This window comes from Magnolia sinica, chromosome 10, assembly GCF_029962835.1.
Source record: "Magnolia sinica isolate HGM2019 chromosome 10, MsV1, whole genome shotgun sequence".
Classification (NCBI taxonomy): domain Eukaryota; kingdom Viridiplantae; phylum Streptophyta; class Magnoliopsida; order Magnoliales; family Magnoliaceae; genus Magnolia; species Magnolia sinica.
In genome coordinates this window covers 56,758,032-56,902,210 of record NC_080582.1, presented here as the reverse complement: position 1 = coordinate 56,902,210, position 144,179 = coordinate 56,758,032, and the positions used below count along the sequence as shown (strand labels likewise).

The following is a 144,179-nucleotide window of genomic DNA, read 5'->3' as shown; positions in this document are numbered from 1 at the left end:
TACTATGATGCATATGCATTGCATTGGCATTGACATCATACCTTGCGTACTACACGCTTTTCACCATACATATTTCTTCGTGGCATATTTATCTTGCTTGCATGTAGGAGACACTACACACACGTGTGTACTCACTAGGCTTTTTGCCTAAGCTTCCTATTTTCCTATTTTTTTCAGGGTAGGAATATCTTGGAAGACTTAGCTTTCTTGATGCATTGTATCTATTTTTTGATTTGACAATGTTGACGTTGTGTACCTTTTGGAAAACATTATACTTGTAACCATCAGGATTTATAATGGAGAGTGTTGCTTGGTATTTTGATCATGGATCTTCATGCTCAGGTATTATTATTATTATTATATATAATTCAGTCAAAAATCTTCCTTGTGGTGCGCCGAACTCGGGACTTGGTGTATGGAAGTCGAGTGCCGGATTCGGGGCATCACGAACGCTGTCCGTCTCTGGATTTGGGGCGTGGCACTCTCTCTCACCCTCTTACGAGAATCTAGAAGCATACTAATATCTCTTTGTAAACTATAATGCGGAATTACAAAGGATTGTTTTATGCATTGAATATGGAGATCAAATAAACTGTATAAAAGGCGTACCTTAGAAGCCATAGTTATAGGAGATGATCGGAATCCTCCTCACCTTATATACACCTTTAAAGAAGCACCGTGATGGATTGAAAAAGCTTCAGTCGTATGTAGGCTTGGGGACCCAGCCCTATTTATATAGTTTAGAGGGTTAATGAGTTTAGAACCCATGGAAACTCATCTTCCTAAAGCTCCATACAAATTTGGTAATCTTAGTCCAACTAGAACACTGTGTGTGTGAGGCTATTGTAGCGCACCACCCCTTATACAATTTTAGATTAATCATAATTGAGTGGGGTCCATTGGTACTCCCGATCACACTATCTAACCCTTAAGGCAATCTAGACTGTTGATCAATAAGGCTCACCCTATATAATTCTTACATTCTCTCACTTGGGATACATTGATCAATGTCAATGATTAATTTTTGAAAATATTTTGAAACACATGTTTTAATTTTGAAAAAACATCTAAATGGTTAACCAATATAATTATTGGATAATACGGGCAATGCTATTACAATCCAGTCTGTAAGCCCCGTATCCTAGACCGTACCGTTCCATAGGCTTCCGCGGTCTTCCCGGTCGAATTCCGGCAACCTTCGACCCTTAACCGGTATTTGCGTGACCCTGATCCTCATGCCGTCAACCCGAGTCGACTCAACTCAGGACTTGTACCTTAGCGACCGCGTCGTCGCTGCGGTTCCGATGCCGCGACTCGCGCGCTGAAGCGATACCCTGGTTGGGAGATGTGGGCCAGCGTTCGGTGTGAGGAAAACGTCGCACGTGCGAATTTCGAGGAAATCTCTACAAGGTGTCACATCAATCAATCAACCCATCAATCCCATCATGTTAAGTACACATCACCTTTCACCCATTCCCAAGCAAGCCCCAAAAGTTAAAAAAAATCTTACAACCCATACCCTCTCTTACAACTTTTGCCACAAAAGTCAAAAAGGAGCCTCTTACACCCATCACCACCACATCCATCACTCCATCACCCATCACTCCCTCTCTCTCTCTCCCTTTACAAGTCTCTCTCTTATTTTCAAACTCTCCCCAAGTAAGAAAAATTTCATACGTATGAGCCTCTCCCTTTATCTCCCAAGCTTCAAGTGTGGCCCACCTTTCCATCCCTAGATCTCTCATCCTAGTCATCCATTTCTCATCTTCCTCTGTCAAAGAGAAGCTCAAGGAGCTAAGGAAGCCAAGGGAGCAAGAAGATCAAGCGGTGGGTGCTTTGATAGGGTAGTTTTTAATGTTTTTAAGATGGGCCAAGTGAGGCCAACCGATCAATGGTTTGGATCTCACTTTTGACCCTAAGATGTGGCCAATGGCCCACTTGGATCATCATGATCATTCCATGATGGGGCCATTCTCCATGGACCCCATCATAATGTTTATTTTCCTTGCATACTTAGGGTCATCTAGACCGTCTATTTTAGTGGAGAAGGGATCTCCACCGTTGGATTTCGATTTCATGGACCCACATGTAATGGGACCCACTTGATGTATGATTTAGTGCAAGGGAGGGCCCATAGTGCCTGGGTCCCTCCATCACGCGGGTCCCACTCTCTATCCCTCTCTCTCCCTCTCTTTTTCTTTTTTTATGTGTGATGATAATGAAGTTGTGTGGCCCACTTGAATGGACCCCACCACAAGGTATGCATTCCATCCAAACCATCTACAAGTGGGGCCCACTTTGTGTGTATTGTACCCACACCATACCCCATTTGGTGGCCCACCTAAGCAGGGCCCACCTCACTGTTTGTGCCAGACCCAAACCGTCCAGCGTCTCTGGACGCTGGACAAAAGGAAAAAAAATGCAAATATCAGCTTCTTCCCAAGCTTTGGGGTGGCCCACTCATGTAGGCCCCACCTTGATGCATGTATTCAATCCACGCCGTCCATTCCCTTCTCAACCCCATTTCAGGCTCTGAACCGAAATACAGAGTCAATCCGAGGTTCTGGCGGGCCACACCATATCAAATGGTGGTTTTCACCATTGAAGCCTTCCCTGAAATTATTATATGCCAAAAATGTCCGATATTGGACTTGTTTTGCTCGTGTTGAGCCATGGAAGGCCATTGAATGGAGTGGATTGTCAAAATGTGGACCCCACCTGTAAAAACCGCAGAAAAACAAAAAAAACAAACAAACATCACAGTAGCTGCTGCTGCTGTGTCAGAAACGTACGGACGTACAGCCAAGCACGGCTGTAGCCGTGGGCCCCACCTTGATGTTTATTTATCATCTAATCTGTTCATATGGTGGGCCCTAAGGTCAGTGGACCACCCTCCAAATTTCAAGTCTATCCAAGACTTAGGTGGCCCACACTGTATGAAACAGTGGGATTGAACCTCTACCTTTGAAACCCTTTTGGGGTCCACAGAAGTTTAAGATCAATATGAAATTTATTGGGCCCCACATGGAGCCCACAGTGATTTATGTGTTTTATTGCCACCGTCCGGGCGAACGGTGGACTGCAGTGGAGCCCACTGTGAATATGTGTTGTATCCCCACCGTCCAGGGACGGTGGGTGTGTTCTTGTGTGTGCGTGTGTGGGTGTGTACATGTGTGTGTATATATTTATATATATATATATATATATATATATATAATATTGTATGTATTATATATATAAATTATATATTATATTATATCTGATATACTGGTGGTAGGAGGCTCATCTCAGCTTACTTGTGGCCCGTGGTCGAGGCCCACTTGATACGTATTTAAGGCCCATCTCAGCTTACTTGTGGCTCATGGTTGAGGCCCACTTTGATTTTTATGTAAGGCCCAATTGGCGAGGCCCATTTGATACCCATAAGGCCCATGAGATTAGGCCCATTTAATGCATTCTAAGGCCCACGGGTTATGGCCCATTGCAATGTACATAAGGCCCATTGGTGCGGCCCATTGATGTGGCCCATTTGATGAATATGAGGCCCATATGATACGGCCCATTTAATGTATTGAAGGCCCAATGGGATATACCTAGGGTCCATTGCAATGTGCAATCCCAACATGATTTATGTAATGATGTTTATGACGGGCTATGCCTTGGGAGTAATGGTGGTTTGACGTCCCCATTGCAAGTATAGTGTTGGTTAAATGTCCACATTATGACTTCCCCTAGGGCCCATTGTTAGGCCCATATATGTAATGTGTAGGCCATCTAGGCCCATCTTCGTTATGAACATTATCCATCCCATATAACATGTTTAGTTCCATGATTCATGATCATATGCATCATACGTATGCTTGATATGAGAAATGACTGATCATAGCATATGCCTTCGGGCAGATTGTTTAGGGGCTCCCATGTAGGGGGTGTTGCCCTACATGAGCGCATGATACGCGCAAGATTGCTGTATGACTGGATAGTGTGATTCATGCATTCGCATTGTGTGATATGGTTACTGTACGCCCTAGCGACATCAGGGCCGTAGCCTCCACAGACGTATCATGGTTGGCAGGATTGGATACCGAAAATACTATTCTACATGGGGTGCGATAGATATCCCTGGGTGAAAGTCCCTAAACCCTTATGGTACCAAGAGGTTGCTCCAACATCTAGACTGAGTGGGTGCATGAGCGCTGAGTGCCGATTACCAGACGGTTGCGCTTTTCACTGTGTCGTGGTCGGTTGGAAGGGGGTGCGGCCTTACCCGCCCGAGAGTAGGGGGCAATACTAGGCTGAATCTGACCAGCTCGAGGAATGAGTCCGCTATTGATAAGCTGAGCCCGATATTGGCAGGCGGATAGTGAGGTCTTTTCCACTCACCTTATTGCGCGCGATGGGGCGGCAATCTGGCTTGGAGTATACTAGACCCCGGTGATATCCCAGATTTTGAGCTGTATTGATGTGGACTTAGATGAGGATTTGTATGCTTGAGTTATATTTCGCTTTGCATGGCCTTGGTAGGGCCGACATCATTCATGCTTTGTATCGTATGGCCTTGGTACGGCTATGGTATTCTTGGCATTCATCCACATGTTCCGCATTACTCTGATACTGCATAACTGCATTACCACCTTGAGCATACACTTTCACCACCCTCTAAGCTTTTTATAAGCTTATGCACGACCGTTGCGTGCAGGTGACGTTGGATCGCAACAGCGCTGAGGCTTGGACGCGTGGCAGATCATTTTGAAGTTTTTGTTCATCATCATTGTATTTCCCTTTATGCTCATGGATGTTACATGCTCCTGAAATGGCGTGATAAAGAGTCATTTAGTGAGTGGATCCGTAATCATCTTCTTAGTATTGATGAACTCCACATATACTAGACGATTATGAATTCTTTTCTTCACAACAAGATATTTGAAGTTGATATACCTCTACCTTGATGAATACTTGTTATTACTAGAGAAGGAAACCGTTGTTGATTTATCACAAAAGATTCTTAACGGTTTCAGGATATACTCTAATACCTACAAACTTGAGAAGAAACAATATAACTACATGCTTGATTTGATGCTTCAAGACAAGTTATGAACTCAACTTCCTTGGTAGATAAGGTTGTGGTTGATTGTGTCATGTTTTTTGAAGACACAGCCCCACCAACTGATGTTTTATTTAGACCAACTTGATTTAAATTAATTTTAAACTCGCAAGTATACGAATCAGGTGTAGACACGGTATGTATTACGAGATCGTTCCCACGAGGACTGGTTGTCACAATTCGAACTTTATGATTCTTCTTAACTAATCCAACAAATATTTTAGCTAGTGATTAACTAAACTAACGAAAATCAATGCAAAATAACTGAGAACAAGAAGGAAAATTCAGTCAAGGAGAACACTAGGACTTTTGAATCCACCCCTAATTATCCTAACTCTTGTTTTACTTGTTGATTCACCCTAATTCAGATTGATATACATTCAATAAATAAAGCACAATCTGTGTCCTTGGTCAGGCACACAGGATGTATAATTCACTTAAAGCACAAGGATCACATCTTTCCATTCATGGTTAGGCATGGATAGATGTAAATTCCTATTTCTTTCGCTGTAGGAAAACCTGTTTATGATCAGACACAAACACACCTTAGAATAAGATTCCAAACAACATCCACTTCTAGACTTTGGTTGAGCTCATAGATTGGAGAGGTATGGAGTTTTCATTAAAGCATAATAGAGAAAGAAATTAGTCAATCAAATCTAGATGAAATCAACAAATAACAAGAGTCATTCAAATTAGGGGTTTCATCTTAGCCCTAGCTAAGAAATTAAAAACTCATGTAATATAACAGAGATTCAAATGGAAAGAAGAAAAATATATTGGATAAAGAAAACATCCCTTTCCAATCTCTCTCTTTCTCGTTCTCTGCTCCACGTTCAAAATCTCCTCTCATCTGATGTCTTCGCTCTCCTTCCCCCCTCTTTCTCTCTCTCACTTCTTCTTTATACACGTGATGCAGTTGGCTCGGAGTGTGTAAGGGCTGGAGTCGGTGGATGTCTTTACGCACCCTCTGTTTGGTGCGGCAGCAACACGAGAATCGTGATCAACTTTATAGCCTTTGAATCCAAAATCTAAGACGTTCAATTGTCTTGGCCTTGGTCAGTCCTTCTTTGGGAACATTTTGGATGGTCCAGATGGACGGACCGATCCTCTCCAGGAATGCAAAACGGTCCAGTTCGGCCGGGTCTCTCCGGACGTGCGTAATGCGTAAGGAATCCGAAAACGGATCCTTTCGGCGTCAGTGGGGCCCAATTCGTCCTTTTTTCGAGAAATCCACCCCATCCATTGAATTCCTGGCGATAACCCAGTCACGAATGGATGGTTTTGGATTGTTGTTAACACGGTCCGTTGATGTTTAGCTTCCACCGTCCATCCTACGTTTGAATGGTTAAAAATCGATATTTGCTGTTATTTGAAATACCGCCACCTAGGAGATGGTAAGAAGAACCTTGGGATTCTAATGAATGGTCTAGATCAATCATATGGACCGATATGGTGGGCCATCTACACCATCCGCGAACGGCCCTGTGAAATGAGAAAACAGAGAATCGTTTCTCTGTTTAAAGAAAATCGGTCAAACCGACTTTGACTAAACAAGGTGGTCCCGTGCACGTGGAGTGCATTGTGCACAGTGCACTGGCATTATCAGTGGAGTCCCGTTCCAATGTTTATGAGAAATATGCACCCTCCATCTGCTGTATCATCGAATTTAAGGGGTTAAGACCAAATATGAAGCATATCCAAAGATCAGGCGGGCCCCAAATTAGGAATTTGGTCGCTGATCTGTCCATTGGACCACTTCTACAGGGATCTGATGGCTCAAATTTGACAGGTATGGTTAATTTATGGCCCTCAGGCCATTCATGAAGTTTCAAGTCAATTGGATGGTTGGAACCATGTGATCTTGCATTCTGGACCAATTTCAGGCCCTCTTTAATGTGAATGGCTTGATTTCCTCGGATCTCTGGTATATAAATTTACCAATCTTGGTCCCCTGCTTTGGTGACTTCGAAGCATTAATTCCATGCTTTTAGTATCTTTTTCAGTCCAAGCTCCTAATTACACCCTACATCACAAACATGATTAAAATATGACGTTAAGCATCATCATATACATAAAATCAGGTAATAATTGGGGTCTAATATGCAATATTCGACCCTCATCACAACCCCCAACCAGCATTTTGCTAGTCCCGAGCAAAGTATGCGAAAAATAAGTTGATAATTACAAGACAATAAACTCGAACGATTTATGAAAAATGATCCAGATACTAGAATTCTGAGATTTATGAATGTTGGGTATTACTTTCTACTTAAGCGCACGGTAAGCTTCATAATCAAGTTCTAAGTATTAATCCATCAATTAGAAAATTCTAAACATTGAGTTCCATGGGTGTATAGCGTAATCTCGGCTTATCATCATTAAAATTCATTTCGCCATTTCATGATACCATTGGTAAGCAACAAGAGCATTCAGGACACCCAAAAACTAAACGTGCCTCACAAATTATTCTTTCATTCTTCCAGATTTTGACTTCTTCTTTTTTTTTTCTTTTTTTTTTAAATTCTAAAGTAACGCCGAGGGGAATCAGATCTTCACCTATAGGGAGCAACCTATGGTGAAAACCAGTAGCCCAGCCTATTCCGAATGTCAACCTTAGGAAATCAAATCTTCATCTATAGGGAGCAAACCTATGGTGAAGATTATTCAACTAACCCTTTCAATTCTTTTTTATAAATTGATGCTAGAAAAAATTTTCAGGCTGGTTCCTTTCATGCTTAGTGATTACCAAGTTAATCATTCAATATCGAACCGGAACCTTAATATGTAAGCGAGATATGATATGTGAAATCTTGACTCAATCAATATTGACAACTTCTAATCATGGATTAATAACTCAAACTTAACTGTGAAATCTAACAGACAACTGAATCTAAGAGTCATAAATTACCAACATTATGTATCTTTTAATTCTAAATCCAAGATGGCAATCAAAATCACTTCAAATTCATAAGAAATTCCAGAAAATTTTTCAAAAATTTTCACAATTTTTTTTTTCAAGACTAAGAATTTCAAGACTATGAAAATACTGATTAGGTAACCTAATCTCCCACCCCCCAACCTAAAATCTACATTATTCTCAATGTAAAAAAAATAAAAAATATGAGCATGTAATGCAAATGAGACAACAAAAGTAAAAGAGTAGTAATGCAAAGATAGTACCTGGACGAAATAATCAAGAAGCTATCCAAAGATATCAACGCAAGAGCAGGTCAGCACAAGAGAGAAACTAACAAAAGCAAACTAACCTAAAAATAACAAAAATAAAATCCTACCTACACCACTTTCGCAGGTACTCTTGATTGCATTTAGCGTATGCAACAAGCCTTTAAACCCCTAGGTTACCCTTAGTGGACGAGTTATAGTCTCTTGAGAGTTTGCAGTAATGTTACCCACAAACATTGAACTAACTAACTAAGAAAAAAATGAAATGAAAGGTTGGGTTGCCTCCCAGGAGCGCTAAGTTTAACGTCTTCAGCCAGACAAGCAATGCAAGCAACCATGGATCATGAATCAATCAATCTAAGTCAACCATGGTCAAGTTCGAGTGGTTTCTCAATAGACAAGACCAGTTTAGACTCAGATGATGGAAGAAGTTCCACTTTAGCTTTCCATGTTGTAGTATCCATGATAGGATTAGAGTCAAGCAATGCATTGACTTCTTGGATGGAACAAGTCTCAAGAGTGTCTTCGGAAGATTTAAGGAAAGAGTCATGCATTAGACTCTTAATCATGTTCACTTCAAATATATCATCCGAGTCTGTCAGTTGTTATACAGTATTGAAAACATTGAGTTTAATCTTCATGTTACCAAAAGATAACTTCATGACTCCATTCCTGCAATTTATGATAGCATTGGATGTGACCAAGAATGGACGTCCCAGGATAACCGGGATTTGACTAGTAGGATTCTGGACGGGTTGAGTATCTAGAACGATGAAATCCACTGGAAAATAAAACTTATCAACTTGGATTAACACATCCTCAATAACACCATGGGGCACCTTGACAGATCTATCAGCTAGTTGTAGTGTTATTTTGGTTGATTTCAGCTCATCAAGTCCTAGCTGCTCATATACAGAATATGGCAACAAATTAACGCTCGCCCATAAATCAAGTAATGCCTTCTCAATCTTATGATCTCCTATGACACAAGAAATGGTGGGAGCTCCTGGATCCCTAAATTTAGGAAGGGTGTTGTGTTGAATCATGGAGCTGAGTTGCTCTACAAGGAAGACCTTCTTGTGGACTTTCAGCTTATGCTTTTGAGTGCATAAATCTTTAAGAAACTTAGCATAAGCAAGGACCTGCTTGATAGCATCAAGCAACGGAATGTTTATTCGCACTTGCTTAAACATGTCCAATATATCATTAAAGTTGTTTCCTTTCTTAACTGGTGTCAAACGTTGAGGAAAAGGTGCTTTAGGCACATAGGATGGCACATGAGTGGTTCCTAGAGAGTCAGAGTGCTTTTGGACTTTGGATACACTAGTGTGTCTCTCCTCTTCATTTTAGTCTTCCGATTTGGAATTTGATTCTTCCCTAGGCATCTCTACTTTGTTCTCGATCTGTTTGCTGGACCTAAGGGTAATGACTGATTTGGCTTGCTCATGATATTATTTTTGGTATGAATTAGAGCCAATCTCATACTGTCCCTTTGGATTTGCCACAGGTTAGCTAGGGAACTTGCCCTTCTCTCTCTCTCACTCAATGTGGTGGCAAGTTAACCCAACTGTATTTTCAGCTTGGCAATGGCTTGTGCATTTGCATGTAAGCTTTACTGGTTAGCTTGTAAAGTTTGTTGGGTGCCTTTCTGAAATTGAAGAGAACTCTGCATAAAAAGATTGAGTGTATCTTCAAGAGATGGTTTCCTTGATTGTGAAGGAAGTTGTTGATATTGCAGAAACTGTTGAAGTTGTTGACTGCCAACTTAGGGGTAAGGTTGCAATATTAGAGGATTTTCAGATGGTCTTCTTTGTTGTGGTCCTTTTGCCCAAGAAAAATTTGGATGTCTAGCCCACCCTGGGTTGTAGGTGTCTGAGTAAGGATCATTCTCAGTTCTCCGAAAAGTATTCATAGCATGTACTTGTTCAGAGAGAAATTTTGAAAATGTTGCACCAGATGGACAAGACTCCGTAAGATGGACAGGACTGGAACATATGGCACATGACTCGATTTGAGTTATTTTTGGAGGTCCATTATTTAACATCAAAGCATCAACTTTCTATGTCAGGCTATCAATTTTAGCATAAAGATCTGGCGTGATTCCTATCTCATATATACCACCTTTCTTCTATGGTTGGGGACTTCTTTCACCTCTATTTAAATAGTCCCATTGCTGGGAGTTCTCACACAAGGTTTCAAAGAAATTCCAAGCTTCGACATCACTTTTGGTCATGAATGACCCTCCACTGATGGCATCAACCATGCGATGGTTTTGGGGTGTTAAACCGTCATAGAAGTATTGAACCTGTTGCCACTTCTCAAAACCATGGTGTGGACATTTAAGAAGCAAGTCCTTCCATCTTTCCCAACATTCATCAAAGTGCTCACCCTCTTTTTGTGTGAAATTAGTAATTTCTCTACGGAGAGCATTAGTTTTGTGAACAGGGAAGAACTTGTTTAAGAACTTCTTAGACAGTTGGTCCCATGTAGTGATAGACCCAACTTCCAAAGAATTCAACCATGCTTTCCCCTTATCCTTCAAAGAAAAAGGAAAAAGGCACAAACGGATCAAATCATCTAAAAGTTTTGAAACCTAAAGGTAGAACAAATGTCTAGGAATTCTTTCACATGATGATATGGATCCTCCTTATCTAAACCATAGAAGGAAGGCAACAATTGTATGACCCCAGGTTTAAGTTCAAAGTGTGCTGCCATGGTGGCTGGCAATACTATGCATAAAGGTGCATTAATTGGATAGGAGCTGAATAATCTCTAAGAGCTTTAATTCCATTCTCGTCTGTCATTTCAAATAGAATGTTTCTAAATCTTCTACGAAATATTTTTTCTATTTCAGGATCAAAAGGTGCTAGTTCTATGTTCAGAGATCTACATCCTAGCATAAACTAAATTACTGCAATGTAGGAAAGAAAGCTAAACTAAGATGCAACCTAAGAGAAATAAAACTAGAGCTAAAAATCATGAATTCCTAAAAGCAAGATGAAACTATGTTAACAAGAATTGGAAGAAAGAACTCGGAAAAGGAGATGATTGATTTCCGAAGAATTGGGAGCTCCTCCTTCACTTTGAAGACAAGTTTTTCTCTTTCAGCTTCCTTCCTCAATTCCTGTAGAAAATAAAGACAAAAATAAATTAAGTTTCCTAAAATTTATGAAATGATGCGGAAAAATCCTAGGGCTATGAATTATGATAAGAGAGAATCCTAAATCCAATTGGACCAAAACAGTCCCCGGCAACGGTGCCAAAAACTTGATGTTTTATTTAAACCAACCTGATTTAAATTAATTTTAAACTCGCAAGTATACGAATCAGGTATAAACACGGTACATATTACGAGATCGTTCCCACAAGGACTAGTTGTCACAATTCAAACTTTATGAATCTTCTTAACTAATCCAATAAATATTTTAGCTAGTTATTAAGTAAACTAGCGAAAATCAATGCCAAATAACTGAGAACAAGAAGGAAAATTCAGTCAAGGAGAACACTAGGACTTTTGAATCCACCCCTAATTATCCTAACTCTTGTTTTACTTGTTGATTCACCCTAATTCAGATTGATATACATTCAATAAATAAAGCACAATCTATGTCCTTGGTCAGGCAAAAAGGATGTATAATTTACTTGAAGCACAAGGATCACATCTTTCCATCTATGGTCATGCATGAATAGATGTAAATTCCTATTTCTTTCACTGTAAGAAAACTTGTTTATGGTCAGACACAAGCACACCTTAGAATAAGATTCCAAACAACATCCACTTCTAGACTTTGGTTGAGCTCATAGATTGGAGAGATATGGTGTTTTCATTAAAGCATAATAGAGAAAAAAAATAAATCAATCAAATCCAGATGAAATCAATAAATAACAAGAGTCATTCAAATTAGGGGTTTCATCTCAGCCCTAGCCAAGAAATTAAAAACTTAAGGAATATAACAGAGATTCAAATAGAAAGAAGAAAAATATAATTGATAAAGAAAACATCCCTTTCCAATCTCTCTTTCTCGTTCTCTGCTCCGCGTTCAAAATCTCCTCTCATCTGATGTCTTCGCTCTCCTTCCCCCTCTTTCTCTCTCTCACTTCTTCTTTATACAGGTGATGCAGTCAGCTCGGAGTGCATAAGGGCTAGAGTCCGTGGATGTCTTTACGCACCCTCTGTTTGGTGCGGCAGCAACACGAGAATCGTGATCAAATTTACAGCCTTTGAATCCAAAATCTAAGACGTTCAATTGTCTTGGCCTTGGTCGGTCCTTCTTTGGGAACATTTTAGACGGTCCAGATGGATGGACCGATCCTCTCCAGGAATACAAAATAGCCCGGATCGGCCGGGTCTCTCCGGACGTGCGTATTGCATAAGGAATCCGAAAATGGATCCTTTCGGCGTCAGTGGGGCCCAATTCATCCTTTTTTCGAGAAATCCACCCTGTCCATTGATTTCCTGGCGAAAACCCAGTCAGGAATGGATGGTTTTGGATTATTGTTGACACGGTCCACTGATGTTTAACTTCCGCCGTCCATCCTGCATTTGAACGGTTAAAACCAATATCTGCTGTCATTTGAAATACCACCACCTAGGAGATAGAAAGAAGAACCTTGGGATTCTAATGAACGGTCTAGATCAATCATATGGATCGAGATGGTGGGCCATCTACACCATTCGCGGACGGCCCTGCGAAATGAGAAAATAGAGAATCGTTTCTCTGTTTAAAGGAAGTCGGTCAAACTGACTCTGACCAAACAAGGTGGTCCCGTGCACGAGTGCATTGTGCACAGTGCACTAGCGTTGTCAGTGGAGTCCCGTTCCAATGTTTATGAGAAATATGCCCCGTCCATCTGCTGTATCATCGAATTTAAGGGGTTGAGACCAAAGTTGAAGCATATCCAAAGATCAAGCGGGCCCCAAATCAGGAATTTGGTAGTTGATCTATCCATTGGACCACTTCTTGGGGGATCTGATGGCTCAAATTTGACAGGTACAGTTAATTTATGGCCCTCAAGCCATTCATGAAGTTTCGAGCCAAATGAATGGTTGGAACCATGTGATCTTGCATTCTGGACCAATTTTGAGCTCTCTTTAATGTGAATGGCTTGATTTCCTCGGATCTCTAGCATGTAAATTCATCAATCTTGGTCCCCTGGGGTCTGTCCCTTGCTTTGGTAACTTCTGAGCGTTAATTCCATGCTTTTAGTATCTTTTTTCAGTCCAAGCTCCTAATTACACCCTACATCACAAACACGATTAAAATATGACGTTAAGCATCATCATGTACGTAAAATCAGGTAATAATTGGGGTCTAATATATAATATTCGACCCTCATCACCAACCATAATGAAGATGTAGCCTAATGTGGACTTCTTTGTATCAATGCAATTAGCATAATTTGCGACTGAGTATCCAACCAACTTTAAATAATTAGATCTTTTGTATGTAAGCTTGAAGTTCTTTATTCATTACAGGTAGTGCAACACCTTCTTTGCAGCTATCCAATATTGCATTCCCGAATTAGACAAATATATGCCCCAACATTCCAATTGTAAAGGCAATATCCGGTCGCATGTAAACTTGAGTATACATGATACTCCCTACGACTGATACATATGGAGAATCCTTCATTCGATTCTTTTCTAAATCATTCTTAGGACACTGTAACTGTCTGAATTTATCACCCTTTATAATAGACGATTATCCAGGAGCACAGTTTTGCATACCATACCTTTTGAGCACCCTATTAATATAGGCTCTCTATGACAAGTTAAAAAGTCCACATAATCTATCATGGTGTATCTCAATGCCAATGACATAAGATGTATCACCAAGATCCTTCATCTCAAACCTCTAAGATAGGAACTTCTTGGTATCTATCAACATTCTTGCGTCACTACTAACCAACTAAATCTCATCAACATACAAAACAAATATAATGAACTTACTCTTACTGATTTTAACATAGATACATTTATCTACGGTGTTTTCTATAAAACTATATGAGGAAATTACTTCATGAAACTTCAGAACAAACTATATGTTCTAATTCATTGGCTACAAAATATTAAGGTTGAAACATATATATGTCCTCATTTAGATCCCCATTGAGAAACGTAATCTTTACATCCATCCGATGTACCTCCAAATCTATATGAGCCACAAGAGCCATTATGATCATGAATGAGTCTTTCCTAAATACTTGTGAGAAAATCTCTTTAAAATCATTGCATTCACGTTAGTTAAAACCCTTAGTAACAAGTTTAGTTTTATATCTTTCGATATCACCCTTGGAGTCCTATTTGGTTTTGAACACCCATTTACAATCAATTGACTTTATTCCTTAGGGTAACTCAACAAGATCCCATACATTATTGTCCTTCATGAATTTCAACTCATGCTTCACGACATCAATCTAACGAGAATAGTTGATATTTTGTTTGGCTTGTGTAAAAGATTAGGATCCTTTTCCACCCCTATGTCAAACTTGTGCTCTTGCAAATATACGATGTAATCATCTAGAATTGTAGGCCTCCTTTCTCTTTCAGATATTCTTAATGGTTCATCCTATTCAGTGTAATTTTGATTTCCTTCATCAGTGGGTTGTATAAGAGGTTTATGTGGTGATCTGTAGTGACTTCAGGCTCATCTATAGAATTCATGCCAACATGATCTAGAATGACTGTGACGAGAGTCACAGTCCTTTCTTCCTCGAATACAAAATCACTAACATTTTTGCTCCTGCTATTTTCAATATCTTCATTGAATTTGGTAATACCAGTCTCAATAGGGAAGGACAGTAGAATCAATATTCTTTTGACCTTTCTGGGTATCGTATAAAGAAACAACTTATAGTTCTGGGATCGAGGTTTCTTTCATGCGGGTTATAAAATTTGGCCTCAATAGGGCATCCCCAAACATGTAGATATTGGATACTTGACCTTCTCCCATTCCATAATTGAAAATGGAATTTACTTACAACCTTGCTAGGGACCTTGTTAAGGATATCAATTACAGTTTTGATTGCATCACACCACGAAGATTCTGGTAGTCGAATTGCTTATCATGCTACGCACCATATACATAAAGGTGTGATTATGTCTTTTAGCTATATCATTTTACTCTAGAATCCCAGGTATAGTGTACTGGACGACAATATCACAATCTTGTAGGTATCTAACGAAGGGTCCTAAATTGCAACCTCATTCATCATATCTATCGTAATTTCACCACCACAGTCAGACTTAACAACCTTAATCTTCCTATCAAGTCAATTTTCATCTTCAGTCAGATTTTAAAAGTATCTAGGGCATCTAATTTTTTACTGATAAGATAAAGGTACCCAAAACGAGAGTAGTCATTTATAAATTTAGTAAAATATTTGTACCCATTCTAAGATGTTGTAAAGAATGACTCTCAAATGTCCATGTGTATAACATCCAAGAGTCCTACACTCTTTGTTGCATCTTTCTGTCTGTTTCTAGTCTGTTTACTCTTAATACAATCAACACACATTTTATAGTTGGAGAAGTCTAGAGAATGAAGAATTTCTTCTTGCACCAGCATATCCAATCTCTCACGAGAGATATGGCATAATCATGTATGCCACAACATAGAGGATTTTTCATAGTCTAGTCTTCTCTTAGATCATATTTTGTTTCCATGTGGGGCATTTACGTTATATATGTGTGAGGCATTCAAGTCTAGTTGGTATAGGTTGTTTACATAAAGCCAGTGCCAACATTAATTGAATTAAAGTACATACTCAATCTTTTATTATCAAATTTAAAGGATTAACATAATTTATCCAAACGAGAAATAGAAATCAAATTACACCTTATAGAATGCACACGAAATGTATCTACTAGATCCAATAAATGACCTAACCCTAACTTAATCGTACAAACTCTGACTACCTCAACGTTAACTTTAACACCATTGCCTACATATATTGAGCGCTCCGCATCATTTGGTGCCCTGTTATGTAGCAAGTACTGCATATAAGTACATATGTGAATAGTTGTTCTCGAATCTATTCACCAAGAATCTACTGACACATCAGTTAGATTGATTCAAAACAGACCAAAATTATATTATTACCCTTCCTTACGAGCCACTGCATGTACTTTGTGCATCTTTCTTCTGATGGCCCGGCTTCGTGCAAAAGAAGCAATTATACTTTTTAGCCTACTTATGTTTCAATCCATTCCTAGGTTGATTGCCAGTCCGAGAACCTGGAGGACCTGAGAATCCCTTATCAGAACCATGTTTTGTTTTTCTTTTTTTGTTACCTTTATGTCCATGTTCACGTCCATGTCTTGAGGTTACTAGATTAATATTTTGTACCTTGCTTAGTATCTTGATCATTTCCTCCTCTTGGACACACTAAGAAATCAATTCATCCAATATTCATTTATCCTTTTGTGTATTAATGTATTGAGGAGGTAAGTTGTTCATAACCAAGTGAACCAGTTGGTCATCTTTAACTTCCAGGCCCAAAGAGAAGAGCTTAGAAACTTCTTTGATATGCTCTACAATGTATTCACGAATGTTTCTTTTTCCATCATAGGATGAGCAGATTAATTTGTTCAGTAAGAAACCCACTTCAACCTTATCCGATTTCTTAAATTGGTTTTTCATTTCAATTAAGAAAACTTTGGCCTTATCCATATTAAGCATGACATTATTCATTGTCTTAGAAATTGAGTACGTCATGATTTTGAGACACATACTATTGGATTTGAGCCATGCCTCGTAATAATTAACCTTTGATTCAATAGTCATTTTAGATAGTCTTGGAGGTTCTAATTTATCCAAGGCAAGGTCTACCTGCAAGCAACCTAGGATAATTTCTAGGGACTCTTTCCATTGAACATAATTAGACCCGATTAAGTCAGGAACATGATGCATTTGAGTTGGAATTGAAACTGATTGCAAAATATACTCACATTAACAAATATGTTTACTTTAAACAATTCATGAATAAAACTGAATATCAGGCAAAATTTTATCAATTCAATTGATTTGGGCCTTGAATTAAACTATCTAGAATGAAGATGAGCCCAACCATTCAATCCAGATGAAAATCAATCACATTATATAACAATCCAAACTTTTCAATACTCGAATATTGAAAAGTTCTCGAGTTTTACCATGAAATTTAACGTAATACGTATATGTGTACGATACCAACCTAGCAATCCTAACCTTACATTTATACGAATCTGACCCTTGAAAACAATATCCACCTACAAATCAAGTCATCCGACCCTTGATCATGTGGTATGATACATGTACACTCCAACAAATAACCCTTCATTCATAATAATTTAGACATAAGTTCTTTCATAAGAATAACTTAGAAATGTGCCTACAACCATGTAGAACCATTGGATTTCTCAAAACTCTTAGACCAGTAATAATTATGAAAATGCCATTGACCTAAACCCATAAATTCTAGATCACATGGTTCCTATAATCTATTTAATGTGAAATATTATACCATGCTTATATACCATAAATTAACCGTACATGTTGAATTTCAGCCCTTAGGTCATTGTAAAAGTAACCCAATTTACATATCAACCCCTTAACTGTTGATTTTAGTGTCCATCGAGTGAAGAAGGGTCATGGGTAGTTGTAGGTTCCTTTCATCTACATGTATGATCTTATGAACAGGTTGGATGACAAATAAACATCATTGTGGACCCCACAAGTAGCCCTAAGTGTGCGCAGCGCATGTGCACCGACATTACACTAAGCCAGGAGTCGGGTCAAATGATGTTTGACCCGATCTCCAAAACGAAACTGGATTTCCCGCTGTTGGAAATTTAAACCAACCGCGTCCATTTACAACAGCGGATGGCCCACCTTAATCGTCTGACTGGACGATCCAGACCCATCATCTTGTAGACCACCCAAAACTGACCATAGTACACCATGATGGCAGCCACGGTCAAACATGGTTTGACCCGTGAAAGATTGAAAAATGTAGAGATTCTACATACGCACCATCAACGGACTGCATCCGTTTGAGAACGATAGTGGGCCACCATCACGATAACCCACAATGATCTGAATCGTTCATGGAGAAAATCCGAACGAAGCCTTACCTCTTTCACACCAAACCTGATCAAACAAATGGAATTTCGTCCACCACTCTCCCACAAACAATGCTAAGAAACCAAGACAGTTTCAAATTCCCTGGCGTTGGGAATACGTAGAAGGCTACCTGGATCAAATCAGAACCGTGCAATCCATGTCAGAGGGATTTCCGATCACAACCAAGGACGCCGAAAAGATCGAATCGGTTTCTCCACTCCGGAACTCCTTCGTTGTTGCACTTGTGACAAGAAAAACAGGCTACTGCAGGATTCATTTACGGCCAAGATCGGATGAGGCCGGGACCAATCCAAGACGTTCATTTGGTAGGGCCCGCATTCTTTCTAAAACCCCTCCTCGTATCCAGCAAACTTCCTCCGAAAATAAAGGAAACGGTGCAATCGGTTTCCGTAAGGAAAACCGAGAGAACGTGCATAAACAGCTGCCTCTTACGTAGCTTACATAAGAAAAGCCTGGAAGGCCTCAGTTGCTATAAACACGACCCCACCTGTGTTGGAAAACGCACCAGCAAGGAAAGAAAGAGGAATAAAGAAAAGAAAGGGAAGGAAAGGAAAAGAAAAGAGAAGAAAGGAAAAGAGAAAGAGAAAGAGGAAGAGAAAAAGAAAGAGAATGAGAAACAGAAAGAAAGAAAGAAAGAAAGAAAGAGAAAGGATGGAAAAGAAAAGAAAAGGAAAGAGAAAGAGAAGAAGAAGAAGAAATAAGGGAGATGGATTCGAGTCATGACCGGGTCGACTCAGTGGAAGAATAGCATTAAACTCGTTTTTGGGCCAAGACTTAGATGCTGATCAAGGTAAGTTAAACATTTACATGAAGGTTTATATTAAGTTTTAATTTAAATAATAATTAGTTTAAAGATGAGACCTCGAGATAAGCCCTAATCATATAATTGGTGAAATCTATTATAGAAGTTAAACTTAAAGTGCACGCAGTAGGTTCTAACAAGATGAGAAGACGCTTTAACCTCAAAGGTGAGGGTTTTTATTCTTTAAGCTTATTTTGATTTAATTGATGTGAATTATCATGCCTTTTCCTATTTATATATTACTGAGAGTTATCATTTCAATTGCTTGATTTATTACCATCATTTATTTACCCTTTGTGAACTATGATATTTCGTGTGACCTTCATGAATTTACATGAGGCAATGGATGCAAGTCTTGCCCTTACTTTTATCAATTTATTGAGTTAGCCCTTGCTACTCTTCTCTTTATTGAGTTGGCCATTGCCACTCCTCTATTTATTGAGTTGGCCATTGCCGCTCTTCTTATTATTGAGTTGGCCATTACCACTCTCTTATTTGTTGAGTTAGTCATTGCTACTCTCTTCTTTGTTGAGTTGGCCATTGCCACTCTCCTTTATATTGAGTTAGTCAAAGCTACTCTCCTCTTTTTAAGCCTTGTGCTATTTATCTTTAAGGCTTGGGCAAGTGTCTTGATATTCCAGAACCCCCATGATTCAGTTTATATTCTCTATAAGTGCAAGTGATGTGTTAAGAGGTATCACAACTAGTGATTCAAATATTTTATCATGGACGTAATGCGTTCTGGGTAGAGACCATTTTGGTTGTTACGTAATTCCATGAGTTTTTGGGTAGTGGTGCACAAATCGATGTGCATAATTCAAAAATGCAGTATTACATCACTTTTAGGATTAGATGTCACAAATAATCGTTCCATGAACAAATCGTGTTACGTAATTCATCCGACTCATATGTTGTGCGCCTTGAGGTGTTCACGTAGATCCATGGTAGCATTGGCCATACCGGCGAATATCCATAGTTATGGGATACAAGTCGAGTCAGATTTTTTATGAATGGTATTCCACATTGTGATGATCACTATGTATGATGAGCTGCACACACTTTACTAGGCATGCATCTCATGTAGGTTGTTTGCGCATACTGATACTCCTTGTAGAAGTGGAATACGAGACATATCAGAACCTTTACATTGCTTTATAAATCTCTTGAATTATTGTTAATCTTAAAGGATGACTATCATTATGAGTAGGGCGTTGACCCTCTCCAACCATACAAATTATGCAAGTGACGTACAGATTGAAGACCTAGAAAATAATCTCCCTATGAAAGATTATACTGAAAGAACAAGAAGATATTTTTATGATTTAGTTTTATACTTCTGCCGCAAACTCGATAAATGTAATAAGCTCCAATTGCGAGGACATTTGTTATTTGGTTGAACTCCTTTAAGTTAATAATAAATATGGTTGATTTCATTCTTGTAAATGGTTACCTTCATGAATGTAACTGGATGTGATCCAAATGAAAAAAATGGTGCGATTTTCTAAAGCATCTAATTCATTTAATTATTAATACTCGGTTTTCTCGAGTACGAGTATAAACTCTGGTCATGAAAATTCAAAATGTTACACATCATCATCACTCTTTCATAACATGCAAGTGACTCTCATGAACATGAAGTTAAACAATGCCAATTATGAAAATCTGACACACTCAACACGTATGGGTAAGATAAGTTTTTCAGTTTTACATCACTAGCATCAATTACCCTACCTTGTTCATGCCTCTACTAAACAATGATCGTTTGTGTTTTCGTCACCATTTGCATAGAATGCAAATGTAACTGCATGCAATCCTCTAACTCAATACTAATATCATAAGTTTAGATTTATTAAAATCTTCACTGATTGAGGTCACTATGGTAGCTAACATAACCATATCCAATCCAATAAATATGGACTTAGGATTCTGATTTTTAATCCTACCCTCAATGAATTATCTAAAATTGGTTCGATTTGGCCCAGAAGGTGGTTGGTATTGATCATTGGGAAAAATGAGAAATGGACGATTATGTTTCACTTTCTTTATTCCAACGGTCCATATCAACTTCTAGAAGATGAGTAATGGGGCCAACTAGGTCCAATCAGAACTTTGTCCATATGATTTGTACATCAATTTGTGTACACTCTTTCCATCTCTTCATGCACGCACCACCCTCCATCCGCATGTGTGCCAACTTTACTAGTTGCATGGATGTCATGCTCTCCCCCTCCCATTTATTTACTCTTCTCTCTCTTTCCTTCAATTGTTAAGGTTTCTTGGAGGAAGATGGGGAAAAAGCGTTCTACTATTAGGGTTTCTTGGAGGAAGATGGGGAAGAAGAGGGAGAAGCCTTCTACTGTTGGGGTTTCTTGGGAGGAAGACAGAGAAGAAAAGGAAGAAGTCGTTGGGAATGACAAATAGCATTTGTATATGAAAAACCCATTTACTTGCCACTCGGGCTTAGGATCGGGCCGAGCCTTGTAATTTCAATGTGGGTTGGCCTTGAGTTGGACTATTTAGGCCTGTAATGGGCCTAGGTTGGGTTTCGGCTTAGATGGGAAATTATGGTCTAGGATTTGGACAGAGCTTGGCCTAACCCTAACCCAACTTATTAACACTCTTAGCTCTAGCCAATCATTGGTAACCGAATGTGAGTTTTCCACCACATTACAGTGGAGTCAATGATCCAAGCAGGCCCTTATAAAACTCCCAATGCCTGGTTAGGTAACTTCGGGTTAAGTATTCTCTCTTATGGTGTGTTGTCTATAAAAGGAGAAACACATTGAGAGAGAAGCATTTATCTTTTTAAAAGACATTATATACAGTGAGAGAGTGGAAGAGAGGTGAGCATTGTATTTTTTTTTTGCCTTGTTTTATTGACTAAGAAAGCATTGAATTGTTGCCTAATTACTCGGATAAATTGATATATCATATAAATCTTTGTGGCTCTTGTCTCTTTCTTTTTTTTTTTGGTTTTGCTTTTCTAGCATCACTTGTGTATGTGTGTTTTCTCATAATATAGAATTGTCATACTATGCCATGAAATATTAGTTAAACCATTAGATATACTAGTGAAAAAAAAATGTAGTGCACCGAACATGTCAAAATCCCAAATATGAATGAGAAAGGGACACTTGTACACATCAAGATTCAAGTAGTTGAAAAAACTGAGATTATACACAATCAAAGAGCATGATTAAAAAGAGGAAATTGGAGATGGGATTTCCTAATGATGGAAAAATACAAACCCGAGACTTATATTTATAATCTAAGTTAGTTTTATTAAAAGATAGCCTCATTAATAAAAGATTTTTCCTCTTTTCTTTAAGGGGCCTTTTAGATGAGAGTAAATGGAGGTAAATGAGGAGAATTGTGAATAAATGTAAGTAACTGGTAAAGAAGTCTCTTTCACATTTCCTACAAGTTCACCAATTAAAAATAAGGAAATTAGTTTCCTCTTAATAAATAATTTTCTTGTTTATAAAATATCTTCCAATGATATTATATTTGCAACGTTTCCAATATATGTATGTAATTATGTAACTGCCACTAAAATCTTAAATGTTTTCATAGTGTGAGGTACATTATAATCTATGTTCCTTCACATGCAAATTTAAATAAACTAATTTTTTATTTATCCAATATGTGAGTCCTTTGGACTTTTTAACTTTACAAGGAGATCAAATTGTACCAAGTCCAATTAAGAATATTAAATGAAACACCCTATTTTTGTATCTAACTTCCTTAAATCTTATTAGATCACACTAGACCAAGAGTATTTTAATCCCACATGACCTAGTATTGAAAATCAAGTAACCATCCATTAAACAAGCTTATACCAATATCTACTTTGCACAATTTTGCAAACAAGCTCAACAAATCATGTTTTGGAAAACATTTAATATATAAAGTATAAATATTTTTCTAAAACATTTCGTAACATCAACCAATAAAGCACTCGATATAAATTCAATGGATAAGTTATGTTAATGTGTAACTAGAAATTAATCATTCTCTAATCACTTGTGGACTTTGCCTAGACATATCTACTTTCTTAATATGCTTCTAACACAATTGAATATATTCACATGACCTTGAGAATGCACACCAAAGTAACACCACCCTATCTTGGCTTTACCACACATTGAAGAGTACTAAGGGCACTAAAGTTACCTAATGGACTGGCCAACTCATATATCAATGAGAATCGGATGAATCAGATCACTTACGTGTTAAGGGTCTATAGCATGTGCCACGAGTCACACATTGTGATGCATTAAGTGATCATTGGACACACCATTGATAATCTCATGATTGCCCCCATCTAATTATATAGGATATCACAACTTGGCGGCGTATAAATCCACATCGCAGTTCTCATATTTAGTCATTCTTGAATTACTTCTTCTATCTTGGGGATTGTAAGTAAAAAAGACTTTTTCTAGTAAAATACCACTTATGGGTATTTAAATTGAGATGCTAGAACCAGGCATTAGTTCTTTCTCTCGTTCTTGATCATATTGGAATGGGATGATGAATCTAATCAGAATTCTGGTAGAGAATGGCAAGATTAGGAAATTCAACGATCAGTAGATATGATTTGATTAAGTCCTGAATAATCGACGAATCCCTCATCGAAACTAAACAATTTGTCTCACTCGTCAAATCACATCGGTTTTATGGAGATCTTATCTTAGTCATCTCTTTGGTCAAGATTAGAGGGCATATTTAACAGAAATGTTGAACTTGTGAGGGTTTACCATAATTTGACTGTAAATAATATATATCCAAACATGCCCTATTAAAAGGCTTTCATTGATCCAGGAAACAAAATATTTTCAAAGTGGTGGTTTGACATAGGCTCCTTAATTACATTCTCTAAAAAAAAAATCTTGATTAAAAGGTAAAAATCATATAAAATTAATATGTTACATAACAAAAAATAGATGATGCAAATGATGCATAAAAGTCCTAATCTATGGTCATTCATTTTCAAACTATCTAGATCATCGATCATACTAAGGTAAAAGTGATAGTCTTTGGTGTTTAGGCATCCCATGTAGTTAGCAGGGTGTCGAGATACTAACAAATGATGTGTATCACATATCCTAAGAGCCATCAACTTTCAAGAGTCATCTGGCCTTGTGGAGTATAGAATCATACATCATTCTAGTATCATCCATGGTTTCAAATATCAAGGATGATGAAGAGATTGCATCAAACTGCATGTTAGCACCCATCATATGATGACTGGATCCTAATCACCTAACACTTAGAGGTTTGCACCTAGGGTTGTTAATGGGTTGGGTTGGCCTGCCTCGATCAAGCTTAAGCTAGAGTACTAGGCCCAAGGGTTGGATTCGAGCTTAAAATTCCAGCTCGAACTTACCAATATGTCAAGCTTGAACCGTGTACAATAGTCTATTATCCAAGTCTAGCACGATCCATTAGTTTACAAGGGAATTAATTTTTTTTAAAAAAAAACTACCTAACAAAGACTAGTGGCTCGGGTGGGCCCACCATAATATTAATGTAAAATCCACCCCAACCACTGGGTGATTCACCCCATGTAAGACCCATGGCCCAAAAATGAACCCCATCCATATACAGGTGGACCACACAATCGGAAATAGTACACAAGGCAATGCCCGCCCTTCAAATTATTTACCTTGGTGTGGCCCACCTGAATCACATGTGTGTTGATTTTCAGGCCCTATAACTAAATTTGGTGTGGCATCTAATGGTTAGAGTGGATTTTATATAATCATTATGGTGGGCCTATAAAAGTCATAGGTGGGCATCTCTCTCCCAACTTTTACCTTTAGTGTGGTTCACATGAATCATAGGTTTGGCCTGATTATTTTACCCTAGTTCTAACGTGGGATTACACATCTAATGATTGGAGTGGATTTCGAATACACATCAATATGGGCTTATAAAAAAATCAAGGGTGCCTGTTAAAAAAAAATAATCAAATGCACATATTTCTGCTTATAAATTAAAATGGTAATTTTATGAGGCCTACCCTTGATTTTTAACGGGGCCCACCATGATTTCTATGTGAAATCCACTCCTACCATTGTTGTGTAATTCTCCATTAGGCTTAAGGCCAAACAATCAAGTTGATTCATGATTCATGTGGGCTACACGAAAGAAAATAGTTGGGAAACATCCACCCTTGATTTTTATAGGGCCCACCATGATGATATATAAAATCCAATTCGACCATTAGATGCCACACCAAAATTTAGGTCATTAGCTCCTTTGTTAGCACCTTCTTTCTTACTCCATTATCTCTCTTATCTTAGAAGATCCAAGCAACCCCTTCATCTTCCAAGCTCCAACCTGCACCTTCATCGCATCCTCTCCAAGCTCCTTAATCTCTCTTTCTCTCTCATCTTCCAAGCTCTTATCTCGTCCTAACTTCCTTCAATTATTGCCTTCAGCTAAGCTGCAAGATTTTCATTTGGATCCGCTAAATCTGAAGCCACTTTCATTGGGACCCGCCTCTAATCTAATGCCATTCTCACCTTATAGTGAGCCTTAAACTAGTCCACCTCTCTCTTTCTCTCTAAGAGAAAAGTTAGGCTTGGGCTCAGGCTTAGGCCTAGCATGCAAATTATGGGTTGGGCTTAGATTGGACTATTGTGGCCTATCATGAGCTTATATTGAGCAATGTGAGCTAGGCTTGGACGAAGCTTAGCCTTGCACTACGGCCCGCTGACACCCCTATCTGCACGTAGGGTTGTCAATGAGCCAGGCTTGAGCAATGAAAAAAATGAAATTTTAAATAGGCTTGGCCCGAATAGTTGAAGATCGGGCCATAACCAACCCTCTAAGCCCAGCCCATTGTGTCGGGTGCAAAAGTGGAGAGAAAACCAATCTCATGGCGGATGTGGATTGCCTACTAAGTAACTCAGTACGCTAATGTGGGGCCCATCATGATTTATGTATTTTATCCACTCTTTCCATCTATTTTACAAGATAATTTTAGGGCTTGAGCCAAAAGATGAAGCATATCCAAAGCTCAAGTGGACCACGCCACGAGAAACAATGTGAATTGAACGTCTACCATTGAAAAGTTCTTTGGGGGCTAAAGAAGTTTTAAATCAAGTTGATATTTGTGCTTTCCCTTCATCCATGTCGATGTGATCTTATGAACAAGTTGGATAACAAATAAACATCACTGTGTGTCACGCCCCAAACTCGGAAACCGGGCTCACAAAATTCCCGATCGCCGAATCTGGGGCCGACAGCCTCCGTAGTACCCCATTCTCGGCTCCCGGCACTATACACCAGGTTCAGATCCTGGGATGCTACAAGGATGATTTCAAATCATCAGTTCAATTATAATGAGCATAACCAAAAGCATAACCCACGAATAATAACCACAAGAACACCATCACAAAATCCACTATGATCAAAAAATTTAAGTATAATGCGTCTGAAGGGAAATACAAGGTAGTGCGAATAACAAAACTCCAAAAGCTCGACCGCACACTCTTGCTCCTGCTATGCTATGACTGCGACCTGGCGTCACCTGCACGCATCAATCATGCATAAGCTTATAGAATGGTTAGAGGGTGGTGTAAGTATGTGCGCAATATAAGCGTGCTCATAATGCAAGGTCAGAGTAATGCGAGATCATGCGGATGAACACATGTATGCAATCAGCCATACCAAGGCCATGCGGTGCAAATCATGAATACGATCGGCCACATCAAGGCCATGCGATGCAGAATGCAAGTCAAGCATGTCAATCCCCATCCATATATCAATACAGCTCCTCACTAGAACATCAAATCAGTGTGGTTCTCAGTATGGATAATCACCAGGGTCAAGTACACTTTACGCCAACTTGTCGTCCCTATCCGGACGCACAATTGGGAGGGTGGAAGAGACCTCACTATCTGCCTGCCAATATCGGGCCTGGCTCGTCGATAGCGGACCGATTCCTCAAGCTGGTTAAACTCAACCTAGAAATTGCCCCCTCACTCAGGCGAGTAAGGTTACACCCCTTTCCAATCGACCATGACACAGTGGGAGACGCGGCCTATTGGTATACGACCCTCGCGCGCTCATGTATCCACTCGGTCTCGACGTTGGAGTCATCCTCTGATACCATCGGGTTTAGAAATTTTCACTCGGGGACATCTATGGTGCTCGTATGCTAGAACCAAATATTTTCGATATCCAATCCTGCCATCCACGATATGTCTGTGGAGGCTATGGCCTTAATGTCGCTAGGGCATACAGTAACTACAATCACACAAATGCAAGTGCTAAGTCACACTATCAGTCATGCAACAGTCCTGCGTGTATCATGCACTTATACAGGGTAACTCCGCCTATCAGGGAGCCCATAAACAATCCGCCCGAAGGCATATGCTATGATCGGTCACTCCTCACATCAGGCATACATATGATGTGAGTGATCATGAATCATGGATCTATACTAAACATGTATAAAGAGATTGGCTCTGTGTATAACGGAGATGGGCCTAGACGGCTTACTTACCACAAGTATGGGTCTATCAGTGGGCCTTAGGGAGAGTTATAATGCGGACATTTAACTAACATTATCCATTCAATGTGGACGTCAAACCATCATTGCTCCCAAGGTATAACCCACTAGAAAATCAATACATATACCATAGTGGAATCACACTACAATGGGCCTTATATACGTCCTATTGGGCCTTGACCCATGGGCCTCCAGTATATCAAATGGGCCTCATACATGGGTCTCGTATATACATATCAAGGTGGGCCTCAACAATGGGCCTTAAATTATCTCCAAAATGGTTGGACAGTTGGATGAAATACATGCATCATGATGGAGCCCACTCTAATGGAGGGTATGGTTTACAATACATACATAAGTGGGTCCCATGTGGGGCCTACCATAATGTTTATTTTCCATCCAACCCATTGATAAGGTCATTCAGACTGGGGCCCACAGTAATGTTTATTTTCCAAGCAACCTAGGGCCCAACATAATGTTTATTTTCCAACCAACTGTTCATAAGGTCACATGGTCCAGGATAGGGCCCACTGTAATATTTATTTATCATCCAATCTATTCATAAGGTCACGTGGACCAAAGGAGGGCCCACTGGACTGTGGCCCACAGTGATATTTATTTGACATCCAAACTGTTCACGTGGACCATGGGCCACGGTAATGTTTATTGCCATCCAATCTATTCATGAGATCACGTGGACTAGGGCCCACCGTGATGTGGTTCACAAATCTAGTCCACCCATTGTGCGTGTCCCACCTGGTTGAGGGTCCAGACCAAGTTTCAGTCACATCCAATTTTCAGGTAGGCCCCACCAACTAATTTTATATGTTTAGGCATGTCTTCACATGATTTTAAATGGTGTGGCCCACCGGAGTTCCGTATACAGCTGATTTTTGGGGTGGTCACTTGGACCGAGGGGACCCATCAAATGCATGGTGTAGATGTTCGAAACGCATCACGATGGGGGCCCATAGCTGGAGCCGTGAGGCCCAGCTGGTCGTCCGTTAGCAGCCAGCGCAGGCGCTGCCTACGCCTTCTGTCAGCTATATATTTTTTTTAAAAAATCTGTTTTTCCACAGATTTTCTTAGGTGGGGCCCATATCAACAAAATCCACTCCGTCCACTTGCTCCTACGGCTCAAGACAAGCCCAACGGGTCTAATATCCGAGGTATTTTCGTGTATAGGGTCATCAAGTGAATTTTTAACGGTAAGGATCACCATTTTCCATGCTACGGCCCACCAGATGCTCGGATTAATTTCATACCTCGGCTCAACGCCTAAAATAATTTCGAGAATGGAATGGATGGCTTGGATTAAATATATACATCAAGGTGGGGCATGCATGAGTGGCCCACCTCTTCTTTCTCTTTTTTTCTTTTTTTTTTTGCAAGTACACACCCATGTCAGTATACACACTCCATGTTAGCCTCGTCCGTCCAGCGTCCAGTGACGCTGGACGGTATGGATAAACACATGCATTGTGGTGGGTCCCACATGGACGTGGCCCACCAATTATATATATATATGTATATTTATATATTAGTATAATATACCATATATATATATATATATATATATTCCCACCGGATGGTGGATTTTTGCCTAAAATTTGGTGGGCCTCACCATTGATGAATGGAGTGGATTTAACATGATTTGGTAGGGCCCACTTCATTCTAGGGAGGGGAAAGAGAGAGAGAAAGAGAGAGAGAGAGAGAGAGGGATATACGGTGATAGAGATGAGGGACCCTGCCACTATGGGCCCTCCATTGATACAACACATACATCAAGTGGGTCCCACAACAAGTGACCCTTAAAATTGAAAGCAACGGTAGATCACCCACCTTATCTTCCTTCTTCTTGGTCCCTTAGACTCCAATGCTCCTTAGCTTTCCTTTTGATAGAGGTTGATGGACTTTTGATGGTGTGGATGAAAGATGAGAGGGTGTAGATGGAAGATGAGAAGGTGGACCACACTTGTGGTTTGGGAGAGAGGGGTTGGACGTGTGAAATTTTTGTTGCTTGGGAGATTTAAGAAATGAGAGAGAGGGTGAGATGATGGGAGTGATATGGATGGGTGAGGTGGTGGTTGTAATTAATGAGGTATGGGTTGGTTTGAAAAATGGATAAAAGAGGGATGGTGAGGGAGAGAGATGTTTGACTTATGGGAAAAGGAGGAGTGGGGTGGTTGTACTTGGATAAGGGATGCATTTATGGTTGATTGATGGGACTTATTGTAGAGATTCCCTCGAGATTCGCAACGCGCGGCATTTCTTCGGAATAAACGCAGATCGACATCTTCTAGCCTGGGTATCGGGTCGATGCGCGAGTCGCGGCGACGGCGCGGTCGCCAAGATATAGGTTTCGGTTCGAGCCGACTTTGGCAAGCGGGACTCGGCTTAGGATCGCGCGCAATCGTCGGATACGGTGCGAAGGTTGCCGGAATTTGACCGGTAGGATCGCGGAAGCATACGGAACGATACAGACTAGGATACGGGTCTCACACTGTGGGACCTAAGAAGATTTCAATGGTGCAAATCATTATTCCCATCATTTCCTATCATGTGGTCCACTTGAGCTTTGGATGTGCTTCAATTTTGGGCTCAACCCCCAAAATGAGCTGGTAAAACGAATGGACGGCGTGCATGAACCACATACATTCACAATCAATCCAACACAGTTTACTAAATGCGATAAAAGCGTATTGAATTACTTAGTACGTAATCTGATTTCTCTCATGTCATAATTCATATTGTATTTGAAACTGAAAGCTCCTTGGGACCACGATTTTATATCCACTCTATCCATTTGTTACACTAACTCGTGTTAAGAGGTCAAAAAAAAAAAAAGGATTTAAATCTCAAGTGCCACAAGAAGTAGTGAGATAGAACGACCACTAATGAGATCTTGAGATTGTTTACACCTATTTTTGGCACTTTGACATGGGCTAATAAAAGACCGCCATGTGTCGACACCATGAGACCACAACAGGTGCAAAACTTAATCTCATTTGTGACATCAATAGAATGGGAGAACTAGATCTAACCTAGTCTTATGACAGACCAATATCTGGTGTCAAATACTCTCCAGCACTTTTAACCATCACCTTATGGACAGTTAAATGCAGGAGGTGGTTTGATCTGGACTACTCAACACCTTGAAGTTAACAAGGTAGGCCATCGACATAGATGTTGGGTGGCCATGCCTGGCTTGGGTTTAGCTCTTGAGGTTCGCAGATCTTAGTCTAGTTGTCTTAATTAGAGAAACTTTGGTGGTTCCTCACCTAATCCGTGTAGCTAGCCATCACTAGAGACATTGAGTGGCCAAGAATGATCGGGATCTAGCCTTTGACCTAACCTTCTTGATCAGAGGTATCTTAACATATTTAGGCCTGATCTTTGGTGGACCATGGACACCCTGCGATGGATCAACTACGAGAAGAAGATTTGAGAAGTTAGGGAGTCCAAATCTAATTAGAGTCCTGTTTCCTAATTCAAGCCGTCAGTTTTGGATCAATTAAATAGGTTCTCATATCCAGAATCATGATGTGAGCACGAAGGATCCAGAAGCAACAAGGAAACCCTGGTGAGAGGTTCACCGCCTCGATAATCTATAAAAAGAGCAATTGAAAAAGAGCTCGAGGCCCTACACCAAACATATCAGCTTATCTTTTATTTTTATTTTTCCTAATATGGTCTAACTTAGTTTAATTTACATAACTATTGCTTAGCAGCTCCCACTATAATACCTTAAGATTAAAAGTAATCTTTCTGCAACTTTTAGTTGTAAGACCATGATCATCTAAGTTTCAATTTAGTTTATCACAGTTGCCTAGTGTGATCGTCTGTTCCAATAGGGCATCTCAGGTATTTATCTTTTCTTGTTTGTTTATTCATTTGGTTGTCTTGCAACTTGTTAATTGTAATGTGCATCATTTCTAAATATTAATGAAATTGGCAACATTTTACTTCTTTTTTTTTTTAAATTATTTTTTAAATTTGTATGTGTATCCTTGTCCATTTGAAAAGTACATTGAACTTAAGGTGCTGGTTAAAGAACGAGTTCTTAAGCTTCTATACTCACATCTATTGTCACAAGTCAAAAATAACTCATTCACAAGGATTAGTCTCTTTTCCTTTTTCAAATCACGTAAATAAAGCGTAGTCCAGAGGACTCTGGCTCTTGTGTCTAGTCTCCAATTTATTTATAAAGGGAACACCAACAATTCAATCAACTCTTTGATTAAGCAGACTATAACATGCTTATGTATCTTACTCAGACTCGTGCATAAATCCAAGCCCTTGCTAACAAGTACATAGCATAACATGAGGGCCTGTTTGGACAATGGTATTAAGTTGTATTAAACGGGATTGCATTATGACGCAGGGATGAACATGATGAGGATAACTACTCCGAATCCATGGAGCTTCTCTGGACTCCTCACGGAGACTTCTCGAATCCATGAGGAAAGAAAGTGGGAAATAGAAATAAATTCTAATAAATTCGAAATTGATTAATTGATTAATAAAAATGAGTTCACAACCCTTTAAATAGGGGTACCAAGCAATGGGAAAGAAATCAGAATCAAACTACAACTAAAACTCCTAGAATCCGCGACTTACTATAAATAGTAAACTTACTATTTATAGACAGTCGTGATGTCTGCTAGTGCGCAAGGTTTTCGGCCAAAAATAGTGAGTGTCCTATTTGGCTTCACCAAACCGTTCTCCTAATTATTCTAAGCTCTTTTCATGTTGGACGCAACTCCTAAAGCCTGACGGATGAAGAGTTATAATCAAACTAAAACTTACTATTTATGGTAAAAACGAAATTAAAACAGGAAAACGACCGTCGATCCAGGGGTATTTCGCAAGGTGTAGCTGGGTTGGTTGGCTAAAGTAGCTCGTTCTACCCCCAAATCATATATTTTACACTTGATAACTTATTCTAGATTGTGAGATATGCCCGATCTAAGGTCCGACGGTCCAGATCACTTCTGTCGTCGACCGGGCCTTTTCTGATCTATCTTAGTCATGAAACTGTCCGCAACCTGCTCTACATCACATTACTAATCCTATTTTGAAATTCGGGATGGCATGTTTGGAAGGAGTGTGACATGGGATTAAAATTAATATTATAGGCTTTGAAAAATGAGCCTTGTGTTGAAAAGTGTGAGATGTGATTACCAATCCCATGGATGATAAATTTTTGCTACGTCCATGTTCAATCCAAATGCATTTTGAAAGTAATCTTAGATTTTATTTTTTAATGCATACATTCCAGATAAAAGTATTAGAAAACATGGGATAAACCTAATTCCGGGACAAGCCAAATATAAGTATTAGAAAACATGGGATAAACCCAATTAAGAGAAAATACCTTACACATATATTTACTGTAACTTTTGAAATTTCATCTGCCTTAATTTTACCTAACAGCGCTGCATTGAATATAAAGGGAACGTGTTGGTTGTACAGTAGGGTTTACAGGTTGCGACCAACTTTGGCGTTGGATACGGCTCTTTTTTTTTTTAATTCATGTGCTTCGAAAGTGACGTGTACCGATGAAATGAATTGGATGTGCCACAAGACATTTCAGAACGCCTCTCCATGGTAACCGGGATGGCAGGAAATGGAGGAAGTGGATTGCATACGGAGCAGCGTACTTCCACAGGTCCCATTGTAGATGTATGTGTCCTATCTACACCATCCATCCATTTCTACAAGCTCATTTTAGAGTATTAGCTTAAATTGAAGCATATCCAAAGCTCAGGTGGACACACACCATGAGAAACATGGTGAATTGAACGCTTACTATTGGAAACTTCTTAATAGCCACGGAAGTTTTGGATGAAGTTGATAATTATGTTTTCCCTTTATTGATGTCTCAGTGACCTTATTAACTAGTTGGATGGCAAATACACATCACTGTGGCCCTTACAGGTTTCAACTATAGACATCATCATCCTTACTGTTTGTTGTGGTGTGGTCCACTTGAACTTTGGAAATTCTTCAATTTCGGTATTATGTTCTAAAATGAGCTATTAAAACGGATGGACGGCGTGGATAGGATATATGAATCATGTAGGCCTCGAAGCTTTGGATATACCGTACTGAGTTACCAGTATTAACTCTGCTTCCACAGGAAATTCGCGTCTACAAAACGGAAGCGGATTGGCTGCTGTATTGACGTCGGTAATTTCCGTGGGTTTAATCACGTGTTATATCCAAACCGTCCATTTATTTGGTGAGCGTATCTTAGGGCTTGAGACAAAAATAAGACAGATATAACTATTAATTGAACCACACTACAAAAGGCAGTGGGAAATTGAATGTCTACCATTGAAACCCTTTTTGTGGTCACAGAAATTTTGGATCAATATGAAATTTGTTTTTCCTATTCATCTAGGTCGTTGTGACGTTATAAACAAATTGGATAGAAAATAAACGTTATGGTAGGGCTTATAAATTTTTTAACGGTGAAAATCATGGTGAAAATCATAATCTCCGCTGCTATTTGTGGCGTGGTTGAAATGATCTTTGGATATGATTCATTTTTTGGATAATGCTCTAAAATGATCTCTAAAAATAAATGAATAGTATAAATATAATAAATAAATAACTGTTGTGCCGTTGTAACTTTGATCCCCTTTGAACTGTTCGTACAACTCGAAGCTTGGGGAGCATCAGTGCTCATCTTCGCACGACCGCAACTATATAGCCGGTCTGTGGTAGAATGGCCAATCCGCTGAATGGAAGTGGATTGGTCGGTGTACCACACACCACCGAACACCACGTATCTAGTTGGTGTGGGCACGTGTCATGCAAAGGTGAGTGTTGTCGCTCCTTGATCTCCAAGTGGTACGAACGGTTGAAAGGAGATCAAAATTAGGACATTAAAATGATGTATTTATTAAACCATTCCTTCATTTTATAGAAATTATTTTAGAATATCACTGTAAAAATGATTTATATTCAAATCTTAAGTGGACCACACAACATATAGCAGTGGGGACAGGATGCGGACTGTGTCTTTGCCTGCCCCACCCACCTCTAGCCACAAACAGGCTGCTTTGTAGGCAGGCCCATTGTAAGTTCCTTGTATATCTATGAATTAATCTCCTCTCGTATCATTTTAAGGTATAAGTATAAAATTAAGGAACAAATTAGGATGACTCTTGCATTTAATGTAATCTGCTTTTCATGCATTGTACATCTAATGCAACAAAGTTTATCATTTGGTGTGGCTGTAAAAATAGATGGACTGCATGGTTAAATCATATTCATTCACCGTGGGTCCAACGAAGTTTACTTAATACGATAAGAGATCCGATTTCCTTGTCAATAGGCTGGATGGGAAATTGGACTGCATACTGAGTTACTTGGTACACTCTCATTGTATTGAGTAAACGCAGTTAGGCTCACCTTGAATGTAAGTGGTTTATCCATCCTATCCATCCATTTTTCCATTTAATTTAAGGGGTTAAGCCTAAAATTGAAGCATATATAAAAATGAAGTGGATCATACCTAAGGACAGTTAGGATAATGATTTCCAACTATGAAACCTTTATAGGCCCTGTAGTAATGTTTATTTGTTATCCAACTTACTTATAAGACGCCCTAAAAAATTTTCAATAGTAGAAGTTCAAGTCAACTGTTTCTGTGGTGTGGTCCATTTGAAAATTATATATGCTTCATTTTTGGGCTCAAGCCCTAAAATTATATGGGAAAATGGATGAACGGAGCGAATAAAATACATGAATCCTGGTGCACTTTGTAGGGTTTACTAGCATAGTGGATAAAATACATGAATCATGTTGGACTTATTATGGTTTACTAGCCTAGTGAGGCAAACTGCATCCGTTGGATGGAAAATAAATATTTTAGTGGATCCATGATGTTTCTAATAGTAGGAATTTAGTTAAGATTATTTCTCGTGGTGTGGCCCATTTGAGATTTGGATCAGCTTCATTTTATGGATTATATCCTAAAATGAGCTTTCAATACGTATGTACGGTGTGGATGTAATGAAAGTGCATCACTGTGGGCCCCACAGTTAGGCAACGCGGATTGCCTCTTACACGCCTGGATGGTAGTCCGTTCGGGCAGGGCTCCCTGGGGTCAAATGTGATGTAAGTGTTTTATCCACGCGGTTCAATGCTTTTCTCAGATCGTTTTCAAATATAAACCAAAATATCAGGTAGGTCCAAGGCTTAAGTGAACCACAAGGTGGGGATTGAACTTCCACCATTAAAAACTTTTTGTGAGCCGGAGAAGTTTTGGATCAAGCTGATATTTGTGTTTTCACTTCATCCACGTCTACATGACCTTATGAACAGGTTAGATGCTATTAAAACATCACACTGGCGCTAAGAAAAGTTTCAATGTTGCATGCCATTATCAGTGTAGCCTCCTTTGTTGTGGTTGACTGGAGCTGTGGACCTGCCTCATTTTTATAAAGCTATTTTAAAGCGATCTGAGAAAATCTTTTAACGGTAAAACACTTACGTCACGGTTAGCCCCACAGAGCCTTTCCCCGACGGATTACCGTCCGGGGGCAGGACGCAATCCGCGTCCGCATCCGAAGCCGCCCTGCCAAACAGCCCCGTTCCGCACTTACGCAAAAGAAAAAAAACAATTGAAGGAGGGGAAAAAATAAAAAAGAAAATAAGAAAGGGTTAGGGCCTTCCCTTGCCAGAGCAGAGAGAGGGATGGAGACGCTGAGAGAGATAGAGGGAAGGAGACGCTGAGAGAGAGAGAGAGAGAGAGAGAGAGAGAGAGAGAGGGAAGGAGACGCTGAGAGAGGGAGAAGGAGACGTTGGGTCAGAGCAGGTTGGTGCACTTTCAATGCAGCTGCGTTTCCGCTACCCTCTCCCAAATTCGAAATGGATAGCCGTTGCCTGTAACAAAGTAACCTGTGACTTGAAAAACACCTAATTCCTCTTTTATATTTCTTGCAATCTTACCTGATTGAAAGTTACAGGTTGAGACTTTGTTACCTGTAACATTTCTCCCCCAAACACAAACTGTAAGAAAGTCACCTGTAACTTTCTTATATTTTACACAAGTTACAGGCATCCAAACGGCCCCTAAGTCTTTGTTCTCTTTTGTTTATTATGTGTTTGTAGAAAGGTTTTCAGTTCGGGTTCCGGAATGGAGACTAGTGCAGGCGTTCGAGGCGGCCTCGTTATCGGTAGAAAGCAAGTAAGGTTTGATTTGAATATGTTTTCATATTTTGATGTAACCTGATATAGACAGACAAAATTCACTGATCGGAAGGTTAGGATCATCCAATTAGGACTGCTTTTGGGCCATATGCGGTGTGGCTCGCCGGGTAGACAGTCTAGTCCGGTGATGAAATTGTACATATGAGCAATTCACGAGGATTGGGTATCGGCTTCGCGGTCTAACGTATCATTCACCACCAAAACCGAGCCATTCCATGCCTAGAACTGGGGCATTCAGAGCAGAAAGAAGTAATCCCTTTGGGGCCTTTTCCTTCTTTCTGTGGTGTGGTCCTTATGGAAGGAGCGCAATGAAAGGGCCTCCAACAATGCATCTGCATCCATGGAAGCAGTGTTGTAAAAGGTGAAGGAAAGGGTAATTTGGGTGGGCTTTGGGGATTTATTAAGTGACTCAGCTTATTTGAGGAACCCTCGATGCTGTTTCACTGAAAAATCTTCGACGAGGCCATTCAACAGTGGAAGGATTTAATTTACCAATCCCCTGGAATTCCACTGTGTTTTAATCAAATCAAGGGATTGTGGTAATCTCTATCAAATGCATTAATATACATGGGCAACAACAACGTGTAAAAGCTTGTTTGTTTGATTCTGTTTTTCATAAATTTACATCTACATGCTTTGTGTGGCAAATGGAAAGTGCAGGGTTTCTGGAGTTTTGATATATGGAAACTTATGCTTGGATTATGCTGGTTTTTACTTCATCAAGTGGTCAACACAGTGCATTTTGTGCGGGGTATAGCTCATGTGCTAGAAAGCTATCTCATCTCAAGTGGGTTATTGGAGAAGTACAAGAATTTTCAACTAAAGAAACTTCGGTACCTTGCCATCGTGGTAGACAGTGAAGAAGCCCTTCATATCTCTAGTGTTATCAAGCTTTTGCATTGGTTGTCAGCTTTGGGAGTGAAGCATGTCTGCCTTTATGACATGGAGGGTAAGAATTCATAAGCATATCCTAAACAGGTAATGCACAACAGAATTTCAGTTGTTTTAGAAAACCCCAGGTAAAAAAATTTGGGAGGTAATTCTTTATCAATATACCCAATCCTTTACTCTTTTGCACTTGCTAGAACTTTTGGAGTTGTTGATGCATCTGGGCCTTGCATCACGGTCCGATGGGCCCATGTGGTCCCACAAGCTGATCCAATGAAAGATAAGGCGATCAGATGCATATCAGGCTCAGATCAAGCCTATCCACGGATCATGATCAACAATCTAACAGTTCGAGCTGTCCATATTTAACATATGGACCATACAACCATTAAATATCATATATCTGGTCCACATCAAGGGTCTAGATTGCTAGAATGGAAGATCAGGCCCATATTTTGGTCCTGATAAGCTCTCTCTCTCTCTCTCTCTCTCTCTCTCTCTCTCTCTCTCTCGGAGTCCTGATTAGTGTTCTAATCAAGATCAGTGGTCAACATGGACTGTCAGGCCCGCAGGATCAAACTGATGGCTTGTACGAGGCCACATGTGCGATTGGATGGTCCACATGTTCAATCAGATGATGACTTGAAATTTCCTTGAGTACCTATCTATCAATTGGGGGTAGCTCTCTCTCTCTCTCTCTACACACACATACCATAAACAACAGCTGAGAGTGGATGCCCACCCATTGAAATCTTCGTAATTATTTATAGGGCCCACTAAGATGTTGTTCACACATCCAACCCATCCATTGTGTCCCATTTGGATGAGGAGTTACCAAATTTCAGGCCATTCCAAAACTCAAGTGGGCCCTACCAAGTGCTTTAAATATTTTAGGCATGATTTCACATGGTTTCAGATTGTGTGGCCTACCTGAGTTCTGGATACAACTGATTTTTGGTACATCCCATAACTTAGAGGGGACCCACCAAATGCATGGTGTGGATATCCATTACACATCATGGTGGGGCCCACAGAGCTCGACCTTATGGGAAGCTCTTATGAGGTTGACATGATAGAACCTTTTACACACACACACACCAAAATAGTTGGAAGTCTTTTCTTTGGGCTTTTTTCTATTTTGGAAGATACAGCATATCTTTAGAAGGTGGATTAGATTGGGGAAGATATGAGGAGGTTTCTCAGCCAACAGGGAGTAGTTTGAAGTTTCCAGGAAATTCTTTGTACTCAAGCCTACAAACAGGCTCATAAAATAGAGAACAGATTTTGAGTTAGGCTGTCAACAGGCCAGGCCTGGGGTAGGTCTCGGCCTGGATTGAACTGTTTCGGGCCAGGCCGTCGGGCCGGGCCTATGATTTTTTAGGCCTGAGACCGGCCCATTGACACCCCTAATTTTGAGAATGTTTTTCTTTGCCTCTAAGCATGTATTGGTTAATCCAAGCATACTTTCCTGTATTTTACAATTGCATGTGTTGCATTTTCTCTCATTTGGGCACCAAATCAGGTACACTCCCTTCATATTCAGGCGTTCATCAAAAGTTGCATTGGTTTTCTGGTTATTGGAAATCTTATTGGATCTACATTTGAAATTGTAGATCCAGATTCGGTTTTCTGAATGTTGCTGCATCAGTCATCATCATCATAGCATTATCCCAGTTATTTGGGGTTGGATCTTTTCATGATTTCTTGGCAAAAGTTCAATGACCGGCTGTCCTCTTAACACCAACCCTCTATCTATGGCTAGGATGGGCTAGCACATAGCTACCGCTTGGAGTTTTGTTACTTCCTGAGTTTGTATTGAGGAGACCACTCGATAAGTTATCACGTGACAACTGTTGAATGCAGCTTGTAGGAAAAAAACTTTTTATCTTTTGAGAAATGCTATTATATAGCTTGTGTTGTAGTTCCATCCAGTCCCATCCTCAAGGCATGCGTGGAAACAAATGTATGGTCAGAAATGTTGATCTGGTGGATTACTGTGTGGGTGGCCATACACCGGGAATTGCAGTGTTTGGACAACTGTGGCAATCAAGTTGTGTGTCTTGCAGTTGAATGTGACTTTTTATCTGTTTTGAGCTGAGTGATCTTTGCAGTGCATTGATTGCTTGACTTCCATAGTGCAATCCCCTTGCTTTGGGACATGGCCCCTCTACTGGCTGGTCCACCAGATCAATTGTCCTGATCACCAGACATGTTTGGCATGTGTACCATGAGGGAGCTGCATAGAACTTCTATTAAGTGATCTGGATAATAGCATCTTTCATCGTTCTATTGTTTCTTGTTTCTAATTTGTGTACTTCCTTGTGAAACTTGGGTGGTTTAAAAAATGTATTTTTTTTAGTGCCAATAAAAATTAAAACAGTTCAAAATTGCGTGTCTTTTAGGGGTGTAACTTGGGCGGGTCAGGTTGGGTGGGTTGAAGGTCAACCCGAGCCCAACCTATACTCAAGAGGACCCAACCCACAACCTGATGCAATCCAACCTGAATTCCAGCCCCAGGTACCCAACTGGATTGTAACCTGAGCTAAAAACGTGTGATTATAGCCAACCCGACACAAATTTGCTCAACCCAAACCCAATCCGAATTCAAATCAGGTTGGCGTTTTTCAATCTGAACCCAACCAAGGACCTTGACAACCCGACCAACCTGACCCAAACTCGAGTTGGGTTGGTTGGGTTTGGGTTGACCTGACCCAAGTTGCAGCCCTGATGTCATTTTGGTGGAATCATTCTCATGCTGAGTATCCAATACTGTTATACTCGGTGTTTCAGGTGTGCTAAAGAAAAATAAGGAAGTGCTTTTGAAGAATTTGAGTAATACAATACCATGGGAGGTAGTTTTGCACTGTAAATTTATTTATTGTGCACGTTACCCTTGTTCTCAATGGAAGAGTTTTGTTTGTTTCAAAGGAAAAGTTTTAATTCAAAATTTCAAAATTTGTGTTTGACTTTGTAATTCTCATTCAACTTGGTAATTCATGCAGGAAACTGATGAAAAGGCTACCCTTCTCGATGAAGACAAAATGACGTTGGAATTGCTTTCAATCTCTGATGGGAAACAAGGAGCTGCTAAAGCAGCTAGCTTTCTCTGTTCAAAGTATTTGAGAGTCGCCAGCGGAGGTGGAGAGCAGAAGATACCAATCTTCAGAGAACCTGACATGGACCAAGCACTGAGAGCAGTCGGTTCGTCCTACTGTTCAGACTTGCAATGCGTTCATACTATCCATTTCTCTTGCAATTTGCAATTCTTTTGACATAGTATGAGCATGTCTTTGATGACTCATAATCTTATCGAAATTTTGATTTCTACATGGTGTGTTCCTTCTGATTTTAGGTTGTGGAGGACCAGATCCTGATCTCCTTTTAATATATGGACCTGCAAGATGCCATTTAGGATTTCCTGCATGGAGAATACGATACACAGAGCTTGTGTAAGTCTTTGTTTTTTCATAGCTCGCCAAAAGAGTTCTGCTTTGCTTCAAAACTATGATAATGCCATATGATTCAAGCTTTGCATAGGATCCTTTTCCTCATGTTTGTTAGACAAGAACATTTTTCAGTATGATGGTAAATAAGAACGGATATGAACAATTGGATAAAAACATTTCAAGATTGGAGATTCTTACATATAAAGTGAGAGTCCTTGTGGATGGTAAATAAGAATAGATACAGACAATTGGATTGGGTTGTACTTTACACTGATGTCACTTAAACATGAACACATGTCATATCAGGGACACAAAGTGTTCGACATAAGCTCCTGTACAGTTGTATAATATTGACACATATGGTAACGGTATCGGTCTCGAAAAGTGAAGAAGAATGTATCAAGTTTAGCGCATGTTTGGGTACAGGGACAAAAGTAAAGAAATGTTGATTCCGTAAAATGTCGTTTTCTGGAAATTGGTCAAAATGAAAACATGTCCTGCTGCTTTTTCCCAACAATTTTCAAGAAAATCAGTTTTAATTTCCAAGTCTCTTGTTTGCGGAGATCTTTACCATGGAAATACTTAGGATTGATAATGATGAGTCCCACCTGGAAATGCCCATGGTCTGAATAATCTCAAGATTGGCCAATCAACTATGGATCCCATATGAAAATACACATGGATTGGATTATAGTTGCAAGAAGCGTGAAGTGAAGCACCAACAAGTTCGGGTGTGCAGGGAAGTGTCTGTTTCAAAATATTATCTGGTAAAACGGGAGCATGAATGTGATTCCGAAGCGCTATTTGAAGTGAGAGCGACACCGAGTGAGAAGGATCCTGCAACTAAGGATTGGATCAACCAAAAATCACATGGCAAAGATCATCTAAAGATGGGCCCCCCATGAAAATAGACATGTCTAGGATCAATTAACGATGGAGCCCACCTGGTTAAGCTCATATAATGATGGGACCCACTTGGAAATGCACATGGTTAGGATTGACTAACAATGGGCCCATGTAGTTTAGATCATCTTACTGTGTCATGGAACTATACATGGTGAGGATTGACTAACAATGGACCGCATGGTTAAGATTATCTAATGAGGCCCCACATGGAAATGCACATGGTTAGGATCGATTAACAGTGGGCCCCACATGATTATAAACAATCCTAAAACCTAATTTCCTGCCCCCTTGATATACCAAAATCATAAAATTCAGCCCTTAAACCAGCCCATTTAGCCCTAATCCATACCAAGTAGCGAGTCCACATTTCACCTTAGAAATTTCATTAACAGGTGGATATTTGTACTCTTCATAGGATTATCCCTGTCCAGATTCCCAGCCTTATTACGATGATCCTTACCCATCTTCTAAATACTATTTGGGTTACCTTGATTATCATCATTGGCTATCCTATCATTCTGATCCCTATCCGAACATATATGACTACCATGGGGATTCGTATTGATTCCCTTTGCCTTGCTACAATAATTTATCATGACATGCTCGTTATCTAGAAGCAATGCCTCATGGCAAGGGCCATGAGAGAAACCAAAGAAGTTAGAGAAAATGCAGGAGGCTATGAGAGGAATCAAGGAGGAGCAAGTAGGTTCCAGGAGGTGTTGGACAATCTTGAGAATGATTCCTATAAGCCTTGGTGGAGTTCAACCAAACTTACATTTGGGTAGTTTCAGAGATGAACTCGATGGATGCTAATCTGTTGTATCTGGAGATCCCAAGGAAGATGTGTCTGAAGAAAGCATGGCATTCCAAAGGGAACCCACTGTTGACTGATAAAAAATAAATGCAATGTTGGATTGCTCGATGGATCGACAGCCGGATCAGAGGAAGTTCTGATTGAATTAAAGGAGCAGTTGACTAGTGACTCAGTAGAAGGATCTATCTGCAGATGTGGACAACTCAATGATTAAGAAGGTGGATGGTTTAACAATCACCAGTGTTTTAAATAGCGGTAGCGTGATGCGTAGCGCTCAGCCCTCTATAGCGTGTAGCGTAAATACGTAGCGTGTAGCGTAAGCTACACGATATTTCTATTTTTTAATTTAAAAATAGGACAAATATAATAAATAGTGAAAAAAAAGGGAAAAAAATATAAAAATGCCTAAAAGATGATTCATTTTATCAATTATAAGCATGTTCAAAAAAATTATTAGTTATCATTTATCAAAAGCCAATCCACATACATAAGCCAAATCAAATAATTATCACATCAACAACTTCCTAAGCAAACCACTTTAATTAATAATGTCTAATTGAAACCACAAGTCACAATTATGAAAAGAAATAAAAATCTCATAGGTTAAAAGTATCAAGTACAATGCAAGTGTCACATTCTCAACATTAGAAATAAAGAAAACGTGAAAAAATAATAAAAAAACTAAAATAGTAAAAAAATACATTGTAGCTTACGCTACGGACGCTACGCGCTACGTAGCTGTAGCGTACGCTACGACCCCTGTAGCGTGCGCTACAGGGGATTTACGCTATCTGGGATGCTACGTAGCGCTACGACCACGCTACGCTATGTAGCGTACGCTACCGCTACGCTACGGGTGCTATTTGAAACACTGACAATCACATTGGCAAGCTTTATAAAGATACCCTGGCACCGTTTCAACACTGATTGGAGAGTACAAGTTGGACACCATCAGCAACAAGGATGACACCGCGACAACCAGGAGACAATCAAGAGCAATGAATGAAGCATTGCCTTTTATGACTATTGTTACTAAATCACTGCCTCTATTACTGTTCTTACTAAAGTTGCATTCCGAATACTGTCTTCATTCTGCTGATTTTTAAGCATATAGACTCTAGAACCTTCCCTCTCCAATTTAGCATTTAACTTTCTCTCTAGCCTTGTCAACCTTTTCTACACCATCTTCAAATAGCATGTACCAAGGGATCTCATCCTGACCTAGCAGTTAACTATTGTATAAAGATTGCAAAAAGGCAAGGTTCATTGCAATATACACGCTTGTTATTTGATGGTGAACAGTACTTAATTGAGTTAGATTATAGAGTGAACGAGAACAAAGATCAGCTGAGATCCACAAGGACTCAATGTGAAGTGATTTCTTGGCTTGCCTTTTTTTTTGCCAGTGTCAACAATCTCATTAGCCTCTTATTCACTTGGTGAAAAGAAATGTCCAGACACTATTTCCCTGATCTCATTTGCAACAAAAATAAAGGATCTGCTTGGAACCAGGGGTATCCTTGAGAATGCAAGTGGGGAATCCATCCTTTTCTTCGCTGGGGGAGAAAGATTCCAATGAGGCGGAAGCTCAAGCCCTTCTCAAGGGGCTGTAGCTTTTCAAAGGGTTGTTTGATGGGAGGATCATGGTCAAAGGTAATTCGGCTATGCCATCGTTTGGGCGAAGAACCAGGATTAAGAACCTTCCAAGCTTGCTTTTCAGGTTATCGTGGTGAGTTTGGATGTGGTTTTCAACCTCATTCTCAGGATGCTAATGAGGTCTCAGATAGTGTAGCAAAACCAGTTGTTCTTAGATTAGAGTTTCCATTGGAGCAAGCTTTACCTCTTTTGTAATTTCCTCTTTAGCTTGTCTCTTTTTCTTCTATAAAATCCCACACGTTTGTCAAATAAGTAAAAGATATAGCTTCCGCAGTGTGGAAACTTGAGGCGTTGCCCATTTAATATCATTTAGGGAATCATGTTCTACTATCAATTTCCGTGGAATCATCTGCCGCTTCATGAAGCTTGGTTGTAGGAACCAGTGTTCGAGTTATCGGCGAATTGTCGATAATATCGACGATAATATCGGTGTCGCCAGCTCTGCGACACCGAAACCCCCTAAATTCGTTTCTCTGCCAGTTGTCGACGAAATATCGGCGAAATATCGGCGATTTTTTCGAGATGGGCGATATTATCGGAATATGCATTTCGTACTCCATTATCGACGAAATATCAGGAGATATTATCGGCGTCCGTCCAATATTTTCGGAATCTCGACTGTAGCCACCAACCCCACGAGAAAACTGTAGCCACCTACCCCTCTTTTCGGCGATAAATATCGGGGATATCGGGGAAAAAAATTTTCAAAGTGATTTTCGTACCTGGTTAATCGGAAGTCGGAACCGGAGCTGGAAGAGGAGCTTCTCGATCGACAGAGCCGGTATGTGTACGCAAAACCCCTCTTTTCTCGCCATCTCCCCTCTTTTCTCGACAGAGCTTCTCGGTTTTTTGAATTTCTTGCTTCGAGCGAAAATCCCTGAAATTGGATTTCACACCGAGCGAAAATTGCTCTCGCAACAGCAAATCGGATTTCGCGGAGCGAAAATCCCTCTCGCGCGAAAATCCCTCTCGTGGTGAGGAGTTCGTGCCGTGCGAAGGTGAAAATGAAATACCTCTAAGCTTGGGAGGTAAATCCGACGGCCGCTGTGCGAGTACGCTCCTACCGTACTGACTAAACTCAGTTGGGCCCACGTTAAATGCATGTGTGGTTTATCTAAGCCGTCCATCCGTTTTTCCATCTAATTCAAGGGGTTGAACCCAAAAATTTAAGCATATCCAAAACTCCCGTGGCCCCAAGAAATTTGCAACGGTAGATGTGCAATTCAACTATTTCCTACGGTGTGGTCCAGCCATGATGTATGTGGGCCCCACCATGATGTATGTATATTATCCACTCCGTTCATCAATTTTTTCAGATCATTGTAGGGCTTTATCCCAAAAACGAGATGGATAAAAGTATCAGGTGGACCACACCACAGGAAAATAATAGTAATTGGATATCCATCACTTAAATCCTCCTAAGGCCCACGATACTGTTTATTTGACATCCAATCTGTTAATTAGGTCATATAGACCCAGATTAAGGGAAAAAAAAAAGATCAGGTTGTTCAAAAACCTTCATGGCCCTCAAAAAGTTTTGAATGGTCAAAGTTCATCCAACACTATTTCTTGTAATGTGGTCCAATTGACATTGGGATATACCTGTTTTTTTTTTTTTTCTATACAATAAAATTATCTATAAAAATAGATGGACGGAATGGATGAAACACATACCTTGTGGTGGGGCCCACAAAGCACGGCAGGGGAGTAGCCAATCCGTTTCCAAAGCTCAAATGAGCCGTACTATCGGAAAAATGTGGATAGGAAAATTCCTACCGTTGAAACCTTCCTGGGGTTCAACAGTGATGTTTAGATGCCATCGGTACCGTTAATAATGTCATTACTATTGGGATGAACTCAAAAAAAAAAAATATTAGCTGAATCAAAACTTATGTGGCCCCACGAATATTTCAACTGTGGATGTTTAATTATCACGTTTTAGGCTTACTTGAGATTTAGATACGGTTAGTTTTTTTGCATCATGTCCTAAAATAAATTCACAAAATGGATGGACGGGGAGGATTTTTCACAAATATCACAGTGGGCCCCACCTAAGCTTGCAGCGCAGGAAGGAAAACCGAGTCCTGCGCTGCTGTTGAAAGGGGATGGCTGTTTGTGTACTGCGTATAGCATGCTAACGGTACTGAGTAAACTCGGTGGGGTCCACCGTGGTTTATGTATTTTATCCAGTCTGTCTATCCATTTTACAAGATAATTTTAGGGCCTTATATCAAAACAAAAGGATTTACAAGGCTAAAATGGACCACACCATAGGAAACAATGTGAATTAAAGTTACACCGTTGAAAATTTCTTGGGGGCCACAGAAGTTTTGGAACAAGATTATATTTGTTTTTTCCTTTCATCCATGTTTGTTTGATCTCATGAACAGTTTGGATGAAAAATGAACATCACCGTGGGGCATAGAAAGGTTTCAACGGTGGAAATCATTATTTCCACTATTTCCTGTGGTATGGCCCACTTGAGATTTATATAACCTTCAATTTTGGGCTCAACGCTTAAAATGAGACAGAAAAACGTATGGAAGGTGTGGATAAACCACATAAATTCACAGTGGGCCCAACTGAGTTTACTCAGTACAATAAGAGTTAACTCAGTAAGCAAACCAATTTTAGGGGCATTGGCTACAGATTAAAGCTGTAGCTAAAAACTGTAGTCAAAAGAAACAGATTGGCTACGCCCCCTACCACCAGCCATGGATGGTGGTTGATGCTCTGTGGGCCCCACCATGATGAATGTGTTTCATCTATGCCGTCCAACTATTTTCCTACATCATTTGATAGAATGAGACCAAAACTTAGGTATATAACAGTCTCAAGTGGACCACATTATTGGAAAAAGCGTTGAATAAACTTCAACTAATAAAAACTTTTTGAGGGCCATAAAAGTTTTGGATCAAGCTTATCTTTGTTTTTTCCCTTCACCTGGATCTGTATGACCTAATCAACAGATTGGATGTCAAGTAAACAGTACAGCCATCTTTAGGAGGATTTTAATGGTGGATATGCAATCACAGTCCCTATTTTCTATGGTGGGGTCCACTTGAACTTTATTATGGGCCATAAAAGTTTTGTATAAAGCTGATATTTGTTTTTTCACTTCATCTAGATTTATGTAACCTTTTCAACGGGTTGGATGGAAAATAAACATTATGGACACATTATGGTGGGTCCTAATAAGTGTTTAATGGTGGACCGTACAATCACAACCGTTTCCTTTTGCATTGTCCACCTGAGACTATATCTGTTTCATTTTTTTTTTTTCCAATACTCATCATGTTGTATGTATAAATCACAATAGGCCCCTTAAAGTTTACTTAGTATGTAATCTGCAAACTCTTTCCTCAATTGTAATTTATATGAAATTTTGATTTGATCTAACATCTTAACCCTTGAAATGATTTGGGCTTCTTACACTGAATACGAGCCGATGCACCTTTTTTGTCGATTATTGCAAATTTGTATACTATTAGGGAGCGAAATGTCGTCTGGATCGGGAAAAGGAGGAGCACGGGACATTGGGTGGAAACATGGACGGCCAGTTGAGGGAAATAAATATGGAGCCATATGCAACTATTGTGGCCAAGTGATACGGAGTGGGGGAGTGTCTAGGCTAAAGGAACATTTGGCAGGGGGATATAAGAATGTGAAAGACTGTCCAAGTGTAACGAGGCCAGTGAGAGAGGAGATGAGAACAGTCTTAACTGAAGCGAAGTCACGCAAGCTGCAGCAAAGGGATTGGGAGAGGGATATGAGGGAGGAGCTACGAGGCACTGGATGGGGCCTAGTGCTATCGACGAGCACGATGACGACGACGATGAGGGGATTGTGTACCCCGATGACTGTGTTACGGCTCGAGAAAGGAGTGATTTTAGACAAGTGATTCGTGAGTCTCGGGCTTCAGAGTGGGAGGGGGAGCAAAGAAGACAGATTGATGAGAGTAGGCCGTCGTTTGGGACGTCTCGACATGAGGCTGGTGGGAGCAGTAGACGATTTGAGGGAGGCAGCAGGCATGGCCTACAACGCACGCAAAGCGCTCGTGTCCTAGATGCACCCATCGCAGGTGTTAATAAAAAAAGATTAAAAAATATGTGGAGCAAGGGGCTCAGGGAGAAAGTAGGTGGTGCTATATCTAGGTGGTTCATCTCGAGCCATGTACCAGCAAATGCAGCAGACAGTCCTCACTTCAAAAATATGATTGAGGAGGTGCAGCGTGCCGGGCCCGGCGTGAAGCCTCCTACGCCATAGGAGATTCTTGGCGTCTACCTCGATCGGGAGCACGAGGAGATGCAGGCTTGGGTACGTGGACTCAAGCCGAATTGGAAGCAGTATGGGGTAACAATCTTGTGTGATGGGTGGACAGGACCCACGAAATTGTCCATTATCAATTTCGTGGTGTACTGTAGAGGACAACCGGTTTTCCTCAAATCCATTGATGCATTGGCCAGAATAAAAGATCACGAATACATATATGCTCTCCTGAAAGGAGTGATTAGAGATGTTGAGTCCCAGAATGTTGTCCAAGTTGTGACGGACAATGGCAGTGCGTTCGTTAAGGCGGGGAAGAAATTGATGTAGAAGTTCAATCTCTATTGGATCCCGTGTGCGGCACACTGCATTGATTTAATGCTCGAGGAGATTGACCAGAGGGATTCTGTCAGGAAAACCATCCAGGATGCGAGGAAAGTGACAAACTTTATATACAATCACTCATGGTTGTTGGCTGCAATGCGTGAGTGTTGTGGAGGGGACATCGTTAAACCAGGCGCGACACGATTCGCCACGAACTTCATTGCACTTGACATCTTATACAGGCATTGCGTGGGTCTCAGAAATTTGTTCAGATCCGAGAGATACATGGAGTGGAATCAGAAGAAGATTGAGGGTGCAAAGACATGTTCAAATATAGTGCTTTCCGATGCCTTCTGGGATAAAGTTCACAACATTGTTTCCTTCCTGCATCCGATGTACAAGGTCCTACGAGTCGTAGATAATGAGATGTGGCCTTCGATGGGGTCAATGTATGAACTTATGAGAATTATGAGACAGGGGATAATGACTGTAATCCCCACTTCGTATCAGTGGGTGATCGATATCATTGATCGTCGATGGACTGGGACTCTCGAGCATCCACTCCACCAAGCTGGTAAGTTTGTTAATACAACTGAGTACTTTAAGCATCACTTCTGTTTGCATGTTAATACAACTGAGTAACTAATATTTGGGTTTCAGCATACTACCTGAATCCCAAATTTCATTATAAACGTCGGCTCCATGAGAATAAAGATTTGACGATGGCCGTCCACGAGGCGTTTGAACGATTGTTCCCAGAATCAACAGCGCAAGCAGATTTCGGTAACCAGGTAATGCAATAAAATTTCTTCCTTATAGCCTCTAGAAATATGGGTGATTAAAAATAATAACATGTGAATCCGTGTTTACAGTTGCTGCGGTTTAGGGATGCAAGGGGTACGTTCTCATCCGCACTAGCAAAAGCATCGACTGAAACGATGATGCCATGTGAGTATGGTAACATAATTAGGTAATTGCATTTTTTATTTAAACTTCAAACTAAAACAAGCTCCTCATGGATATATAGGTGAGTGGTGGGCGATGTATGGAGTCGACACGCCCGCACTGCAGTTATTGGCAGTCCGTGTTCTCGCACAGACTGTATCCTCCTCACCGTGTGAGAGGAACTGGAGCACATGGTCACTCATACACACCAGCAAGAGGAACAGACTAGCATATGAGAAGCTGCAAAAGCTCGTTTACTGCCATTACAATATGAAGTTAAGAGAGAGACAGTTGCGGGTAGACCGAGACATGGAGGAAAATCAAGACCCGTTAGACCTGTTGTCTATAGGTAACATGGCACAGATAGGTGATGATGATGAGGACCCACTTTATGAGTGGGTCAAATCAGCTGATTTAGATGATGCGGAGGGAGGCCCTGCTCCACAGGTAGCCGAGGGAGCAGCGGCTCTGGGTATCGATGTCGATCAGGTAGTAGAGGAACAAAAGGCGGATACAGACTCCTTTGATCCTTTGGTGAGGAGTTCGGCACGTTCCAATCAGGGTGAGGAAGCATCTTCACGGCCTCCTCCTCATCATCAAGTTGTAGTGAGTGATGATGATGATGAGACTCAACCCCCACTTGACACTGGTCCTAGGGACGACGACGACGATGACGAAGATGATGATGGTGATGAAGGAGGGGACGGAGGCATCGACACTAGTATAGGTGGTACTAGTAGGGGTGGGGGTGGCAGTGGTGGGGGGTACACGACGGCTCAGAGCCAACGATCCGTTGGCCAGTTCACTGAGGAGTAGAGTTTTGACCATGCCACTCAGGACGGGGATCATGGATCTCGTCCACCATCTAGGGCGAGAGCATCAGAGCCCAGATATATGTTCGAGCGTCGTTCGAAGAAGAAAGCCGGACGCGCCGCGGTTGATGCTCTCACACGCAGCTTGTCATCTATGGATATAAGTTCAGATCAGGGGAGCTACACCTCTGTCCCACCGTATGCTTATGGGGGATATCACGAGTATGACCATGACAGTTCTGACATTCAGTCACGCTCATCTACCCATGGGTACAGGCAGCCGGAAGATAGTTCTTTGAGTCATGACCCTTTGACAAGAGGATATTCGGGGTTCCCATATGACTGGCAGCAATACTATCAAGAGTCGGGGTTGGACTTGATCTATTTCCTCAGTACCCTGCTCAGGAAATGCCGTCGATGTATGTCACGTAATTCTCACGTTTAGGTGTTCTCGTACAGTTTGGGAGGATGACTATCAGAGGTACATAAGAGAGTTCCTCAATTGGTACGAGTAGAGAATGACCTGGGAACAGTACTGCTAATATGTTGTGCAGCAGTACTACTCTCAATTGCCACGGGATCCGGACAATGATTACGAGCCACCTCGTCACTCTATGTGGGGATGAAACATGGCCAGAAATGTGTATTTTTTTCAATTCATTTACTTTTGCATGTCTTAATTGTTGTAAGCTTGCATTTGTATTATATAAACTAATTTTGGTTACTATTTGAGTGATTTCTTACGACAACGCATACTTTTTGGCCCCCATTAAATGGAAACTTCTAACTTAAATGCATTCTTTTTGTAAAATTTTCATTCCTGAATATGTAAATATGTGTATTTAGGCATGTCCTAAAGTTTCACTGAAAAATTCCACCATTTCCCCCATATTTCCCCCTTTTTCCCTGCATTTCCGGTTATCGGCGATATTATCAGCGATAACGATATTATATCTTTATCTCCGGCCAGCGAAACTTGTAGCGATACCGACAACTCGAACACTGGTAGGAACCTATTGCCCAAGGTGCCATTCCCTCTCCCACTCTCACTCTACACTCATGCCACTGCTCCCACTTCATGGCGTTTGAACTTTCTAACATTTTGAATGGAAACTTTCCCACTCCTGTGCTCAAATCCACTTTCACATACCAGATCACCTCCTGCCTTCTAAGGGCGTGACAGCCAACTGGAACCACCTGTTTGGCTTCAGAGTAATATGCTCTTTTAGAAACTTCTTCTTTAGGGTGCCTAAAGTTTCCATGTGCTGAATCTACTAACGTATTTAAATTTTGGTAATCATATATCTGTTCTCTCTTACAAGGTTTTCGATTTTTTCCTAATTGTTGAAAGTGATGCATGGGTGAATCCATTTTGTTGATTTTTTTTTTTCTATACTGATGTAATAAACTTTTTTTTTTCTTTCGGTTCTCCAGGCACATGGGAACACTTAAATCCATGAAATATGGTGCCATAGTAAAAGTCATTTACAAGTTTACGAGGGTGCAACAGAACTATGGTAAGTAGTTTATGATTACCACCGCCCTTCTTTCAGGTGGATGTGAATGACCATTCTTTTATTACTAGGAATTGTTGTAGTGCTGTTAAAAGGTGAAATAGGTTTTTTTCAACTATATTCTAATTTTCTCCATCATAAAGTTTCTTCTTTCTTGATTACTATGGGTAACTAAAACTGAGGTCCAAAACTCAAAACTAAACTTGTCCTCCTCTCAGGACTCTTAAGTTGAAGTTAACCTCCTTTTTTGTTTTCGTTTTTTTAAATTTTTTAAAAACCTATTAACAGTAAAATTTGTTGACAACAAGATTAAATGTTACAATATCCATGAAGGCTTTGACTTTGGACATATAAAAGAGAGAAAATACACCCAATTGGTGGAAACCTTGGCTCGATGCAACGCTTCTATGAAATCTCTGTTAAAAGAAAATTTATGGCCTATGTCTCTCCAACCTTGAAAGTAGTTCTATTTCTTCCAATCTAGTCATTTGGATAATGTTTTTAATAATATAGCTTTTTTTTTTTTTCTTTATTTGTTCTACAATCATTTGAATTTTGAACCCATCTTTGAATATATTTCTATTGTGTTCCTTCTATAGATTCCACATTATTCCATTTCTTTCCAAATTATCCACCTAACTTCTATATATGGCCATCTAATCCTTGAAAAGCTCAGCTCTGTCACTGATGAACGGTGTTGCTCAAGATATTCAAAAGGCTTGTAATGTGTTGTTGTTTGGATTTGTGGAAGTTCCACTTAGAACATGGATGTCCAAATCCAAGGAAGCTTTCCAGTGTTTTGATGCAGCTGTCACATTGGATAGGTTTATCCTCAAATTGAATATTACAGCCTTCATCTGGGAGGGCTGGATACAGTTGTCCATGCACAAAGGCTTCCTGAAAAAAAAAAATGTTCACTACACATTCCTACTGCAACTGTACTTCAGCAGATGCAACCAGATTTCCAGAGAGAACATGTTCACATTTTAGGACCCACTTATTACGGCGTCTGGCTCTCATGTGTTTTTGTGCATGCTATGTTGGCACATGTGCCGTAAATCACCTCTCAACATATGCATCTATTGTACACTTCAGGAAAGAACTTCCAAGCAGTGTTTTAAATGGCTATGCTATATAGCGTGTAGCTTACGCGATGTAGCATAGCTTAGCCTTAATGCTATGTAGCTCGTGAAAATAGCTTAAGTCATGCGTACACTATGTTACATGATAATTTGCATACACTACATGCTACATAGACTATGCTAATTGCTACATGCTATGTAGCTTACATTACAAGTTATATTTCATTATAATATTATAATCAATTAATGTTTTAAATGTCATTTTCAATTTTAAATAAAATTAGTAAATCTTTTCAATGCTTTTAGTAAAATAATATAAGTAACAGTATTAAATCAGTTCCGTTGCTCTTTCTTTACCTTTATACTTGACAATCATTACCCTTTCCTATTACTTTTAGCTGTGGTTGGTTGCACCAAATATCATGATTGTTTTATTTTTTTTAATTTTTAATTTTTTATACTTTCACTAATCAGTTTAATTTGGTGTAGAATATCATGAAATTGGTGCAACCAAGTGCAACCATGATTAAAAATCTAGAAGTAGCGTGTAGCATAGGTAGCTTACACCTCACACTTTAGAGGGGTGAATGTTACGCTACATGCTATTCGCTAATTAAAACACTGCTTCCAAGAGGTGTTTTCCAACCACAATCTCAACATTTATGGATGCCCCTATCGACGCGTCAAAACACAAATTCTCAACAGACATTGAAATCCATGTCCAGGACACCCCTTGAAATGGAAGTCCCCTTGCACACCCTGTCCATGGACATGGATTTACCCCGCACTTGTCTACCTGCGCATCCAAACAACCCCAACTGAAAAGGACTGTACTCATTTTCTTTCTTTTGTTTTTTTGAAGGTCGTCTGTACGCATTTTCAGAACTCACAATGAAGAAATAAATGGTTGACATTTTCTTCTGTGCCTGAACATGTGTAACAAATGTTGGGAAATGCCAAAATCATATTTCGCAAATGATCTATTCTCAGGATTTTATTAGTTGCCTCTCATCAACAAAGGTGGTGCATGATATTGCCCGATTCATTTGGAATGATTGCCTTGAAAAAGGCTTTCGATGAGAACTTGCCAGGCAGATTGTGGATCCACTTTCTTCTAGCTGCTTTAGATGGCTTTGGATAACCATTCTCTAGCATATATATATATATATATTAATTCTCAAAACATCAGAATTTCAAAATCCCAGATATTTCTTCCAAATTCCAACAATCATACTTTCCCTACCACATCGTAATGGTAAGCAAATCAGTTCCTAAGTTGAACAAGTTGAACACCTTGTTAGCTCTTGGGTGTCAGTCTTAAAGTTTCTTTAGGGATTGGTCAGATCTTCTTTGTAATGTTTTAAGCTTGTAATTGCCCTAGGGGCTTCTTATAAAGTTATTTCTTACCAATTAAAAGAAGATTTTTAATATAAGTATCTTTCCTTGTGATCAATGCATATAATCTCTCTACCATCATTGTAATATTGAAACATCTACCATCCAGATATCTTCCTGGAAACACGTTCTTCTCTTATCACCCACTTTGAATTGTGCATATTTCACAAATATTTTACTGAACCTTTCGATTCATCACCAAATTCGCATACCTCTGCCGCTGGTATCCACCCTTTATCACTCTCACCGATCTGTTTGCTAATTCTGCCCTCCACAGACACTCTCACTGATCTGTTTGCTAATACTGCCCTCCACAGACGATACTCCATTTCCAAACTTCCACCACCACTTCGTAAACTCAGCTAGTTTTTTTTCTCCTTCGTAAACCTGCATGAGTTCTTGAAATTGGTTTGAAACCATGGTTTCTAAAACTCAGATTATACTCTCAAGTCTCAACAATGCTCGTCTGATTCGATTAAAGACAAGTATCTGGTCAAGTTTTTCTGTCTTTATATTTATAAGGATGTAATCCAGAGTATTTTGGGGTCTTAAAGAGAATCCCAAAATAAACTTACTGATTTTTAATTACTAAATTGAGTTTTTAGACACTTACTCGAACAAAAGATACCAACATAGCCCTCTCAAATGGAGGTCTGAACTAGGAGAGAGGGTGCTTGTTTCTCTCAAGTTCTTGAACTTGTGGAGATGGACTTTAGCCTCATTGCCAACAAAATAACCCATTGTTTCTAATGTTGGCTACATAGTACCGCTTGGTAGTATTGTATTATCAGGAGGGAGGGAGGAACCAGTCTCTCTACTGTTAATACCCTAGTACAACTTTGTACTACTGTAATACCAGGAGACTATGGCTGTGTACTACTGTATTACTAGTAGTAGAAAGAACAGTAAGGGTGGGCATAGATAGTGGCTCCAAAGAGAAGAAGAACAAGATAAATAAATAAATAATATAACAAAGGAGAAGTCGAATTCTTTGTTGTTGGTCTGAATATTCCTATATAATCTCTCTCATTAGGTAAATGAGGTGGTTCCCATCATAATGCCATTGGTGGACACGAGTGCAAAGCAGCTGCCACGGTATGTGAAGGATGGATTGATGGATTGCCAAATTTATCAGCATATTTAAATAAGATGGTTTACTTAGTTGCCATTTGTATATTAGGTCTGGGAGACAGGTTTGTTGGGCTTGTAATAAACAGGATAAGGGACGCCTACTAAACTTCCTTGGTTATGATGGATGGAATGGAACAAGGAGTCTTTTTCTTTTCTATAATGTAGCAATGATAGTTTCCTGGTCTCGGTGGAATTGAACATGGTGACTTTTGTTTCCTGAAATGAACTTTTTTTTTTTTTGTCTTGACGAGGAGTTTTTATATATCCGCATCTTTATATGCTTGGTAGATTCCCACTGTCTTTTAATGGTGGGAAATAATGTGCTGTGACTGTCTGCTCACTATGTGTTAACATGCTGTGACTCTTTCTTCTCACTGTGCCATCAGACTCCTGCTTGATGCGACTACAACCATCACCTGCTCTAGTGTTTCAAAGTCTGGATTCCAAAATAATTCAGAAACACAAGTAATTGATCATAATAGGGAAATTTTTTAGCAAAATTTGGAGACTTTTGGTAAATTTTCTCTACATATGGGAACACATTGTCTGCTTTGTTGCATTTGTCTATTGAATATTTCATAAATAACTTAGTGTTTAAATTTCACAGGATACCACAATTACGTGCATAAGCTTGACGGAGCTAAGGAATAATGGTTATGCCTTAGGGGGGGTGATTAGGAGCAAAAAAAATTTATGTCTATTTAAACACAATTATTTAACTTAAACTAAAGTATAAATTAAACCAAGTAAAATAATTTAATTTTAAAGCATTGAAGTCATTAGTGGGTCCAATCATATAGACTACAAATCATATTCGTATGAAGCAACTAGTCTATAAACACAATACTGTACATGTGTGTGTGGAATGTGTTACTTATCTAATCCCAACATTCATCTAATTATGCATACATATAATTCATCAATTCATCATATAAGTATAATTAAATGAGTGCTCAAAGACAATTCTAAACACAAACATGTAAATGGTTCGGTTTTCCTACTTCACTCCCAACGGACGCACTCAACCCATGAATATACTGGATTTCATTATCGGATGTTTTAAATCAGGTTCACCTTTAACCTTTACAACCTTACAAGAGGGCCCTAGCGAACACTCCTATCGGAGGCTCCCGCAAGAGACTTGAGTTGGTTTTCTATTGATTAACCAACAACCTCAGTTATAATCCAAGGACCTACGTTTACTCCCGCCGGAGGCACCCTTGGACACACCTGTGTCTAGCGACCTACACAAGGACTTTGATTTAGGTCTTACATAAGAACATAGTTGAGTTTGGCAATTCAAACTCTTACACTTTATCTTACACAAGTAGTGTACACAGACTCGACAATTGAGAACCTTGATGGATTGAACTCAGTTGATGCGCTGTCTTATGATGCTTGATCGATACTTTCCCGTGTTTCAATCAGCTCCCATTTGCTCCCTCGATCATGATGTCGATACTTTACCAAGGCTTCAATTCCAAGATCAAACACTTTGCATGTAATGCTCCTTTGAGGTGACCAAGGTGATGGAAAGTTGAGTGAATCTCCTACAACTAATGGAAAGTTGTAATGCCTTGGGGATTCACTTAGAAGGGTCTCCTTGAGAGTTTACACAAAGGATGCACTAATAAAGTTGATTGAAATCTCTAGAAAATTGTGTAGATTGGGTTCATCTTCAACATTGAAGTTGGAATCCTCATTGGACTTATAAAGCTCAAGAAGAATCAAATCTAATAGAATATAAGGGGCTTAGGGTATGAGATATGATTAGGGATTCACCTAAGCTTCAATTTCACCAAAACTCTCTAATTTTTCCAAAGATTCGAAGCAATAATTATAACAAAAAGCTTCAACAGATCTCCAATGGATAGGCTCCATCAATCAAGCCTAGTCTTCGATCAATCAAACTTGGTCGAAAATGGTCTAGTGAACTCGTTGGACTGTTTTGGTTACGTTCGATTGATCTATCTCGATCGCTCAAGAGGAATCCAAGATTCCTCGATCAATCAAGCTCGTGTCTCAAGCGCCCGAACTAATTTATATTTTAGGCCATAGATTGTTAGATATTTTTTGCCATATTTAGTAGATCGACTTGATCGATTGACCTTTACTCGAGCATACTACTAAGATTGCTGGTTTGGATAGTTTAGATTTCCAACAACTTTGGAGCTCTTAGTCTATATTATCATGTTTAATTAAGGCTCATAATGCTTTGAGATAATCATAAAAGGTTTTCTTATTAAGGATAGGATCATTTAGAGGTTCAAGGGTTGTTTTGGATTAAGGCTAGGGTCAACAAGGTACCTCATTTACATGTTCTTTATTCATTGATGTTCATATCCTCTTGTGTCTTCAGTCTTTAGCTTCCAAGGGCTCAACCGAATACATGACACACAGACTCACATAATTAACAAACAAGATACACAAATCAGTGCGCTAGCAATCTTCCCTTTTATCAATTACGTGACAAAAATATAACCTAGACAATGTCATGGTCTATACCAACAACATAACAAAACAACACAAAATATTACATGCCCAAGAGTTCAATTATATACAAATTTAAATATAGGACTCGAGACATGTAACATTTGTAAGGCTCCCCCATAATTACCCTCATCTTCATTAATGTTTGAATAGAACAAACAAATCATGCAAAACGGAATTCATTGTTTTGGCAGGACTTGACTTTCACTTCATTTTTGTCAATATTTGACAAAGAGTTAATTCCAATAGATATACCAATAAAAACATAGCATATAATAACTCTATAAGTTCTAGATTTACCAATAATAAGGTACATATTGACATGGGATTAAATGGTGCATATGAACATTAAAATATAGAGCATGCTTATTATGGTCATTCAAAAGATATACCAATCAAATTAGGAATGATCAGTGATAGTCTAAGCTAAAAATATGTGGTATCAAAATTCAACAAATTTAAAGCTTAAACCATCAATACAAATGAGGCTATAATCCTCAAATTTAACTATTAAGCATAAGAGACTAGAATCCTCATATTTTCCTATATGCTCACCATGAGGCTGAAATCCTCAAATTTTCAATTAGGCTCATAAATGAGGCTGAAATCCTTAAATTTAATTATTGAGCTTAAAGATAAGGCTTGATCCTTTGATTTAACAATTCAGCCCCTTATAGACCTTCTAAGGTTACACATCTCTCTTCACAACTCACTTGAGTGTGAATTTCCTAGGACTTGAATTATTTTCGAGAGGGGGAATGATATTCCTAAATGCATCTCCCATAGGTGATTTCTTAATTGGAGATGTATGTTCGGTATCGGTAGGAGATTTATTTGTGTTAGTCCCATCCTGATAAGCATTTTCCCTTGATTAACATTGACTTGGCCTTTTTATTAAGTCGGGCAATTAGAGTTAGCAACACCTTCATGAAGAATGTACCACTATGGTTTGCAACTGTGGTGGATTGTACCATTTTTAAGATAACACATTCAAATTTAAGGTGTCCAACATCTCCACAAGCATGACATACATGAGAAGTTCTTGGTCTACTTTCAAAAGTAGACAATTTCCTTTGGATTACTGGAGGGGTAGAGGCAAACATATGACTATCAAGTTCAAATCATCTATTGTCCCCAATAGGCTTACCCATAATAGATTTACAAATATGTTTATGTTCTTCGGTAACTTTAGCTTTTCCCCTATAGGAAAACATCATTCTAAGGCTCATTCGGATCTCACTCCTGGTGGTTAAGCCTTTTAGGAGGAACCTTCTCAGATACCAATTGAAATTGTGAGGAATATGATACGACAACTACGTGCAGAAGCTTGGCGGAGCTAATCAATGATGACTATGTTCTGTGGGGTGATTAGGACTAAATGAAATTTATGTCTATTTAAACACAATTGCTCAACTTAAACTAATATGCAAGTTAAACTATGTAAAATAGTTTAAAATTAAGGCTTCCAAGCCATTAGTGAGTCCAATCACATATACTACAAATCATATTTCTATGAAGCAACTATCTATAAATACGATAGTGTATATGTGTATATAAGATCCGCTACTTATCTATTCATAACATTCATCTAATTATGCATACATATAATTCATCAATTTATCTCATAAGCATAATTAAACAAATGCTCAAAGACAATCCCAAACATAAACATGTATAGTGGTTCTGTTTCCCTACTCCACTCCCTGAGGACACACTTAACCCATTAGTGTATCGAATTTCACTATTGGAAGTTTTAAATTAGGTTCACTTCTAACTTTTACAACTATATAAAAGGACCTTACACTACTGCCGGAGGCTCACATTGGAGACTTGATTTGTTTTTTATCGACTAACCAACAACATCAGTCCTAATCCAATGACCTATGTTTATTCCCGCCAGAGGCTCCCTCAGATACTAACACTTACACACCTGTATCCGGTGGCCTACACAAGGACATTGATTTAGGTCCTACACAAGAACTTAGTTGAGTTTGGTAATTCAAACTCTTACACTTAATCCTACACAAGGAAGGAGTGTACACAGACTCGACAATTGACAACCTTGTTAGATTAAGCCCCGTTGATGTGTCGTCTTGGGTTGCTTGATTGATGCTCTCTCGTGCTTCAATCAGCTCCCATTTGTTCCCTCAATCATGATATCGATGCTTTGCTAAGGCTTCAGCTTCAAGATCAAACACCTTGCATATAGTACTCCTTTGAGGTGACCAAGGTGATAAGAAGTTGGGTGAATCTCCTCCAACTAATAGAAAGTTCTAATGCCTAGGGGATTCACTTAGAACGGTCTCCTATAGAGGATACACTAATAAGGTTGGGTCTAATCTCTAGAAAATGGTGGAGATTGGGTCCATCTTCAATATTGAGGTTAGAATACTCATTAGAGTGGTAAAGTTCAAGAAGATGAAATAAATCTCATGAAATTTGAAGCTAAGGGTGTAGGATATTATTGAGGATTCACCTAAGCTTCAATTGCACAAAAAACCATCTAATTTGCCCAAAGATCCGAAGCAATATTTACAACAAAAAGCTCCCATAGATCTTCAATAGTTAGGCTCGATCAATCGAGCTTGGCCTTTGATTGATCGAGCTTTGTTGAAAATGGTCCAATGAACTCGCTAGTCTGTTTTAGTCACTACGATCAATCGAGCTTGATCGTTTGAGAGGAATCAAAGATTCTTTGATCGAGTGAGATCGTGTCTCGATTACTTAAACTAATTCATATTTTAGGCCAGAGTTTGTTGGATGGTTTTTTGTCATGTTCGGTCGATCGACTCAATGGATCGAGCTTTGCTCGAGCACACTACCAAGATTGCTGGTTTGGTTAATTTAAATTTCTATCAGCTCGGACCTTTTAGACTATCTTATCATGTTTAATTAAGGCTCCTAAGGTTGAGAGATGATCACAAAAGGTTTTCCTATTAAGGATAGAATCATCTAGATGTTTAAGGGTTGTTTTAGGTAAAGGCTAGGGTCATCAAAGCACCTCATATACTTGTTATTTTCTCCTTGATGCTCGTGTCATCTTGTGCCTTCGGTCTTTAGCTTCCAAGTGCTCAACCGACTACATGACACACGGACTCATGTGATTGACAAACAAGATATACAAATCAGTATACTTACAAGTGCGCATTAGCAAATTTGGTTGAAATTCATAAATAATTCAAGAATTATTCATTCATATATAAATTAATAAATTTTCATTTTCAAAAGATTAGATGTTTTTGTTTTCAAAATGTTGGAGAATTGTTTCAACAGAGACCATCACTTTGACTGCATGGATTGCTGCTATTACTACCGTTACATCACCATCACCACAGCTGTTTCTGCCCCACCACCTCTATCATCATCATCATCAGCTCTTTTACTTAATCCGGTAGCCATTTGATGATTCTTTTAATAATTTTAATGGGGAAAAAGTGTATACCCATGAGAAAACTGTAAAGAAATCTTTCTGGACATGTTCATCAATTAGTCATCCTGTCTCATATTTTAACCAACTCAATCATCTCAACCCTTCAAATAATTGTCAGCAATGTCCACTAAATCAGACAGTCAGGTCCTGTTTTGTTTCCTGTGGAATTTCCTTCCCTGATTTTAATATTTTGGCTCATTATTTCCTTGAAACAAACTATATGTAATAGTTTAAGAACTCAAGAACTCGACTAAGCTTGAATCCAGCCAGGTTGGGTCGATTCTCAGGACTTGACCAAAGTTTAATGATTAAAATTAAGAAGTATTTAGAGTAACTTTTAGAAACTATGAATATCAATAAATGGCTAAGTTAAACAACAGCATAGAATAGTGTTAGTAGATGTCAGTTCCTCTTTTCCTTGAGATCTTGAGTTCATGCCTATAATTAAAAACATGAGTGACCTAGTATGATTCATGATGAGCTGTGTGGAGTCGATCAGGTTAGCGAGCCAGATGAGTGAGTTTCTTTGTGACTTGGCTTGAAATCTCATCGAGTTGAGTTGACTTGGTACATCAAGAGTTTTAGAACCACGTATATGTTTGGTTGTCCCTGGCCTGAGTAGTGCGGGCTGGTTATGGATGCCTACTCTCCGGGCATGACTTGGGGTTCTAGTCTCCTTGGGCTTGTGAGGAGGTGAGGCCTGGAAGCCTTGACCCAAATAAAAATAAAAATAAAAATATAGGTTTCCCTCACAATGTTGGTTCCTGATAAGAATGTAAATTTTGTTAAAATCATCTTCTCGTTGTTCATCCTAAGGGATGTAATTTGGTTGGTCGCACTATCTTCATCATGCCAACCAAGAATTCAATTTACTGGGATTTTCAATAATCACTTTTATTGGATAATTGTAATTGGCTTATACTAGAGAAACTTCAATTATTGATATAGGAATATAATTAATTTTCAAACCTACATGAATAAGTTTTAGACATAAATAAAACTAACTTGTATATAAATCAGTAGAGGAGCACTCCTTTCGGGAAAATTGCTTAGGAAAATACCAAAGGGAAAGTGGTGATATGCAACAAAAAAACATCCTCAAGGTTGGTGGAAGAGATCTTCTAACTGGAAAAGAGTTTGCACTTAAAACAAAATGAGTCCTTATTCAAGGCATGGGCAACGGTTCACCAATAACTGGATTGGCCTAGTTTTGGTTTAGGCAACATTCACCATGCCCACCTGATGAACAGTCTCACAAATGAGCCACTTACATGTAGGATACTTGTGGTTTGATACTCATCAATGTGCACCCACTGTATCTAGCATTCCTCCAATGAATAATGGTCTATCTCAACTGCAGTTTTGAGTTTTTAGGCTTTGAAACTAGAGAGCTAATTTTGTGTCTCCTCATCAAATTCCGTTTATTCAATTTGCTAATGAAATAAGAACTGTTCAATCGGGCCATGGAAGCCGGTTGCCAACATGAAGTTACCGAGGAAAATGAAAAGAAAAAAAAGAAGAAGAAAAGAAAAGGCATACCCATCCCTCGAAGAAGGAAATGATTTATTTATTAATTATTATTATTATTATTATTATTATTGTTTTTTTGCATCTGGCTTTTTTATAGGATTCCATGGGATTGCATAGGGAATGATTGCTAAAATAAGTGCAATTTATTTTTCTGGAATGACGGCTAAGATAAGTGCAATTTATTTTTCTGATTTGGTAAGTTTCTTTTTCTGTTTTTTGTCTTAGGTAATTTGAGTGAATTGTGGATCTTGGAATGAAGCCTATAAGGCTACGTGATTGTAATAAAGGATCAATGAAAAATTAGATTTCCTTCATCATTCTCTCTGCTTTCCTCTCCTATCGAACCCCACTTCTTCTTCCTCTTCCTTCCATTTCTCTTTGTTTCCACCATTAAACCTGCAACTAGTAAGCTCATAACACTTGGTATTAGAGACATTGATTCATAATGGCCACTGCACAGAACCAAGAAGCAATAGCCAAAATCGAGACAGAAATGTCATCTTGGTTAGCTGTTTGGAGGCCCTGACAGAGCAGCAAAACACCACAAACTAGCGGATTCAAATGCAGCAAATAACCACCGGTAAAATCATAACGGATCTAACACCCAATACAATAGATTTGATAGTCAGTGTGAACAAACTGCTTGGAGTTTTCTCCAGTCAATCATCGGAAGATCAAACCCATCAAGGTCCTCTTTTGCCAAATCCGTCAGGAGGACATTCAGGCTCTTCAATGACGTTACAAACATGCTACACTCAAGTAGACTTTCCCAAGTTCAATAGTGAAGATCCACTGAGTTGGACGTATCAAGCACAATTATTCTTCAGTTACAATCAGACGCTAGAGAACGAGAAGATCGCCCCACATCATTTCACTTGGAAGGCAAGGCAACAGAATGGTACCATTGGATAGAAGAATAATTTCCACATGGATTTGGAATGAGTTATGTACAGCTGTATGTGCCCCTTTTTGGCACCAATGAGTATACCTAACCGGGAGAAATATTGGCTCCGTTACAACAAAAGGGTTCAGTGAATGTGTACTTTGACGAATTTGAATACTTAGCAAATCTTCCCATTAAGGTTCCAGTAGAACCCTTTTATGGTAGATTGTTTTGTCGGGGGGAATGAGGGACGACATCCGAGGCAATGTCAAGATTCTGACTCCGGAGAGCCTTCACCAAGCAATTAGGTTGGCTCGACGGGTCAAGGAAAAGTTGTCGTCTTCTTGCAGATAACCACACGCAACCAATGGCCATTTCACAACCACACTATATTCTTCAATAGTTGCACCCCTGTCTGGCTCCAAGACCACTTCTACAATAATTCCTATTCATTGTTTATCACTGGCGAAAATGGTAGGAAGGCATATCATGGGCATTTGCTTTCATTTCAGCACAACCACCAATACAAAACAAAACAACTCTTCTTCATGGAGGTGAGTGGTAGGAAGGTAATGGTGACTATAATGAACCTGATGATGACGATCATCCATTGGACGAGGTGGAAGACCGTCCTGAGATTTCAGTCCATGCATTGGGCGGTGCCACTATGCCACAAACCATTTGTGTACGTGGACTTCTCAAAGGTCGTTCGATCTCGATTCTAGTGGACTCAGGGAGCAAACATCTAGTGCAGCAAGTTGGTGGTTTGACTCGGAATGCAACACCCTTCAATGTCATTGAAGTTTATGGAGGTGAGTGGCCATGTAAATGAAGGTGCCACCAAGTCCCCATCATCATTGGCCTCTAATGCACTAGCATGGCATTCCGTTGAGGTGATCATAGCGTCATCTTACACATGCAAGTGACAAATCTGAGTGGCACCCCGTCCCATCAACCCGCTCTCGCATTGCAAAAATTGTTAGACACATGCTGATGTGTTTGCCGTACCTTCCTTATCGCCAGAATGTTCTCATGACCATCGGATTCTGTTAGTACATGGCATGAACCCCCCAAACTGGTGACCATACCGGTACCCTCACATCCAAAAAAGATGCAATCGAAAGTATGGTTAAAGTGTTGTCCATGTTCGGATTTATCCGCCCTAGCACGAGCTCTTTCTCTTACCTAGTTTTATTAGTGCACAAGTCCAATGGATCATGGAGAATGTGTGTCGATTACTGATCACTCAACGCAATCACCATAAGAGATAAGTTTCCCATCCTTATTTTTGTTGAACTTCTTGATGAGTTACATGGGTCTATTTTCTTTACTAAATTAGATCTTCGTTCCGTATACCATCAACTTTGAGTACATGAAGTCGATATTCATGAAATTGCCTTTGAACTCATGAGGGGCATTACGAGTTTTTGGTCATGTCGTTTAGGCTTACTAATGCTCCCTCACCATTCCAAAGCTTAATGAATTCACTCTTTCAACCATACTTGCGAAGATTCATCTTGGTTTTTTTTACGACATTCTCATTTATAGTTGCTCCCTCACACAACGTTGGACCCATTTGGATATGGTTTTTCATATATTACGTGCTAACCACTTGTTTGTCAAGCTCCAAAAATGCTCCTTTGCATCACAAGATATTTAGGACATTATTTCTCCCCATGGGGTATCTGCCGATACTGAAATTTTTTTATGCATGTTGGGTTGGTTGGTCCCAAAAACGTTAAAAGCCTTGTGAGGCTTCTTAGGCCTTACCAGGTACTATCACAAGTTTATACGACATTATGACACTCTTAGTGCACCACTCACGAAGTTACTCAAGGGCTCATTCGTATGGAATGAGGAGGCAAGTAATGCCTATGTCCCTCAGGACAGTCATGTCAACAGCCCCAGTCCTAGAGCTTCAAATTGAACCCTTATTTGCTCGGCCACTCATTCACTATTATCCCTGATCATCACAACATTAAACACATGCTAGAGCAGCCCTTAACTACCTCAATTCAACAAAAATGGCTCTCCAATCTCGTGTTATGATTTCAATATTGAATAGCGCAAAGGGAGGGATAACTTGGCGGCCGATGCATTGTCCTGTTTGCCGGAAGAAATGATGTTGCATGCCATTTTTATACCTACTTCCACTTGGTTAGACGATATGAAGCTTCTTAGCTAGTGACGCTTAAACTCACAAAAATCATCACAGATTTGCAGCATGCTCCTTCTTTCCATCGTCACTATACTTGGGCCGATGGTGTGTTACGTTATAAAAAATCGTATTGTCCTTTCACCTTATCATCTCTCTACTTCGAAATCATGCACCACCTCCATTCATCCCCGACCGTAGGCCACTTCGGGTATCTTAAGATGGCCAAACATAAATCGACTTCTTTTAACTTCTTTTTATTGGAAATTCCTTCAGAAAATGCTTCGACGTTTTATAGCAGAATGTGAAGTATGCCAGGCACCAAGGCTGAACGGTCTCTCCACCGGTTTATTACAACTTCTTCCTATTCCTGAGTCCTTGTGGATGGACATCTCCATAGATTTTATCGATGGCTTACCACGTTCCCATGGTAAAACGTGCATCATGGTTGTCATGGACCGACTTTCCAAAGCACCTCATTTTATGGCTCTTGCTCACCCTTACAAGGCTACCCAAGTTGCCCAAGTTTATATTGACAATGTGTTCAAGCTCCATGGTATGCCAAAGTCTATGGTGAGTGACCGTGATCCAACCTTCACCAGCCATTTTTGGGGGGAGTTTTTTAAATTACAAGGACTGGAACACCATATGAGTTCCTTCCACCACCCCCAAACCGATGTGCAAATGGAAGTTGTTAATCAATGCCTTGAAAATTATCTATGATGTTTCATGGGCCTCCAACCCCAGCATTGGTCTCGTTGGCTTCCTTGGGCAAGGTGGTTTTATAACACCTCCTTCCACACATCAACACATATGACACCATATGAGGTTGTTTATGGGCAGCCGCCACCAATGGTCTCCGCCTACATGGCAAGTACCACGACCGTTTACCAGGTTGATCAACTCTTGAGGGGTCGCGAACGATTTCTTCAACTATTGAAGGATAACTTGGTTGTAGCCCAACACCACATGATGCAAAATACCAATAAACACCGCGCAGAGCGACACTTTGCGGTTGGTGATCTATTATTTATTTCTTCGGCTCCAACCATACCAATAGCTCTCACTTCATGGTCGGGCATCCTTAAAGATTTATCCACATTTTTGCGGACCTTACAAGATCATTGAGAAGATTGGATCGTTGGCATATAAACTAGATTTACCACCCAGCTCCAAGATACATCTTGTCTTTCACGTTACGTTACTCAAGAAGAAGCTCAACGCTAGAAATATCCAAGTTCATGATCTTATATATTTAACTAATGACGGTATTATTCAAGCTGAGCCAGAATTAATTTTGGACTGCTGCATGATAATAAAAAATGAAATGCAGCTGTGACAGAAGTCTTGGTCAAGTGGGTTGGAGTGGCAATCGAAGATGCCACATGGGAATTGTGGCCGGAGCTCTCTACACAATTTCTAAATTTCCAACCTTGAGGCCAATGTTGTTCTTATGGGAGTTGGGATGATAGGATATCACAGAATTACAAAGGGAACGGCTACTAAAATAAGTGCAATTTATTTTTCTGTTTTGATCAGCTCCTTTTTTTTTTTTTTTTGGTTTTCTGTTTTACGTAATTTGAGCGGATTATAGATCTTGGAATGAAGCCTATAAGTCTACATGATAGTAATAAGGGATCAATGAAAAATATGATTTCCTTCCTCATCTCCTCTTTACTCTCCTCTCTAACCAAACCCCTGTTTTTCTTCCTCTTCCTTCCCTTCTCTTATCCTTTTCTCTTTGTTTCCACAATTAAACCTGCAACCAATAAGCTCATAACACTTATTGCGAAGAAGAAGAAGAGGAAGAGGGATTTTTTTTTTCTTTACACATTTTGCATTTTTGGTGTTATTTTCTCTTTGATTTAGTCTAAGGCTTGGATGTCTCTTTGTTCATCCAATGCACTCGGAGTCCAATAAGGTATAATGCTCTAAGTTGATCTAGATTATCCAATGCAGACCGCCCAATGGCCAATCGAACATTTGATTTTTACTTTGTCTCTTTGATTTAGTTAGAGCTTGGATGTATTTTTTCTTATTCAATGCACTAAGAGCATGGTAGTTGTAATGCTTTTAGTTGAACATTTGGAGTATCTAATGCATGTAATACAATTAATTAATCCAGGCTATCCATTAAGTTTGATTCACAGTTCATGGGCCACCATGACAAATCACATTCATACCATCATGTTCATTCATAACTTGTGGTTCTCTTTCATACTTAGCTTTCTATCTTTTTGGGACCATGGGTGGATGTTTGCATCGTGTGATAGAAGTTTTTTAGGGATCATAAGAAATACGCGATGGTCATAATAAATAGATGGTTTAAATATTTAGTTGGACATGTTGGCCTTTTAATTAAAACACCACTGATTATAATATTATAATAGTCCAATGAGTATCCACTGAATGTGCATTGGACACGATGAACAGTCCAAATTGATCAATTGGATGGTTGATGTTTGACTGGGCAACTTGCAAACAACTCACTAAATGTTTGATTTCACTAATTGAATTTTAGCTATAAAAAAAATAAAAAAATAAAAAAATAAAATAAAAATTAAGCCGCCAATGGAAGCTTGAGAATTTGTTTGCACTCATCTCAGATGGGCAGGTAGTCTAGGTGACAGTTGGAGACTAACCGAAGATCAACAGAGAGACAGAGAGGTGGAGTTCAACAAAAAGGGAGAAGAGGGTAGGAAGGGAATTCGTACTGATGGAGAACTGGACGAGAAATGGGCTCTAGTCACTCAAAGGAGAAAGGGGACATGCATGAACTATAAGGCATGGAAGAGCCAATCATAAAGGAAATACTGACAGCTTTTGTACTGAACTTTTTAAAGGATTGATTTGAACCCCATCTTTGGAGACTATTTGGGGAACACGGAAAGGTTACGATTATACCAAAAGTGGGAGGCTCGACTAAAATTTATGAATTTTCTTTTGTTCGAATGAAAGAATTGGATGATCTAGTAGCTGTAGTGAACAACTTACATAGGGCACATTTTAGATGAAAAAATCTTCAAGTTAAATAAGGCAAGATATGGTCCTGTAGAGGTCAATTACAAATCAATGAAGACCACAAGATAAGAAGAGAGATTAGAGCAAGCTTATTTACAAATAGGTTACAGATGAAAGAGAATGGAGAGGAGAGGAAGAATTGGGAGAGGAGAAAATTGTTCAAAGAAGTATCATTGAGATACCGAATCGCGATTTCAAAAGGTTGGCTAGAAAAGGGGAGAAAAGTGAATCATCTCAGATGTAGCAAAAGAGATGGGTGTGGAATAAGGTAGTGAAAGGAGTGTTGGAAGTCAAGATCCACCGAAAGTGATCAAACAGGCTTGGAACTCTTTCCGAAGGAGTTTCATTGCTTTAATCGGATCTGGAGCATTGGTGAATGAGGTTGGAGATTGGATGTTGAAGAATTGTAAGGGTAGAGAAGGATGACAGAGTTTTAAAGCTTCTCAGTGATTCGGTGACATGGGTTTCAATTAGTCCACCAATGGATATTGAAAGATTTATGATGGCTTGTAGCCTATTCAAAGTTGACACTATATGAGGGGTGGTGAGATAGGAGGAATGGTCTCTCTTTGGATAGAAAGAGGAGTGATATTAGCTATGGGAGTTGCCATTATCATTCTGGATCCATTAAATTATGGTGGAAGTGGGATCATGCATTGGGGAAGTAGTAGCAATAGACCTCCCGATATAAGGGTGTGAAATGTTGAGGTATGCTAGTGTGGACACTCCACCTGAAATGAGAATAAATTACTCTTAGAATTTTGGCCAAGCTTCGATAAAAACATCTCCAGGGGAGCTAAGAACCATTGAAAAAACCATACGTCTTGGACAGATTGCACTTTTGGCCAATCACGAAAACATTTGATGAACCAGATTGACAGATTAAATGCTCGACCTATCCAATCTTGATGAAACAACCTGGACTTTTTGGAAATTCAAAATGTGTTATGCTTCGATAAAATATCCTCCAGCAGAGCCAAATGGTCTTGAGGATATATGAAGATCTATAGGAAAGGTCCTTGGCCCGACCCGAAAATGATCAATGGATCGGAATGCAGACCTGCAACTGATTGAAATCAAATAACAGTTGATCATCCAAGTTATCCAAAGGCATTGACTGTGCATAGCCTTGATCAAGGCCACATTTCCTAGACTCCAACGATAAGAAAATATGAATTGATTAAGTAAAAAAGATCCCCGACACCTCCTGGAGACAATTACCAGATTTGATCAACCTGCACTAAAGAGCAAAATGAGGCCGTACATCCTATCTCTCAAAACCTTGAAAATCCCAAATGTGGCAACTGATGCAAAGAAAAAAGCAAAGCTGATAAGTGGATCTATTTGCAAGAGTTTTTTTTTTTTTTTTTTTTTTTTTAAAGAGTTTTGGGTGTGTCGAGTGCACGTATAGTGCCTGCCCGAGGTCCCAAAGTGGTTGGAGATTTTTGATTGCATGGAGGTTCTACCCAACTTATGAGACAACTATTAAAGAAGCCACTAAAAGACAAGAGTATAGTTAGAATTGGAGAAATTAGAATATCTATTTTTGTAGAAAAGGATTTCTAGTCTCCCATTTTCCTTCTCACATCTCAAATTGATCTGCGTTCCATTCCACACATCCCATGATCACTAGCAACAACACTCACTTTTACTTCAATTTTGTAATCCTTCTCCCCTCCCTCCATTCTCCTTTTGTTTTATTTGATAAGACAAGGGTTAAGTCCTGCGAAGTAAGGGTAGGTAATATTTGTTTTTTGTGTAGCTAGTTGGTAAAAAAAGATCCACCCAAACATAGACACCTTCAATCTAAGCATGGGAACTTAAACAAATAGAAGAGAATAATTCTAGAAATTTGATTCAATTCCAATGTTCCTTCATATTACTAGGCCCTTATATAAGCTTGAGATGTATATATAAAGAAGACTCATAATGTCATTGATAACCAATGACTTATTACAAACATGAACATGAAATAAAAAAGGAAAATAATGCATTTAAGAATATTTGACTTAAGGATTTTTGTATAGTTAGCTAATTGATTTTGCTAGCTAGTTGTCCAAATAGACTAGCTACTTAAGCCTTCTTATTGATGGGCCAACTATTGGGCTTAAGGTTGCGCTTAATGAGCCTATACTTGGGCCTAAGTTCTATTTGGTTTGAAAGAACTTAACTCCAATTAGTTAATGGCTTAGTATTGCTCATAGAAGTCAAAATTCAAGTAGTGGAAGTTTGTAATTATGATTAATGTAATATTGGAGAGAGATTGTCCTTAGCAACAAACAAGAAACTTCTGATAACCACTTTGGTGCGTGAAGACAATCTGGTTGTCGAGAACATTAACGATCATGTATATACATGGAAAAAAATTAAAAGTGTGATGGTTTGTTCTAACGTAAATTGATAGGTAAATTCAAGCAGTGAAAGTTTGTAATTATGATCAATGTAACATTGGAGAGAGGTTGTCCTTACCTAACAGCATAGTTGTAACACCCCGGACTTTCCAGTACTTGAGTGTTACCATGTGATCCAATTTAATGTAAATACAAGCCTTGCTTAAATAAACTCTTACGTTCATTCTAGCCTAAATCCAACCTTTTGAAAACAATCCCCATCTGTACATCAATTTACCCATTCGTCAATTTCCAAGATGGATCACCATATCACTAGAGATACTTATTTTTAGGATACCAATTCACAAATAAACTAAGGATAGCTTTTACGAACGATGACCCTTAAAGGGTTAGTTATTCGATAGCTTACTTGAATTCATATCTTAAAAGTGATTAGATCGTCTGATTAGCTCTCTTAAACACGTCTCGGAATTTATTTTAATGCTTGATCAGTTAGAATACTTGGTTAGTTACTTAAACAAATGTCTTGGAATTGGTTAGTTGGACAAATTTCTAGAGTTAGTTAGAATACTTGATTATTTCATGTAACAAATGCTTTAGGAATAATTAGGATACTTGATTAGTTAATAAATGTCTTGGAATGGGTTAGAATATTTGATAGTTGACTTAAACCAACGCCTTAGAACCAATTAGAATACCTAATAGGCTAACTCAAATACATGTCTTAGATTGATTAAAATATTGGATTAGTTTGCTTAAGTACATGTTTTAGGATTGATTAAAGAACTAGTTACTCTAAACACATACTAGGTCATCTATTCCCTAACTCAGCCACTGATTCTCAACTAAATGGTCCCTAAGATTATCTTAACCATTAATATTCAAATTCAAGATGATTCGATCAGCAGATCAGCAACAAACCATAATTAAAACTGAGAATCACTTGGTAAGGCCCACCTAAGCTTTGGATTTTCCTCATCTCCGGGATGACGAACCAGATGGGCCCACAGAGGATCATGGACGAAGTGGATTTCTTAAAAACATCTCTGTGGGCCCCACAGTCGTTTCGTGTGTGCACCACAAGGTGTACACTCGCGTTGCACCGGGCAGCAAAACCCGGTCAAAGCTGCATTGACCCGAAAGAGTTTGCAAAAGAGAGATTTCTCTCTCGCTCGACGTTCCCGCCAACTCGAATTCAAATCGGACGACCCCGATTTACCCGAGTTGAGGCCCATCATCATGATCCGATCCGTTCATCACGACCGGATGATGGATCCGACTAGTACTGTTTGTCAGAATGGCCCCATATACTCAAGCAAGGGCGCAGGAGTGGCCGATGGGCGGTGGCGTGTATCGATACCCTTTCAAACGAGGGAAGCTAGGTGGCTGCCACGTTGGCGATCCGCGTTCGTACCATTCCTTACATCTCAGCCGTCCGTCTAGGCGTCTATCCGCGCCGTTCTCCAGTTGCTAAAAAGGGGCAGGCAACCGCCTGCACCAAGGAAAGCAAAGGGAAACACTTCCGCTTTGGGAAGGCGTCTCTGGCGTGATCCGAGCCTTCCGCTCAATCCTTGGAAGCCATCCCGACCGCCCGCATTAGGGCAGCAACGGCTTCCCGAAATCTTCGTCAGTCCGCACGAGAAAAGAACCGCGGTGGATTAACTCGTGAGATATTGCGCTCGAACGAAAGATAAATAAAAAGTGGACCCCACACTGATCATGGGGCCCATCAGGCCCGGCCAAACCATGCGGATCACCGTGATAGGTCCAAGACGGAAAATCGCCATTAAAGGCGACGTCATCTTCCCCGTCAAACGGAAGGACCCACCATCATGGCATGGGCCTCTCTTTAAGATTTGAGTTGTTTTTCCGGTGGGCCTCGGTGTGTAAAATCCATCCCTCGAGTCGGATTCCCCCCTTGCAATCGAGGAAAGGAAGTGGAGGTATGTACTCCGTCGGTTATCTCGACCGTTGGATGTAGGGTTCGAGCAGACTCCGTGGCTATACAAGCTAGGCGTTTTCTTTGGGATCTGCACCAGAAATTCAGGAAAGGAGAGAGAAAATAGGAGAGGAAAGAGAGCAGGACGGGCAGCTAGTGCCGCACCACCGCACTCCACCGAGTCGGCCCGGTCTGTTCGAGTCGATCAGAGTCAGGGACTCTGTGAGAGAAAGAAGGAGTGATTGGTGGTGGGTCACATACATTTGTTGCACCCACCATCCCCATAATCCTGGCCGGTCGATGCAGCAGTGCTGTGAAGCAAATCAGGCGTGGAATCCAGGGAGCATTGATCGTTCCTTCAACACTTCAGGTAATCCTCGGCCTCAGTGGCCTTCGGCGGAATGTCATAAGGTTCTTGAGGCCACTATCTGCGGTCCCTTTGATTTCTCTTGCTGGGTTTGGGCCATGACCAGGGCCGAAAACGACCCTCAGTCGAGCCTCAGTTAGGCTGTGAAATGGACTGAAACCGTCTTTCACTTGGGCCATATGCTGGGCTGAGAGTCAGCCCTGGAAATGGGCCGAGATCAGTCCCAGAAACGGGCTGAAATCAGCCCAAACCCAGGCCATTGAAACCACAGTGGGCCACACCGCACCACCGTGAATCACAATGGGCCCGCTGGAAGCGAATCTCGATGGGCCACGTTACATGTGTCACTGGGCCTCGCTTGAGCCAGGGGATCAGTGGGCCGCACCCTGCATGACGCAGGTGGGCCGCGCTGAGACCCTTGAAAGCACAAGGTGGGTCGGCCCTGGTGATGTGCAAGCCCTTTGAAGCCTTACAGTTGGGCCCAGCCTCCTTGCAAACATAATGTTAGGCGCACTTCTAATTGTGGGGTATTGTTGGGCCGGGACAGCCCAGCCCAACTCATGGGCTGGTGCGGTTAGTTGCTGGGCTAAGGAAGGCCAGCCCAACCCCATTTTTGGGCTCAAATTGGACCCAACAACTGGGCCAAAGCAAGGCCCGATTCGGCCCTTAGGGATAATTTTGGGCCCAATCTGGGCCACTTGTTGGGCAAGAATCTGGTGGGCCTGGTCACTCTAATGCAGGCCTAAATAGCCTTACTCATGGTAGACGATTGTATCTATTATCATGACTAGATTCATTGTGGGTAGTTATGACTATTATCATTAGAAATCATTATCATTTTCCTTATAGGGTTGGCATAACTCTTGTTAATATGATTATTAGAATTAGTCATTATTAGTTAATTTTTTTAATTACTTGCATTATTTAAGGGATCATTAGTCGTTATAAGAATAATAGATAATGCCGGTATATCTAAATATGAACTTATGAACCACCATTATTCATATCGATGGATTAATACTCCCATCAGGAATATTATTTGACCAATTGCACAATAATAATAATAATAATAATAATAATAATAATAATAATAGTAATCTAGGATTCAAATCCTAGAATCTAAAGCTTATAACTAATTAACTCTAGGATGAAGCTCTAATTTTATACTAAAACCCTAAAAGTAATCCAAACCCTAGGTTGTATGAATCTTGACCATAGACACTTGGTTGAACATTAATCTCATGTACAACTTCACAATCCACGGTAAGACTCGACTCTGAGGATGCACGCGCTTCCTAGTAACGTCAGTTAGCGATTCAAAGTATAAGGTGATGATTCTTCCCCCTGAGCTTTCCATTTTTCCATTAGCTTAAGTATAGTTTTATTTTAATTTAAATTGATAATTGATATCTCCATCTTATAATCACATGTGTATTTGTTGGAATTGAATTGCTAGGTTACATGCTTAATATATATATCCTGCATATCTTCTTATGTTTGTGGATTACTTGTGGATTGTTTATGAAATTTAAACTGGTACATCAGTGGAAAACCCCCACTTATCAATGTACATCCATACTTGGGATGTAACTCGATTAATTGTGGTTATAATGGACCTTCGACTTAGTGGTTATTGAATGGTGGAGTAATTTGAACATTGATGTGGGCCTACCATCCAGGGGTTGTTGTGTCCAATGGTTTTAAGGATGGTCTTGTGTCGCATGGTCTTGATACTTGCCCTATATGGCTTATTTTGATATTTGCCCTATGCAGTATGTTTTGTATTACCCTATACGACTTTGTTTTGGTATTTGCCCTATATGGGTTCGACGTTTTATATTGTGCAACTATGTGATGGTAAGCCCCATATACTTAATACGATTGGCCACTAGTTGACGTGTTTTCATTAAACATCCTAAGGTGGTAGCCTCATGAGTCGGGGATGGTGGTATGGGACCAATGCTCGAGCTGTCGGCCTGTGCTGGTGACGAGCCTCTGTAGTGACCTTTGAGCTTATTTAAAATGGCTGGTTGTAATTGGACTAATAACGGGTTAGCTAGTCATACATACACGGCACATACCAACATTTATTGCTATCATACGTAATGTACGTATTTGTCCGACTGAATGCTTTTCCTGAGTCGATGATCTCCGACTGGATGCTTTTCCCAGGTCGATGATTGCATGGGTGAAGAACCCACTGTCCACACGGATGAGCATCCCCGGAGCAATGATTGCATTCACACATCCATGCACATAAAAAGACCTGCATCATGTATTGTTTGGTATGCTTTGTTTTATAACTATGTTGTGGCGGTGTGTAATCTTGAGGGGAATTCACAATGAGTTGGCCACTCATCCATCAAATATACAACCGCACAGGTAGTATAGGTGGCTTAAGTGATATGCAGGTTCAGACTAATGATGAGCCATTATGATGGTCAAGGATGCATGGTTGTACTTGTCAAGGAAGCTGCGCGATCTTGCGGCTTTCTTTTATATATTTTCTTTTATATTTTTCATGTATGTTAATCTTGTAATCGTTAACATTGAGATATTAGTTTGTATAAGTCATTATGGGCAACTTCTTGTATATTTTAAATATAATTGAAAATTTTTCTTTATGCTTACTTGTCCATTCTACGCTCATCTACTTACTCTGATAGTTGAAAAAATATATACTCAAATTTGACCATCCTTTAAGGTTAACACTTGAATTTTTAGGAAATGAGTCATATACTTGAGTCCTGAAAAGTCGGGGTGTTACAATAGTGCTCGTGATAAATGGAAAGATCTTCTACATTAAAAGTAGAATTGATAGGTAAATTTGGTTGGAGATCTAAAACATAAATATTGACAGTAATCTTCTTATTATTTTGAACTATTCCACATTATGAGGATGAAGCTTCTTCGAGGTACCAGGAGGAATCTGTTCAAGAAGAATATGGGTCATAACCATGTCACCTTCTATATATTCAATAAAGTGATGTCCTATAACTGCATGTTGCTTATAACTTTCATTACTTACAGTGATATTACATCGAATTTCGTCATGCACTTACTGCGTATGCTGGATGAAGTCATTAGCTCCTGTGCTTGGTTTTAACTCTACAAGTAGAGGAACCAAATTGACTAGAAGATACGGTCATATATCAATTACTACTTCAAAAGGTGACATCCCTGTGGACTTGTTGACTAGTAATTATAAGCAAATCCATGTATGGTTATTAGTAGGTCTCATGAACTTATATTATCGTAGACAAGGCACCATAATAATGTGCTCAAGATAAAGTTGACCACTTCTGTTTAACCATCAGTTTGAGGGTAGTAGGCACTAGAGAACTGAAGCTTAGTTTTCATTGATGTCCAAAGAGTTTTTCAAAATTAACTTATGAACTTAATATCATGATTTGACACAATTGACTTCGGTAGCCCATGAAGATGAACAACCTCTTGAAAAATAATTGGACAATCTTGAGCATGGTATGAAATGAGTCTTCTTTGAAGATCAGTTAACTACTACAAATATTGAATCAACTTTTCAAGCAATCTTTGGCAAACCCGGGACAAAGGCCATACTAATTTTCCTACAGAGTATGTGGGCTTGGTAGTGATTGATACAATCTAATGTTTTTTTTTTTTTTTTCTTCTAACGCTTAGCAAGCTAAAAAACCCTGCATAATTGGAGATCTTTGTAACATTTGAATTTATACAAGGCCAAAAGTATCTATCTCTAATGAGAGCTAGAGTCTTATCACGACTTAAATGACCACTACACCCATTAGTATGTAACTCCCTCATAACCTTCTCACGAATGAACGTATTGGATAAGTAAAGTTATGTCTGCCGGAATAACTATCCATCATGAATATTGAAATGTGGGTATCTCACATGCTCTTAACTAAGAACGATTGTATAAATATGTTTAAAATCCGTGTAATCAACATATTCACACCGTATCTCTTTAAATTCCGGAATAGTGACTGACGTCAATCATAATAGATGAGCTCTCTTTACACATTGAGCACTCATCGTCTACTGAGAGTTAAAAAGTGCTCGAGTGCTTCATGATCGAAGTATAATATAAATTCCTTGCCCATCAAATAGAGATGTCAATGTCTTAGAGTCTGAACAATGACATAAAACTCCAAGTCTTGAATGGAGTACTATTGCTTTACATTAGAGAGCTTTTCACTGAAGAAGGTTATTAGATAACCCTCTTGACTAAAAAACACCAACATCGTTGTTAGAAGCATCACAACTTACTTGAAATACCTTTTTAAAGTCTGGAAGGTGCAAGACTGAAGCTTCAATCATCTTACATATGATCATATCAAATGCTTGTTTTACCGCATTTGTCCATCAAAACTTTCTTTGTTTCATACAATCGTTGATTAGGGCCATGATGCTAGTAAAGTTCCACATAAAAAAATCTATAAAATGTGGCGAGGCCATGGAAACTACGAACTCTAGAGATAGTGGTAAGTTTCTGCTAATCAACAATGGCTTTTACCTTAATAGCATCTACCTCTATACCTTGCAAGGAGACAATGTACCTTAAAAAGACCATGGATGTACTCATGAAAGTACACTTTTTAAAGTTAATATAAAAGTGCTCACAAAAAAAGACTTCGAAGATAAGACTTAAGTGATTGATGTGCTCATTTCTTGTCTTCTTGTATGTAAGGATGTCGTTAAAATAAACAACCACAAACTTACCAATAAAGGAGTGCAACAGTTGAGCTATGACGCTCACGAAAGTATTAGGTACATTTGTGAGATCAAGTGTCATATTTCATTCGTCATCAAATCAGATGTGAATTTAGTAGTAACTATTGCGAAGATCAATCTTAGAAAAGACGCTGGCATTTGGTATCAAGTCCAACATATAGTCGAACTAAGGAATGTGAAAGTTGTACTTCATTGTGATTGTATTAATACCTCAACTATTGAGACACATATTTCAACTTTCATCAATTTTAGGAGTAACGAGGGCTAGCACATCACATGGGCTAAAGCTCTCTCAGATATAGCCATTTTTTTTAGCAACTCATCAACTTGACGCTTCAACTCGGCATGCTTAGTGAGACTCATTTAGTGTGCTTGCAAGTTAGGCAATGATGCTTTGAGAACTAAATCTATGGCATCCTGAATATTCCACAACATTGGCAACTCCTCAGGTAGATCATTGGGGACCAAGTCTTGGAAGTAATGCAGCATGGATTAGACCTTATTAGGAATAGGCTTATCTTAGTCAGTAGCAGGCTTATCTTAGTCAGTAACAGGCTCCTACATCGATTTTGTGACTAGAGCAAACACTACGAACTTTTCCATAGTGAGAACATGAGAATTACAAAGAGCAGCCGATGATGAGGGTGTAAACGAAAGATGAATGTAGGTTGTAATAGACGAAGATGGATATGATGAACTCTCCATAGAAAAGTATATATGTATGTTAGCCCCTCTGTCGCTTTGTACCTTTCAATCAAAGAGCCAATATTGATATATAAAAAAAGGATGTGGGCGACATTCATCAGAATTATGTTACACCATATGCCATCTTCATATATATTAATTTTAAAGGACATCAGACACCTTCGAGTCATGGGAATGGTAGTATCAATAACCCAAGCAACCTTATGTTTCCACCATCAATGATTATAGATGACTTTAAGAAACTATGTTCATCGTATAGCCACCATCGATGAGCATCTTGCATAACTTATCCTGGCATTTTACTCACGTACAAAAAGTACTAGTCTATTGCTAGTCTTCCTCTTACTCATCGGTAGTGATAAGGAGGCGTCGTACGATAAGAGTAGGGCCTTCAACTTCAACTTCAATCACAATTTCAGCAGATACAGATTCAGCATATGGTTATTCAATCTCAATGTACTCATAATATTTAGGACCATCTGGGGAGTAGTGGTTCTCCTCATTATACAGTAATGGAGGTCCCTGCCTTGTGAACACTTATTAGAAAAGTGCCTATCTATTCGCACAGATAACATGCTACACCGCACTGTTCTCACCTAATGAGAGGAAAGAATTAGGACATCACTTGTCACGCCCCAAACTCGAAAACTGGGCTCACAAAATTTCTGATCGCCAAATCTGGGGATGACAGCCTCCGTAATACCCCATTTTCGGTTCCTGGCACCGTATACCAGGTTTCGATCCTAGGATCCTAAAAGGAGAATTTTTCAGCATGAATTTATTCCGTAACAAGTATAACCATAAGCATAAACCATGAACAATAACCAAGACACCATCACAAATCCACTATGATAAAATTTTTTAAGGTACAATGCGCATAAAGGGAAATACAATGATAATAGTAACGGAAACTCCTAAAGCTCGACTGCACGCTCCTACTCCTAAGCCACGGCTGCGTCCTGACATCACCTGTACGCATCAATCATGCATAAGCTTATAGAAAGCTTAGAGGGTGGTGAGAGTGTGTGCATAATATAAGCGTGCTCAGACTGCAATATCAGAGTAATGCGGAATATGCTGGTGAATCCATAAATAATATCAGTTGTATCAAGGCTATGCGATGCAAGGCATGAATGCTATCAGCTATATCAAGGCCATGGGATGCAAGGCATGAATGATGTCGGTCATACCAAGGCCATACGATGCGAGATATAACTCAAGCATACCAGTCCTTATCCGAATCCACATATTAATGTAGCTCATCACTAGAACATCAAATATCAGTACAATTCTCACACTGGAGAATTGCCCGTGATTTAGTACACTCTACATCATCTTGCCGCCCCTATCCGAGCGCACAACTGGGTAAGTGGAAGAGACCTCACTATTCGCTTGCAATATCGGGTTCGGCTCGTCAATAACGGACCCATTCCTCAAGCTGGTCAAACTCAACTTAGATATTGCCTCCTCACTCAGGCGGGTAAGGTCACACCCCTTTCTAACCGACCACGATACAATAGGAGACGCGACTTACTGGTATACGGCTCTCGTACGCTCATGTATCCACTCGGTCTCGATGTTGGAGTCATCTTATGGTACCATTGGGTTTGGGAATTTTCACATAGGGACATTTATGGTGCCCTGATGCTAATAATAGTATTTTCGGTATCCAATCCGGCCGTCAATGATATGCCTGTGGAGGCTATGGCCCTGACGTTGTTAGGGCGTACAATAATCATAACCACATAATGCAAGATGCATGAGTCACGTAGTCTAATCATGCATCAATCCTGCCCATATCGTGCGCTCATGTATGACAACTTCACATATCAGGGAGTCCCATAACGACCTTCTCAATAGCATATGCAATGGTCAACCACATCAAGCATGCAGATGATGCATATGAGCATGTATTATGATGCTATGCTAAGTATACTCGTATGATGATGATGTACTCTCTATATATCAAGGTGGGCTTAACAATCATGGGGGCCCAACAGTTTGGGTTAGTTCACCAAGGAAAGATGAGAATGGGCCGAATAATAGGCTTCAAAAAGGATCACAATGTGGACATTTAACCATCATTACCCATCAATGTGAACATTTAACCAACATTGCTTCCAAGGGGTGACCCATATAAAGCCAAACACATGGTAGGCCCATGGCCTCATGCAAGGGCCTCATACACAATATAATGGGCCTCACATAAAGGGTCTAATGTACACCACGATAGGCGTTACTCATGGGTCATATATGCACCACATTGGGCCTTACTCATGGGCCACATAGTAATCATAATGGGCCTCACTCATGGGCCTCACATACATCACTTTGGGCCATACACAAGGGCCTCACATACATCACATTGGGCCTCACTCATGGGCCTCACATGCATCACATTGGGCCACACACAAGGGCCTCACATACATCGCATTGGGCCACATCGTATGGACCAATATACATCGCATCGGGCCTCATTGTATGGGCCTCATATACATCAAGTGGGCCGCATCACATGGGCCTCAACAATGGGCTTCATATACATCAAGTGGGCCGCATCACATAGGCCTCAACAATGGGCCTCATATACGTCAAGTGGGCCGCATCACATGGGCCTCATATAAACCAAGTTGGCCCACCGCCCTAGCTGAACTATCTACACCATTCATTTATTTATAGTGATTATTATACAACATATCCCAAAAAATGAATCATAATGGAAGATCATTTGGACCACACCATAAATAGAAGTGGAGATAAGGATTTTCACTGTTTAAAATTCCCAGGGCCCACCATAACATTCATTTTCCATCCAATCTGTTCATAAGGTCATAAAGGCCTGAATTAAGGGGAAAAAACAAATTTCATATTGATCCAGAACTTCTGTTACTTTAGACGGTTTCAATGGTGGACGATCGTCTTCCACTGATTTTTACAGTGTGGTCCACCTGATAGGCAGATCTGCCTCATTACTCGTCTCAGGCCTTAAGACGATCTCGGAAAGTAGATGGATGGTTTGGATCTAACACAAACCTCATGATACGACCCACACAGCAATGGACAGTGTGGACACAAAATATATACATCAATGTGGGGTCCACGGAACTTGCTGACGTCGTCAGCAATAGCTGCTGCTCATGGGTCCCCACCATCCAGATGGACGGTTGGGATATAACACTACATCATGGTGGCGTTCCACGTGGGTGGGGCCCACATGCTGCTGGGCAGCATGGATAAATACATAAATCACGATGTCGTTCCACCGTCCAACTTGTTGGACAATGGAGATACAACATAGACATCATGATGTGGTCCATCGTCAGATGGACGGTTTGGATAACACACATACCACGTGATCAATCCCACATAACTAGCTGATGTCAATCCCAATCCAGTAGCCATCTGCTGTTGGTGTGAGGCACTCCAGCCAATCTGTTATCCACAGCAGGTGGGTCCCAAGTGGGGCCCACCATAATATAATGCTATATTATTATATTATATGATATTATATTATATTATTTACTTATCTTTTTTTTTTAAAAAAAAATGAGACAGTGTCCAGGCCCTGGACGGGCGGCCTGGATGCAACATACTGAGTTTCCACCACTGGATGATGGGTGGCATGGATAATATCATGCATCAAGATGGGCGACTAGAGAGAGAGAGAGAGAGAGAGAGAGAGAGAGAGAGAGAGAGAAACGCGTGTGATGGGAGGGACCCCGGCATTATGGGCCCTCCCTTCCATGCATTACAAAACATAAATCAAGTGGGTCCCATTACATTTAGGCCCAACAATCAAAATCAATGGTGAAGATCCCTTTCTACCATAAAATGCAAGGTGTAGATGACCATTCACATTGGAAAAAATAAACATCATGATGGGGTCTATGGAGAATGGACTCATCATGGGATGATCTTATGAATCATGGTGGGCCATCGACCACACTTAGGGTCCAAAGTGAAATCCATACCATCAATCGATAGGCCCCACTTGGCCCATCATTAAAATACAATCTAATCCTATAAAAACACCCACCTATATCATTCATTCTTTAGCTCCTTGGACTCCTTGGCTCCTAAGCTAGCTCTTTAAGGGTGGATGATGAAGGTTGGATGGCTAAGCTGGGAGATTAGGTGATAGGGAGTAGGCCTTCTCTTGAGTTCTTCTCTCCTTAAATTTTTTTTTTTTTCTCATGGAAGCTTGGGATGGAATGAAATGTAGAGAGAGGGTGATGGGATGAAAAGGATGGAAGGAATGGATGTTACAAGAAAATGACATGGAGGGTATGGGCTTGGTTGAATTTTGGATGCGAGAGGGATGGGTGGAGAGAGAGAGAGAGAGAGAGAGAGAGAGAGAGTTGACTTTGGGTAAGGCTTGTGTAAGAGAGGGATGAGTTGTGTACTTGACTTGTGATTGATTGATTGATGTGATAGGTTATAGAGATTTTCTCAGAATTCAAAACGCGCGGCGTTTTTCTCGAATTAAATGCGTGTCTACAACTCTTGGCCTGGGTATTGCATCAGCGCGCAAGACGCGGTGTTGGAACCGCAGCGATGTCGTGGTTGTTGGGGTACAAGTTTCGAGTCGAGTTGACATAGATATATAGGATGCGACTTAGGGTTGTACACAAATGCTATATACATGTCGAGGGTCACCGGAATTCGACTGGGAGGACTGTAGAAGCCTATGAAATGGTACGGTGTAGGATACGGGCCTTACAGCTCCCCCCTCCTAATAAAAATTTCATCCTTGAAATTTACACAATCATCACAACTAGACATAACTCATAAGGAAGAGGAAACATAACATCATCATATAAAATCAGAGACATGATACAACATATAATCAATCATCAAAGAGATAGAGATTGTGCTCTTGAATCTCAGCCTCGCGCTCCCAAGACGCCTCATCAACAGAATAGTGACCCCACTGAACCTTTACCAAGGGAATAACCTTGGTCTGGAGGACCTGCTCCTTCCGATTAAGGATACGAATTAACTGCTCAATATAAGAAGCGTCCTCACGAAACTCTAACGGTTGTCAATCAATAACAGGAACTATGTCTGACCCACACTTCTGCAACATAAATACATGGAAGACGTTGTGGACACCAGACAACTGAGATGACAAGGCAAGTCGATTGGCTAGGGCGCCAACGCACCCAGTGACCTTGAAAGGTCCTATGAATCTTGGGGCAAGCTTGCCCTTCGCTCCAAATCGAACTACACCCTTCATGGGCGAGACCTTGAGATACACTCCATCCCCTTCTACAAACTCCAAGGGACGATGCTGACAATCAACAAAATTCTTATGCCGGTTCTAAGTTGTGCGCATCTTTTGCCTGATGATATCGATAGCTTCTGACATCTACCGCACAAGCTCGGGACCTACGAGACGCTACTCTCCAACCTCGATCCAACAACTTGGAGATCTCACGATCTGCCATATAGTGCCTCAAAAGGAGCTATGCCATGGTCGCCTGATAGCTATTGTTGTATGCGAATTCAGCCAATCATAGATGCTCATCCCAGCTACTCCCGAAGTCAATCACGCAGGCTCGAAACATATCCTCAAGGATCTGGTTGACCCTCTCGATCTGTCCATTGGTTTGTGGATGATACATGGTATTGAGCTGCAAAACAGACCCCATTGCTCTCTAAAAGCTCTTCCAAAACTAAGATGTGAACCTCGGGTCTCGGTCAGAAATGATCGAGACAGGAACGCCATGCAGTTTCACAATTTCCTTGATGAATAATCTGATAAGTCGGTCTAAAGACCAAGTCGCATGAATTGCGAGAAAATGCGCCTACTTCGCAGGCGATCCACGATGACCTAGATGGCGTCATGATCGCACTGAGTCCTCGGTAGGCCCATAATGAAATCTGTCAACACGTGTTCCCACTTCCACGTTAGGACGCTCAACAGCTTTAATGGACCAGGGAGTCTTTGATGATTGGCCTTGACACGCTGGCATGTGTCACGGTCGACCATAAAACTGACGATTTGGTGCTTCAGCCTAGCCTAAAAATGTTATCGCCTCATATCACGGTACATCTTTGTTGAGTCCAGGTGGATAAAAAATCGCGATCAATGTGCTTCGGTCATAAGATATTTACGCAACTTTGAAATATCCGGGACACATAATCAGCCTCTGAAGCGAAGTCCACCATTAGAACCAATCTGCCAATCTAACTAACTCTCAGATGCTGCCTTTGCTTGATAATCCTGTAACGACTCTATCTGCTGAGCCTCAATCACCCTTGCAACAAGAGATGGTTGAATAGACAGGCTCGATAGCTAAATGATAGAAGACTGTAGACCAAACTCGAAGTCATATTCTACTATATCCTCGAGCATCCTCCACTCCTGAATCATCATGTGCACCACCAGGCCTCGTGGTTAACAGCTAAGGGCATCTGCCACTACGTTTGCTTTGCCTAGGTGGTACTAGAGATTAAAATCATAATCCTTCAGGAGCTCCATCCAACGCCTCTGCCTCATGTTCAGCTCGGACTAAGAGAATAGGTACTTCAAGCTCTTGTGGTTAGAGAAGAGCTCGAACCTAATCCCATAGAGATAGTGTCTCCACACCTTTAGTGCGAAGATGACTGCTGCCAGTTCTAAATCATGTGTGGGGTAGTTCAGCTCATGGACCTTGAGCTGGTGAGATGTATAAGCCACTAGCCGCCCATACTACATCAGGACAGCACCCAAACCAATATGCGATGCATCAATAAATACAATGAATCCATCACTCTTAGAGGGAAGAGTGAGGACAGGAGTGGACGTGAGGCGGTCCTTCAGCTCCATAAATGCTCTCTCACAGGTGTCGCTCCAAATAAACTCTGCGCCCTTCCGAGTCAACCTAGCCAACAGGGCCGCAATACGGGAGAAGCCCTCAATGAAATGCTGGTATTAGCCCGTCAAACTAAGAAAACTGCAAATCTCAGACAAGTTCGTGGGCTGGCCCCACTGACGCATTGCATTAACTTTTGAGGGGTCCACTGCGACACCCTCCCTCGTTACCACGTGACCGAGGAACTTTACCTCATCCTGTCAAAACTCATACTTCTCCAGCTTCGCATATGGCTGGTGGGCACAGAGGGTCTGCAATACAATCTCCACAGTGTACATGCTCCTTACGGGTCCTGGAATATATTATAATGTCATCGATAAATACCACAACAAAATGATCGAGATAAGGACGGAAGACCTCATTCATCAACTGCATGAAGATCACGGGCGCATTGGTTAGTCCGAAGGACATTCTTGAAACTCAAAATGACCATAGCATGTCCTGAAAGCCGTCTTCGGGATGTCCTCCTCTCGAACCCGAATCTGATGATAACCGGAATGCAGGTCAATCTTCAAAAAGAACTGTGCACCTTGCAGCTGATCAAATAAATCATCTATCCTCGGGAGCGGGTACTTGTTCTTTATCATGACCTTGTTGAGTTCGTGGTAATCCACACAGAGCCTTAACGAGCCATTCTTCTTACTGATGAAGAGTACCAGCACTCTCCAAGGCGAACTGCTTGGACGAATAAATCCCAACTCACGCAACTCGTCCAACTGCTGTTGCAGATCTTGTAACTCCATCGGTGCCATATGATATGGGGCCTTTGAGATAGGCCCGGTATCGGGTACAAGATCAATCTGCAACTCAATATGCCGGCGTGGTGGCAACCCTGGAATCTCCTGGAACACATCGGAAAAATCGCAAACAACTAGCAACTGATCAACGCTCATTGCCATAGGCTCCTCCACTGCACACGACATCAAATAAGACAACGTCTCTCCTTGGGGCTCGGCAACGAACTGGAACTATGACAAACCTGGTATATAGAATGTGATTGTCTCGCGGAGCAGTCCAAGACAGCGTGGTACTTGGCAAGCCAATCTATACCTAAGATGATGTTGAAATCTGACATTAGCAGCACAAACAAGTCAGCAGGCAAGAAAATCTCTCCTACTAACACGGGACAAGATGAATAGAAGCGACCTAACACTGTAGTCTTCCCTAAGGGCATCGATACGGTTAACCCCTGACAAGTAGACTCTGTCGGCAATCCAATCAAATGGCAGAATCCCTCGGATATAAAAGAATTCGAAGCACCGGAATTAAACAAAACTCATGCGATGCATGCAGAAACGGGAATAATACCCTCAATGACTCCTCCAGATGACTGTGGGTCCTGGTGAGACCCATAGAACCTAGCCTGAGCTAGATGGGGAGGTGTCTGTGCCCTCTTAGGGTGCTATTGCTGCTGTTGTCATTGAGGCGGTCGAAACTGCTGCCTCTGCTGCTAAGGTCTCGGTGGCTGGTATTGATGCTGCTGATGAGGAGGCCTCGATGGTAGGAGTTGTTGTCGCTGCTGCTACGGAGGCTGTTGCTGAGAGGGCCTCGGTGGTGGGAGTTGTTGTCGCTGCTGCTACGGAGGTTGCTACTGAGGGGGCCTCGGTGGTGGGAGCTGTTGTCGCTGTTGCTACGGAGGCTGTTATGGTGCTCTCAACTATTGCTGTGGAGGCTACTACGGTACTCTCGGCTGCTGCTACTGCGGTTGGGGATACTCCCACCAATGGTGTCCTATCCCACTGCATCCACAACATGCACCAGGAAGCTGCCTCTAAGGTGGTCCGGGGTGCCGCTGGTGCTCTGGCGGATGGGTGGCCTGTGCGCCTCTACTGCTGATGATGCTGTTGCTGCTGGCAGCTACCAGAGGGGGCTTGCCTCTTCCGATCTCTCCTTTAATTTCGATCGCTCTGCGCGTCAGCCCACTCAGTCTCATAAATCTGAGCCCTCCGTACTACCACCTGAAAAGTCAGGAGCTCATGCCTAACAACACGGCCTTGAAGACTGTAACGTAAGCCATTTTCAAAACGATGGGCTTTTCACTCCTCGTCAACCAAATACGGCTCGAACCTCGATATCACCATGAAATGAGCCGCATACTGCGCCACAGACATGTCTCCTTACACCAAGGTCTCGAACTCTAACGCTCGCTGCCAACGAATGTGTTCGGGAAAGTACTACTAGTCAAATCGGTCAATGAAATCCTCCCGTGGCCAGATGAAGTCGGCTCCTATAACATGGGTGACGGAGGTCTACCAGTGCTCGGCCTCACCCTGGAGAAGAAATACGGCTAACTAGACCCATTGCTGGGTTGTACATGTCATCATATTAAAAATCTTCTCCACCTCAGAGCCCCATCTCTCGGCTGCTGTCGGGTCTGGCTTGCCCTGGAAATGTGGGGGATTGAGCTATCGAAACTCTCGAAGAAGGGTGCTCGCTCGTTCATGCTTTTCCTGGGTTGGTGAAACAGCGGGGTGCCTGCCCTGCCCCTGGAGGGCGGCCGTCACAGCCTGCAACTGGGAGGCACTCATGGGTACGGTCAGATCAGCACAGGCCTCGGGTAGAGGAGCGGCATTCTAAGGATGGGGAGCAGGGGTCTCTGGTGGTGGAGTGGGAGTCGTCGGTGGTAGAGCTTGAGTTGTAGGTGGTGGAGCGGGAGTCCTCGGGTTGCTCTCCTGAGCGGCATGTCTTATAGGAAAGAACAAAGGCGCCATCAACCTTGAGAACCCTTGAAGGCTCAGACATTAGGGAACTAAACCAGAAGGTTATGCACTTGGGACCTAATTGTCCTAAGCTCATAGCAGACATGTGATGTTATCATGAGTTATTCTCAAGTTATGCTCTAATACCAACTTATGTCATGCCCCAAACTCAGAAACTGGGCTCATAAAATTTTCAATCACCGAATCCGGTGTCGACAGCCTTTGTAGTACCTCATTCTTGGCTCCTGGCACCCATATACCAAGTTCTAATTCTGGGATCCTAAAAGGAGGATTTTTCAGCATAAATTTATTTCGTAACAAGCATAACCATAAGTATAACCCACAAACAATAACCAAGACACCATCACAAAATTCACTATGATAAAAAACTTTAAGGTACAATGCGCATAAAGGAAAATATAATGATAATAGTAAGGAAAACTCTTAAAGCTCAATTGCAAGCTCCTGCTCTTAAGCTACGGCTACGTCCTGGCGTCACCTGTACATATCAATCGTGCATAAGCTTATAGAAAACTTAGAGGGTGGTGAGAGTGTGTGCGCAATATAAGTGTGCTCAAAATGTAATATCAGAGTAATACAGAATATGCTGGCAAATCCATGAATACTATCAGCCGCACCAAGGCTATGCGATGCAAGGCATGAATGCTATCGACTATATTAAGGCCATGCGATGTAAGGCATGAATGATGTCAACCATACCAAGGCCATGCGATGTAAGATGCAACTCAAGGATACCAATTCTCATTCGAATCCACATCTCAATGCAGCTCATCATTAGAGCATCAAATATCAGTGCAGTTCTCATGATGGACAATCACCAGGGTTTAGTACACTCTATGCTAGCTTGCTGCCCCTATTCGAGAGCACAATTGGGTAAGTGGAAGAAACCTCACTATCCGCCTGCAAATATCGGGCTCGGCTCATCGATAACGGACCCATTCCTCAATCTGGTGAAACTTAACCTAGATATTGCCCCCTCACTTAGGTGGGTAAGGTCATACCCCTTTTCAACTGACCACGACATAGTGGGAGAGGCAGCCTACTAGTATACGACCTTCGGGCGCTCATGTATCCATTCGGTCTCGACATTGGAGTCATCCTCTGGTACCACCGGGTTTATGGATTTTTGCCCAGAGACATCTATGATGCCCCGATGCTAATAACAGTATTTTTGGTATCCAATCTGGCCGTCCACGATGTGCCTGTGGAGGCTATGACCCGGATATCCTTAGGGCGTACAGTAATCATAACCACACAATGCAAGATGTATGAGTCATGCAGTCCAATCATGCATCAATCCTGTGCATATCGTGCGCTCATGTGTGACAACTCTGCCTATCAGGGAGTCCCATAAACGACCCGCCCAATGGCATATGCAATGGTCAACCACAATAAGCATGCAGATGATGCGTATGGGCATGTATCATGATGCTATGCTAAGCATACTTGTATGATGATGATGTACTCTCCATATATCAAGGTGGGCCTAACAATCATGGGGGCCTAATAGTTTGGGTTAATCCACTAAGGAAAGATGAGAATGGGCCCAACAATAGGCCTAAGGAAGGGTCACAATGTGGATATTTAACCATCATTGCCCATTAATGTGGACATTTAACCAACATTACTTCAAAGGGGTGGCCCACATAGAGCCAAAGACATGGTAGGCCCATGGCCTCACGTAAGGGCCTCATACACAACATAATGGGCCTCACATAAAGGGTCTAATGTACACCACAATGGGCCTTACTCATGGGCCATATATGCACCACATTGGTCCTCACTCATGGGCCACATATTAATCATAATGGGCCTCACATACATCACTTTGGGCCATACACAAGGGCCTCACATACATCGCATTGGGCCTCACTCATAGGCCTCACATGCATCACATTAGGTCATACACAAGGGCCTCACATACATCGCATTGGGCCACATCGTATAGACCAATATACATCACATCGGGCCTCATTGTACGGACCTTATATACATCAAGTGGGCTGCATCACATGGGCATCAACAATGGGCCTCATATACATTAAGCGGGCTACATCACATGGGCCTCAACAATGGGCCTCATATACGTCAAGTGGGCATCATTACATGGGCCCAACAATGGGCCTCATATACACCAAGTTGGTCCACCGCCCTAGCCGAACTATCTACACCATTCATCTATTTATCGGGATTATCATAGTGCATATCCCAATAAATGAATCGTAACGGAAGATTATCTAGACCACACCATAAATAGTAGTGGAGATAAGGATTTCCATTGTTTAAAATTCCTAGGGCCCACCATAACATTCATTTTCCATCCAATCTATTCATAAGGTCACAAAGGCCTGAATTAAGAGGAAAAAAAATTTCATATTGATCTAGAACTTCAACTTCTGTGACCCTAGACGGTTTCATTGGTGGACAATCATCTTCCACTAATTTTTATAGTGTGGTCCACCTGATAGGCAGATCTGCCTCATTACTCGTTTCAGGCCTTAAGATGATCTCAAAAAGTGGATGGATGGTTTGGATCTAACATAAACCTCATGATCTGGCCCATATAGCGATGGACGGTGTGGACACAAAATACATACAACAATGTGGGGTTCACGGAACTTGCTGACGTCATGAGCAGCCGCTGCTACTCGTGGGTCCCCACCGTCCAGATGGACGGTTGGGATATAACACTACATCATGGTGGTGTTCCTCGTAGGTGGGGCCCTCACGTTGCTGGGCAACATTGATAAATACATAAATCACGGTGTCATTCCACCATCCAGCTTGCTGGACGGTGGAGATACAACACAGACATCATGATGTGGTCCACCATTAGATGGACGGCTTAGATAACACACATACCACGTGATCAATCCCACATAACTAGCTGATGTCAATCCTAATCCAATAGCCATCTGCTACTGGTGTGAGGCACTCCATCCAATCTGTTATCCATAGCAGGTGTGTCCCACGTGGGTCCCACCATAATATAATGTTATATTATTATATTATATTATTTACTTATCTTTTTTTTTTGAAATAAGATAGCGTCGAAGCCTTGGACGGGCGGCCTGGATGCAAATACTGGGTTTCCACAGCCAGATGATGGGTGACGTGGATAATATCATACATTAAGATGGGCCACTAGATGGGAAAGATAGATAGATAGATAGATAGATAGATAGATAGATAGATAGAGAGAGAGAGAGAGAGAGAGAGAGAGAGAGAGAGAGAGAGAGACGCGTGTGATGGGAGGGACCCCGGCACTATGGGCCCTCCCTTCCATGCATTACAAAACATACATCAAGTGGCTCCCATTACATGTGGACCTAACAATCAAAATCAATGGTGGAGATCCCTTTCCATCATAAAATGCAAGGTCTAGATGACCATTCACAATGGGAAAAATAAACATCATGATGGGGTCCATGGAGAATGGCCCCATCATGGGATGATCTTATGAATCATGGTGAGCCATCGACCACACTTAGGGTCCAAAGTAAGATCATACCATCAATCGGTAGGCCCCACTTGGCCTATCATCCAAAATACAATCTAATCCTACAAAAACACCCACGTATATCACTCATTCTTTAGCTCCTTGGACTCCTTGGCTCCTAAGCTAGCTCTTTAAGGGTAGATGATGGAGGTTGGATGGTTAGGATGAGAGATTGGGTGGTAGGGAGTGGGCCTTCTCTTGAGTTCTTCTCTCCTTAGAATTTTTTTCTCTCATGGAAGCTTGGGATGGAATGAGATAGAGAGAGAGGGTGATGGGATGAAAAGGATGGAAGGAATGGATGTTGTAAGAAAATGACATGGAGGATATGGGCTTGGTTGAATTTTGAATGAGAGAGGGATGTGTGGAGAGAGAGAGAGAGAGAGAGAGAGAGAGAGAGAGAGAGAGAGTTGACTTTGGGTAAGGCTTGTGTAAGAGAGGGATGGGTTGTGTACTTGAATTGTGATTGATTGATCGATGTAATGGGTTGTAAAGATTTTCTCAGAATTTGAAACACGTGGTGTTTTTCTCGAAATAAACGTGGGCCCACAACTCCTGCCATAGGTATCACATCGATGCGTAAGACGCGGCATTGGAACCGCGGCGGCGGTGCGGTCGATAGGGTACAAGTTTTGAGTCAAGTCGACATAGATATCTAGGATGCGACATAGGGTCGCGTGGAAATATTATCTATGCGTCGTGGAACGCCGAAATTCGACCGGCTGGACCATGAAAGCTTACGGAATGGTACGGTCTAGGATACGGGCCTTACATCACTCCTTGGTGTCTTATCCATATAGCGTTGCTTGCATTTGGTATGAGTTTTGCGGTAGAGGCCACTTCAAGAGTTGTGATGGCCTTACAAGCCAAGTTTACATATGTAAGCACAATTAAATAAGGAGGTGGTCCATAGACCTACAGTAGAGTCCAGTTAAAATGTGGATTTGGACCTTTTCTCATAAAAGATTTCTCGACTGAATAGCCAAAATGTAGGAGAGTTTGTTGTCACAACTGTTATTCAACTCATTAAACCTTTTGATGAATATCATCGACCCACTCAAAATCATACATGATCATATCACACTTGATCTCTTAGCGTAACCCTACCCAATAACGGTTAACTATTACGTGGCCTGTCTATAGAAGCTTATAATAGATAGAAAGTTTATTAAACTTCTTAATGTACTCAACCATCAATAGAGTTCCCTGTTTGAACTAAAGAATTGATGAAAAAGAGTTTCCATATAATCTAAAGGTAAATATTTTGTCATTAACTTCTCTATGATGTTTGCTCACTTGGTGATAGTAGGACGTCTCATGATAAAATTATTATCATCAATGCTTCGCCACCAGATTCTTGTTGGGCCCTTCAACTTGACCTTGACAAAGGCCACACCCTAAACATCGTACATGTCATACCATGCAAAATAATCTTCAGGTATTGTAATCCAATGATAAAAGCATTTGCATTAAGATGCCCTGTGGAGTCTAGAACTTCAATACGTACTTTCATGGTGATATCATCTTTCTTAGATATCTCTATAAAGGCGTTGGGGGCTCTCTGCAAAGAGCCGTTACATGAAGTTATAAATAGATTCCCGAGGACCTGTACCATTTTGATTCACCGAAGGTTCTAATAGGAACCATTGTTGTGAATTTTGGTCACCATAAGGATCTCCAATGGGATCAAGTTGATCCCATATTATTCTCCATGTAGTTAGTCTATAATGATTTCTAAGATGGCTACCATTACAAATAGCTTAGTGATGCAATTGTCTCATCGTTAATTGGTAAGCCTATATATATATATATATATATAAAATAACACTATGAGTAGACATTGTATTAAGGGGTGATGTCGGATGGTAATGGACATAATATATGACAATCTCCAATTTAGAACAAAAGCTTGGTGATGAGATAAGATTCTAAGCTTTAATGGATTATATATATATATAATGCCACTACGAGTAGACATTATATTAGGGATTTTGGACTTCAAATAGGTTATAATGGGGTTAGATTCAGAGTAAAATATTGCTGAAATGTGTTGGAATATAGTTGGTTTTAAAGTTGTAATAGGCTAGAATAGGGCTTATTTTAGGGTTTTAACAGGTTAAAATATGGTTGATTTTTAGATTTTTAATGGGCTGGAATATGGTTGATTTTGAAATTTTAATAGATTGAAATATGACTGTTTTGAGGGTCTTAATGAGTTAGAATGGGGTTGATTTTTTGGGATTTTAATGGGCTAGAATGGGGCTAATTTTTAAGGTTTTAATTGGTTGGAATGTGGCCAATTTTGGGGGTTAGATGGATACCAAAATTTTAACAAAGTTTTCCCTTATCAATTTCGTGAGTGCATTTGTTTGTCAATCATATATGTTAATGTGTCAGTGGGCTGATTGAGTCATTATAAGCTTAATATTGAAGACACATGAAGACTTGAAGCATCAAAGAGTAAAGAAATATGTAAATTGAGGTGCCTTGGTGACCCTAACTTTAGACGCCTTTAGGTCTAAAACAACCTTAGCATCTAGATGATATATTCCCTAATAGGTATACACATCTTTAATCATCCCATAGCCTTAGGAACCTTTATTTGATCATGGATAATTAGACTTTAGATGTGTAAATCTATTGATAAACAAACAATCCAAATTAGCAATCTTCAAGCGGATCTCGATCCTATTGACGGGCCGTCAATAGGACTTGATATGTTTAAAGACCCCATTTGATTCGATGGAAGATTGGGTCAAAAGCATCCAACAACCAAACTACTTATATTTGGAATTATTCGATCATATTAAAGGTTTGTTGATCATATTAAAGGGGAGTTCGATCGAATCGAATGCCAATTCGAACCTATTGATAGTGTCGTTGAACTAGCGATTTTATAGCCGTTGCAAATATTTTATCTATAAAATGGCATTCGATCATTGGGCAAATTGATGTGTTTTTAATGTAATTAAACCAAAGATATTCATGACACACTTCTTGTGATCAATCACTCTAATGAGTATTGCAAGATCCATTATGAAAGTGTTCATATTCTCTCCCATTTTCTAAAGATTATACACTAATTTTATAGAAAAATTTGGTTTACATTTTCTATAATACTCATCTAGGTGAATTCCTACTTGAAACTAGTTAACATCATTAATTGTAAGATATTCAACCCAACTCCCACTACCTTGGTACTTCATAAATGCATTGTCAAGGAATCATTTGAAGTTGAAGAATATCGACATCAAAGCTTGGGGGAGCACAAGAAAAGCATATTCAAGAAGTGAAGACACATCTCAAGTAAGACATATCAATGGAGATCAATCTGACAGATAAGGTTGTTATTTTAGAGTACACACACACTTTCCTTATGTAGGATTGAATATATAGTTTGTGACCCAAACTCACGTAGGTCCTTGTGTAGGACCATACCACCACCATGCATAGGTGTGTACATGTGTAAGTCTTTATGTAGGCCTTTGATGGGAGTGTATGTGTGTAAGTTCTTGTGTAGGCCTCCGACTGGGAGTGTATATGTGTAAGACTTTGTGTAGGCTTCCAACGGGAGTGTAAATATTGAAAACCTTTGAGATATTAAAATCTGGTACACTGAGGAGAGTGCGTCTGACAAGAGTGGAGTAGGTACTTAACAGAACCACTATACATCATTGTGTTTGTGATTGTCATGTGGTTACAATTCTGTTTATGCTTGTGGATGATTTACTTATATGAATGCATGAAATAAATTTTATGATAGACACTTAATTTGTTACCTACACAATTGATATTTGTCATGCCCCAGACTCGATAACCAGACTCACAAGGAACCCGATAACCGGTTTTGGCCGCAACAGCCTCCGTAGTACCCCATTCTTGGCTCCTGAAGTAGGTTCCGATCCTGGGATCCTACAAGGAGGGTTTTTATAATCATATTTCCATTCCAATACGAGCATACCCAAGATCACAACAAGTAAATCTCAGAAATAAAAAAAGAACACACAAAAAAATCCACTATAAATTTGAACTTTAGATACACGACTGAAGGAAATATATATGATAACAGAAGAAAGAGGGAAGGATCTGCAACGCTGGGGTCCTCGGTTCAACTCCTATCCAAGCTCCATTGCTGAGACGTCGACCTAGGATCTCTTGCATGCATCAATCGTGCATAAGCTTATAGAAAGCTTAGAGGGTGATAAAAGTGTGTGACAATGATGCACAGAAGAATAATAGGGGATGCAGAAGGGAAACATGATCAATGCCAATATCACTAGACTTACCAAGGCTAAACCATGAATGCAGGAAGCCATACCAAGGCTATGCAATGCAATAAGGTTTATACAGTCGATACTAATGCAATGCAAAGTAATGCCAATGCTCATAACTAGTCCACATACCAAATACAGTTCCATCATAAGGGATATCACCGGGGTCTAATGCACTACAGGATGACTGCCACTCTCAAGACCGCACAGTCAATGAGCATAAGAGACCACACTATCTACCTGTGGATAGCCAATCACCAGCAAGGCTGGACTGTAGCAGACCCACTCACGAGTTAGTCAGACTTAGCCTTCCAATGCCCACTCACTCGGGTGCATAAGGCCACATCCCATCTCAACCGACTTCACGATAGTGGGAGACGCGGCCTAACGGTGTAAGGCACTCGACGATCATGATTTCTACTCGGTCACGGCGTTGAGGCATCCTCTAGATACCTTGAAGGTTTAGGGGCTTTCACCCAGGGATATCTTATGCACCTCAATGCTCAAATTATATATTTTCGGTGTCCACATACAGCCATCCACGAATATACTAGTGGAGGCAAGGCCCTGATGAAGCAAGGGTGATAATGTCCATGAGATGCGATGACAGATGCATGAGTCATGCATACCAATCATGCACTAGCTCCAAGCACTTAATGTACACAAGAGGGGAACTCCATCCCTCTATAATATCAACCCAATGACCACACACAAATGCAATCCAATTACTCAATGATGCATATGGGTCATGAGGGTGTATCATTCGGTGATGATGACTTAGAACATACTCCTCCTTCCCAAGGAGGGAATCAAGTCTAGGTACTTAGACAATTAATCTAAGGAATAAACCTTTAGTGGCGGCCTAATACTTTGGGGTAGCCCACAAGGCTAAGAAGGGCCATATATAAGCCTAAAAGAATAAGCGGTCCTATTAAGGATCCAAGGTGGGCCTTCAACCACCTATAACAGCCCTATGGGCCTACCTTAGGGCCACCAAGGAGGACATCTAACCTCAACTGGGTCCCAAAAGGGCAGCCCGCTACTACTCAAATATGAAGCAAGGCCTAGGGCCTAAGGCAATCCATGACCTAGTGGGCTATACTCAAAGCCCAACTCATAGGCAATATGGTGGGCCCTCAAGAAAGGTTTGGGCCCAACCATAAAGGTCACAAATCCACACATTGTAGTGGGCCTAGTGGGCAGCCCGATAATCCAATCATATGGGTAATTTCTATGTTTTATCCAAGTGAGTTGGGTCTCACAACTTGACCCAAGTACAAGGTTATTTTGGTGGGCAACTAAGGGCCCAAATACTTGCACATTATAGCCCTCAAACCCATCACAATAAGTAGTGAGATACAGGCCCAAAGGTCAAGGGACCTAACTAGAAGATTCCAAGATAAATGGGCCTACAAAGTCCAACCAAAACTATGAACATATATACAAAATAAAATCCAATTGAGGTGGGCCTCTAAGTGTGCACAAATGAAGCCCAAATGCACCTTGGAAAATGGAAAGCTTATGTGCACAATTCATCCTTAAATCTGGTGGGCCATGCTGCCCCAAATCATGCCATTAGGGGCAGTCAATATGGGTTTATTGCTAAAATTTCTAGCACACCCATTTCTGGGCTTGCTGGAGTCCAGCAATAATAAATACAATTTAAGTTTATGTTCATTGGTGGCCCACATATATCCCTGTGGGTCCTACTAGATGGGAGTAATGAATCACACGCATAAATCAGGTGGACCATGCTGCTGGACTGAAGTCCAGCAACAGTCCAATGGGCCTGGGCAATTAGCCCAAAGACATAACCAAATGGGTCCCAAAAATGGAAGCCAGGGAGGGAGATGGTCATGTCCCACATGGACCACAAATGGATGGACGGTGGGGATAACAAATACATCAAGGTGGGCCCACCAAGAGGGTGGATGGCCCAGCCATGGCTAGATGTCCCAACATGGTGGGCTAGTCTAGCCCTGGTCACCAAATGCACAGGGGTCCGTTGGCCCCGAAACTTGGTAGTGGGTTACCTCTCTTTAAAATTTCATAATTTTTGGATTAGAAGAAGTATTTTGTTTAATTTAAAGAAAACTAACTGTCCAGAAAATCTGTTTTTGGAATACAGCAACATATATTAGGATTAAATTAAATGTATGAGCTATAAAACAAATGATTACCCCAACAAATAGGTGCCATGGCCCACCCTAGTGGTCCCCACAAATGTCTAGATCTAAACCCAAAATTTCTACACTTGCATGCAACAGTTAGGGTGGCAAATGGGACACCCAAACCATGGAGTAGGTGGGTATGGGCATCCCACTCTAGCTGGGCTCCCTGGACAATCCAGGCCCACTAAGTGGACCATACATATCATCATCAACAATAAAAGAAAAGGGAGAGAGAAGGAAGGACATCCGGCCATAGGGAGAAGGCTCCGCCACTATTGAGCCTTCCCCAACATAATCACAACCACATATACTATACATATACAATGTACAACATGTATTTCATCATGTATGGTCTAGATTTAAGATCAATGGTTGGGATGCCATCCCAACCATGATGCAAGGGTCTAGATGACCCATCATGCCTAAAGAATTAGAAGAAATCCACCATGAAAGGGGTCCACCAAGGAAATCCCCATGCATGGACATGCATGCACAAGATGGGCCCATTGGCCACATCTAGGAGGTTGTGTAAGATCTCCACCATTGATTGATGGGTCCTATACATCCCAAATGAGAGAAAAGAAAGGTTCTACACCATGAAAAAGGAATGTATATGAAACGGGGAGCACCCACCTTGGATTCTCCACAAAATCTATATCTTCTAGCTCCTTAGCTTCAAGGAAGGGGGATTGATGGGTGAGATGAGCTTCTAATGGAGAGATTAGGAAGGAGAGGGGAAGAATGTGGCTGGAATTAGTGAAGGAAGGTGGGCACGTTCCATCCTCTTGCAAGGGAAGGAAAGGAAATGGGAAGGGAGAAATGAGAGGGAGAGAAAAGAGAAAGAGATGTTATAGAAGAGGAATGATTGTAAAATGGCTTGGGAAGAGAAATTTTCAGATTTTCTCTTGAAAAATGGTGCTTGGGATAGAGGACTAATGATGGGCTAGCAAAAGAAAGCCTAATGGAGGCTATAGGTTAAGAGGTGGGTGGTGTTTAGGAGATGGGGTTTTGGGTAGTGTGTGGGTAGTGTGTGTTGAAAGTTGTGCCAAGGGATGGGACCACCTAGAAAAAATGCATGCACCACCCCTAGGTGGGCCATGTGATCATGATCAAGGGTTATAAAATGAGATGCACATAACTTATGATCTATACATCGGATGAACGCACAAGACTCGTCATCGGAACCGCAACGACGATGCGGACAAGATGGCATAGGTTTTGGCTCGATATAAGTCTGGCCTACATAAATGGACTTAAGGATGACCACAAAAACTATCTGAGGGTCGCGGGTTGCCAGGATTCAACTGGTAGGACCGTGGGAACAAGAGAAATGAAATGCACACTCATACACACACATGCACACACATGCACTCGGGTCGGGTCTTACAATATTTCACATATCTTATCCCAAACTAATTACTCAATTAGTTAAATCTATTGAAGTTTATGTGTTACGCCCCAAACTCGGTAACCGGACTCACAAGGAACCCAATAGCTGGTTCTGGCCGTAATAGCCTCCATTGTACCCCATTCTCGGCTCCTAAGGTAGGTTCCGATCATGGGATCTTACAAAGAGGATTTTTACAATAGTATAATTATTACCAATACGAGCATACCCAAGATCACAACATGTATATCTGAGAATAACAAAGACACACATCATAAAATCCACTATGAATTTCAACTTTTACAAGTCTTCATAAGGTTCAATAGGGCGTACATAAGATAATAGAAGAAGGAGAGAAAAGTCTGCAACACTGGGGTCCTCAAGGTCAGTTATAATCCAAGTTCTGCTGCTACGATGCTTGCCTAGGATCTCCTGCATGCATCAATCATGCATAAGCTTATAGAAGCTTAGAGGGTGGTGAAAATGTGTGATAACGGTGCATAGAAGAATAGTATGAGGTATAGGAAGGGAAACATGCTCAATGATAATATCACCACCCTTACCAAGGCTTATCATGAATATGATGCAATGAGTACTGGGCGCCTTACCAAGGCGATGCATAAAGGGGGCTTATATAGCCGATACAAATGCGATGCAAAGTGATGTCAGTGCTCATCTTCAATCCACATAATAAGTACATTTCCAATCATAAAGAAATCACTAGGGTCCATTACACTGCTGGATGACTGCCGCTCTACAGACCCCGAACAGTCAAACGAGTGTAAGAAACCTCACTACCCGCCTGTGGACAGCCAATCACCAGTAAGGCCTGATGGTAGCGGACCCATTTACGAGCTGGTCAGACTCAGCCTAGCAATGCCTCCTTACATCAGGCGAGTAAGGTCACACCCCTACCTAACTGACTACACGACAGTGGGAGTCGCGGCCTAACGGTATAAGACCCTCGTGCACTCATTATTTCTACTCGGTCACAGTGTTGGGGGAGATCCTTAGTACCATGGAAGTTTTAAAAATTTCACCCATGGGCATCCTATGCACCCGGTATGCTTAAGTAATATTTTCGATGTCCACATATACGGCCATCCACGAACGTCCCTGTGGAGGCAAGGCCCTAGTGAAGGGAGGTATCATCATGAAATGCGATGTCAATGCATGTATCACATATACAGATCATGCACTAGCTTTAGGCACTAAATGTGCATAAGGGGAGAAACTCCATCCCTCTATGACCACCACATAATGCAATCAATTCACACAGATGATGCATCTGGGTCATAATGATGTAAGTGCACCACCTGTAGAATATATTCCTCTTTCCCAAGGGGGGATAAGGTTTAGATACATAGACAGGTACTCTAAAGAGAAGTGAAGTCCTCTAGTGGGCGCCTAATAATTTGGGGTGGCCCACAAGCTAAGAGAGTCATAAAGTATCAATGGAGGAAACGGTCGTAACAAGGTCCAATGTGGGCCTTTAATCATCTATAAGGGCCCTCTGGGCCTACCTTTAGGCCACCAAGGAGGACATCCAACCTCATCTAGGTCCCAAAAGGTAGTTCGCTATGCATATAAAGTAAGGTCTAAGGCCCAAGTAATCCATGGCCTAATGAGCCATACACTAAGCCCAATACCTAAGAAAGATGGTGTGCCCTCAAGGAAGGTTTGGGCTCAACTGTAAAGATCATAAGACTACTCATTGTGGTGGGCCTAATGAGTAGCTCATTATTCCAACATATGGGTAACCCTTATATTTAAAACAAGTAAGTTGGGCCTCACATCTCGGCCCAAGTATGGATTTATTTTAATGGGCAAGTAAGGGCCTAACTACTTGAATATTGGCCCATAAAACTCATCACAATGGTATAAATAAATATAAGCCCTAAGGGTCCAATGGGCCTATCAAGAGTTTCAATGTAATGGGCCTAGGAAAACCCAACAAATAACTAAGAAGACTAGTCCAATAAAAACCCAATTGGCATGGGCCTTAAATATACACTAATTAAGCTAAAAAAATCTAACTAAAATGGGGCAAGATATGTGCAATAATGTCCCCAAATTTAGTGGACCATGCTGCCCTAAAACATTCATTTATGGGCAGCAATCATGTGCTTATTGTTGAAATTCCAGCCCACCCACAATCTGGACTTGTTAGAAATTCCAAAATAATTAATTCATAAATTTATTTTAGTTCTTGGTGACCCATACATGTCATAGGGGGGTCCACCAGATAAAGGGAGTTGATTTCACACATAAACCAGATGGGCCATGCTGCCGGACTGGATGTCCAGTAGCAGCCCAATGGGCTGGGCGTCCCATGCATAGGTAGCTCTATGGGCCTAGGTATATGGCCCAAAAACTCATCCAATGGGCCCCAATTGAATGCTACTGAAGGGGAGGATGATCAAGTCCCCTATGGACCCCTCATGAATGAACGGTGGGATATAAAATACATTAAGGTGGGCCCACAAAGTGGCTTGAACGACCAACTAAGGCTGGATGCCCCAGCCTGGTGGGCCACTCCAGGCCGCACCACGGACGGTACAGGGGCCCGTTGGCCTTGAAATTTTGCAAGTTGGTACTTCCATGGGTGGGCCACACCTTCAAAAAAATTTGTAATTTTTATATAAGTATAAGTATTTTAATTAATTTAAAGAAAACAGCCTGTCCAGAAAATTCTGTCTGATCTGGACGTCCCAACGTGGTGGGTCCCTCCAGCCCTTGCCACGGTGTGTACAAGGGTCCGTTGGCCCTAAAAATTTGTAGGTGGGTCCTCCCATGGGTGGTCCACCCGTCTGTAGTAAATTTTCATGATTTTTTTATACCCAAAAGTATTTTAATTAAATTCAGAATTACAATATATCCAGGGTGAAATGTTGCTGGAATTATAACTGTCCCTATGTTTGGGACCACATGGAGTGGGCTTGGACCCACCCAAACCCTTCGAAAATTAGGGGAAAAGGTGGCCCTACATCTGGACAACAATTGGAGTCCAATGGGGTGGCCCACTTCTTCTAAAAAGTTAGATCAATATAGTGTTTTCTGCCATATTGTATTGCTGAACTGTCCAAAAATTTCTAGACAGTTAGCCATCTTTGGCCCAATCCATGGGCCTCAAACATGGGAGGTAGGGTGTGGGCCCCATACCACATCAAAGTGGGGTCTACACACTACAAAACCCCTAAAGAAATTTAGGATAAAAATCCTGCAAATAGGTCCAAACAGTAGCTCAAATCACATGCTCCAACTGGGCCTGAAATTTGGACGCAACGTAGGTTGTCCATATTTCAGCCCATGCAAATAAATCAAGGGGTCCATAGCCCTGATTCCTCATGTGGGGTCCACCCTGATAGGTTCACAAAATTCTAGACCCATCATAGCTCTCAAGCCTCCATGAAAATCCATTTTAGAGGCCATCCAAACCATGCATGCATGATTGGGCCTGGACGTCCAATCAAGGTGGGCTTGGACGTCCCATCTTACTGGGGGCTTGAGATGTTGCTGAACTACTTTGGTGGGCCACACATCATCAGAGACTATACAAAAGAAGATAAGGGAAAGGAGGGAGAGAAGGAGCAAGTTCGGCCATAGGTGGGAGGTCCCGCCACTAATGGACCACCCATACACAAATCTACACCATCACTATATCATACACTTACATGCAAGCCAAGATACATCAAAATAAGTTGCTGGATAATAGGGATCCCTTCCCTACATGCATGCAAAGGCGTAGGTGGCCCATGAGATGCAAGAAATAAGAGGAGATCATCATGGTGGGTCCATAGAAAATGGCCCTCCATAGAATGGATTGTGAAGGATCTAGGCCCTTGGCCTTCATCCTAGGAACCATATAGGGCCTCCACCAAGGATTGGTGGGCCCTACATACTTCCATGTATGTAGCAAAAAGGAAAGGAAGAAAGGAAAGAAGATGAAGGAGAGATGAAGCCAAGGAGAGCACCCACCTCAAAGATCTCCACCAAAACTCCAACTCTAGGCTTCTAAGGCTCCAAGCAAGCAAGATTGAAGGGGTGAGATGTGATTTTGATGGATGGATTGAGGAGAAATGGAGGAGAAGGGGGCTGGAGTGTTGGAAGCTTACAAGAGGGAGAGGAGAGGGAGAGATAGAGAGAATGAGAAGAAAGAGAGAGTGAGAGAGAGAGTTGTAGGAGAGTCATCATTGCACTCTCCACCTAGGTTAGTGAAAACCATCATACCCTATGGTGATACAAACAATGTTGCTAGGGTAGGGTAGGTTTGGGTGGTGTAAGAGATGTATGTTTAGGTGTTGTTGGTTGGAAAATGTGTAGATGGAGTGGGCCACCTTGGGAAACATGCACACCACTCTAGGTGGGCCACACAATCATGATAAAAGGGCTAAAATGATGAAATGCCTACAACTTATGATCTACACATCGGATGGATGCACGGGACGCGACATCAAAATCGCGGCGACGATGCAAACAAGATAGCATAGGTCTCGGGTCGATTCGAGTCGGGTCTACATGACCGGACTCAAGGATAACCACAAACACATTCCGAGGGTTGCGGGTCACCGAAATTGACCGGTAAGACCGTAGGACCACAAGAAATGAAATGCATACCTACACACATGCACACTCAAGAAATCTTGGGTCGGGTCTTACATTATGTACTTAGACCTACTTGGCTTAGAAGCCTATGTGTTAATTATTTTTAATTGGCACATATTTTTAAGTAATCTATTCACCACATTTAAAATTTATCCACAATTCTAAGCTCCACCAAGCTTCCACACATAGCGTGTGGTGTCGTGTTAAGCTATTCATGCAAGTTTAATTTGTATCAGAGTGGGTTGCTCTTTAAGGAGTTAATTGTCTAGAGTAAGATCTAGAAGAGTTTTAGAATTAATCATGTGTATTACATATACAATTGATATTTCACATGTCTTATCCCAAACTAATTACTCAATTAGTTAAATCTATTGCAGTTTATGTATTTACACCCACTTGGCTTAGAAGCCCATGTGTTAATTGTTTTTAATTGTCACATATTTTTAAGTAATCCTATTCACCCCATCTAAAATTTATCCATAATCTAAGCTCCACCAAGCTTCCACACATAATGTGTGGTGTCGTGTTAGGCTATTCACACAATTTTAATTTGTATCGAAGTGGGTTGCTCTTTAAGGAGTTAACCGTCTAGAGTAAGATCTACAGAAGAGTTTTAGAATCAGGTATACTCATGAGGGAAGTGTTGTCACACGACAACCTTATTTTGACGGGTCTAACTATGCCTATTGAAAGTCTAGGGTGATGGTATTCTTGAGATCCTTTGACCCTATGGTTTGTGCTATTGTTGAATAATGATGAGTATGCCCATATAACATGTTATGCTTAACTGTAGAATCATTAGCGCTCTCAAAGATAAATCCAATTGAAGTGTTGATGAGAGAGTTAGGTATACCTATGATACTAAAGCTCTTAATGAGATTCATTGTGTGGTTTCTCACAATGAATTTAAACGCATTTGTACATGTGAAATAGAAAGGAAATGTGGGACATCTTAGAAATCGCCCACGTGGGAACTATCACAATAAACTGTTCCAACCTTCAGCTCTTGACCACGCAATTTGTAAATATTAAAATGAAAGAGTTTGAAACTTTCATGAAGTTTTATAATACATTGAATGATATTTGTAACTCCATGTGAGGTTTAAGAGAAAGAATTTTAGAGGGTCTTCTATGTAAGAAACTACTTAGATCCCTCTCTGATAGGTTTACTTTCAAGATAACCTTTATAAAATAGTGTAGAGAGATAGATGGGATGAAAGCAGAAGAACTGATTGGTTCCCTATAAATATTTGAATTATACTTTAAAGAAACATCCTTTACGAAGAAACACACTGTCCTAAAACTTCACATAGGCACAAAAAGGTTGAATCTAAAGAGGATAGTAGTGATGATGTCGAACATGAGGAAGAAATGAAGGAAATTACAAAAAACTTAATGAGAATATTCAAGAAAAATAGAGGGAATGGTTGTGACAAAATTCGTAAATCGGTTGAACCCAAGTGAATAGATAATTTTTTTAAGAAATCAAAAGATGCCCATTGTTCCGACTGTGAGGGTTATAGACATGTTTCCTTTGAATGCACTATCAAATTAATATCAAAAGGCAAGGCTATGCAACAACATGAGATAATACTGAGGAGTTTAATTCAGATTATGAGGACTTCTATAATGATGAAGACCTTAGCTCTTTTAGAGTTTTGATGCCTTCCATCACTACCTCCCTCCTTAGAGACTTGGGAGGAGATTCCAACCATAACACCTCAGAAGAAGAGGAAGAGTCTTCTTCCAATGAAGAAGATGAAGATGGAGGAGATGAGGACTTGCAAGATACTTATGAATGACTTTACTTTAAAAGTTTAAAAATTATTAAAAAGCTAGGTCAGGTAAACTTAGAAAGGAATCAATTGGCTAACGATATAGAAAAACTAAAATATGAGATTGTGTCTCTAGTATAAGAAAAGAAAAATCTCAAGTCTTATTTAGATGAGTCTTTGGGGAGATATGCATACCTTGAATGTGAGCTTGAAATAATTAAATCTATAAATCAAAGCATGATATAAGAAAGTAGCTAACTTAAATCACTTCTAGCTAACACTAAGGTTAATGTGTAACGCCCTGAAAATCGATTCCCATGTACCTTGCACAGGATTCAAGTTTTGTCATGTTAAACATTATACTCAAGGCATAATCCCTCATACCTTACATTCATCACATATATTTAAATTCATACGGACAAACATTCACATGAATAAAACCAACCACATGTTAAAACTTATTTCATTTAAACGTAAAAATTCAATTAAACGTCAAATGCTAACCTAGGTGGGAGCTTATTATAAAAGTCCATATTTGTTGTATGAAACATAATTAAAATTAAACTAAAATTTAAACATCAATATAATTATTCCTCATTACTCGAAATAATCATTCGTAGGGAGATTATCATCTGTATCTTCAACCTGTACGTCACCTGCATCATGTATAAAGTTGGAGAGGGCAACTCCCTACTCATAATAGTGGTTATCTTTTAAGATTAACAATAATTCAAGGAATTCATCATATGAAAAATATAAAGGTTCGGATATACCCCATAATCTATCATTACGAATAGTATTGATATGCGCAATCAATCTACATGAACACATGCCTAGCATAGTGCATGTGGCTCATCATATATAGTGACCACAACATTGAGGAATATAATTCATAAAAATATAGCTTGTTCCACATCCCATAACTATGGATATTCATCATCGTGCCCAACACTGCCATGGATTTACGTGAACATCTCGATATGGAATAACTCATGTATTGGAAGAATTACGATACATGATTTTTTCATATATCAACTATGTGCGACATCCAATCTTAGGAATGTGATGTAACACATGCTCATGAATTACATAAATTGATGTGTGTATCAATAACCAAATCCAAAGATTCACACATCAACCAATAAGTTCACTACACAGAGTGCTTTACGTCCATGATAAATATACACAAGTCATTAGTTGTGAGTCTTTCAACTCATCACTTGAATAAATAAAGAATTAAATGGGTCGGTATGATTAAAATCATACCTTAAACAAAATTATCACATGGATAAACAATTCACAATAATCTATCTCTTAATTTCATAAAAATCATAGTAAAATTTTTATTAGAAAAAAAAAAGAGAACGTATAAACCAACGTAAACTAGTTAAGCTTGAAGGAATCCCTCACCTTTGAGTTGGATTGTTCTCAACCGAGGCTAAATGTTTAAACACACTCCTTAAAATCAAATTTTATCCTATATCACATAATTTGTAAGGTTAGGATTTAATTTAGGGTTGTGTCTATGGCTTAGATTTAGGGTTTAAATTAGTTAACTATTTAAGGGAAACTTGAATTAGGATATTAGATAAGCAAACACTTTACCTCATTCAACGTTTATTCTCAGCCCGTCAACCCCATAACTTAGTAAATACCTCTACTAAATCAACTTAGTTCGACTTACCTCTCACCAATTCCATATATGTTCATAGTTTTAAATTTAGAAATCGTATGAAACCCAACATCTAGGAATATTACAAGGGAAATATGAACAAGCAATCACCTCTGAGAATACTAAACTTAGCTTGATTCTAGACCTAAGCTAATGACTCAGTGAGTCACCATCCCATGCACAACACTCGCACTCCTCTGTAACACAACCTGTTTCCTATCTCTCTATTTTTCTTTCTTTTTCCCTCTTTCGAATCTAATTTTCATTGTTGGGCATTTGTTTAAGTTGGAGAAGTGTTATATAGGATTTAAAGTGGGCGTGCGTGACAAGTAGCGTTAAACAAACGCTGAGTTTCACAGCATGCGAGAATGGGTTGCGCGTGATGCGCTTGAACGTCTCACTTGAGTTGGATTTCGTGCATTCTATCTCGACGATTGTTGATGATATTTCATGGGTTTGTTTACCTTTATGAGGACCATCTGTTGGTTGTTCCTGATCTCCAGATCATGTTGTAACCTGAATATACCGTTTTTGTTGAATTAGAGAAGATAATGAACTCTCCAATGGCAGATTTCATACAAAGCTATATTCCTTCATTCTGGTTTCAATGGATGGTCTAGATGAATGATACCATGCTCATTCGACCTTCAAATCAAATCTTTAGGTCCCCTGAGCTGGTGGTTTCATGTGTGAAAGTTTCATGCAGAATTTATACATCGTGGAAAACTGTTAAGAAAATCGGCTCCTTGTATTTGTCCTTTCTACAATCCAGTTTAGATTAGAAAACCCTCCTAGATGTCGGACCTTTGTGTTGAATGGTCGGGATGAGTTCTCTAACTCATCTTCCAAGTTTTCGCATGAGTCAGACCTGATGGCAAGAAACTACACATAGGTCACTATAAGAAAGAGGGATTTTAGCGATGAAATTTTTTTCCATCGCTAAAAGTCACTTTTAGCGACAAATGAAATTTTCGTCGCTAAAGGTTTACTTTTAGCGACGAAATTGTAAATTCGTAGCTAAAAGTCACTTTTACTGACAAAAATTTTCGTCCATAAAGGTTGTTTTCAATTTTTCAAACAAATTCGAAAAGTTACTTTTAGCTACGAAACTTTTCGTAGCCAAACAACGTGAATGAGACTTTTAGCTACGAAAATTGTCGTTGCTAAAGGCTGTAAACAATTTTTTGCACAAATCGAAAGGCTTACTTTTAGCTATGAAAATTTTCGTAGCTAAAAAACGTGGATGAGCCTTTGTCACTGTAAACAATTTTTGAAAAAAATCGAAAGGTTTACTTTTAGCTACGAAAATTTTCATAGCTAAAAAATGTGGATGAGACTTTTAGCTATGAAAAGTTTCGTCGCTAAAGGCTGTAAACAATTTTTTTTAAAAATTGAAAGGTTTACTTTTAATTATGAAAATTTTCGTAGCTAAAAAATGTGGATGAGACTTTATCACTGTAAACAATTTTTGAAAAAAATTGAAAGGTTTACTTTTAGCTACAAAAATTTTCGTAGCTAAAAAATGTGGATGAGACTTTTAGTTATGAAAAGTTTCGTCGCTAAAGGCTGTAAATAATTTTTGAAAAAAATCGAAAGGTTTACTTTTAGCTATGAAAATTTTCGTAGCTAAAAAACATGGATGAGACTTTTAGCTACGAAATGTTTTGTCACTAAAGGCTATAAACAATTTTTAAAAAAAATCGAAAGGTTTACTTTTAGCTACGAAATTTTTTTTAGCTAAAAAACGTGGATGAGACTTTTAGCTACAAAACGTTTCGTCGCTAAAGGCTATAAATAATTTTTTTAAAAAAATCCAAAGGTTTACTTTTAGCTACGAAAATTTTCATAACTATAAAACTGTACGTCACAGACTCGGTAATCGGACTCACAAGGAACCCGATGGCCGGTTCTAGCCACAACAGCCTCCTTAGTACCCCATTCTCGGCTCTTGAGGCAGGTTCCGATCCTGGGTTCTTACCAGGAGGATTTTCATAACAATATAATCATTCCAATACGAGCATACCCAAAATCACAACAAGTATATCAGAGAATAACAAATGGCACACATCACAAAATCCACTAAGAATTTGAACTTTTACGAGTTTACATCAGGCCCAAAAGGACATACATCAGATAATAGGAAAAGAGAGAAAAGTTAGCAACACTAGGTCTTCAAGCTTAGCTCTAATCCACGCTCTGCCGCTCTATGACACCTGCCTAGGATCACCTGCATGCATCAATCGTGCATAAGCTTATAGAATCTTAGAGGGTGGTGAAAGTGTGTGTCAATGGTGCATAGAAGAATAGTAGGAGATATAATGAAAGAACATGCTCAATGAGAATATCACTTACCTTACTAAGGCTTTTCATGAATACCATGCAATGAGTACTGGACACCATACCAAGGCAGTGCATGAAGAGGGGCTTACACAGCCAATGCTAATGTGATGCAAGTAATGCTAGTGCTCATATCCAATCCACATATCAAAAACATTTTCAGTCATAAGGAAATCACCGGGGTCCATTACACTGTTGAATGACTGCTGCTTTACAGACCCGTACAGTAAAATGAGCGTAAGAGACCTCACTACCTGCTTGTGGATAGCCAATCACCAATAAGGCCTGACGGTAGCGGACCCATTTCACGAGCTAGTCAGACTCAGCCTAATAATGCCCTGTAAGACCCGTGTCCCAGTCTGTACCGTTCCGTTGGCTTCCGCGGTTCTTCCCGTCGAATTTTGGCAATCCTTGATCCGTATTCAACGTTTACGCCCGATCCTAAACCGGCTCCCGCATATCGAAGTCGGCTCAAACCAAAACTTGTATCATAGTGACCGCACCGTCGCCGCGGTTCTAACGCCGTGACTTGTGCATCGAACCGATACCCAGGTCAGAATATGTGGGCTTGCGTTCAATTCGAAGAAAACGCCGCACGTTGTAAATTTTGAGGGAATCTCTATAAAATGTCCAATCAATCAATCAATTACTTATATCAAGTCAAGTCAAGTCACTCCATACCCCAAGTACAACAACCCATATCCTATCCTTACCTCCCTCTTACACAAGCTACCCAAAGTCAACTCTCTCTCTCTCTCTCTTTCTCCATCCATCCCTTTCTTACAACCCATCACTCCACCCATCATCCATCACACCTCACCCATCCTTTTCACCCATCACTTCTCTCTCTTCCTCATTTCTCAAAAACCTCTCCCAAGTAACAAGCACCATACGTCCAAGCACCCTCTCTCCCAAAGCCAAGTGTGGCCCACTTTCCTTATCCTCTCATCTCTCATCCCCACCATCAAAACCCCATCAACCTCCATCAAAGATGAAGGCAAGGAGCTTAGGAGCATAAGGAAGCAAGGAGAAGGCTTAGAGGTGGGTGATCTTTGAGTTTCTACCATTGATTTCATGATTTGAGAGCCCACTTGTTGATGGGACCCATTTTAATGTATGTGTTGTATCAATGGAGGGCCCATAGTGGCGGGGTCCCTCCTCTCCATCACTGTCTCTCTCTATTACTCTCGCTGTCTCTCTCTCACACACACACACACACACTTTCGTTGTTGATGGCCCACCGATGATATATATATATATATATATATATATATATATATATTATATCTATGCTGTCCATTTAGTGGACCACACTACAACCCTCTGGTGGAGCCCACCTTGCCGTCCAAGTATGGATGAAGGAAAATACACATATCAGTTGATCCAAACCTAGGTGAGCAGCCACGTGGACCCCACCATGGCAGTGCGTGGAGCCCACCATGATGCCTGTTTTATATCCATGCAGTCCAGCGTCTCTGGACACTGGATGGGCATGGCTAACATGGGGTGTGTGTATTGACAGGGGTGTGTACTTACAAGCTAATAAAAAAAGGGTACTTTTGGGGTGGGCCACTCATGTAGGCCCCACCTTGATGTTTGTATATAATTCAAGCCATCCACTCTGTTCCCCAGCTTATTTTAGGCATTAAGCCTAAAAATAAAGCTGATCCCATTTTTTGGCGGGCCATACCATAGGAAATAGTGGTGTCTACCGTTGAAAATCACCTGGATCATTTTTCTTGCCAAAAACAGGCTGCATATTGGACTCACTTGATCAGTCTTAAGCCGCATAATTCAATGGTTAGGCCAGATTTCCTTGATGCGGGACCCACCTGTGAAAAACCACAAGAATACCTGATTTAAAGAAAAAACAAAGAGGGCAACGCTGACGCTGCTGCTGCAGAACGCAGGCAGCGCTTGTGCGCATGGTGGACGGAAAGCCTGGTAGGGACCCACGGTCCTAGCCGTGGGCCCCACCATGATGAGTGTCGATCATCGACACCATGCATTTGATAGGTCCCCTTCGGGACAGTGGGTCCCCCAAAAACCAGCCCCTCCAGGGACTTAGGTGGCCCACGCCATAGGGAACAGTGAGGATTGACGCCTACCATTGAGACCCTTTTTAGGGTCAGAAGTTTTGGATCAAAATGAAATTTGTTTTTCCTCCTCAATTCAGGTCACGTGTGACCCTATCAACAGGTTTGGATGGAAAATACACATACGGTGGGCCCAGATCCACGTGACCTTATGAACAGATTGGATGCAAATAAACATTATGGCGGGCCCCTGGTCCATGTGACTTTATGAACAGTTTGGATGTCATATAAATAGCATGGTGGGCCCTTAGTCCACTTGACCTTATCAACAGTTTGGATGTCATGTAAACAGTATGGTGGACCCACCATGGTTTATGTATTTCATCCACACCGTCCACACCTGGACGGTCGGACCCGCCATGGTGCATGTGTTACATCTAATCTGCCCGACCATTTTAAAAGCCTATTTTAGGGCTTGAGACTAAAAATAAGACAAATCTAAGATCAAGTGGACCACATTATAGAGAATAGTGGGTTTGGACATCCACCATTAAGCCCTTAGAAATTTTAAATGGTGGAAATCCTTAACATCACTCATTTTTGGGTGTGGCCCATTTGTTATACATGTGGTCCTTGTGGTGAGGCCCACTTACCATATTTAAGGCCCATTGTTGAGGCCCATCTTGATGTATTGGTGGCCCTTGTTGAGACCTACCTTAATATAAATATGAGGCCCATATCATAAGGCCCATTGTGATGTATGCAAGGCCCATGTGAGTAGGCCCATCTTGATGCATTTATGGCCCGTCGTTGAGGCCCACCTTGATATATATACGAGACCCATGTATGAGGCCCATTTGATGCTGGAGGCCCATAGGTCAAGGCCCAATAAGACGTACATAAGGCCTATTGTAGTGTGATTCCACCACGGTATATGTGTTGACCCTTATAGCGGGCTATGCTTTGGGAGCAATGATGGTTTGATGTCCATATTGTATGGATGATGTTGGTTAAATGTCCACATTGTCACTCTCCCTAAGGCCCATTGATGAGCCTATACTTGTAGTGTGTAGGCAATCTAGGTCCATCTTCGTTATGAATAGAGCCCATCACCATATAACATGTTTAGTATAGATCCGTTATTCATGATCATACGCATCATATGTATGCCTAATGTGAGGAGTGACTGATTATAGCATATGCCTCCGGATAGATTGTTTATGGGCTCCCTGATAGGCGGAGTTGCCCCACATGAGCACTTGGTACGTGCGGGATTGTTGCATGTCTGGTAGTATGATTCATGCACTTGCATTTGTGTGATTGTGATTATTGTATGCTCTAGCGACATCTGGGCCATAACCCTCACAGACACATCGTGGGTAGGTGGATTGGATACTGAAAATATTGTTACTAATCATTGGGGCGCCATGGATGTCCCCAGGTGAAAATTTCTAAACCCGATGGTACCAGAGGATGACTCCAACATCGAGACCAAGTGGATATATGAGCGCACGAGGGCCGAATACCAGGAGGCCGCGTCTCCCACTGTATCGTGGTCGGTTGGAAAGGGGTGTGGCCTTACTCGCTCGAGGGTAGGGGCAATACTAGGCTGAGTTTGACCAGCTCGTGAATGGGTCCGCTATCGACATGCCGTATAGGTATTGACAGACTATTAGCCAGACAGATAGTGTGGTTTCTTACGCTCACTTGGACTGTGCGGCTAGGAGAGCGGCAGTGCCACTTGGAGTGTACTAAACCCTGGTGATTATCCAGGATGAGAACTTTACTGATATATGATGAGCATTGGCATGCTTGAGTTGCATCTCGCTTTGCATGGCCGTGTTATGGCCAATAGCATTCATATCTTGCACCGCATAGCCTTGGTACGACTGATTACATTCATGTACTCATCAGCATGATTTCGCATTACTCTAACCTTGCATTCTGAGCACGTTTATATTGCGCACACACTTACACCACCCTCTAAGCTTTCTATAAGCTTATGCATGATTGATGCGTGCAGGTGATGCCAGGATGCAGCCGTAGCCTCGTCAGAGTTAGAGCGTGCAGTCGAGCTTTTGAGTTTCTATTATTATCATCATCTTATTTTTCCTTTCAGACGCACTGTATTCAAAGTTTTTGATCATAGTGAATTTTGTGATGGTGTTCTTCTGGTTATTGTTCATGGGTTATGCTTATGGTTATGCTCATTATGAATTAAATTGATATTAGAAATCCTCCTTGTAGGATCCTAGGATCGGAACCTGGTAAATGGGTGCCGGGAGTCGAGAATGGGGTTCCACGGAGGGTTTCGGCTCTGGATTTGGAGATCGGGAATTTTGTGAGCTCGGTTTCTGAGTTCGGGGCATGACAGAACTTAGTATCAAAGCATAACCTGGGAATAACCGAGAACAACATCACAAGTTTGCTATGAGTTGGGGCGATTAGGTTCCGAGTGCGAAACCTTCCGATTGAATTCTCTAACGTGCGATTCTCAAGGTTGATTGACGTCATTGTTCTTTCCTATAGGACATGCCGCCCAGGAGAGTAACCCGAGAGCACCCCGCTCCACCACCTGAGGCTCTAGCTTTACCACTTGTGCCTCCCGTTCCACCGCCAGAGATCCCTGCTCCCCTGCCTAAGGATGATGTTCGTTCACCTGATGCCGGTGCGGATCCGATCGTGCCTGTGAGTGCCTCACAGTTATAGCAGATGTTGCAGGCTACGACTGCTGCACTTCAGGGGAAGGTAGGCGCCCAATTGTTTCTCTAGCCCAGGCCGAGCAGGAGTGCGCGAGTGCCCTTCTTTGAGAGTTCAGACAGCTTGATCCTCCACATTTCCAGGGCGAGCTAGATCCGACTGTAGCCGAGAGATGGCGCTCCGATGTGGAGAAGATCTTCGATACCATGTAATGTACGACCGAACAGCGAGTCCGGTTGGCAGTATTTCTTTTTCAGGGCGAGGCCGAGCACTGGTGGACCTCTGTTACCCTTGTTGCAAGACCTGATTATGTCTGGACATGGGAGGACTTTATCGACCGATTCGAGGAGCAGTACTTCCCTGACCACATTCGACGTCAGAGAGCACTGGAGTTTGAGACTCTGGTGCAGGGGGACATGACCGTGGCACAATATGTGGCCCGTTTTGTGGCGCTATCGAGGTTTACGCCATATATGATTAATGATGAGGGCCGAAAGGCCTGTTGTTTTGAGAACGGCTTACGTTACAGTCTTCGAGGCCGTGTGATTGGGCACGAGCTCCCAACTTTCCAGGCAGTAGTGCAGAGGGCCCAAATTTATGAGATTGAGTGGGCCGGCTCACAGAGCGACCAAGATCAGAGGAGGGGTCAGAATCAGAAGAGGCAGGCCCCCTCTAGTAGCTCCCAGCAGCATCAACGACCACAGAGGTATAGGAGCCACCCACCTGTTAGAGCACCAGCAACACCTCCAGCGCCACCCCAGCAGCTATTTGTAGGGACCTGTTTTGGATGCGGTGGGACAGGTCACCGCCTGTCTGAGTGCCCTCGCCCTCATCTGCAGCAGTCGAGAGGGCCACAACAGCCTTCAGCACAGCAGCGACCTCAGCAGCAGCCTCCGGGGTAGCAGCGACCCCATCAGCAGCGGCCGCAATCACCTCAGCCGCCGAGGCCCCAACAGCAGCAAAGACAGTAGTATAGGCCGCCGTAGAGGCAGTAGCAGCACCAGGGACCTCAGAGGGGACATGCACCTCCCCAGCCAGCTCAGGTCAGGTTTTACGCGACTCAGCAGGATTTATAGTCATCTGGAGGAGTCATTGAAGGTATTCTTTCCGTCTCCGCATATATCGCACGTGTACTGTTTGATTCCGGTGCATCGCATTCATTCATGTCCGAGGGTTTTTATCATTCGACTGGATTTTCGACAGAGTTTGCTTGCGAGGGTTGACCATATCGACGCCCTTGGGGAAGACCACAGTATTGGGCCATTTCTGTTCATCTTGCCCGGTTCTGGTCGGTGATATCTTTTTGCCCGCTGATTTATTTATGTTGCCGATGTCAGATTTCGACGTCATCCTAGGCATGGATTGGCTTGCCGAGTACCATGCCATGTTGGACTGTTCCACGAGGACCGTCACATTCTTTATACCTATCTTGCCACAGTTTCAGTTCGTCGTCGAGCCTAGAGGAGAGCTGTTGTCATGCTTGATGTCCTGTGCCGTCGAGGAGCCTATTACCATTTGTATCGATTAGTTGTCGGTGGTCTGTGATTTCCCCGACGTCTTCCAGGAGATTCCCGGATTGCCACCGCGCCGTCATATTGAGTTCTAGATTGATCTTATGCCTAGTACCGCGCCTATCTCGAAGGCCCGTATCGTATGGCACCGATTGAGTTGCATGAGCTGCAACGATAGTTGGACGAGTTACGTGAGTTGGGATTCATTCGTCTGAGCAGTTCTCCGTGGAGAGCGCCGGTACTCTTCGTCAGGAAGAAGGATGGCTTGTTGAGGCTCTGTGTAGAATACCACGAGCTCAACTGGGTCACGATCAAGAACAAGTACCTACTCCTAGGTCCCGAGCTTGTGCAGTAGACGTCAGATCTTCGAGTTGTTGGACCGAGGTCGAAGAGCAATGTCTCCTAGGTCCTGAGCTTATGCAGTAGACATCAGAGGTTATCGATATCATCAGGCAGAGGATGCACACAACTCAGAGCCGGCAGAAAAGTTTTGTTGATTGCCAGCGTCATCCCTTGGAGTTTGATGTAGGGGACCACGTGTATCTCAAAGTCTCGCCCATGAAGGGTGTAGTTCGATTTAGAGCGAAGGGCAAGCTTACCCTGAGATTTATTGGACCTCTCGAGATCACTGAGCGCATTGGCGCCGTGGCCTATCGGCTCGCCTTACCATCTCAGTTGTCTGGCATCCATATGTTTTCCACGTCTCTATGTTGAGGAAGTGTGGGTCAGACGTAGTTCCTGTTATTGATTGACAGCCGTTGGAGATTCGTGAAGACACTTTTTACATTGAGCAGCCAGTTCGTATCCTTGATTGGATGGAGCAGGTCCTCCGGACCAAGGTCATTCCCTTGGTGAAGGTTCAGTGGGGTCATCATTCCGTTGATGAGGCATCTTGGGACCACAAGGCTGAGATTCGAGAGCGCTATCCCCATCTCTTCGATGATTGATTTTATGATGTATCTTGTATGTTGTCTCCAATTTTACATGATGATACCATATTTCCTCTTTCTTTTTGAGTTATGTTTACTTGTAATGATTATGTAAATTTTGAGGACAAAATTTTTATTTGGAGGGGAGAGCTGTAAGACTCGTGTCCTAGTTCGCACCATTCCGTTGGCTTCCGCAGTCCTTCTAGTCAAATTTCGGCAATCCTAGACCCGTATCCAACATTTGTGCGTGATGCTAAACCGGGTCCCGCATACCGAAGTCGGCTCGAACCAAAACTTATATTATAGCGACCGCACCATCGCCGCGGTTCTAACGCCGCGACTTGTGCACCAAACCGATACCTAGGTTAGAAGATGTGGGCTTGCATTCAATTTGAAGAAAACACATGTTGCGAATTTCGAGGGAATCTCTATAAAACGTCTAATCGATCAATCAATCACTCATGTCAAGTCAAGTCAAGTCACTCCATACCCCAAGTACAACAACCCATACCCTATCCTTACCTCTCTCTTACACAAGCTACCCAAAGTCAACTCTGTTTCTCTCTCCACTTATCCCTTTCTTACAACCCATCACCCATCACACCTCACCCATCCCTTTCACCCATCACTTCTCTCTCTTCCTCATTTCTCAAAAACCTCTCCCAAGTAACAAGCACCATACGTCCAAGCACCCTCTCTCCCAAAGCCAAGTGTGGCCCACTTTCCTTACCCTCTCATCTCTCATCCCCACCATCAAAACCCCATCAACCTCCAACAAAGATGAAGGCAAGGAGCTTAGGAGCCTAAGGAAGCAAGAAGAAGGCCTAGAGGTGGGTGATCTTTGAGTTTCTACTGTTGATTTCATGATTTGAGGGCCCACTTGTTGATGAGACTCATTTTGATGTATGTGTTGTATCAATGGAGGGCCCATAGTGGTGGGGTCCCTCCTCCCCATCACTGTCTCTCTCTATTACTCTCTCTCTCTCACACACACACACACACTTTCGTTGTTGATGGCCCACCTGATGATATATATATTATATTCATGCTGTCCATTTAGTGGACCACACTACAACCCTCTGGTGGAACCCACCTTGCCGTCCAAGTATGGATGAAGGAAAATGCACATATCAGTTGATCCAAACCTAGGTGGGCCGCCACGTGGACCTCACCATGGCAATGCGTGGAGCCCACCATGATGCCTGTTTTATATCCATGCAGTCCAGCGTCTCTGGACAGGCGTGGCTAACATGGGGTGCGTGTACTGACAGGGGTGTGTACTTACAAGCTAACGAAAAAAAGGGTACTTTTGGGGTGGGCCACTCATGTAGGCCCCACCTTGATGTTTGTATATAATCCAAGTCGTCCACTCCATTCCCCAGCTTATTTTAGGCGTTGAGCCTAAAAATGAAGCTGATCCCATTTTTTGGCGGGCCATACCATAGGAAATAGTGGTGTCTACCGTTGAAAACCACCTGGATCATTTTTTTTGCCAAAAATAGGCCGCATATTGGACTCATTTGGTCGATCTTAAGTCGCACGATTCAATGGTTGGGCCAGATTTCCTTAATGCGGGACCCACCTATGAAAAACCACAGGAAAGCCTGATTTAAAGAAAAAACAAAGAGGGCAGCGCTGACGCTGCTGCTGCAGAACGCAGGCAGCGCTTGTGCGCCTGGCGGACGGACGACCTGGTAGGGACCCACGGTCCCAGCCGTGGGCCCCACCATGATGAGTGTCGATCATCGACACCTATCGTTTGATAGGTCCCCTTCGGGACAGTGGGTCCCCCAAAAACCACCCCCTCTAGGGACTCAGGTGGCCCACGCCATAGGGAACAGTGAGGATTGACGCCTACCATTGAGAACCTTTTTGGGGTCAGAAGTTTTGGATCAAAATGAAATTTGGTTTTCCTCCTCAATTCAGGTCACGTGTGACCCTATCAACAGGTTTGGATGGAAAATACACATTACAATGGGCCCAAGTCCACGTGACCTTATGAACAGATTGGATACAAATAAACATTATGGTGGGCCCCTGGTCCATGTGACTTTATGAACAGTTTAGATGTCATATAAACAGCATGGTGGGCCCTTGGTCCACGTGATCTTATCAACAGTTTGGATGTCATGTAAACAGTATGGTGGACCCACCATGGTTTATGTATTTCATCCACACTGTCCACACCTGGACGGTGGGACCCGCCATGGTGCATGTGTTGCATCCAATTTGCCCGACCATTTTAAAAGCCTGTTTTATGGCTTGAGACTAAAAATAAGACAAATCTAAGATCAAGTGGACCACATTATAGAGAATAGTGGGTTTGAACATCCACCATTAAGCCCTTAGAAATTTTAAATGGTGGAAATCCTTAACATCACTCATTTTTGGGTGTGGCCCATTTGTTATACATGTGGTCCGTGTGGTGAGGCCCACTTACCATATTTAAGGTCCATTGTTGAGGCCCATCTTGATGTATTAGTGGCCCTTGTTGAGACCCACCTTAATATAAATATGAGGCCCATATCATAAGGCCCATTGTGATGTATGCAAGGCCCATGTGACTAGGCCCATCTTAAGGCATTTGTGGCCTGTCGTTGAGGCCCACCTTGATATATATACGAGACCCATGTATGAGGCCCATTTGATGTACTGGAGGCCCATGGGTCAAGGCCCAATAGGACGTACATAAGGCCTATTGTAGTGTGATTCCACCATGGTATATGTGTTAACCCTTACAGCGGACTATGCTTTGGGAGCAATGATGGTTTGACGTCCATATTGTATGGATGATGTTGGTTAAATGTCTGCATTGTCACTCTCCCTAAGGCCCATTGATGAGCCCATACTTATAGTATGTAGGTAGTCTAGGTCCATCTTCGTTATGATTAGAGCCCATCACCATATAACATGTTTAGTATAGATCCATGATTCATGATCATACGCATCATATGTATGTCTGATGTGAGGAGTGACTGATTATAGCATATGCCTCCGGGTAGATTGTTTATGGGCTCCCTGATAGGCGGAGTTGCCCCACACGGGCGCTCGGTACGCGCAAGATTGTTGCATGTTTGATAGTATGATTCATGCACTTGCATTTGTGTGATTGTGATTATTGTATGCCCTCGCGACATCAGGGCCATAGCCCCCACAGACACATCGTGAGTGGCTGGATTGGATACCAAAAATATTGTTACTAAGCATCGGGGCGCTATAGATGTCTCTGAGTGAAAATCCCTAAACCCAATGGTACCAGAGGATGACTCCAACATTGATACCAAGTGGATATATGAGTGCACGAGGGCCGAATACCAGGAGGCCGCGTCTCCCACTGTGTCATGGTCGGTTGGAAAGGAGTGTGGCCTTACTCGCTCGAGGGTAGGGGCAATATTAGGCTGAGTTTGACCAGCTCATGAATGGGTCCGCTATCGACATGCCGGATAGGTATTGGCAGACTATTGGCCAGACGGATAGTTAGGTTTCTTACGCTCACTTGGACTGTGCGGCTAGGAGAGCGGCAGTGCCACTTGGAGTGTACTAAACCCCGGTGATTATCTAGGATGAGAACTGTACTGATATATGATGAGGATTGGCATGCTTGAGTTATATCTCGCTTCGCATGGCCATGTTATGGCCGATAGCATTCATATCTTGCACCGCATAGCCTTAGTACAGCTGATTGCATTCATATACTCATCAGCATGATTCTGCATTACTCTAATCTTGCATTCTGAGCACGCTTATATTGCGCACACACTTACACCACCCTTTAAGCTTTCTATAAACTTATGCACAATTGATGCGTGCAGGTGACGCCAGGACGCAGTCGTAGCCTCATCAGAGTTGCAGCGTGCAGTCGAGCTTTTGAGTTCTGTTATTATCATCATCTTGTATTTCCTTTCAGACGCACTGTATTCAAAGTTTTTTATCATAGTAGATTTTGTGATGGTGTTCTTATGGTTATTGTTCGTGGGTTATGCTTATGGTTATGCTCATTATGAATTAAATTGATGTTAGAAATCCTCCTTGTAGGATCCTAGGATTAGAACCTAGTAAATGGGTGTCGGGAGCCGAGAATGGGGTTTTACGGAGGGTGTCAGCACCGGATTTGGTAATCGAAAATTTTGTGAGCTCAATTTCCGAGTTCGGGGTGTGACATGCCCTTCCTCACAGGCGGATAAGGCCACATCCCTATCCAACCGACTACACGACAGTGGGAGTCACAACCTACATGTGTAAGGCCCTCGTGCGCTCATGTTTCCGGAGGGTGTCGGCGCCGGATTCGGTGATCGAGAATTTTGTGAGCCCAGTTTTTGAGTTCGGAGCATGACATGCCCTCCCTCATAGGCAGATAAGGCCACATCCCTATCCAACCGACTACATGACAGTGGGAGTCACGACCTACAGGTGTAAGGCCCTCGTGCGCTCATGTTTCCATCCGGTCACGGCGTTGGAGTAGATCCTTGGTACCATAGAAGTTTTGAAAATTTCACCCATGGGCATCCTATGCACCCGGTATGCTTAAATATCATTTTTGGTGTCCACACGTCCATCCATCCATGAATATCCCTGTGGAGGCAAGGCCCTGATGAAGTGAGGGCGAATGTCGATCATACTATGCAATGTCAGATGCATGAATCACACAAATAGCCATGCATCATGCCTAAACATCCAACGTACTTAAGAGGGGAAAACTCCATCCCTCATAATATCCTGCCCAATGGCATAATCATGACAATCACATCTCAACCAAGCATGCATTTGATGCGTATGGGAGTGGGCCATGAAGATGAACAAGAAATGCTAATGCGATGAAGATGTTCTCCCCTCCTCACTAGTAGGGTCTAGGTACTTAGACCATTTCTCAAAAGGAATGCAACCTCAATGGGGGCCCAATAGCCTGGGGTAGCCCACGAGACTAGATGGATAATGGCATGGACCTAAATAATAAGAATGGGCCTAGCAATGGTCTATGGTGGACCTTTAACCACCCATAGAAGCAAGAATGGGCCTAACAAGGGCCCAGAGGAGCATATCAAGGTAGGCATTTAACCACCATTGTCTCGTGAAGAAGGCCTAATAATAATCTGCCACGGATCAAGGCCCATGGCCCAAGCATCACCATAAGAAAGAGATGGGTAGCTATATACATATAGATACATCACATGTTGGGCCTCGATAAAGTGGCCCAAGGCTACACATAATTCATAGGCCCAATAGGGGCAATATACAGCCAAATCCACATGTAATAATATGGGCCCATAAGGAAGGTTAGGGCCCAAACATAAGGGCCATCAAGTCCATACATTGTGGTGGGCATAGTGGGTAGCCCATTACTCCAACACATGGGCGAGAATCGTATTCAAGATAAGCAAGTTGGGCCTTACAACCTAGCCCAAGAATTTAGTTATTTTAGTGGGCAACCAGGGGCCCAACCACTCATACATTCTAGCCCACTAGCCCAACAGAATATCATGGAGAATACAGCCCAAGAATCCACTAGGCCTATCTAAAGGGTTTCAGCCCATTTAGGCTTAGAAGGAGTCCAAAAATCTGGTTACATATAAATACCCATATAGCCCAAACAAGGTGAGCCTTAAAAATGCAATAATTAAACCCAAAATTTAGGGTGTAAAGGCATGAATTATCCTACAAAATTCTCACAATATGGTGGGTTATACAACACATCTACGTGGGCCCACAAGGTAGGCTGGAGGGCCAGCCAAGGCTAGACGCCCTAGCCTGGGCGTCCTTGCCTGATGAGCCACTCCAGGCAGCACCACCAGCAGTACAAGGGCCTGATGGATCTAAAATTTTACAGGGTGACACTTTCATAGGTGGAACATGCCTCCACTACATTTTAGGATTTTTAGATACCTAAAAATATTTTAATTAATTTAAATTAAATGGTTTATCCAGAAAATTAGACTGACCTGGACGTCCCAATGTGGTGGGCCAATCCGGCCCTTTCCACGGTGTACACAAGGGTCTACTGGCCCCAAACATTTGTAGGTGGGTCCCACCATGGGTAGGGTACCTTTTTATAAATTTTTATAATTTTTAAATACCCAAAAGTATTTTAATAAATTTTGGAATTCCAACCTATCCAGGATGGAATGCTGTTGGAAAAATAGTTGTCCACTGTCCAAAATTTAGGTCATCCAAATGGGTGGGTTCTGGGCCTCCAAAATTCCTGAAATTTGGACCCAAGGTCCCTCATAAAGATTAAAACATGGTGGAATGCAGAAATATAGCCCACCTTACGAGAAAATATTAATTTTTTTTTTTTATGAAACTATGCTGTTGGATTGCACAGCAAGAATTTCTGGCAGCCCATTATGTTGGTCCACCATTTTGGATGCCCAAATGGGGCCCATTGGCCCTAAAACTTTTCAGGTAGGTCCTACCATGGGTGGGGCACATCTCTGAAAACTTTTAGAATTTTTGAGGTAGTATAAGTATTTTATTTAAATTCGGAATTACAATCTGTCTAGAATTTCTGCTAAGTGCAGAATTCTGAATAGATCATGGTTGAGCACCCAATGGGGTGGGCCCTGGATGTCAAAAAATTGAGAAAATTAAATTTAAATATTCTCTCATATTTGTAGTACAAGTTGGGGTCCACCAAAGTGGCCCACCTGATCAGAAACTATTTTAAAATTTTACATTTCCAAATTATAACCTTGCTAGAATTACAGCAGAAAACCCAGCAAGTACCCATATTGGCCCATCCTTTTGGGGACTCAAATGAGGTCAATTGGGGCTGGAATTGGGCATGATTATAGGTGGGATACTCATATTCAAAAGTCATATTTCACTTGGTATATAATTCCCCACCAAAAGCTCCAAATCTTGGCCTCAACTCGGCCCAAAAAGCTGTCCAGACAGATTTGGACAGCAACATGTAATAGAAAGAATTAAAATATAAACATTATTTTCCATGGGATTTAACCCCATGAATTTGTGTGGTGGACCACCCCAGTGGGCCCCACAAATGTCCAGACCTTTTCCATCATCAAATACCCCTTGCATGTGTCCCATATAGGTGGATTTTGGGGCCACATGTCTAAGGATGGACCGCTATGGGCGTCCAAGCTCCATGGTTGGTCTGGATTTTGTTGGCCTACAAGGTAGGCCACACATGCAAGATCAGAATTCTATCATTAAAAAATAATAATTAAAGAATCGACCACAAGAAGAGGGACTCCGCCACATTGAGGTCCTCCCCTTCATCAATCACACCATACATTCCTTCTATTCAGATGTTACAACAAAGATCCTCCACATGCATGTCCTAGATTTAAGATCAATGGTTGGGATGTCATCCCAACCATGATTCTAAGGTCTAGATGACCTATCATGCCATGGAATCTAAGTAATCCTCCATAATGGGGGCCCATAGAGGGAAAACCCCATGCATGGGCATGCATGCATCAAATAGGCCATTTGGCCACAACTAAGGGATGATGTAGGAACTCCACCATTGATTGGTGGGTCCTACACTTCCCATAAAAAAAAGTGATCTAAGAACATGAAAATAGAAATCCTAAATCCTAGGAGTACACCCACCTTATATTGCTCCAAACTTGGACCTCCTAGCTCCTAGTGCACCAAGGGATCCATATCAATGGGTGAGATTGGATTTAGATGGTTAGATTTAGAGGATTAGAGGGGAAATGGGGCTGGAATGGAGGGAAGATGGGCTGAAATAATGGAGGGAAGTTGCTAGGGAAGAAGAGAAGAGAGGGAGAGAAATGAGAGGGAAAGAGAGAGAAACCTCTTTTAAGCTAAGTAATCATTACTTTCTTACCTTGGTTAGAGAGGGGAGATGATTGCAAGTAGGGAGTTACAACCAAAGTTGTAAGTTTAATAGGTTAGTAGGCATGTGGGTGGTGTTAGAGTGGTGGGTAGTGTAGGTTATAGAATTTTGGGTGGTGTTGGGTAGTGTGTGTTGAAACTTGTGCATTAGGGATGGGACCATCTAGGAAAACGTGCACACCACTCCTAAGTGGGCCATGTGATCATGATCAAGGACTATAACATGAGATACACATAACTTATAATTTATACATTGGATGGACATATAAGACACGTCATTGGAACCGCAACGACGATGCGATCGTAATGACATAGCTTTCGGGTCAATCCGAGTCAAGTCTACGTGACTGAACTCAAGGATGACCGCAAACACTACCCGAAGGTCGCGGGTCGTCGGAATTTGACTGATAGGACTGCGGGACCCAAATAAATCAAATGCATACTCACACACACACATGCACACATGCGAACTCGGGTCGGGTCTCACAAAAACGTGGATGAGACTTTTAGCTACGAAAAGTTTCGTCGCTAAAGGCTGTAAACAATTTTAAAAAATAAATTGAAAGGTTTACTTTTAGCTATGAAAATTTTCGTAGCTAAAAAACGTGGATGAGACTTTTATCTACGAAAAGTTTCATCGCTAAAGGATGTTAACAATTTTTGAAAAAAACCGAAAGGTTTGAAAAAATTCCAAATTTGTCACTAAAGGGTGTTTTGAATTTTTGAAAAACAAAAAAATTGAGAAGTTTCCTTTTAGCGACAGAATTATTTTCGTAGCTACAAGCCACCTTTAGCGATGAAAATTTTTGTCGCTAAAGGGTGTTTGGAATTTTTTCAAAAAATAAAAACATTGAGAAGTTTCCTTTTAGCAACGAAATTAATTTTGTAGCTAAAAACCACCTGTAGTGACGAAAATTTTTGTCGCTAAAGGGTGTTTTGAATTTTAACAAAAAAAATTTCGCGCTGTCCTAGAAATGTTTGTTGTAGGACTTTTACCGACGAAAATTTTTGTTGGTAAAAGTGTTTTTCCTAAATCTTTTTCCCAACGACTGTAAACCGTCGGTAATAATGTAAAAATGTATTAATTTTTAAAAAATTTTGTCGATAAAAATGTGTGTGTGTGTGTGTGTGTGTGTGTGTGTGTGTGTGTGTGTATATATAGTTTTTATATCATATGAGTGGAAATTTTTTATATATGTAATTAAAAGTTAATATTTAAATGATTTGTAATATCACATGAAAAAGAATATTGAGAAGTTTAGAAATTTTAACAATGTTTGAGAAAAAATTTGAGAACAAAATGATGCTTTTGAAGAAAAAATTCGACAATTTGAAATTTTTGAGAAAAAAATTAAAACGTGAGAAAAATTTTGAGATTTTGAAAATAAAAATTCAGAATTTGTATTTTAAATATTTTTTGAAATATTTTTTAATAAAAATGATATTTTGTTAAAAGAGAAAAAATATACATTTTGAAAAAGAAAATGTTATTTTTAAAAGTAAATTGAAATTTATCTGTGAAAAATAAAATTATTAAATTATTATGCACATCCACTAATTGAACCTTTAACTGTTTTTGGACAATCTGATTAGTTTAGATTGAAGAGTAAATAACTTCAGATGTTTAAATCAAAATTCACTCAAATTGTTGATCAATTTTGTTTGCCCAATATATTTCTCATATGTAGCATGATCGGGGCGAGTAACTAGTCAAATTGAGGGTAATGATCAATAAAATAGAGTGAATGGACCTGACATGTAAAATGGGTCAAATATTCTGATCAAAATTGTGACCCAACTTATTGACCTCGTGAGAACCTAAGAATTGATGTTAGTAAGTTTTGTGGGCCTCATCATGATGTGTGTCGAACATCAACACCGTGGATTTGATGTGTCCCCTTTAGGTTATGAGATATCTCAAAAATCATTGGTAAATGAAACTCAAGTGGGCCATACCATCTAAAACTAATTGAAGACATCCTAAAAAATATAAAAGAACTTGGTGGGGCCCACATGAGTTTTGGATGCGGTTAAAACTTGGTCTAACCCCTCTACCAAGTGGGGCACACATAATGAGTGGGTTGGATATGTGAATCACATTTAGGCGGCCCCAATATATGATTATGAATGTTTTAAGGAAACCCCTCTTCATTATATTATGTGGTGTGGCCCATATTTAGGCTGATGTTTGTGTTTTCCTTTCATTCATATCTTTTTGATATTATGAACATGTTGGATGACAAATAAACATTACTGTAGGCCCAAGAAAGGTATCAATGGTGGAAATCATTACTGAAAATTTGGAATAAACCCACACCGTTCATCCATTTTTCAAGATCATTTTATAGAATTATCCAAAAAATGAATCATATCCAAAGATTAAATGGACCACACCACAAATAAGGGGAACAGATCGGCTCCTCCCCTTACACCATCCAATGGCAGGAAATAGTGGGAATAATGATTTCCACCGTTGAAATCTTCCTATGGCCTACGGTGATTTTTATTTGTCATCCAACCTGTTCAATAGATCACAAATACATGGATGAAGGGAAAACTAAAATATCAACTTGATCCAAAACTTCAGCGGCCTCCCAAAATTTTTCAATGGTGGACGTTTAGTTTATACTATTTCCTATGATGTGGTCCACTTCAGATTTTTATAGGCTTCATTTTTTAGCTTATGTAATAAAATTATATGTTAAAATGGATAGATGGAGTGGATAAAATGAATAAATCATGGAGGGCTCCACAGGATTTACTTAGTACGCTTGGGAACGGATTTGTTACTCCCCCCTAACACCAGCCAATGGCTAGTGGTCGGTGCTCTGTGGCCCCACCATGATGTATGTGTTTCATCCATGCCGTCTATATATTTTTATAGATAATTTTACAATATGAGACCAAAAATGAGATATATCCAAATCTCAAGTGGACCACATTACAGGAAACAGTGTTGAATGAGCGTCGACCATTAAAAACATTTTGGTAGCCATAAAAGTTTTGGATCAAGCTGATTTTTGTTTTTTCCCTTCATCTGGTCCTGTATGACCAAATCAACAGATTGGATGTCAAATAAACAGTACAGTGGGCCTTAGGAGGATTTTAATGGTGGATATCCAATCACTATTGTTCTCTTGTGGTGTGGACCACCTGAGATTTATATCCCTCTAATTTTTGGCATAAAGCTCTAAAATGATCTTTAAAAATGGATGAACGGAATGGATGAAACACATACATCATGGTAGGGCCCATAAAGCACCATCCATGGTCCCGCCCAAAATTGGGCATGCGCTTAAAACAGAGTCGTGCCTAATCTCCCCCATTCTCTCACTCGCCGCCCTCCCTCTTCCCTCTCTCTCTCTCTCTCTCTCTCTCTCTCTCTCTCTCTCTCCGTTCCCTAACCCTATTTCTCTCCCGATCTCTGCTCCATCTCCCTAATCCTCTCTCTCTCTCTCTCTCTCTCTCTCTCTCTCTCTCTCTCGTTTATTCCACCTCAAAAAATGAGAGTGCATCTCGATCCACATCGATCAGGCCGGTATCTAGGTCAGCAATGCCTGCTAGGAGCTGTACTACCTCGAGCATGGCATCCAGGTCAGTGAGTTTACCTCAGATCTTAGATCTTTTTCATTAGATCTCTGCATTTTCTTCCCTTTTGTTTTGATTTTCCTTGATTTCTCGCCAGATTTAGGTTTCGTATGTGATATATGGTATAGATCTGTTGGAAAAAATGATTGATCTCTTTACGGACCGCTGATAAAATGCTTTATTCTCGACAGATCTAGGGTTTGTGTGTGATATATGGTGTAGATATCTTGAAAAGAATGGTCGATATCTTCCTATAGATCTCTGATAAAATGCTCTATATCCTGTAATGGTTTTTTAGATATAGGGCTTTGATGTGAAATATTGTGTAGACCGCTTATAAAATGTCATTTCATTTCATTAATAGTGGCTTCTTATCAGGCATACAAATGGCATACATCTATATCTATAGATGTCCAAATCGTGGGTCCCATTGTAGATGGAGCATATCTTGGAAATCTCATCGATAGGATGAATCTTAACCAATATCTTATATCGATCATTGAATCTGTACTCCATTCTATTTCCTCCATTGGATGGCCCACAATTTGGACTATTTGGATCAGTAACCGCATGAACGGTAGATGAACCATCACCCATTTAGGAGATGGCGGAAAGGGTACCTGAGTAACCTAGCCTAGTGGAATTGGTTTCCCTTGAAATTTTGTTTACCTGATTTTTTTTCTTTGATCTCTGTCTTCCTCATCTTTTTAAGAGGTTTTCAATTCAACACGAAACACAACTGGAGCATGAGCTAGCATTGAAAGACGTCTCCAGCATTAAGGATTTGCCAGCTTACAATCTTTTGAACCAATAGCTGGGCCAAATTGGTCTTCGACATTTTCTTTGCTTCTTGATTTTTGTAGTTCTCTGTAACCCAGTCTTTGTGAATGAATAGAATCATTTTTTCAAAAAAAAAAAAAGTAGTTCTCTGTACATCTATGGTATGGAAATTCTCCATCCAAACATGTAAATTCAAGTGCTCAAAATTCTATTTCTGAGAAATCCAATTCACAAGTATAAGAAATAGTCTGAAGAGTAAATACTATTAAATTGTGTTTTTAATTAAGTGTTGTGATTGATCGAGGGTGGAAAGGTTTTGTTCGGCCCAGAAATGATACAAGTGGGGTCTGCTTTTCAGCAATCTAAGGCGTACATATCTTGGGTCCCTAAACCAATGGAGTGTCACAGTGCTTAAATTCATCCTATCGATGAGATTTCCAATCCTTGCAAATATATAGTTAAGAAAAATTCCCACTTTTGATAATATCCAAGAAAGAAAAATGTATCTGCCAAATGTTTGTTTTCTTTGTTGTGATGACGAAGAGATGGCTGACCACTGTTTTCTTCCTTTTTTTTAAAATGGTGATTGACTTGTTCTTCATTGCAAGATGGCCCAGGAAGAATTCTAAGCCTAGAATTTGGCCTGGGTCAGTGTCTGACCTTTGTATATGGTGGGGGACCCAACTATTTCAAACCTAGAGGAAGAATTTCTTTGGACAATGCTTCCCCACTCAATTCTTTAGAGCATCTAGAAAGAAATGTGATAGAAACTTCGAGAATGCAATGCCATTTGCTGATTAGCAGTGATGAGAATATTGAATTTCCTCTGTTTGGGTTAAGTTGGTTGTAATCAATGCTCTTTCAAGCCAGAGGGAACATTCTTGTGGGGCCTTTGGGAAGGAGAATAACCGAAAGAACTTCATTAGTAAAGTAGGTCCACCACATGGGTGATTAAAACAATCACATCTTTGGTTATTGGATGGGCCCTCATCACTACAGAGTTCTGTTATGTTTCTTACTTGGATTTGCTTAGGAATTTTAGAGTGGGGATTCAAGGAGTGCCTCCAAGGAATGTTTAGGTCCTAGAGCTTAATTTTGATGGGTTTTCTCTTGGCAATCTGGGTTCTTCCAGTTTAGTCTTTGAGAATTTATCTATTCCAATTTCTATTGTGGTTAAAAAGTTGTGTTGAATGCCTAACCTTTTTTTCCCCTCATTATTTCAGGCCCTCAATGCTACCAAACTCTGAGATGACTTTTCTGGCTTATGTAACATATGTAGTTGATCAGATGGCTGGTCTAGCTGAAATTTGGTACATTTATTTAATTGCAAATCCAAGTAAATGGATCTTTATGAATTGACCTTGGACAAGTAACACTAGTTGTAGCTGTGACTCTAGCTCAAACTATCACTGAGTAGTTACAATCTAGGTTTTACTTAGGTTGTGTGTCATTGTAAACTTTCTTGGCAGATGAATGTATGAGGCCTACATTCTCACCCTCATAACATTATTTCACCATTCTATTGAAGATTTTGAGTAGCATTAGCTGTTTGCGATGCACTGTTGTTATTTATTTATTTATTTATTGAATTCCTTGGTCTGCTAAAACTAGAACTGGAGCCACCAGAATTTTGAAGATCAATGCAATGTTGTTTGAGCTTCTCTAAGCCAGAAAACATGTACAGGCCAACCCATGTACATGCAAACCCATGTGCCATGGGTACATGCACGTGAACTAGTGTACATCTCTTTTTCTCCATTTGGTGTGGCCAGTTGGCAGAGCTTGGTTGTTTACTCTTTTCTCTTTCCTCAATGTGATGAACTGGTGGTTTTAAACATAGCGGAACTATAGGATCCTGCTCATCAGTAAACACATACTATGTGTTTGCTGACATATAGGACTTCATGCATTTGGGCCCATGGTTCATTCTGATTTATGAATGCCATGACTATTTGTAGGATGATGGAACATATGAAGCTGTTGTAGGAAGTGACTTTGTCATTACTAGAGTTGCATTTTGAGACAACTCTTCAAAGTACTACATAGATGACCGTGGAAGTAATTTTACAGAGGTCACTAAGAAATTGAAAGGAAAAGTAGTGGACTTAGACAACAATTGGTTTTTGATTGTTCAGGTAGGTGATGGGCTGATGGCTGAAAAAGGCCTATTCACTTGTGAAAAAAATATCATACTGTCAAAATCTATTTTCTCTTTCAATTTCTTTATCATTGAAATTTCAGGGTGAAGTCGAGCAAATTTCTCTAATGAAGCCAAAGGCCCAAGGGCCTCACGATGAAGGGTTTCTTGAGTATGTTAAGGATATCATTGGAACTAACCAATATGTTGAAAGGATCAAAGAATCCAATAAGGAGTAAGTTCTATTATCATGTTTCTTATGGTGTGAAATATAGTATGTAGCCCAAGATCAAACACTATTTGAATCTTAGAGAGATGGACATACTGGGTATATAGTTTATTTGATCTTAGATCATGTCTTCTTTTTTATGTCTCTTTAAGTGACTTAATAACTTGTCTACATCATGTAGAGAAGTAGCTTTCTTTTCATATATTTTCACCTTGCTAATTTGTAGGTACCCTCTTATAGATGCAAACATGAAAGAACTCTCCACCACCGGTTTTATGTCAAACCGAGGACGACAGGTATGGCCTGTGTTTAGGAATTCTCTTTTTTACTTAACAAAGAAGAAATAAATCCAACGTAGACAACTATAAATTTTATTTTCTAAAGTTCAGTAAATATCCAGTAATTGTACAGTGGATCAAAATGCATGTCTCCTTTGCATTACAATTTCAGCACAGGGCATGTATTGGGCAGATCCAAGAATGTGGTATTTTGGTATGCATTGATGCATATGGATGTATTGCCTATAATGTTGTGGATTGTAGGTTACTTGGCTTGGGTATCCAACTCCATCAATAATGGGGCCTGTAATATCGACAGTTTGGATCAATGAATAGTAATCACCCAGTTGTACAAACTGAAGACCCAATGGTACCTTACAAACTTTCAGCCAAAGTATTGTATAATACCATGCAAAAATCATGCTATACATATCAGAAAAGAAAAATGCAGCACTTCTCACAATTTCTATGAATAGCCTGATTAGAGATTTTATCAATTAAAAAAAAAAAATCTATCTTTGACCAAATGTATTTCCTTCAATGTCAATGGTTATAAAATTTCATGGTATTCCTGGGGGTTAGCATATACATGTCCTGGGTGGGCGAGTGGGTACAATGGAGCACACCCTGTCCCACAAGCCTTGTATTACAGAACCTTATTATGTTGTTGGTAACTATATAAATGCTTGGCTTTTAACTTCATTTTGCAAGCAATCTCACCTTGGTGACCTGAGCCTGGCCCACATGTTTATATGTAAGGACAAGTACTTAATAGATGTTCACTCCATTGATGAGAAACTATAATGTTGCATTTTAAGGAAAACAAGGTGGCTTGTCCAACTAGGGTAGCATTAGGCAAGGCACTACAAGAAATAAGGGTACTACCAACACATTTCCTTCCATGTTCTTAATGAGCAATTTTGTGGTTTTATGTCAGAAATCTATCTTATTTGGCCACATAAGATTTCAATAGGGATTCCCTTCTCATAATGCATTGAATTCGATGGTTTTGTTAATTGGAGGAAATGACTTTGTGGGTTCATTCCAAACGCACAAAAAAAAAGTAGATCAGGGAAGATACATTTTATTTTCCTATATTCCATAGGTACATAGATGAACATGATTTCAATATATAAGACTGGAATGAGACTGATTAGGCATTTAAATGTGTTGCAGGATGTTGTTTGAATTACTTGTCTTAACAGGTGCACAAGTTGGGATGGATTGGACTTCTATCTTGAGAAAACGCCATGATTTCAGGTAGTTATTATTGTAATGGAAAGTTAAAAAATTATAATAGAGAGAGATAATGAATTCATGGAAAGAAATGTTCTTTATCATTAGGGCTGCTTTCGCCGGGTTTGATGTAGAAATCGTTGCTAACTTCACAGACAGACAAATAGCATCAGTGGCCATAGAATCCTCCAGGTCAGATTGTTGATTGGACCTGATTTTATTTAAATGATCTTAATAATCCATTTTATTTAAATGAGCAGACCCAGATGTGCGTCGGAGCTATCCGGATGTTGAGCGGGGGTCCCTGGAAGGTGGGAACCGCTGTTATGACCATGATGAAGCTGTCTATTTCCTATGGACAACATTAAAGTGGCCTGGCCATTTGGACAAGCTGTGTTTATATCTGTATTTGCAGGGACCACACCCTTAACCTATCACCTAAACCTATTCTCAAATTCCAAAACCTATAACTACAACCTAAACCTTAACCTAAACCTATAACCTATAACCTAAACTCAATTCCCTAAACTCTAACCTATAACCTAACCTAAACCTATACTTATAACCTAAACCTATTCTCAAATCCCAAAACCTATAAACTAAACCTAAACCTTAACCTAAACCTATAACTTATAACCTGAACCTATAACCTAAACTCAATTCCCTAAACCTTAACCTATAACCTAAACCTAAACCTAAAACCTTAACCTAAACCTAAAACTTAACCTATAACCTAAACCTTAACCTATAACCTTAACTTATAACCTAAACTCAATTTCCTAAACCTTAACCTATAACCTAACCTAAACCTAAACATATCACCTGAACCCGATTTCCTAAACCTAAACCTTAACGTATTCTCAAATCCCTAAACCTAAACCCACACCTAATCCTAATCTCAACTCCCTAACCTAAACCTAAACCTAAAGTTGAAAACCCAAACCTAAACCCGATCCTGAACCGAACTCGATTTCCTAAACCTAAACTTATAACCTTAACCTAAACCTATTCTCAAATCCCAAAACCTATAACCTAAACCTAAACCTATAACCTTAACCTAAACCTAAAACTTAACCTATAACCTAAACCTTAACTTATAACCTTAACTTATAACCTAAACCTATAACCTAAACTCAATTTCCTAAACCTTAACCTATAACCTAACCTAAACCTAAACCTATAACCCGAACCCGATTTTCTAAACCTAAACCTTAACGTATTCTCAAATCCCTAAACCTAAACCTACACCTAATCCTAATCTCAACTCCCTAACCTAAACCTAAACCTAAACTTGAAAACCCAAACCTAAACCCGATCCCGAACTCGATTTCCTAAACCTAAACTTATAACCTTAACCTAAACCTATTCTCAAATCCCAAAACCTATAACCTCAACCTAAACCTATAACCTTAACTTAAACCTAAAACTTAACCTATAACTTAAACCTTAACCTATAACCTTAACTTATAACCTAAACCTATAACCTAAACTCAATTTCCTAAACTTTAACCTGTAACATAACCTAAACCTAAACATATAACCCGAACCCGATTTCCTAAACCTAAACCTTAACGTATTCTCAAATCCCTAAACCTAAACCTACACCTAATCCTAATTTCAACTCCCTAACCTAAACCTAAACCTAAACTTGAAAACCCAAACCTAAACCCGATCCCGAACCTGAACCCGATTTCCTAAACCTAAACTTATATAACCTTAACCTAAACCTATTCTCAAATCTCAAAACCTATAACCTAAACCTAAACCTATATAACCTTAACCTAAACCTAAAACTTAACCTATAACCTAAACCTTAAACTATAACCTTAACTTATACCCTAAACCTATAATTGTAATGACCCTGAAAATTTTGTGCCAAGACCCGAGTACTACCTCTATTTTTCCTTAGAAGTTGTTTTTAGGGTAATTAGCGCTATATTCGATTGCTTGTGAAATTTGCATCAATCACTTTAAATTGGATCTGCATGACTCAAAACCTTTAGAATGGTTAGCGCTATGTTACTCTGAAATCTGAGATCCATCGCTAAATCCAGTTGTTCTTGGAAATTTTTAGAAGTTCTGGATCGGACCTGGATTGGTCACCATGTTGGACTTGGTCATCACCTCAAAAATCAAGTCTAGATGATGTTCTGGGTTGATTTGATTGAGTCCGGAGTGAAGAGTGTGAGAACGGTTGGAAATTTAATAAGATTTTATGAAATCTGAGTCGTGTCGCTTGTGCGATGATTTTAAGCTATCTGACCGTTGGATTCTGACCCAATTTCACCCTCTGATCAGGAAAGGTGGCCCAGGCATGTTCTTGTGCTTGTGGACCTGATCGAGATTCGGTGACCGTTGAATTGTGTGTGGTCCGCCACGGCTGATCTGGAGATCCGATCGGAACGAAAACTCAGCTTGACCTAGATCCATGGTCAGTGAGCTTAAGTCCGACCTTTCGTGGTAATAGGCCCACCGAAAGTGCTCCGTTGGATCGTGAGAGGCCGGTTTTGGTTATACCCTAAGTATACCTTGGCCCTGGGGTTATTTTTATCAATGTTAGGCCTATTTATAGACCTTAAAACCCTAGCTCTCTTTTCCATACGAATTTCCTAACCCTAGCTAAGAAAGAGAGGAAAAGAGAGAGAAAGTGAGAGAGAAGTTGGTGAATCATCTTAGATTCTTTCCTGTTCTTCTTCATCCTTGAACCTTCACTTTTGAATCATTATTCCGGCGATTCTGAGTTCATCCTTGGGTAAGTTAACCTAACCCTAATCTCTGTTAGAGCTTAGATTAGTCTTTGTGTTGTTGTAGCTCATTTCTATTCTTGCTTTAGGTTATCTTGTCACCGTTGACGAAGACAAATCGTCTGAAATCAGTTCGGTGTTCTTTTCTGGATTAAGGTGCGGACTTTAATCATATAGGTTATGGTTTTCAAGGCTTTCAATGCCGGTGAATGGTTTATTCTCGTTATGGATGAGATTTCACATGCCAAATGTTATGTTTATTTTGTGTTCCTGATATGCATGTGTTGTATTGAGATTTGTGTATTCTATGTATATGTAGGAAATACTGTATACGTATAAAATATGAACCTGTGTTTGCCATGATTATTTGTCGTGTATTTATGCTAAATGTATGTGTGACAACTCCTTGGCAAAAGGAATTGTCCAAATGCGTGTATTTCAACATACGTCAAGTATGTTGTATTATGTATTCTAAGTGTTTGTAGAAATGTTTAAATGATCTAAAGTGTGATATATCAATCTAGTATGGGCGTTGAGAAGCGATTCTCAACTCTCCCACTAGTGTGAATGATTTCCTTCATGCAAGTTACATTCCTTGTTGTTTAAGTTCAAGCATTACTTATGCTTACATTTATGTTAAGTTAATACTCTTCAAGTACTCATATGCTACATGGTTGAAGTTGTTGTTCCATTACTGTTCTACATTCAATACGAATATCTGTTGTGTTTGGGACTATGAATAGTCCAGGAAAGCGGTAATCGGCCTTAAGTTCGTGGCTGAGATTGCTTTCGCCACGTAGGACGTGATTAGACGAACCCGAGTCGTATTAGAGTTGTCGGCAGTGGTTTGGCCACGCGGAGTGTTTGCGCACTCTATGTCGTTGAACCCAACGTGCGCTTGTGCTAGTCGAGTTCGTCAAGTAACCCAATTGTCCGATGTATGTTTACCATGTATGGACGCTACTGCTTGAATCTAGGGTACCGAACTTACCAATGAAATCCTGTTAACCATGGTACCTTGATCTGCTAAGACTCATGAGTCGGACATGGTGGTATGGGACACCGTGGTCGAGCTGTCGACCTACGCTGGGGTGACGAGCCTCCCCGTTGTGACCAGTGAGCAACCAAACTCGTGAGCCAATTATGGTGGTATGGGATACTATATTCGTGCTGTCGGCCTACATTGATTGGTGACGAGCCCTTTGTAGTGACCTCGAGCATACCTGGATACCGCATTGAGGTGACGAGCCTTAGTGTAGTAACGATGGTATGATAGACGTGCATTGATTGGTGACGAACTCTTTGCAACGACCTAAAACCATATGATCGTATGAGATGCCTAGGACTGACGACCCTAGAATGGATCACTGTTTGGATGGTGATATGAGGAAGGTACCTTAGCTTCCCAATCCTGCTATATGAAAAGGACTAATAACAACTTAGTAATCATGTTCATGCACTGCATTTGCATGTGCTTTGTAGACGTGGCGCACTTTGAGGCGATGTCATGCGTAACGTAAGATGAAGACGCTGAGGGTGTACGCGTGAGGGCACGCATCATTCTACATACATCCTTGCATTAACAAGAGTACTTAGGACCTGTTTAATTGTTTTGCCTTATCATTACTGATTGATTGAACTGATAACATGTTAACCTTTGCTTTATTGTTCCACTGAGTTGATCACTCACTCCCACGTTCTGGGGTGGTGTTAAACACCCACCAGACTCTGTCTTAGCTACAGATGTTGATGAGACCTCTGAGGCAGAGTAGGAGATCGAGGATGATGAGGCTGTTTTTTCTTTCATGCAGTTTTCAGACGGGTTCTAGTGAGCCTTGTTCTGATGCGAGGGATGCTGGAATTTCTTTTGGGAATTAAATGATGTAATTTGATACTTGTAATTTTGATAGTAACACTTACATTACGACCTGGTATGTGTATGTATTTCAAGGATTTGCACTTGTACACACATATATTTCTTTAAGTCTTTCGCTTGCTTTCTTCACTTATCCCTGAATTATATTTGCATTTTGGCTTAATCTATTCCATATTTTATGCGTTAATACAGACAACATACATCCATCATTAAATATGTTGCATAAGTGATCTTTTGGAACTCAGGAGCTAAGTTATGCTCGACCCCCGATTTTCAGGGCGTTACAATAATCTAAACCCAATTTCCTAAACCTTAACCTATAACCTAACCTAAACCTAAACCTATAACCCGAACCCGATTTTCTAAACGTAAACCTTAACGTATTCTCAAATCCCTAAACTTAAACCTACACCTAATCCTAATCTCAACTCCCTAACCTAAACCTAAACCTAAACTTGAAAACCAAACCTAAACCCAATACCAAACCCGAACCTGATTTCCTAAACCTAAACTTATAGGTTATAGGTTAGGTTTAGGTTAAGGTTTAGGTTTTAGGTTTAGGTTATAGGTTATAGGTTATAGGTTTAGGTTAAGGTTTAGGTTTAGGGTATTTTTGTCTATGATGTTAAGCTTATATATATATATTTATGTGTGAATGAATGTGATGTGGATAAGATTGTTTGTGTTTGGATGAATGTAATTTAGGTTTGGATGGATTTACTAGTTTGGGTTTAGATGGATATGAATTTGAATATAATGAAATATATTATATAACAGGTGTATATCAGGATGAATATGATAAAATATATTATAACAGGTGTATGTTAGGAATTTTGTTTTGATTATTTTAAAAAAATGACGATTTATTTTGTGCTGGTTTTTTCGTAGGTAAAAGTTTTGTAAATATTTTTTGCTACAAATATTTTCGTTGGTAAAAGTTTTTTACATATTTTTTAGTGACGAAAATATTCGTTGCTAAAAGTTTTGTAATTATTTTTAACAACGAAAACTATCGTCGCTAAAAGTCTAACATTTGTTTTTTAGCGACGAAAATATTCGTCGCTAAAAGTTTTGTAATTCTTTTAGCGATGAAAACTATCGTCGCTAAAAGTTTAACATTTACTTTTTAGCGATGAAAATGTTTGTCGCTAAAAGTTTTGTAATTATTTTTAGCGATGAAAACTATCGTTGCTAAAAGTTTAACATCTTTTAGCGACGAAAATTTTCGTCGCTAAAAGTTTTGTAAAAGTTTTTTAGCGACGAAAGAATTCATCGGTAAAAGTAACTTTTAGCGACGAAAATTTTCGTCGCTAAAAAGCTTGCCTTTGTCGGCAATTAAAATTTCATCGATTAAAACCTGTTGCCACGGTCTTTTGGCGACGAATTTAGCGACAAAAATTTTTGTCACTAAAACTTTTTAGCTATGAAAATTTGGCTTTTAGCGACGAAAATTTTCATTGTTAAAGGTGGGATTTCTTGTAGTGGGTGCTGCCTTTGGCTTTACCGTGATTCAGATGTGATTACTAGCCAGTGGATATCATCCCATATGGAGTGTTGAGATCTGATGAGGATGATCCTACTTAGGTTGTGTTTGCTTTGGGAGAAGAAACAAACAATTTTCATCTTGAACACAAAACAAATGTGGAAGGGAGTTTTCATTCTGGTTTCAGATGTTATTCGCAGGGCGTGGCTGACTATTGGGCATCAAGTGGGGTTCACCATGATGTTTGTTGAAAAATCCACTCCGTTCGTCTGTTTTGTTGAATCACCTTAAGGTAGGGATCTAAGAATGAGACGAATCCAAGGCTCTAATGGCCCCATGACAAGGAGCAGTGATCATTATCTAAGCTTCTTTGCTTATGAAAGATTTTGGATCACTGGCCCCACTTTTCGTAAATCCATTCTGACCACTAGTTTTACCATATCATGTTTGGCCATGGGCCAAAATACAAGTAATTTTGAATTTAATGTGGGCCACCCAATAAAAAATTATGTGAATAAAATACACCGTTAAAATCTCCTTGACGCATCGTGAGAAGCATGTGGTATATAAGAGAATTTATGGGTTTATAATTACAACTTTACCCTTTTTACTATTAGGACTTCCGCCATTCGTAACTCTTAACTTCACCGTCCGAATGTGATAAAATTTGATAGTTGTTCATTATTTTTCATGTTCTTTCCAATGCCCTAATTTGGCCCCTGATCTCTCAAGGATAACCAAGATGCTCTTTCAATGTCCATCACACTCTGTGATTCAAAACAACGTTTGTACACATCTAATTGAAAAGTTACCCGATGGTTCAACATATACCATAAAATCCTTACATTGATCAGTGTACACCGATATTCAGATGGCCTATTTGGTGGATCCAAATATGATTGATGGTCAGATGACATGTCAAAAATAAGGAAACTAAATGGTTAATATCCTGATCATGTATCTAGGTGATCGTACCGTCAGTTTCATAAATGGATAACAGAAATAGTTCTTTTTATCATGAAAACATCCCGTAGTGTGTTTAGGCGAGAAAAGAAAGAAAAAAAAAATTCTACATAATAATCTGGACTTTTTTAGACCTGAGTAAGGAAATTTTGGGTTATTACATAAGGCTTCTCGAAAGGACCAAGTAAATCTATTAGTGTGGGTAAGCCTTTAGGGGATAAGAGAAGTTTTAAACTTAATAGAAAACCATTGGTACAACCTTTTCCCCTCTGGTAATTTAAAAGGACTTGTCTGCTTTAGAAAGTAGATCGAGACCCTCTTCTGTGTGCCATAATTGTGGAGATATATGCCATTTAAAGTTTGAATACTTAATTTTTAAAAAGCCACAATCCACATCAGTCTAAAACTGAATAGGTAAATTTATCATGACTAAAAAACTAGCATACCATTGGAGAAGCACTCCTAAAGGATCATTGGAGAAGAAGAAGAATTTTCTAAACCCTCCAAAAATGAATGACCATATGAGGGAGTTGTTAAAACATGTTATCCTTTTAAATGAGAAAATTAGAGAAATGCTTATTTGGGGCGGCAATAATGAGGGTAGGAATAATATAGAAAAATCTCATATCAAAGATAAATCTTCAAATCGAAATTCACCTACAAGTGAGTTGTGAAGAAGGATAGGTGACCTTAGAATGTTTATGTGTGCTTATAGGTAAATCTGAGGAATGTAGCATCCTTATTATTTTGCTTAGTTTAGCTTAAGTTGCTTATTTATTTATTTATTTTTATTGTATGTTTTGTTAAATTATGCTTGGTCATGTTACTTGATAGGCATATCTTTTGAATGACCATAATATACATCCTCCATGTTTTTAATGGTTATATATACCCTACATTCCCTTATTAGTATGTGCTTATCGGTATATTTATGACTTATAGAACTTTCCATTTTCATTGCTCATTAATATATAATCATAAAATTGTCTCTTTGTCATTTATTGATAAAAGGGAGAGAAAGATCAAGCTCCACCAAAACAAGTTGAATACCATTTTATAAGTTCTATCTGTTGAGTGAATTGATGAAATTAGGTAGAGCAATTTGATAGGGGGCATTTTAAGTGTTTACATGTCTTGTTGTATTCGATTTTTAAATCTTTGTAATTGACATGTAATATTTTTAAGTTATTTTGGTTTATCATTGGTATGGACCATTACATGGTATATATTAGTTTTGTCATGTAATTGACAAAAGGGGAGATTATTAGTGTACTTGTTTGTCAATCACGTGTGTTAGTGAGTCGATTGAGCCCTTAAAAGTTAATGACCAAAGACAAGCGAATACTTAAAAAATCAATGAGTGAAGAAACAAGTAAATTGAGGTGACTTTAACCTTAGACTCCTTTAGGTCCAAAACAACATTAGCCTTTAGATGATCTATTCCCTAATGGATAAACTCTTGTTTGATCAACCCATATCTTTAGGAGACTTTATTTGATCATGGCTAATTAGGCTTTAGATATACAAAGCTACTGATAAAGAAATAACCTAAATCAGCAATCTTCAAGTGGATCTTGATCCTACCAATAGGTTGTCAATAGGACTTCATACGATTGATGACTGTCATGCCCCAAACTCGAAAATCGGGCTCACAAAATTCCCGATCGCCGAATCCAGCACGATAGCCTCCGTAGTACCCTATTCTCAGCTACTGATACCCATATATCAGGTTTCAATCTTGGGATCCTACAAGGAGGATTTTTTAGCATGAATTTATTCCGTAACAAGCATAACCCATGAATAATAACTAAAACTCCATCACAAATCCACTATGATAAAAAAAACTTTAAGGTACAATGTGCATAAAGGAAGTACAATGATGATAATAACAAATCTGTAGAAGCTCGACTGCATGCTCCTACTCCTGCTAAGCTATGACTGTGTCTTGATGTCACTTAAACGCATTAATCATGTATAAGCTTATAGAAAGCTTAGAGGGTGGTGAAAGTATGTGTGCAAGGTAGGAATGCAAGAATGTAGTATCATAGTAATGAGGAAACATGCAAGTAAGTCCATGAATGCCATCAACCGTACCAAGGCCATGCGATGCAAGGCATGAATGCTATCGGCCACACTAAGGCCATGTGATGCAAGACATGAATGCTATCGGCCACACCAAGGTCAAACGATGCAAGGCCTACATAGCCAATGTCTTGTGCAAGATGCAAGTCAAGCATATTAATCCACATATTAATTCAGCTCATCTCTGGAGCATCATACATCAGTACAGTTCTCTTTGGATAATCACCAGGGTCTAATACACTATGCACCACATTGTCGCCTTACACTGGACATAGAACCATGCAAGTGGAAGAGACCTCACTATCCTCCTGGCTAATTGTCAGCCAATATCTATCCAACACGTCAATAGCAAACCCATTTATGGGCTGGTCATACTTAGCCTAGCAATTGCCCCCTCCCCTTGGGTAGGTAAGGCCATACCCCCTTCCAACTGACCACAACACAATGGGAAATGCGGCCTCCTGGTATTCAGCCCTCATGTGCTCATGCATCCACTTGATCTAGGCATTGGAGCATCTTCTGATACCGTCAGGTTTAGGGACTTTCACCCAGAGACATCCTTCACGCCCCATGTAAAAAGAAGATTTCTGGTGTCCAATCCTACCATCCACGATATGCCTGTGGAGGCTATGGCGATGATGTCACTAAGGCGTACAATAATCACAGCACACAATGCAAGATGCATGAGTCACACAATGCAGTCATGCACCAATCCAGTGCATACAGTGCACTCATGCGAGACAACTCCA

At 40.6% G+C, this 144,179-nt stretch overlaps 2 protein-coding genes and 1 non-coding gene across 6 annotated transcripts; all 3 read left to right on the top strand.

The window, feature by feature from the left end:
- Window positions 1-10,611: 10,611 nt before the first annotated feature.
- On the top strand, window positions 10,612-10,718 carry LOC131217732 (small nucleolar RNA R71). The gene has a single exon (XR_009157323.1). It is a non-coding gene; the product is annotated as a small nucleolar RNA R71 (small nucleolar RNA).
- A 25,890-nt stretch (window positions 10,719-36,608) lies between these two features.
- LOC131258407 (uncharacterized) lies at window positions 36,609-76,975 on the top strand. Of its 3 annotated transcripts, none has more exons than XM_058259719.1 (8): window positions 36,609-36,640; window positions 36,867-36,942; window positions 37,626-37,914; window positions 40,644-40,705; window positions 40,856-41,054; window positions 41,206-41,302; window positions 52,457-52,539; window positions 76,693-76,975. In XM_058259719.1, the coding sequence occupies exons 1-8, from the start codon at window positions 36,624-36,626 to the stop codon at window positions 76,746-76,748; spliced, it is 879 nt and encodes a 292-aa protein (XP_058115702.1). In that variant the 5' UTR covers window positions 36,609-36,623; the 3' UTR covers window positions 76,749-76,975. The 3 variants fall into 3 exon arrangements, with proteins under 3 accessions (XP_058115702.1, XP_058115703.1, XP_058115704.1); XM_058259720.1 differs by lacking the exon at window positions 76,693-76,975 and adding an exon at window positions 56,047-56,328 and having other exon boundaries at window positions 40,847-41,054; XM_058259721.1 differs by lacking the exons at window positions 52,457-52,539; window positions 76,693-76,975 and adding an exon at window positions 56,047-56,328 and having other exon boundaries at window positions 40,847-41,054.
- Window positions 48,494-50,435, top strand: LOC131258408 (uncharacterized). Of its 2 annotated transcripts, none has more exons than XR_009178086.1 (3): window positions 48,494-49,839; window positions 49,926-50,213; window positions 50,293-50,365. XR_009178086.1 is itself a non-coding variant. In XM_058259723.1 (3 exons), the coding sequence occupies exons 1-3, from the start codon at window positions 49,320-49,322 to the stop codon at window positions 50,237-50,239; spliced, it is 753 nt and encodes a 250-aa protein (XP_058115706.1). In that variant the 5' UTR covers window positions 48,494-49,319; the 3' UTR covers window positions 50,240-50,435. The 2 variants fall into 2 exon arrangements, 1 of the variants encoding a protein (XP_058115706.1); XM_058259723.1 differs by having other exon boundaries at window positions 49,926-50,056; window positions 50,138-50,435.
- Window positions 76,976-144,179: the final 67,204 nt, after the last annotated feature.

What these genes read in the sequence shown, in the direction of transcription:
- LOC131258407 (XM_058259719.1), top strand. An exon ending in CTGCCTTTATGACATGGAGG is followed by an intron (nt 37,915 to 40,643) that starts GTAAGAATTCAT and finishes TCGGTGTTTCAG; the next exon opens with GTGTGCTAAAGAAAAATAAG. An exon ending in ATACGATACACAGAGCTTGT is followed by an intron (nt 41,303 to 52,456) that starts GTAAGTCTTTGT and finishes TCGGTTCTCCAG; the next exon opens with GCACATGGGAACACTTAAAT.
- LOC131258408 (XM_058259723.1), top strand. Translation starts at nt 49,320, where the DNA reads ATGCTCGAGGAGATTGACCAGAGGGATTCTGTCAGGAAAACCATCCAG. An exon ending in GCATCCACTCCACCAAGCTG is followed by an intron (nt 49,840 to 49,925) that starts GTAAGTTTGTTA and finishes TTTGGGTTTCAG; the next exon opens with CATACTACCTGAATCCCAAA. An exon ending in AAGCAGATTTCGGTAACCAG is followed by an intron (nt 50,057 to 50,137) that starts GTAATGCAATAA and finishes CCGTGTTTACAG; the next exon opens with TTGCTGCGGTTTAGGGATGC.